The following is a 144,179-nucleotide window of genomic DNA, read 5'->3' on the forward strand; positions in this document are numbered from 1 at the left end:
ATCCTGTAAATGGAAATGTAGGGAAGACAGGCAGTAGGGATGGGTTCCTCTTTGTTGTTAGGTTTCCTGATTTTTCTGTTGGCCCATTTAAGGAAACCTGTAAAGAAATGCAAATCTCAGCTATGCGGGTCAAGGATTACCTAGGACTCAGGACAGCTGGCATTTATAGAATTCCCTGTGAATGTGGAGCAGCATTTATTAGCTAGATGGGACTCACAATGGAAAAGCACATCAAGAAGCACAGGAGGTGTATCCGTTTGAGCTACCTGGAGGAACCGATGGTAGCAGAACATTGCATTTACAGTGGTCATAGGATTGACCTGACAGCACAAAACTACTGTGCCACACCAATGTTTTTTGGGACTGCCTGGTAAAGGAAGCCATTGAAATAAAACTAGAGGAAAGGAAGATTAACAAAGTCAAAGGTTTCATTCTAAGTAAGAACAGGAATTCGTCTGTAAACAAGGTGGGATAGCAGAAACCTGACTGGATGAGGAGGGATGGATGACGGGGGTATAAATACCACTGGACCAGACATGCCCAGGCATCATCCCTGATGAAGATGGCAGAGTTTGTCATTGAAACGTTGGTTAAAATCGACACCTGTACCCAGCTGTAAGCCCGAGTAAAATTTATTTGTTATATATATTTTGATCATAAATTTACTTTGTTCTTTGAATTCTAAAAATATACTCCCAACCTGTCTCCTGGGTATGAGGATAAACTACATCCGGCTATGGAGCATTTGCTTTGGGTAATGAGGTTACCATTAACCACAGCTACCTCCAGGTCACCCTTAGACGAGGTGTAACACCTGTTAGCCTCCCTACTTGGGTTACAGTGAAGCCATGGAATGCAGGTGGTGGATGAAGCAGAAGGCAAGTTGTGAGTAACACAATCGATGGTTCCTGCTTCTCAGACGCTGAGCAGTAGATCCTTTTATTAGGACAATGGTCAGGGTCACCCATCTTCTAAAGACACTGCATCGGAAGCAAGCAAGGGGAAGCTACTTCTTGTACTTTATCCCTAGTACAACCATGGTTAATATATACACAAATGTAAAAGACAACAGCGTAAGTGGCAGCCCACTTCCAAATAGTGCGGACACCTCGCTCGGTACGGGATAGCATGTAAACAGACAGGTGAGCCTGGATCGTCATACCACTACTGTCTGCAAGAACAAGAGATTGCAAATTGCCACTTGGAATGTTTGAACCCTGCACCAAGCAGGTAAGCTAGAAAACATAAAATTAGAAATGAAGAGGCTAGAAGTCAGCATCCTAAGCCCAAGTGAAATAAGATGGAAAGGTAAGATGGACAGGCACTGGAGTATTCCAATCAGACGACTACAGGATGATATACTCTGGTGGAGATAAACATGAAAAGGGTGTTGCAATCATCTTAGACAAAGAAACATCCAAGAGCCTGCTAGGATACTGGCATATCTCGGATAGAATGATGCTAATCAAATGAAAAGGACAACAAAACAACATCTGTATCATCCAAGTATATGCACCCACAATGGAAAGCTCAGAGGAAGAAACTGATGCCTTCTACCACTCCCTAGACAAAGAACTAGAAGAATGAAAATCACAAGAAGCCGTCATAGTCATGGGTGACTTCAATGCAAAAGCTGGTGAGGGAAGACAAGACCATATTGTTGGAGACCAGGGATTGGGAGAAAGAAATGAAAGAGGAGAAAAGCTTATATCATGATGTAAAACAAACAATCAAATAATCACCAACACTTGGTCTAAACCACACCCAAGAAGGAAATGGACAAGAAGAAGCCCAGATGGGAACAACAAGAATCAAATTGACTACATAACAATCAATAACAGATTCAAAAACTCAATAACTCAATCTAAAAGCTACCCTGGAGCAGACTGTGGAAGTGACCACGTACCAGCCATTTGCAAAATGAAAATAAAGATGAGAAAATTAAAGAAACCAAACAGAGCAGAACCACTGGATTATCAACAACTACAAAACAACCCTCATCTGAAAACAGAATACACAGTCAAGGTGAAAAACCATTTTCAATTGCTGCAGGATGAAGGAGGCAAATCTTCCTGGGACATACTGAAGGAATCCATGGTTGTAGCTGCAAAAGAAACCATCCAACGAAAAGAATGGAAAAGTAAGAAGAAATGGATAACTGAAGATATAATACAATTGATGCAACAGAAACAGACAATCAAACCAAGAGACTGCGAAGAATACAAACAACTTGATAAGACAATAAAAAGAAAATGCAGAGAGGCTAAAGACAGATGGCTAAATGAGAAATGCTCAGAGTTAGAAATGCTACAAACCCATAACCCTGGAACAAAGTTGATGCACAGTAAGATTAAAGAACTAATGGGGAAGTTACCATGCTCAGCAAGTGGATGCATCAAGGCAAAAGACGGCAGCTTAATTATGAACAAAGAGGAAATCCTAAACAGATGGACAGAATATATAAAAGAACTTTTTGAAGACCAAAGAGGAGAAAAACCGAACATAAAGAAGAATCTTGAAGGACCCAGCATACTAAAATCAGAAATTCGAGCAGCCATAAATAAAACAAAACATAACAGAGCAACTGGTCCAGCCAACATCACTGTTGGAATGGTACTGGTCTTACAGGATTTTGGAACAGAGAAAATAACAGAAATAGCAAATGAAATCTATGATCATGGGGAGATACCTGATGATTTAAGTAAATCAGTGTTCATCACAGTTCCAAAGAAAGAGGGAGCAACAGCATGTGAGTTACATCGTACAACAAGCCTGATGAGCCACGTGGCAAAAATTATTCTCAGAGTAATCATGATGAGAGCAAGATGCTGTATAAAACCAGAAATCAGTAAAGAACAATGCGGCTTTGTGGAAAACACTGGAACCAGAAATGCAATTTTCATGCTACGGATGATCAGTGAACAAGTCATCGAGGTACAAAAAGACATCTACCTGTGTTTCATTGACTATACAAAAGCTTTTGACACTGTCAGACAGCAAGATCTTCTGGATATGGTTCAAGATCTTGACATAGATGGGAAAGATATACGTTTCTTAAGAAACTTATACTGGGACCAGACAGCATCCATCAGAATAGAAGGAGAAGTGCATGAGTATGTGAATATCATGAGAGCAGTCAGGCAAGGTTGTGTCTTTTCACCAGACTTATTCAACCTGTATAGTGAAGATATCTTGAGAAGTATCAAAGACATCAAAGGATTCACAATTGGAGGCCATAATATAAATAACATCAGATATGCTGATGACATCGTACTAATAGCTGACTCAGAAACAAAACTTCAAGAACTACTCACTATAGTGGCAGCGGAAAGTAAGCGCAGAGGCCTCTCAATCAACACCAAAAAGACAGAAAGCATGATCATCTCCAGAAAGACAAACATCCCACAATGTGTGATCAAGATCGGAAATACAAACATCAAACAAGTCAACAAATTCCGGTATCTTGGCAGCCTAATAACAGGTAATGGCAGGTGCGACACAGATATCAAATACAGAATAGCAATGGCGAAAGACGCTTTCAAAAAAATGAAGACCATATTAACAGACAGAAAGATGAGCACGTACACTAAAAACAGAATACTTCAGTGCTACATTTATTCTATCCTGACTTATGGAAGTGCATGCTCGACCATTTCCCCAGCAGTGGAAAAGAGACTAGAAGCACCTGAATTATGGTTCTACAGGAGAATGTTAAAAATATCATGGACCACACACACATCAAATGAAGCAGTTCTCAGAAGAGCCCAAACAGTTCGATCACTCATACCAACAATAAGAGAAAGGCAACTCAGATTCCTAGGACACATCATGCGGAAAGATGAACTAGAAGAACTCATGCTCTCTGGAAAGATTGAGGAGAGCAAACCTCGAGGAAGACCTCGGCTTATGTACATCAAAAGCCTAGCCAGGTGGTTACACATCGAGGAAACGGAAGTCATCCAAAGAACGAAGGATAGATCTATATGGAAAACCATGGTCACCAACGTCCGCATCGGATATGGTACCTGGACAGACAGACAGACTCTCAACCTTGACCACTGGATAGTGACCCAGATGAAGGTGAGCCGATTCTCTCCTCTCCATTCAAGGACACAGAGTTAGCAGGACAGCAAATCTTTCTCCAAGACTAGCTACTTGACAGTTAAATCTGAGACCTTTGTGGTTTGTAAATCAGATATTCGGCCATTAGTTTCATAATGTCATCAGAGCAAGATTATTTTAAGATGCATTGTTGATACTGTCATGGTTTTCGAGGCAGTATTCAACCTGATCCAGTTCAACCTACATTAACTAAGGATAAAATTAAACAAAATCAAAATAAATGTTCCTATTGACTACATCTCTATATTGAACAACATTATCCCCTCAAGTAATTCAAGACCCAGGCCTCAATACCTCCTTATGCAACTGGATCCTTGATTTCCTCACATCCAGACCTCATCTGCTCAGATTGGCAACAACATCTCCACAACCTCCATCAGTAAGGATCTGTGCTTAGCCCCCTGCTCTGCACACTTTCTACTTATGACTGTGAGGCTAAGCATAGCTCCAATGCCTTATTTAAGTTTGCTGACCCTATTGTTGGCCGAATCAAAGATGGTGACAAATCAACAGGTAGGAGAATGAAATTTCTGGCTGAATGGTGCCACAAGACACTTTCACTCTACTTCGGCAAAACCAAAGGGTTGATTATTGACTACAGGAGGAGCAAACTGGAGGTCCATGAGCCACTCTTCATCAGGGTGATCGGAGGTGGAGAGGGTGAGCAATTTTAAATTCCTCGGTGTTATCATTTCATAGGATTTGCCCTGGGTCCAGCACATGATGCCATCACAAAGAAGGCATGGCAGCCCCTCTACTTTCTTAAAAGTTTGCGAAGATTTGGCATATCATCTAAAACTTCGACAAACTTCTATAGACATGCAGTGGAGAGTAAGGACCCCTACCATCCAGGTCATTCTTCCTACTGCTGCCATCAGGAAGGAAGTACAGGAGCCAGGACCCCTCAGGTCCCACACCATCAGGTTCAGAAATACATACACCCTTCAACCATTAGGCCTTTGAACCAGAGGGGATAACTTCACTCACCCCAATACTGAAATGGTTCCAAAACCTATGGACTCATTTTCAAGGACTCTACAACTCATTTCTCGATATTTATTGCTTAGTTATTTATTATTATTGTTTTGGTTTATTTCCTCTTTTTGTACTTGTTCTGTTTGCTGACTTTTGCTCATTGGTTGTTTGTCCCTCTTTGCTGTGTGTGTTTTTTCATTGATTCTATTTTGTTTCTTTGCATTTTCAGTGAATGCCCGAAAAAATGTATCTCAGGATAGTATATGGTACTTTGATGATAAATTTACTATGAACTACTGACGTGAAATGAATATGTCTAATACTTCCTTGAGTCATTAAAGATGACTGAATGCAACGGATCCCAGTTAAGTTAAACTAATGGCACAGAAGATAGGAAATTGGTCAAGTAGAAAATTAAAGACAGCAATCAGATGTAATGCATTTGGAAAATGCATGTTGCAGCAACATTCTCTATGAATCAAAAGCAATGACAGTATGTAGATCATGCAAGGTTCCATTTTTCAAATACACGTAGATGGAGTGGTCTGTCATTGTGTGGTTCTCCATCTAGTGGCTCATATATGAACTTTCAAACTCATTCTCTTTTTGAGGCTGAGTACCTGGAATTCTAAACTGTAAAAAAAAATATACTTTGCTTTGAATCTTCCTGCCCAGCAGAAATTGAGGTTGTTTTCATCGTCAATGTGGATTACATTAGAATTGATATATTTTGAGCTCCCTTAAGGATCTGCTAGTTAAATGTGGTGATGGAGTTGAAAATTTATCACAATTAAGGGAAAAGAAGTTGCTAAAACATATTAATTCCCATGAAAGGCAGAACTAGTTTCTGCTCTCTCTCTGCATTGAGTAATTGTCCTTTCTTATATTTCTACCTATTCATTACAATACAGTGTAGGTATAGATCCTTATTAAGTGATTCATATGTATTTTCTGATTTCAGGACAAAATTGATTTACAGACATCTGTGTGAACAATATACATTTGTTACCCAGGAATGGGCTGTATACTAGAGTGAAGAAGATGTTATGAGCATAATCTTTGTGGTCAAAAAATTCCATTTTTTTCTTGACAGGCAAAACATTCATCACAGTCACTTAGCAGTTGCTACCTTCAGCCAACTTGTGTCTCAAACTAGCCCATACTGTGAATGGGCAATTTTATTGCCCTGTATGACTTTACCATTGTTAAAGTCCGATAGATAACACTCAAAGCACTTGCCAAATGTAGGATCAGATGAAGGCTTTGAAAACTCAGTATTTAAGTTTGATAGAAATATTATTGTTATGGTAACAGACATTATCCTTGCAAACAGCTGAAATGTAGATATTCATGCACAAACAGAAGCCTTAGCCAGAAGACAGATTCATGCAGATTCTCTCCCTCCACAGCATCCAACCCAAAAATTCCCCAACCCCATTCTGCCCATTTCTATCTCCTACCCAAGGTTCAGAACAGGAGCATGTTTCTGCATGCTCTTGCCCCACTGAACTTATCTCCCTAATACCCTTAACTCTATCTTGCCCAGTCCCTTTCTAGCTGCATCTGTGATATCTTGCATGCTCATTACCATTTTTATAGCTTTTGATTTCCTGACCTCCATTGCCTCAACTTCACCTCGGATGTCCATTGCCTCTCTGCACCACCCTCCACCAAGAAGGTCTTTGGGGTCTCTGTTTCTTTCTTGAGCATTAATCCAACCAGAGCCCCTCTACTAACCTCTCTGTCACCTGATAGAACGTACTAATTCCAAACAAGTTCTCCTGAAACTCTCAAGGGCTTAGCATCAGATTGTGTTTGATAACTTTATTTATTTGCTCATTTTTTATACTATGGGTGTGGCTGGATGTCTGCATTTATTGTTGCCTCTGTCCTTGAGAAGATAGTCCTTTCTGAACCATGTGAGAGGGAGTTCTAGTATTTTGGCCCATCATTAACGAAGGAACAGCACGGTATTCTCAAATCAGGATGGTGTGGGACTTGGAAGGGAGCCTGCAGGTGACAGAAGTTAATTTATTGCTCTTGACCTCCTTGGTAACAGAAATGACAGTTTTGGAAGGTGCTATTGGAGTAACACAGGTGATTACCTAGAGTTCATTTTGTAGATGTAACACATCTGTATGCTGGGTGCAGTGCATGATTGTTTAGAATATGAATGAGAACCTCTGTTCCGCATGATAAGTGGAAATTGTACTATCGTGCTCATCAAGTGTGAGTTGTGTATAGCTTGGGGGTGTTAGGAAATGCCCCTCACTACAGAATACTACTCAGTGCCCCCCACTACAGAATACTTAAGCCTCTGATTTGGTCTTGCTGCCACAGAATTTAAACACCCACTATGACTATGTTTCTGTTTAATGGAGACCCCCTAGGATGTTACCAGAAGAGTTATTGAGTGAAGGTAGGTAGTTGGTTGGTTGGCAGGCCCTGTTTTTTTGTAGACAGTCGTCGTCTGGCATGGATATTAGCTCCATTTGTCAAACTATATCTCGTGGCATGCAGCATGTGCACAATTTCAGTTGCTACTGAGTTGTGACTGGAATTCAACATTGTACAGTCATGAGTGAATAATTGTGGAGCAGCAGAGACATTTTATATCAGATGCATAACACAAATAAAAGTTGTTGCTTACAAAACTAGCAATTCAGCCTAAGTTCAGAACTTATTGCTTCCACAGATAAAATAAATGAATCCACTTAACACATCTGACTGGTTTATTAAGGAGATGAACTGCAGGTACATTATTTTTGCCAGCCTGGAATTAGCCTGAAGCATCTATGATCTTACAACCAAAGGCAGTACTTTTTTTGCATTCTGGTACTGGGCTCTGTATGTGGTGATGACATATGACATCCCTATGCAGCTACCTACAGTGACACGAAACTGCAAGAACACCCATTAAGGAAAATGTGAAGTTCTGAGGAGCAGATTGGCTGGGGTGGATTAGAAACTATATTAAAGTGCAAGGTTGTGAGCAAGCAATAGATAGCATTTAAAGTAAATAATATGTGATTTACAACAAATATACATTCCTTATGGAACAAAAACACAAAAGGAAAAGTGGTTTAACTACTGATAATAGAAAAACTAATGGTAATATTAAAATTAAAAGACTCAAAAAGTTTCCAGAAATGTTAATTAGGTAACCTAATGAGAATTAGGTAACTTTCAGAACAACACGTGGCCAAGAAATTGAAAAAGGGAAAAACTACCTTCTATTGGTATATAAAAAGAAAAAGATGCACAGACAAATTTTGGTCCTTCACAAAAAGGATGGGAGAATTTATAATTGAAAATAAGAAAGTAGCAGTGAAATTAAACAGATATTTTGTGTTTGTCTTCACCGAAGAGGCACTAGAAGACTCCCAGCGATATTGGAGAAAAGTCCAATGCAAATGAGGAAATTAAAGAAATAACTATTAGTGAAGCAATAATACTACAGAATTTGGTGAGTGTGAAAACTGATTTTTAAAAACCCAAGGACCTGATGGTTTACAGCCCAGAGCTTTGAAAGAGATTGTGGTGATCTGACAACCACATTCCTAAAGTCTAGATTCCGGAACAGTTCCAAGGGTTGGGAAGGTAGAAAATATGATTCATTATTTTAGAAAGAAAGGAGAAAGAATATGGGAACTAGTGACCTGCTTGCCTGACATTATAAGCATCGAGGTGAGGGAAAGCTCTACAATAAAGCAAAAAGACACTTAGAAAAATAATTGTATAACAAAATGGACTGAATATTGATTTATAAAAGAGGAATTATGTTTGATTAATTGACTGGTCAAGAGTCTTGAAAAGATCCTTCACAGAAGATTGGTAAACATGATTAAAGCATGAGGAATTAGGGGCAATATATTAGCATGGATTCTGAATTAATTAAAAAACAAAGTTAAGAAAATCTCACTCTTCTTAATTTTGCTGAATGTATTGAATAGGTTACTGCAAGGAGTAATGCATTGCTACTCACAATCTGCTTCAGCAATTTCTCTGAGGAGAGTGCATGAATGTATAACTAAGTAACATAAAACTAAGTGGGAAATGATCACTGCTAATAATGGAGTGGCAAGCAGAATCGAGGAAGAGGTGTGGCGAGTGAGTGTGTAGCTGAATCGAGACGAGGGAAAGCAAGGCCTGTCCACCAAACCAAGAGCAAGGAAAGACCCAAGGTTTGATCGATCTAAACACCAGATTGATTTGGAAAGATTGGGTAAGGCTGAAATGTGGTGGCGAGATCCAAGCCTAGAGTGTATCAAAGTGACAGGGCCTGGGTCCTAGAACGAGAAATGACCCGATGTTTGGATGATTTATACGCCAGTCCAGATTGAAAAAGCAGGGTGTTGGGACCAGAGGCAAGTGTTGGGCTGGTTCTGCTATCTGCTCCTTGGCGTTTATTCGGCTCTGCACTGGACTAAGGCTGTGGCCTGCACCGACTGCAGTAATACACATCAAAGTTGCTGGTGAGTGCAGCAGGCCAGGCAGCATCTCTAGGAAGAGGTACAGTCGACGTTTCAGGCCGAGACCCTTCGTCAGGACTAGAAGTCCTTTCTCTAGTCCTGACGAAGGGTCTCGGCCTGAAATGTCGACAGTACTTCTTCCTAGAGATGCTGCCTGGCCTGCTGCGTTCACCGGCAACTTTGATGTGTGTTGCTTGAATTTCCAGCATCTGCAGAATTCCTGTTGTTGGCTGCAGTAATACGTAGTTTCGTGACTGAGATTCACTTTCATTCTGAATACTATTTGCTTACTTTACTGTTTGCACAATTTGCTTTTTTTTTTCTGTGCGCACTTTGGGTGTATGACGGTCTTTTTTTTATTGGTTCTTTCGAGTTTCTTTGTTTTGTGGCTGCCTGTAAGGAAACAAATCTCAATGCTGTATAATGCATACACACAGTACGTTGATAATAAATGTACTTTGAACTTGGAGGCAATTCAATGTGATGGAACTAAGGTTAGGTGAGTGGAGACATTGCAGAGATAAGGTGGCGGGGCCTGGTTCCGGGCCTGAGAGTGCGGAAGGACCCAAGGTTTGATCGATTTTAAACACCGAGCCAAATTGGAAAAGTCGGGTATGGGCCGAACTGAGGCAGTGGGGCAATACTGCAAGAGCGTATTGAAGAGGCAGCGCCCGGGTCCGAGAGCAAGGAACCACCTGGGTTTTGGATGATTTAAGTGCTGGGCCAATTTGTGAAGGTCAAGGTGTCAGGGCCGGAGGTGAGGGTCGCTGCTCCGTGAGGTTTACTCAGATCTGCGGTTGTGGCCTGCAACTATCACAGTGTGGACTCACTTTTGTGAACTTTGGTTCTGGATGCTATTTGCTTATTTTTATTATTTGCACGATTTATTTATTTTCTCTGCATATTGGCTGTTTGACGGTGCTCATTTGTTTTATTAATAGGTTCTATTGGGTTTCTTTGTCTTGTGGCAGCCTCTGAGGAGACGAATCTCAAGCTGTATCAAGTATGCATACTTTGATAATAAATGTACTTTGAACCTTGAATGAGAATAGTGATGTGGATACAATGAGGCTTCATGGGGTTATGAATAAACTGAGTGAACAACAACATGACTAGTGGAGTTCAATGTAGGAAAATGTGAGGTCATCCACTTTGGAAGAGAACAACAGAAATGTGGAGTTTTTTTTAAAAAATTGTGAGCGATTGGGAAATGTTCTTTTGTAGTAAGGGACCTTTTCTGTCCTTATATGCAAAAGCTGTTGGTAGGTGCAACAGGCAATTGGGAAGGAAAATGCTATAATGATTTTCATTGCTAGGGATTTGAGTACAGTACAAGGATTAAGACGCCTTACTACAATTATAGCAGGCCTCAGTAAAACCACATCAGAGTAGCGTGTACAATTTTTGTCTTTTTACCTGAAGCAAAGGGAGCTATTTGCCATGGTGAAAGTGCAGCAAAGATTTACTGCAGTGGTTTTCTGGGGTGGCAGATCTGTCACATGAGGAGAGATTGCGGAGACTGGGTCTCTATTCACGGGATTTTGTACAGATAAGAGGTAACTGCAAAGGGTCCAACAGTGTAAATGAAGGATATTACCCCAGACTAACGATTCTGGAATCTCAAAATCAGGTGTCGGCCAATTAGGACTGAAAGAAAGAGAAATTGTTTCACACAGAAGTTGTTGAGCCTTTGGAATTCACCATCCCTGAGGACTGTGCTGTCTCAGTCATTGGTTTAGCCAGTTGATGATTTGATGATGCAGTAAGAGGTAGAAAATCACCACAACTAGGGTGAACAGTTTAGAAGAACACTCTCTCTTCTATTCTCCATATTCTAATGTCCCATTGAAGTTGAGGTCGGTCATTGTGCTGGGAACGACCTAGGTCCACCCCAGTCTCCAGAGGAAGGGCACATGATGAGTTTTAAACCATGGGGGCAGAAAGGCTACATAAACCTACATTACCCCCACCTCTACAAAGTGCAGTCGTAAAATTAGGTGAATGTGTAGGTTATTATTGCCGCTCTCCACCCACTAAGTCCGGACCCGAGGCTCCGCCTCCTATTCGCTCTGCGGAAGTGGCGGCCGGATGATGCAATTACGCAGCGCGAGGGAGGCAGACGCAGTACGTCGTGCACCGCCCCGTGCGTGTGGAGAAGGAAGCTGCGGCGAGCCGAGCCGGGGTGGGGAGAGTGAGTGAGGGCGGAGAGCGCAGGCAGGAGAGGCAGCGCCGCACTAGCGCACTCATAGGCCGTACGTAACAGGGAGGCCGGAGTCGGCAGCGAGGCCTAGGGAGCCTATCCAAAAACGGTGAGATGCCAGCTGAGGGGGAAGGCCATAACCCCGGCTCCACTCGCACTCCTTCCTCCAATTGTTGCCCGTACAACGTTCCGGCCATGGGCCATTTCGCAACCCCGCCCTCTATTCCACCACCGAACGCACCGCCCTGTTCCCCACTGCCCAGCCTCTAGCTCGCAGCGAGCCAGCTCCCGCCAGCTGAGGGCATCTAGCATCTTGGGCCCAGCCTGCAGGATGTGAAGCTTTGCCCGATTCCACAGGCCGCCGCCTACCCAATCCCTTGACACTGGAGGCTTCCTTTTCTCATACCCCCCACACTTACGTCCAGTTCTGCCCTTCCTTTACCCCTACCCCCCGGCCTTGACTTTCCACACGAACGACCCCCGGGCCTTCCTTTCCCTCCCTCCTCATATTCCCCACGGCCATTCCTTCCCCATCTTTCTTCTCTCTCTTCCCCCCCCCCCGTCTTCACTCCTCCCCCCCCCCCGTCTTCACTTCCCCGTCCTCCCCTCGGGCCTTCCTTCACCCCCCCACACATCCTCCCCTCGGGCATTCCTTTCCCTTCCCGCCACCCCCAACCCCCCAGGGTCTTGCCTTCCCTCCCCCTCCACCCCCATCTTCCCTTCGGGCCTTCCCTTCCCTCCTATTACCTTTCTATGCTCCCCCCCCCCGCTTCCCTTGCCCTGCCCCTCTATTCAAAGATACTTAGCAGTCCTACGTTTACTGTTTTAAGTTCTACCCATGTACCCAAGTAAAATGCATTGCTTCACACGTCCACTGTTCCTTGGGCCACTTTTTCAATTGACCTGTATCCTTCACTGTCCACCACACCACCAATTTTGGTGTCGCCTGTAAAATTGCTAACCATGCCATCTCCAGTTCCATGCAATTTGTTAATATTGATGACAAACAAAGGCGGAAGCCACCTATGAATTGGTCTCCATTCTGAAAATCTACCACACTCTACTCCTTCCACCAAGCTCACTTTGTTTCTAGTTGGCTACCTCAGCCCAAATCCCATGTGCTCTCCCCCTTCTGGCCTGTAGTGCCATGCCGAACCTTGTCACAAGTCTTGTTAAGATCCATATAGACACATCTGTCGCCTTGCATATGTCAATCCTTTTGGTCACAGAATACAACAATCAAATTTGTGCAATGTGATTTCCCACACACAAAGCCATACTGACTGTTGGTAATCAATTCTTGCCTCTCCAAATGTCAGTAGATCCTATTCTATGTGCTTTTTTTCCCACCTGCTTCTATACGATGTCTTAGTAGTGTCACTATATCCCCGATCTGTCTCATATTTCCATCTGCTTAATGATGCTTATGACTTTGTCATTTCAAGTTGTCATCTGAAGTCAATGCTATAAGCAGTCAGTATAATGCTTTACAGTGCCAGCTGTGAGATTGGAGTTGAAGTCCCTCTGCTGTCTGTCAGGAGGTTGTATGTTCTTCCCACGACCATGTGGGTTTCCAGTGGGTGCATCGGTTTCCACCCACATTCCAGAGGTGTACAGATTAGGGTCAGTAAGTTATGGGCCTGCTAAGATTGTGCATGGAAGCATGGTAACTCTTGCAGGCTGCCCCAGCACATCCTTTGGTGTTGGGCTTTGACACAAACAACACATTTCACTGTGTTTCAAAGTACTTGTGACAAATAAAGCTAATCTTTAATCTGAATTGTATGGTCTACTAATAACAAGTCACTAATTCTGTTAACATGCTGATCGTGGGTGTAGTTTTTCATTCAAGATGTTTGAATCACATATTTAATATTTGCCAGACTGCCATGCAGTTGATTAGTGCTTTATAGTGTTGACAAGTGATTGGCACAAAAATAGTCAAATGCAGAAACATTGTCTAACTTTATAATTTCTGTGTGAGTGCAAGGCCTTGAATTGACCTGTGGCCCATAAAAAAACATGTAGCTGTTTTCAATAGTACATAACATGATATCGTGTTGTTTTGGAAAAAGAGTAAAGGCAACCTATTTCAGGACCCTGCTTGTTGGTGTATTGAGATTCTTGAAGGTGACCCATCTCCTAGTTTTTCAGCAAAGCTTTGTTCTTGAACCCAATCTAGATCTCCTGTCAGTTAATGATTCTAGTGAAAATGTATCAAGTTATACTCACTAACTAGAAACAGCTTATTAGTCTGACACTTTAATGTCAAGCTTTTGATTTTCACATAGCCTTTTAGGTGGTGTTAATGCAATTGAAGGCTAATTTATAGTTTAAAGTTAGATTTTTATTTTGTACTTGTGTGATTTCAAAAATGTTTTTGATCTTGTTCCCTCAACAGAAAGTAAAGCTGATATACAATTTTGTACTCCGTTTGTGCATTATTTTAGTGCAATTCTGATAAATTGTTCAGAAATCTAGATGGTTTGGCATCTAGCACACTCATTAGTCTGTAGCGTGGGCCCTGGCCAGGGAACATTTGTTTTGACAAGTTTGAATAACTGCTGAAACTTACAAGCTGAAACCTATTGAGTTCTATTTCCTTCTACTTTTAAACTCATTGAGGTTCAGTTTCTTGCTCCCTTTAAACTCACTGGTAAAGCTGTGTTACCATTGTAACATTTTTAAAAGAAAAAAACAAAAGTATGCTGCGGTATTTAGAGGAGTAATGTTCGTCAGTCTGAAAAATCTGCTTGCCTGGCACTAAAGTTTCAACTATCACATCATCAATTTTACTGCATAGTTGCAAATTGGAAAACTTTGCACTTAAAATCTTATGCTTTAATAATTCTTTAGTGAGCTTCCTGACTGCAGTTTACTTTGTTAATTTATTTTTCTAATATATTTTTCATTTTTCAGTGCTTTATCCATTATTCTGAAGTTGAGGGATGGGATAGTGTGGCTTGTAGAATTTGGCATTGATGATGTTGCACCTCCTGGAAATTTCATTTGTTGCGGGCAGAAGAGAAGTTGTGGTGCACTCCTGTGTTCTGAACCCGGCCAAAATATAACTGAAGATGCCAACCTTCTGTTTTGTGGTATTGTAGATGGGAATAAGATCATCTGAGGAGAAAAAGGCTATTACATTTTAACAGACCCATCAGTTTGAAGTTTGCTTTCCTCAAAGAAAACATTGTAATCTGTATTTTGGGCATATTCTGAGTATTTGTGACTTTGGGTTTTTTTTTGCTGTAGTGGAATTTTTAAAAACTTTTGTGAAAAGTGAAGTATATTATTGATGCCTCTTGGCTAAACAGTGTGGAGTGCAGCAGTGATATTATCAGAACTGTGTATATACTGAGTCATTTCTTGAGTTTTTATTTTTATTTTTCTGCATGAAGCTGCAGGATGTAAATCAAAGAAAAAGGTAATTGGTACAAGTTGGTTCTCAGTTCTGAAAGCTATTAAATGACAATGGTTGAATGTAACTTTCCAATTTTTAGAAGTTTCTAAAAGCTATGTAATTAATGAAACATTCCTACTACGGTTTAACTGACTTCAGAACAGGACATGTTGGTCAATATGGACAAATAGAGCCAGTAGGGCCTGTTTCTGGTCTCTGATTCTTGTTATTCAATGTGATGTGATTTTCTTTCCTCAATATGGTTTAATTACAAGTGAAATCAAGGTAAAACTTAAGAAACATTAAGATAACTTAAAATTAAGCTTTCTGTTGCACCAAGTGAAGATATAGCATTTATTTTCTCTAACAGCTTAATGCCTTTAATGAATACATAACATAATGTCCCAGTTTGGAAGGCAGCTTATGCACTTTGAGTTGCTTATAGAAAATTAGAACTTTTTAAATACTAAAATACAGAAATTATTTGAGGAAATGTTTCGTCAAAGTTTAGCTGCTTGTTTTTATCTTCACTATTATGCTGAATCTCAATTTCATATCTTGCTGAATAACCAGTTTGGCACATATATTTTAATTTACTTGCAATTTCAATGACAATTTCTTATATTTTTTGATGGTTATGAACAAAACTAGTGTTTATTGTATATCACCATTTTCTTGAGCAATTACAAGTGTTGCCATCTTGAATTGTTGCAGCCCTTGTGGAACTCCCTCTCACTCTACAGTTGAGAGAGTTCTAGGATTTCGATCCACAATTATGAATGACTTGTATATTTCCACATCAGAATGATATATGACCAGAGAGGAAATCTGCAGGTCATGGTGTTCTCATGTACCTGTAGTCTTTGCGCTTGGTGATAGAAGTCAGGGTATGTAATTGCGCTGCATTTTTTTTTTGCACACTATGTGCTTTATCCACTGTTTTTTGGAGCTGGGATGAATGAATGTTTCAGTGCCATTGATGCAGGTTATTTTTTATGAAATGGAATTGGGCTTCTTAAGACTTGATGCTGCACTCATTTGATGTTCCATCATGCACCTGAATTGTGCTTTTGAGGTAATGGGCTGGCCTTTGAGTATTTGGAAGATATTTTTTCATAGACTCTAGCCTCAAGTGCTCACGTTGTCATGGTATTTGTATCGGTAGGTTAAGTTGACTTTCTGGTCAGTGGTGACTGTCAGTGTTGATGGTGCTGACTCAGCAATGGTAAATACTGTTCATGTGCTGAAGAAGTTGTGAATGGAATTGAACGTTGTGCAGTCATCATCCAACACCCCCATCTCTGAATGCCTGATGGAAGGAAAGTCTTGATGACCTAGCACTTGTAGGTGGGATGCTGTCCTTAGAAGCACCTTCACTGTCTCCACTGAGTTGGGACAGTTAACTTTTAACAACTTCAGCTATCTTTGTGTAATGTATGACATCATCCTTTTTCTTTTGATACCTTTTGACTTCATGATACCTTAATGTCAAGGGTAGCCATGCTGAAATTCAGCTGGTTGGGCCAAGGCTACAATGAAGGCAGGAATTGTATTGTTCTGGTTATAACGAGGATGGGCATTGGTGAGTAAGTATTGACTTCATGTTTCATCACCTGACAATTGAGAGTATACTGGGTGGTAATTAATTGAAGTGGAATTCTCTTCATGCTGAGCAAGATCTACCTAGTCCAATTTTTCATGTTATCAGATGCCAGGCTTGACAGTTGATTCTTGAGCACAGGTCTTAAGTGCTTCAGCTTGATGTTATCTGGGTTTCAAGACTTGGCTGCTTCACATATTCTTGATATCATATGGAATAGATCAATGGCTGGGGACTGGTTTTTGTAGTTCAGAATTTTGACAAGATGGCCATGAAAGGAATTTCACAAATATTCAAGTTAACTGTAGATCTTGGAGCATGGAAGCTTAGGGTGCTCCATGAAGTTTGTCATTCTTGGTGATCTGAATCAAGTGGTGTTTGTTTTGGATCACTTTTATTTTCTGTTCATGCAGTGACGCAGTGTGTGTAGCTCCATTAGAGTTTCTGAATGTATCTGAACAACATAAAAATATAAGTCATGCATTTCCTTGCCCTTTGTGGGTGGAAATCATTGAAAAGCAACTGGAAGTGATGAGGCTGAAGGTGATCTCGAAATAATGGTTTTTTTGATTTGGAAAGCAGTATCTTGTGTGTCAGATACTTAGGAAATATTCCAATTGAAGTTTATTTTGCCAAAGATCTCTGATGCTTAGCTTGTTAGGATTTGAATCTAGTTGTGCTTCTTTAGAATATAGATTTGAGTTCATACCCATATCAAGGATTTGAAGTTTGGAGTTCAATAGATAGAATAGAAACTGAAGGTCATTAAGCAAGTTGACATTGACTATTTATTGCTTAATAGCATAGCCAATAGCTTGTCTCATTATGGGAGAATTATGTTTGATTATCTTTAGACCAGTTTCATATATTGGAATAACTAAGTTGGGAGTGTCTAGTTCAGGTTTTAGCATCTTATTGGCAGATGTTGTCAGGGCATGCAATCTTTGCTATGTGAATCCACCCGTGTTATGCATTTTCAGCAGAATAGCTACATTGCTGTGACTTCTTGATCTTTTCTGACAGCTATGGAGATTTCTTTTTGAAATTTGGAAATGGGAGATTTTAACCACAAGTGAAAATGAATGTTCAAGGATGAATGTCATAGAATCAAGTTTGTTTTGATGTGCTTGAGTTTATTAACATGGTTGCCCATTCAGTATTGATCTTGTTAGTTGCTCTGTAGTAGTTAGTGAATTTGTAACCAACCATACAGAAGGTGACTGGAATCATTGGTTTAGTAGAGGTGATTTCCTTTCCTGAAGTGGCATTTCATCCTTGGTGTTATCATTTCAGAGGATCTGTCCTGTGTCCAGCATGTAATTGCCATTATCAAGAAAGCACGGCATTGCCTTACTTTCTTAGAAGTTTGCCTAGATTTGGCATTTTATCTAATATTTTGGAGAGTATATTGAGTGGTTGCATCATTGCCTGGTATGGAAACACCAATGCCTATGAACAGAAAAGTAAACAAAAAGTAGTGGATATGACCCAGTCCATCATAAGTAAAGCCCTCACCAGCATTGAATGTACCTACATGGAGCATTGCCATCAAGAAGAGATACAGGAGCCTCAGGATGCACACCACCAGGTTCAGAAACACTTACTACTCCTCAACCATCAGGCTGTTGAAACAGAGGTGATAACTTCACACACTCCATCACTAAGCTGTTCCTACAACCTATGGACTTGCTTTCCAGAACTGTTCTTTTCATGTTCTTGATATTTATTGCTTATTTATTTGTTTTTGTTATTGCACAGTTTTATCTTTTTCACATTGGTTGTTTGTCCATCCTGTTGGGTAGTCTTTTATTGATTCTATTGGATTTCTTTATTTACTGTGAATGTCCACAAGAAAAAGAATCTTAGCGTTGTATATAGTACCATATATGCACTTGATCATTTACTTTGAACTTCAAGATTGAATTCATTGTTTACAATGTTTTTCAACACAACAATCCATAACCAAGTCATTACCTTTGGGGCTACAGTACTCCTTATAGGTATAAGAAAAAAGTCTTTAACTTGGGTAAGAGAATACATTCTTCGATGTGCTACAAATTAACATCTGCACCTCATTACTGTTTTGACTTCTGAAATTGTCAGTGCTGCAAAATTTAATTTGCCAAGGTATTAGAACTGTAAATTACTTTATCACTTTGTGTCATAAATATGAGTACTCATAAATAAAATGATTCCTGCCTAAACTAGTATTATAAATACTCTTCTCAAACTGGCTTTCTGAAAGTGATGGTGAATTACTGCAGTCTTGGGGTAACACTACTTCAGATCTTTCATGCTATGAATTGCAGGACTTCAGATGTAAACACTTGAAGCATTAATGTAATTACTACTTAGAATTGGCTATAACTTGGAGAATTGGCAGGTATTATATTCTTTTATTGCTGCTACCCTACTCCTTAAAGGACTTGGAGTTCTGGGTTTGGAGGTGACATTGAAGAAGCAACTGTGCAAAGATTAGCAAAGCACTTCAGTCAATATTCTAGAAAGTAAGAGCACGTTTCAAAATAACTTCAGTATAGTTACAGATGGCAAAGAAATGAGCCAAAACAATTAAAGTATAGTTTGAAACATGCTAAATTTATGTGTTTGCAATAGGGGTCAGTGGGAATCAGTGAATTTTCATAGCATCCTGCTTGATTAATTTTCACATAATCTGGTGTCAGTAGCAAGTGAATCATGGTTTTGTATTCCTAGTGACTTCGAAAAGTTGATAGACTTTTTTTTGAACTTGTGATGATATTTGAATAATACAGTAGAAAAGGAGTCCTTAGTGATTTGCAGAGTTTGAAAACAGTGTTGTTTTATCTGCCTGCAGCCCTTGCCCTTGTAGGTGGAGAATGTTGCATATCTGAGAAATGTCAAAGCTTGACTGAGTTGGACTTCATCTCGAAGATGCTAAGCAATGCAGCCATGTTACACCAATGGATGAAAGCAAGCTGGAATTGCATCTAAAATTCCAGCACACAAAAAGCAGCCAATTTGTGCAGATGGAGTTTTCTTGAATAAATATACTACTGTCCAGCTTTTTAGAGTGAAGGCAATGAATATTTAAGACTGTGGATTGAATGTTGTACTATATTGTTCTTTGCTTAATGAGTGTTTTGCAGCTTCTTTGGGCAGGTGAGTGAAGAGTGGTGCCTGACAGGCAATGGGAAACTGTATTAAGTTTGGAAACTGAAATATTCCAGTCTCTGAGCTCCATATAACAGTAATATTTGTGATGCCTTACTGTGTTACTGCCAGAGGATTCTACAATGATAGAAAGTTCAAAGTAAATTTTAGTATCAGAGTACATGTGTCACCACCTACAACCCTGAGATTCATTTCCTGTGGGCTTACTTAACAAATCTATAGAATAGTAACTATAACAGGATCAATGAAATATCAACCATCAAACTGTGCAAATGAAAATATATAAATAGCAATAAACAGCAAGATAGTCCTTAAAGAGAGAACAGTGGTTGTGGAAACATCTCAATCGATAGGCAAGTGAGTGTAATTGTCCCCTTTTGTTCAAGAGCCTGATGGTTGAGGGGTAGCAACTGTTGTTGAACCTGGTAGTGAGTTCTGAGGCTTCTGCAGCTTTTACCTGATGGCAGTAGCGAGGGGGGGAAAAAAGCACAGACTTGGGAGGTGAGGGTCTCAGATGATGGATACTGCTTTCCTACAACCGAGTTACATGTTGATGTGCTCAATGGTTGAGAGGGCTTTACCCACGATGTAGTGGGCCAAATTCACTCACTTTTGTAGGATTTTCTATTCAAAGGCATTGGTGTTTCCCTACCAGGTCCCAATGCTGCCAGTCACTACACTCTCCACCACGCATCCATTGAAGCTTGTCAAAGTTTTCAGCGTCAAGCTGAATTTCTGCAGACTCCCAAAGAAGAAGAGGTGCCGTTACACCACTTTTACAATTGCATTTACATGCTGGGTCCAGGATAGGTTGTTTAAAATTTCAACACCCAGGAATTTTATTAAATGACAGTGGGGATAGTTTGACTTCTTTTGAAGATGATGAATAGTATGAATATTTCCCATTGTTTGAGTTTGGGATTTTTCTGTGTCTTAATGGTGCTGATAGTGATTTACTTTCTGTCAAATTACAATTGGAAGTGAATGCTGAAATTATTAATAAAAATCCCCACTTCTGATAGTGGAGAAAGGTAATCTATGAACTAATTAACCTATGAATAAACCTGAAGAGTGTGTGTTTTATTTTTGGAGTTATGATAACTTGCGTGCGTCAGCCATTTATGTTTGCTATATTATATTCAGAAGAGAGCCTTCCCCAAATCCTATTGACATTAGTTTTCTTGAGACTCCTTAGTGCTGCTATCAGTTAAATACTGACCTAAAGTTGAATAGTCACACTCAACTTCCGAAATTCTGCTCTTCTGTTTTCTTTTGAACTGGAGTTGGAGTGGGGACAGGCAAAATTTGTCGTCATCACATGCAGGCTTTTGATTTGTCCATGTCACTTGATAGCACTGTGGGCTAGTATTAATTGAGAATAGACTGATGGCATAAGATGGATAAGATTACTGCTTTGCATGCATCTATTATACCTGGGAGATCTCCCACTTTGTCCACAGGGTGACAATGTTGTAGCTGCACTGGAGCAGTTTGGCTGCGTGTTCATGGTCTTTGCAGTTTGTGCAGCTGTGTACTGAGGTAGAGGACTGCCATGTGATGTTGGGGGACTAAAGGTTAAAATGGTTTGTTCAAGTCACACTGATAGATGCAAGAAGCCATGTAGCTGTGATAGGTACTTCCTAGTTTTTTCATATTTTTATTCACTGTTAATAACCTCTTAAAGCTGTCAACTGAATAATACTTGTATTAGTGGCTTATAGGCAGAGGAAAGATTTTTTTGAATACAGACTCAGATACAGTTATAGTGACCAGAGAAAAATAGCTTTGGTTAAATTTTAAACTTTGGAGATCTTAAAACATTTTTTCTTGGATTAATTTTTGAAGTACTATGGATTACAGTTTTCTTTCAGAGAACCCAAAAGGGGAAGTATTTGAAGGAACTTCTCTCAAAAGCAGTTCCTTTTTTGCAAAGTCAACTTGTCGTCAAAGTACAAATATGTCAACATATAGTACCTTGAGATTCATTTTCTTGCAGACATTAACAAAAAAAAAATAGAATTTATGATAAACTATAATACTGACAGATAATCAATGTGCAAAACAAGGCATATTGAGTAATATATATAGATAATACTGAGGAAATGAGTTCTAGATCCCTTGAAAATAAGTCTGCAGGTTGTGGAATTAGTTCTGAAGTGAGTGAAATTATCCACACTGTTTCAGAATGGTTATAGGGTGCTAACTGTTCCTCAACCTGGTGGTGTTGGACCTAAGGCTCATGCACCTGCTACCCAATAGTAGTAGTAAGAGAGAATGGCCTGGATGATGGGGGGTCCTTTGGATGTTGTTTATCTTGTGGCTGTGTACATCTTGAATGCACTCAGTGGTGGGGGTGTTTACCTGCAATGGACTGATGCCCACTGTTTTCTGTAGAGTTCATTCCTGAGCATTGGTGTTTCTGTACCAGGCCATGATGCAACCAGTTAAGATGCTGCCCATTGTGCTAGGTGACATACTGAATGTAGGCAAACATCTAAGAAAGTTAATGTGTGATTGTGCATTCTTTGTGATAGAACTTGCCAGTTGGTCCCAGGACAGATCCTCTGATATAATACCAAGCTATTTAAAGCTACTGACCCTTTCTGCCTCCAGTTCTGTAGTAAAGACTAGCTCATGAACTTTCAGCTTTTTTCTCCTATAGACTATAATCAGCCTCTTGGGTTTGCTGTGCTGATGTTGAGTGAGGGGTTGTTGTGGCACCATTCAGCCAGATTTTCAATCTCCCTCCTAGATGCTGATTTGTCACCACAATGGTAGTGTCATTAGCAAACTTAAGTAAGACTGGAACTGTCCTTAGCTACAGAATCATGGGTATAAAGCGAGTAGAGCAGGTGGCTAAGCACACAGCCTTGTGGTACACCTGTGTCGATGGTGATTGTGGAGATGTAGCTAATCCATGCTGTCTGGGGTCTGCATGTGGGGAGAGTGAAGATCCAGTTGTACAGGGAGGTATCGAGGCCCAGGTCTCAGAGCTTAGTTGACGAGTTTCAAGTGCATGATAGTGTTGAATGCTGAGCTCTAGTCAGTGAAGAGCATCTAGATGTATGCATTTCCATTGTCCAGGTGTTGTAGAGTTGAATAAAGGGCCAATGAAATGGCACTTGCTGTTCACCTGTTTGATGGTAGGCAAATTGGAGTGGATCCAGGTCACACTTCAGGCTGGAGTTGATATGCTCCATGACCAACATATCAAACCTCTTCATCAGAGTGTCATGTGCTATTAGTAGTCTTTAAGAGTGACCTTGAGTCAAGCATAGTGCGTGCCAGCAATGAGAATCGATCCAGTCGACTCTGGCACTGAAACCTGGAAGTCATTCCATTTTGGATGGACAGGACAGCAAATAAGCAATGTGATTTTTGCTTTTGATAATGGTTGTGCTTAGTGTATTAAATCATAAAAGCCCCCATTTCCTTGTCACCCCTGCAAATTTATTTAAGTACCTAATGTTTGCCACACAAGCAGTGGTTTTTAAAAATATTTTGGTGATCATCTGAGTACAGGATCACTAGGAAGAGGGCACCTAATTTTAGGCCAGCTGTTTACATTAATCCTTGACCGAAGTTGCGTATGTTTCTATGCATGTGATACCTAAAATCTGCCTCCATCAGACAATGAATTGTTCTGAGTAAATGGTTCTATTAGTAGCTAAACTTCATAATTTTGCTTTCCTTGTAATCCTAAAATGGCTATTTTCATTTGGGTTCCTCATGCTGTGCAAGTGAGGTTTGATGTTTTTATTAGAAAATTTCATGCTCATTTGGGGTGTGATAATGTACTGCTTGGTTATTTTGTACATAACGTGGTGAAACCAATTAACAGGTTGGAAAAGAATTCCATGAGATGGCCTTTAATACATTAATGGGGTATTTGACTTTAAGGTTGTCATTGAAGTCATAAGTTTCCTACAAAAAGTTCAGTTCCATGTGTTTTGGGGAAAATAGTTACACTGTTTATTGACTCCTTGTTTAAATGCAAGCTCAATAACAGAGTTGTAAGAGTTTAAAGGGACAAACAGGAACCTATTCAATATCTCAATGTTTGGAAGACTTCCTCGTTACTTTGCCAGAAAAGTCAACCTTCTTACACAAGTTATGCAATTTACATTATTTTGAAGTGCATTTCATTTTCTAGTTTATTTACAGGAGTTTAGAGATCCAAATTCACGTTTTAAATTTTATTAAAACTTCATGGCAGTTAGTGGATTGTATCCTATAGTTTATATATCCATGTTCCAAGAATGTGCTGATTGGTATTTGCAACCTAAAATTAGGCTGATTAAGGATCCAAATTTATTCTGTTATTTAATTTCTTTCAGGCTAGATTTGAACTAAAAATATAACACTGAGTACACAACTGTGATAAACCAATGCTACTTTGGGTTGTGAAATTTCTTATTTTCATTACAAATGCAGCGATGTAGAAGTTTGGCTGTGAGCCAAAACTTGATATTTATTTACACTATGTATTCAAGCTTGAGTAGAACACTTCTGTTTAGTTCTGAATTGGTCATCATTAAAAAACTAAGAAAAAAGCCAATAAAAATCACTTTCTACTTATTAACTTAATTTTCATCTTCAAATAATATTTTGAGAAATCGGCCATTTAGCCGGTTACTGGTGTTTTCCCATTCATTTAGCTCCTGACCAATTAATTCCTACTTATTATACAGTTGCTTAATATATATTTGGCTAATTTTTAATATTCATTTTGAATTTAATTAACCTCGTATTCGAAATTTTACCAATTGAATTGGTGTCTTTTGCCAGTTTGTGTGAGTTCTAAACTTTCATTACCATGATTTCTTCACTGTTTCCTAATTTCAATTCTGAAGTTCTCAAAATTCATATGCTTGTCTTTCCAACTCATTGAAGTAGTTTCCAAGGAATATATCTATACTTACAGGATGCCTAAAACTTTTGCACAGTACTGTATTTGCCACTGTGGAGCAGAGAGCGAGTAAGTAAATCAAGTAGGAGCAAACGATATTGGGAATGGCAACAGTGGAGCGCCATGGGATGGGTATCAGACAGAGAAGTGCTAGGGGGTGGGGGATGGCATATGTGCAGGAACACCCAGCCATGAGACACCAGGCAGGATTATTTGATTCCAAACAATTGGTTTTTTGATCAATACAGAATGTGTCTCTGGTGCTCCCTCCCCCTTATTCTAATGCTTGATTTCCCCTCTCCCCTTCCAGCTGTCAGTCCATAATAGAGACCCATCTCAGATTAGGTTTTATCATTACTCACATATGTCATGAAATTAGTTTTTTTGGGGGAGCAGCAGTACAGTGCAAACATAAAATTACTACAGTATGCAAATGTGCTATATGTGCCTAAGACCTTTGGACATATAGCTAGGATGCCTAAGACTTTTGCTCAGTGCTGTATATCCTTGTCTTCCAGATTCTGTGTGAATCTTTAGTGTGTTCCTGGAGGACAGTACCTTTCTTGTCTTTGCAGCATATCAAGGAATGTATGGCTCCTTAGGCTATAGAAACTTGCTTCATTTGTGGAATTTGTATTATAAATTTACTTGCTGTCCAATCTGGGATTTTAAAATCTAATTTCTATTAATTTCAATGAACATAGCATAGAAATAAACCATTTAACAGTGTTTGGAACATTTGTAACTTTGTACAATACTTTTAATATTTTGCAGTGCTTCTCCTGTGCCTCAGATACCTGGTTTGAGTCACTGACTGTTGTCTTATTTGTGCTGCTTTATGAATTAGCTGTTCGTTGAGATTTATTTACAGGAAGCTAAGATGTCAGGCTTGTACAGTGGGTTCTGGTTAATTGGGACACATTGGGACCAGTAAATTTTGGCCCAATTATGCAGCTGCCCCAATTAGCTGAAGTTTCATGAACATAGTTAAAAAGTTGTAAATAAAAGACAAATGTGTTCTTTTGACTGTAAAAGAGCAACATAAATGTAGATATCTACTGTAAATAATGGATGGTCCTCATACAATTTTCGATTGCAGCCTTCTAATCTTCATTTGAATGTGATTGTCAATACCTTAAAATCCTTTGTAGTTCCTGAGTTGGAGTAGTGAAGTTATTTCATTTTCACTCCGAGCCGATTTTTTACATCCCCAAGCCTGAATGCTTAAAAACGCAGTGAGCAAAACAGGTCTGAATTGTCTTCCTGCTTATTTCTCACCAGCAGTCAGTGACAGAAATCTCTGCTTTTTGAAGAAATACATACAACTGTTGCTATTTTAAAAACTGCTCGCCCTAAGTACAGTGCAGTGTCTAATGGCCACACAAGTGCACATGACTGACACTAGTTAGAAATTGGCAATAGTCTCCTGCCCCAATTATGAGGCATAGTGTCCCAAGATAAAAGGAATTCCACTTATTTTCTTGATTAGTTTTTTGTTCTTTAAGAGTTGTCGTAAATAAGTGGCTGGCCCGATTAACCAATGGCCTAATTAACCAGAATCCACTATATTTCCAGTAGTTTCCAAAACATTTCTCCTGTTGGCTGGCTATGATCGAATATTCCTGCAAGCTATGACCTGATACTTCACTGGGTAAACCAATCAAGCACTAATAGTGCAGAGGGTGAAATCTTAGTGTGAACAAGAGATGGCTTTCCAGATCAGTGTGTTGTGAAAACAATGAGAAAACAGGCTATATTTAGATGTAATATTACATAATGAGAGGATTATTTTACACTTGAATAGGCAAGTGTCCTTTGAAGGAATAGTGATCTTGATAGTTCTTTAAAAAAAAAATCAAAGTTGTGTAGCTCGCTCTAGAACTAAGTTCTCAGATCCGAAAAAAAGACATGAATTGAGTTCTGTATTTAGAAATTTGACTGGAAGAAAATAAGTTGGCATATACTTGAAACATAGTACACAGTTTACAAAATAATCCATTTTAAACGCAAGTCCAACAGATAGAGTGGTCCAGCCATGGCTATCAAAATATTTTGAAGACAGTAATTGATCAAAGGAATAGTGTAATGCTGCTAAGTAAGGTGATAAATTTAAGGATTAAGATTTTGTAATTCAGCAGAGAAGGGTCAAAGCATTGTTAAAGTGATCACTCAAGATACTCCCAACATGAAGCAAATGTGAATTGAATTACCTTCTAGAGATGACAGAAAGGAAAGGAAAACATAGATTTTTTTTAATAGACTGAAATAGCAGAAGTTGTAATGATGAACAGAAAACTTTACAGTGTGTAAAGAATTCCAATGATCATTAATAAAAAGATTAGCATTGAAAAATTTAAAAATAGCTTTGAAGGAACTAATAGAACTGAATTCACCTCCAGGATCTGATAACTTCTACTTTAGGAATTTGAAGGAGATAGATGATGGGTTGCCATCCCACCAGATTTCCATAGATTGTGATATAGTTCCCACAGATCAGACAGTGGCAAGTTGGCATGTGATTTAGTACAAATTGTAGTTTTACATTGGGGATCTGGAAATCAAGGTATTTGATTTGGCAGCCATTCATTTCATTTTTAATATATTGTTACATCTTCAGAAGACGTCTTTAGCCCTTACTTTTTGATGGCCACGAATATTATTTGGAAATAACTAGACACAGATCTGTCAACAGTTTTTGAGATCGTAATTATTGTTTGTTTTGATGCTTTGTTCTTCCAGCAAACAATTAGAACTACATTTGTTCTTTGACGTCAATGTTAGTGCATTTAGCTCATTCTAATGTTTTCCAGTGATTCTTTTGGCTTGTAGTTGATTTAGTTACAGAAGTAAATATTAGGTCTTGAAACTAAGCTACCTTAGGCAACTTTATAATTGATAGTTATTTCTCTTTTGTAATAGATTTAATTCTGCTGAAATTCAAAATGGAATCTATGCTCAGTGTGAAAGTTATGTAGCATTTAATCTTTGTAAATCATCTGTAGATTGATTACAGGGGTTTTGCATTTAAAATTAAGTATTATTCTTATTCAGACCAACACTAATTTAACTTGTAGTTAATGGGTGCAAAGGTAGAATAGAGAGAAAAGAACAATAATTCAAAGGGCAATTCTGACTGGTATGCATAGATAATAGTTTGGTCAAAGCACATTTTCCATTGTATTTTCTGGATTTGGTCAGTTAAATACAGATTATATTGTATTCAGAGCTAGTTTTGTTTGTATCAGGTGGAACCCTGGTCTCTCTGCAACCTTTGCACAATAGAGCCTAGATTAAGTATGCTTTAAATTTTGACTAAACAAGTTTTTCTGGATTTTTGCACATTTTATATAATGACCAGTCAATGTTTAAATTGTAACATGCAGAGTTTGGGTGGCTTCTAATTTATGAAGGATGGACCAAGGAGTACAAGCACCTATATAGGAGTTTGTAACAGTCATGATAAAGATAATGGAGGGTTTCACCAAACTGTTAAGAGTTGGAAATTGGCAAAGCTAATTTCCCCATCAAATATGATACCGAGGCTCTGATTTCACTAGTTTGGTTTTGGATGCTACCAGGGGTAGGGATGGGTTCAGTAGCCAGGGCTTTGCAAATTTAAGCATGGGTTTTAATTTCTCTATGGTTCTTGTATATTCTTGACAATTCAAAAATAGTCAACACAGCTTGTGCTGGGATGAAACTAGATGGCATCAGTGTATTTGGAAAAGCCTGTAATGTTTTCAAGTGATATTGCTGAAAAGTAGTGTGCAAATAACATGGGAAATCGAGATATGGATCCTTTGAGAGCATCAGTGGTAAAAAAAATAGAAATGGGAAAAGAAACGTCCAGAATAGATCAGAACCAGACAAGTGGGTTCATTGATGTAAATGGAAATACAGTGACAAGCCCTGAGGATTAAGAAAGCTTTGAATTTTAAAGAAATTCCATTATCTCTTCTGAGCTCCCCTCGGAAAATACCATTCATCTGCACACTAGAGGCAACTTATAGTCTGTGAATCTACAGACTTGCAATCGATGTAATCAGAGGGAGGACATAACTATCCTTTACAGATGCATCAGAAGTCCAGTGAGAACTGTTGTCTGAGAGCAGCAATCTAGCAACGCAGTTAGCTTTGCCACTGTGTCATCCTCAACCTTGGATGTTCTTCCAAAGTGCTCTTGATTTTCCTTCCTTTTATAAATAAGGATACTGGCTGAATAACCATTTTCAGCTAATCGTAGGGCAAGATGGTCTTGTAGAGGTCAAATCCTGCTTGATAAACATGGAATTTGTTTGCGAGACAACTACATTGGTCAAAAGTACATTGGTGCATCTTTCATAATTCTTTGAAGACAAGTCATTTTTCAAAAAAAGTGTGGTAAAGTTAAAACTCAAAATGAATGTATATTACAAAATAATTAGGAAATTGACAGATGGAGGGGGTGCAGGAATAAAAGGGAGGTACTCAATCTGGCTGAACGCAATTAATGTGTTATAATGCTGCATAAGGCGAAAACTCACGATGAAACAAAATTACCTGGAAAGCCATGTATGAAGATTGTTGATGACAAAAATAGGATGTGTTAATCTAAATGGAAACAAATGGTTACACAGATGTAAGTGATTAAGCAAATGGGCAAAGCTGTGGGAAATTTTGATGTAGTCAAAAGTGAAGTCATTCACTTTGGGTCTCAGTGATAGAAAGTATTCTATTTAAAATGCTCACTCTAGAACTGGTTCCCAAAAGTGGGCAATATTGCCCCCTTGGGCTGGTGGGAGTTTCTAAGGGGACAATAAAGATAAAGGGAATAGTGGGGGGGGGGTTGATCAGTAGCAAGGGGCAGCTTAATTTTTAAAAAAAATTCAAGACAGTTTAATGTAATTTCTAGTACACAAGTGTAAAGAAGAATAAAATAATTATTACTCCAGGTCCGGTATAGCATGAAAACAAACACAATGAGATAAAGACATAACCATAAATAAAACAAATTAAATATAAATACGTAAACTTGTATACATTGATTGTACGTCTATAAAGTGATGTTAGGATGCTTATGCGAGAACACTGTTCTTGGACTACAGTTCAGCATTCAACACCATAACACCATCCAGATTCGACACAAAGTTCAGAGACCTTGGACTTGACCCTGCCTTGCACTGCTGGCAGGTGGTAAGAGTGGCTCCCTCACCTCCACCCCTCTGACTCTCAACACCAGAGCCCCTCAGGGCTGTGTACTAAGTCCCCTCCTTTACTCCCTGTATACCCATGACTTTGTTGCCACCCACAGCTCTAATCTGCTAATTAAGTTTACCTTGATTGGCCTAAGCTCAAACAATGACGAGGTGGCCTACAGGGAAGAAGTTATCTCTCTGATGCAGTGGTGTCAAGTAAACAGCCTCCCCCTCAATGTTGCAAAAACAAAGGAGCTGGTTGTGGATTGCAGGAGGAATGGAGATGGGCTAACCCCTATTGACATCAATGGATCTGGAATTGAGAAGGTAAATAGCTTTAGGTTCCTCAGCATCCACATCACTGAGGACCTCACGTGGTCTGTACACACCAGTTGTGTGGTGAAAAAGGCACAACAGCGCCTCTTTCACCTCAGACGGTTGAGGAAGTTTGGTATGGGCACCCAAATCCTAAGAACTTTCTACAGGGGCACAATTGAGAGCAACCTGACTGGCTGCATCACTGCCTGATATGGGAACTGTACCTCCCTTAATCGCAGGATTCTGCAGAGAGTGGTGCGGACAGCCCAGTGCATCTGTAATTATGAATTTCCCATGATTCAGGACATTTACAAAGACAGGTGTGTAAAAAGGGCCCGTAGGATCATTGGGGACCCAAGTCACCCCAACCACAATCTATTCCAGCTGCTACCATCCAGGAAACGGTACTTCAGCATAAAAGCCAGGACCTCCAGGCTCCGGGACAGCTTCTTCCACCAGGCCATCAGACTGATTAACTCACATTGATTTGAGTGTACTCTATATAACATTGACTGTTCTATTTATTATGAATTATTATAAATTACTATGATTGCACATTTAGATGGAGACATAATGTAAAGATTTTTAATCCTCATGTACATGAAGGATGTAAGAAATAAATTCAATTCAATAAGCACCGGTGTATTTGTACATAAGGTGATTGACAGAAAATGATAGAGTAATAGTGGTTGAGGTTGTGGAGGGATAGGTTAGTGAGTGGAGATATTGAGCAGCCTTGCTGCTTGAGGAAAGTAACTGTTTTGAGTCTGGTAGTCCTGGTGTGAATGCTACATAGCCTGCTCCGTGATGTGAGTGGAACAAGCAGTCCATGAGCAGGGTGGATGGGATCCTTCATGATGTTACTGGCACCTTTCTGTATACATGTCCTCGATGTCAATAATGTCTAGTGTCAGTAATGCTTTGGGCAGTTTTGACTACCTGTTGTGGAGCTTTCCTGACCACCACAATGCAGTTTCTGTAACATGTTAGGATGCTCTAGACTGCTCATCTGTAGAATGATGTGAATGTAGATGTGCATTGTCCAGCTTTCTTTAGCCCTTTCAGATATTAGAGGAGTTGGTAAGCTTTCCCAATTGTGTACAATTCTGGGACCATGAGAGGTTGTGCTAGTTCTGAAGTCGATAACCATCTTGTTGACATTGAGGAAGAGGTTATTTCCCTGGTACTAGGCCTCGAGCTCTTCCACCACCTCCTTGTAGGCTGTCTTGTCATTGTTAATGATGAACTCCATCATGGTTGTGTAATTGGTGAACCTGATAATGTGATTATTCAGGGGTTTGGCCGTGTGTTCATGTGAGCAGAGTGGGGGTAACTGTGCTGGGAGTGACGGAGGGAGGAGTGGTTTTGCATCCTGATTGAGGTTTGTTGTGTGGGAAGTCCAACACAGTTGCACAGTGGTGTGTGTAGACTGAGGAGTTGGAGTTTGTACACGAAGGTCTGTGGGACAATTGTGTTAAATGCAGAAACAGCACTCAGGATTACTTATAAGCATTTGATCCTCAGTGCCTCAGTTGATTACAATAACACATAATTAGATCACTTCTTGCAAACCCACTATTCTTACTCAATGTTCGATGCACATTATAGTTGAAAATCAATGTGCCACTTCTATATTTGGCATATCATAAGGAATCTGTACTGATTTGTGTTATTTTCGGGCCCAGCCCTCATATTATTGCTATTCACTACTGTAGTACGATACCCGTACTCTAATCACGCAGTGACACAATTTCTGTGAATTAGGATATTGTATTCAATGGGGTAAAGTTCAGAATCTGCCCTTTTGAATGGTCTTTGGCGCATTTCTCTAGTCCAGGGCCCAACTGAGATATCGCTGCCCATATTATGTACTTCGTGCAGAGTTAAGTTTTGCCTGAGCTATGGTGACATAGTTTTTCCCTTTATTGATTCCAGTGCTTGAGATTGGACTTAAGCAATAGGCAATTGACTGTAGCTGTTAACCCTTAACAAAAATGGCAGAAGCAGACCTAATGAAAAAGAGTAGACAGTAGTGTCTGGAGTATCTGAAATATGGATTTATAGTAGCACCAAGCAGCCAATGTGTCTCTTGTGTGGAAAAAACATTTTTCAAATGAGGCAATGAAACTATCCAAACTCCTTGAACATCTGAAGAGAATACACTCTGATAAAGCAAACAAGAACTTGGCTTATTTTCAGTCACTTTGTAAAAACTTTCATAAACGGAAAACACTTTAAAACATGTTTACCAGTACTTCACAACAAAATAGTGATGCATTGCATGCTTTATATAACATTTCATTGCAAAATCTGGAAGGCACCTTACACTTGGAAAAGAACTGATTCTGCCAGAGTTAGGGAGGTTCTGAGTACTGTTTTACGGAAGTCACCAGACCAAATAATGAAAGCGATTCTGTGGAGCGACAGCTCTGTTCAAAGATGAATAGCTGAAATGTCTGACACATTGTGCAACATACTTAGAACCACAGAATTTGCTCTGCAGTTGGATGAGTCAACTTTGCCAGGCAATGAATCTTTGCTTCTTGGTTTTGTCTGCTTCATAGTTCGAGTTATTTGCAAGGGGACTAGAAGCAGGGCTATGGATAACCCTAGGTAATTTCTAAAGTAAGGATGTGGGCTAAAGGGCCTATATCGTACTGTAGGTTTTCTATGTTTCTAGACAGATATGAAAGGGAAGTTGATACTTAAAGGTGGTCAAGCAATTTTTCAAAGAGAAGGACATTCCGCTCACTAACATTGTTTGTAGAACTGATGGGGCACCGTCAATGACAGGACACCACCATGGGGTGACTAGTTTCTTGAAAAAAGCTGTACCTGACATATTTACCATTCACCATGTAATTCACAGACCACATCTTGTCACACAAAACCAAGTGATTGGCTGCATACATCCTTAAATGCTGTTGTTGTAGTGGTAAATAAAATCAAGTCCCATGCTCTCAATTCTCGTCTCTTTTGAGAGCTTTCTGTTGAGAATAATGAACAGTTTGAATGCTTGCTATTGCACACAGTAGTCAGATGGCTCTCAAAAGGAAACTGAAAAAATTCTTTGAAAACTTGAATGCTTCATTCGGTAATCAACTCAAGAATATTGGGCTTGCCATTGGTTATTTGTCGAACTTATTCACAAAATTTAATTAAATCAATCTTCAATCACAAGGAAATGATGTGAATCTCATCAAAGTCAAATCAGTCGTCTCTACATTTCTGTCCAAGTTAACCCTATTTAAGTGCAACACTGGCCATTGTGACATTTTTCAATTTCCAAGCCCCATGACTTGAAGGGGAAAAAAACACCAGATGATGAGCTTCAAGTATACTGTGCCTAATTGGGTGAGCTGCATAAGGACATGTCAGAGAAATTTCAGGATCTTCTCTTGATCCAAATTCCAGATTGGGTAATAAATCCATTCCTGAACATTTCTCATGAGGAATTAACAGAAAGGATGGATGAAGAACTGATGTCGCTACAAAATGACTTTGAGCTGAAACTTGAGGTTAAAAAAAAATCATGTCAAGACTTTTCTTTGCAGAAAGAAATCTCTAAATACTATTCTGCACTGTAGAAAAAGGTCAAGATGTTCTTTATTGCCTTTCCAATATCATATTTAGTGGAGTGCAGTTTCAGTGCAGTTACCCAACTTCATTCAAAGCAGTGAAGGTGACTTCAGCTTACTGAATGTGGTGATCTGAGACTCCTGAGTGACATTCAGTCTAATGTTGAGAATCTGATATCACAGCACCAAGTCCATCTATCTCATTGAAAGGAGAAAAAGCGATGTTATGAAGTTGGACTAATGTATGCTTTAAAATTGTTGATCATTTTTACTGTAAATAATTTTATTTGTAACTTTAAATAGATTTGAATACTTTTTGGAATTATTTGTCCCTGCGATGACTATGGAATTCCTATTTACATTCACTGTGCATGGTAAATTAAAATTCTTTATAGTTTTTAATGTCATGTACCAACAGTTTTTCTGCTAAATTGGTAAATACACATTCTGCGTGGTATTTTGTTAGAAGCATTATAGATGCTAGTAATTCTGAAGCAAACCACTACCATTCATCAGCCCTTGTAAGTTCCCAGACTTTTATGGGCTTCTATGTTTTCGAAGTATCAGACGTTTGTGCATCTGTCACTTGTTGGACTTCATGTTCAACTGCAGAGCTTGAAGCTGGTGGGATTTCCCCAATGATATGCCGGAGAAACTGCCTCTTTCAACTTCTGGCCATACCTGCTACAAAACTGGAGTCCCAATTCACTTAAATGAGAATTCCCAGCTTGCAGATTAGGAAAGAGTTAAATTATTTTCACTTACTTTGCAGTTTTATTCTGTTTTAAATTTAGTTGTCATTTTTAGATTGCTTCCTGAATATTGAGACATTTTAAGATCTTTCATTTTAAGAAAAGGCATGAATGTTCCTGGATTTCTTCATGTTCATTATGCTTTGCAGAAGAGATAATGTTCAGAGTTTTCTCTAAGGAAATGTTCTAAGAAGGTTATCATAGTGGAAATGGGTAGAATAGGTTACAGTGTATTGGACAGGAAGTTCATGAAGCTGTGGCTTCTATATGCTGTGCTTGTGAAAATGGAGCAGAGGAAGTTGGGGGAGGGAGAAAACCACCAGTTTAGAAGAACATCAGGTGGCTGAGCTGAAGGAGATTAAGAAGGGTGTGATCTTAAATTCTATCTGTTTGAAAATGGGGTGGAAATATAGGTTAATGACGCAAGGCACATCAGGGTTACTACTGATATGAAGGGTGGAGCTCTGAGCAATATGCCTTTTTTTTTTACTGCTGATGCTCTGGCTTGTATACGGAAGTTCAAGTAATTTTATTATTTATTTAGAGATACAGTGCAGAACAGTCCCGAAAAATGTAATGCCCATTACAGCACATAAGCTTCCAAGTCTGTCCTGAAGAAGGCACTGCAGTATATGCCTGAGGCATTACTTCCAGCCTTTTTTATTTCTATTTCTATCAGGATGTTAGGGGAAGGATAGATTGTGTCTCATAATGTGCAGTTGAGCTAGCCATAAGATGGAGATAAAATGGCAAAAGGAAGCGAAGAATCATGTGAAAGTGAAATCAGGTGGTAATCAGCAGCAAAAGAAGTGAATTTTTTAAGACTGATGTAGGGTGCAGCACCAATATCCATATATTGGAAGAAGAATTGAGAGGACGGCATCTGAGTAGGACTGAAATTGTGATGGTACTATATATCCTTAAAAAAAGTGGGCAACACCAGGACCCATATGAGCTCCCATATCTATGTCATGCACTTAGGGGATCAGTAGAATCAAGGAACAGTTAATCACTTTAAAAGAGATTTTAGCTAGGTAATGAATGTGGTGTGCCTTTGTCCAAGTTAAAAAATGAAGATCCATCAGACCATTCTGATGGAGATGGAAGTGTAAATGGATTGGATGTACATGAGAAGATGATCTGCTTGTTACCTGGAAGCTGTTGAAATGTGAGGGTATCAGAGGAATCAGGGTGTAAATGGGAAGGTGCTGATCAAGGGCAGAAAGAATAGGGAAAATAAGTGAATAGGAGGAATGTGAGCAACCTAAAACAGTGCATCTACCAAGTTGAAGTTACTTTGTGGAACTCTAGCATCTAGAATCTCTTGTGTCTCTAGGTAACTTATTTCATGATGCATTAATGGGTGTAAACCAAGTGGCACAGGCTGTGTACTAAGTAACATACCAAACACCTAACAAAACTAGCAACAACGTTGGGGGATAATAAAAATGACATTCCTCATCATTGGGAGAAGGCTATGATTTTAAAATGACAACGTATGAACATAAGATCATAAGACAGGAGCAGAATTAGGCCATTTGGCCCATCAAGTCTGCTCTGCCATTCAATCATGGCTGATTCTTTTTTTCCCCTTCTCAACCTCATTCACTGGCCTTCTCCCTGTAACCTTTGAGGTTGTGTCCAATCAAGAGCCTATCAATCTCTGCCTTAAATGTACCTAATGACCTGATCTCCACAGCTGCCTGTGGTAACAAGTTCCACAAATTCACCACCCTTTGGCCAAAAATGTCTCTGCATCTCTGTTTTAAATGGATGGCCTTCTATCCTGAGGCTGTGCCCTTTTGTCCTCGACTCCCCCGCCATGGGAAACATCCTTTCCACATCTACTCTGTCTAGGCCTTTCAACATTCAAAAGGTTTCAATGAGATCACCTCTTATCCTTCTAAATTCCACCGAGTACAGACCCAGAACTATCAAATGTTCCTTATTTGATAACCTTTTCATTCCAGCAATTATCCTTGTGAACTGCCTCTGGACTCTCTAATACTAACGCATCTTTTCTTAGATCAGGAGCCCAAAACTCAAGTCGGGTCATCACCAGTGCCTTGTAAAGCCTCAGCATCACATCCTTACTCTTGCATTCAAGACCTCTTGAAATGAATGCTAACATTGCATTGCCCTCCTTACCACCGACGCTACTTGCAAGTTAACTTTTAGGTTGTTCTGCACAAGGACTACCAAGTCCCTTTGCATCTCATATTTTTGGATTTTCTTCCTGTTTAGAAAATGGGGAGAGCACATTTATTTCTACAACCAAAGTGTATGGCCATGCATTTTCCAGCATTGTATTTCATTTGCCACATTCTTGCCCATTCTCCTAAGTCCTTCTGCAGCCTACCTGTTTCCTCAATACCTGCCACTCCACCAATCTTCATAATCATCTGCAAACTTGGCAACAAATCCATTTATTTCATCATCTAAATAATTGATATACAGCTTAAAGAGAAGCAGCCCCAACATGGGCCCCTGCAGAACACCACTAGGACAAGGATCAGCTAACCAGACAAGGATCCTTTTATTCCCACTCACTGCCTCCTACCAATCAGCCAATGCCCTAACCATGTTAGTAACTTTTCTGTAATAACATGAGTTCCTAACTTGGTAAGCAGCCTTGTATGGCACCTTATCGGCCTTCTCAAAGTCCAGATATATAACATCCACTGCATCCCCTTTATCTATCCTACTTGTAATCTCCTCAAAGAATTCCAACAGGTTCGTCAGGCAAGATTTTCCCTTCAGGAAACCATGCTGACTTTATCCTATCTTGTCCTGTTTCACTAGGTACTCCATAACCTCATCCTTAACAATTGACTCTAACATCTTTCCAATCACTGAGGTCAGGCTAACTGATCTATAATTTCCTTTTTCACTGCCTTCCTCCTTTCTTAATGAGTGGAATGACATTTGCAATTTTTCAGTCCTCTGGGACCGTGCCAGAGCCCAATGAATTTTGAAAGATCATTGCTAATGCCTCCACAGTCTCTTGCAGACCCTAAGGTGCAGTTCACCAGGTCCGGATGACTTGTGTACCCTTGGATCTTTCAGCTTTTTGAGCACCTTCTCCCTTCTAATAGTAACTGCACTCCCTTCACACACTACAACATCTGGCACACTGCTAGTGAAGATTGATGCAAAACATTTAATTCATCTGCCATCTCCTTCTCCCCATATTATTTTTCTGGCCTCATTTTCCAGCAGTCCTCTGTCCACTCTCATTTCTTTTATCTTTTATGTACTTGAAAAAGCTTTTATTATACACTTTTATATTGTTTGCTAGCTTGCTCTCATATTTCATCTTTTTCCTAATGATTCTTTTAGTTGATCTCTGTAGGTTTTTAAAAGCTTCCCAACCCTCTATCTTCTGCCTAATTTTTGCTTTGTTATATACCCTGTCTTTTGTTTTTATGACCCGGCTGGTGGCATAGTGGCATCAGAATCAGATTTCAGGATGAATGGTCCTGAGTTCAAATCCAGCTCTGGCCGGCACCCCTGCATGCTTTTCATTCGTGCTGGATTATGATCTGGTGATCTCTTTGGAAACTCACCCGGCAGAAGGCAGTGGCAAACCCTGCTGTAACTTGCCTCGTACGCGGTTCCCCATTACGTCAGAGAGGCGTGGAGGGAAATGGTCCGCTAACCGGAGAAACTCCAGATGCAGTGTACCTTTCCTTTTTGTTTTTGCATTAGCTTTGACTTTCCTTGTCAGTCACAGTTGTAATATTTTGCTGTTTGAGTATTTCATGTATGGAATACATCTGTCCTGCACCCTCCTCATTTTCCCCAGAAACTCAAGCCATTTCTGCTCTGCTGTCATCCTTGCCAGCATCTCCTTCTAATTTACTTTGGCTAACTTCTATCTCATAACACTGTAATTTCCTTTACTCCACTGAAATACTGCTATGTCAGATTTTACTTCCTCCCTATCAGATTTCAAGTTGAACTCAATCATATTGTGATCACTGGCTCCTCAGGGCTCTTTTAAAATAAGCTCACTAATCGCCTCCAGTTCATTACATAACACCCAATCCAGTACAGCTGATTCCCCTGGTAAGATCACAACAAACTACTCTAAAAAGCCATCCTGTTGGCATTCAGCAAATTTTCTCTCTTGAGATCCATTGCTAACCTGATTTTTCCTATTAACATGCATGTTAAAATCTCCCATGACTATCGTAACATGAAGTTAGCTTCTGTAAAAATATTGGGGTGGTTGTATTTCACATTAAGTGATCATTCCTTAGGAGGTAGCTTATGAGTTAAAAATCACAAGCTCTTTACGTATAAGTAAGTGGTCCTGTTTGTTCTCTCTTTGTATTTCACTAAATCTGGTCTGTAATGGGGTGATATAGTTGCAGAAAAATATCTAAACCCACATACATCTATGAACTGAATTTGCTGATCCCAATGAAAACAGTAAATATTTTTATTGCATGCTAGTTTAATTAAAACATTAACAACAGGAATTCTGCAGATGCTGGAAATTCAAGCAACATACATCAAAGTTGCTGGTGAACGCAGCAGGCCAAGCAGCATCTATAGGAAGAGGCGCAGTCGACGTTTCAGGCCGAGACCCTTCGTCAGGACTAACTGAAGGAAGAGTGAGTAAGGGATTTGAAAGCTGGAGGGGGAGGGGGAGATGCAAAATGATAGGAGAAGACAGGAGGGGGAGGGATAGAGCCGAGAGCTGGACAGGTGATAGGCAAAAGGGGATACGAGAGGATCATGGGACAGGAGGTCCGGGAAGAAAGACGGGGGGGGGGTGACCCAGAGGATGGGCAAGAGGTATATTCAGAGGGACAGAGGGAGAAAAAGGAGAGTGAGAGAAAGAATGTGTGCATAAAAATGAGTAACAGCTGGGGTACGAGGGGGAGGTGGGGCCTAGCGGAAGTTAGAGAAGTCAATGTTCATGCCATCAGGTTGGAGGCTACCCAGACGGAATATAAGGTGTTGTTCCTCCAACCTGAGTGTGGCTTCATCTTTACAGTAGAGGAGGCCGTGGATAGACATGTCAGAATGCAAGTGCTACACATGCCCTTACACTTCCTCCCTTACCACCATTCAGGGCCCCAAACAGTCCTTCCAGGTGAGGCATCACTTCACCTGTGAGTCGACTGGGGTGATATACTGCGTCCGGTGCTCCCGATGTGGCCTTTTATATATTGGTGAGACCCAACGCAGACTGGGAGACCGCTTTGCTGAACATCTACGCTCTGTCCGCCAGAGAAAGCAGAATCTCCCAGTGGCCACACATTTTAATTCCACATCCCATTCCCATTCTGACATGTCTATCCACGGCCTCCTCTACTGTAAAGATGAAGCCACACTCAGGTTGGAGGAACAACACCTTATATTCCGTCTGGGTAGCCTCCAACCTGATGGCATGAACATTGACTTCTCTAACTTCCGCTAGGCCCCACCTCCCCCTCGTACCCCAGCTGTTACTCATTTTTATGCACACATTCTTTCTCTCACTCTCCTTTTTCTCCCTCTGTCCCTCTGAATATACCTCTTGCCCATCCTCTGGGTCACCCCCCCCCCCGTCTTTCTTCCCGGACCTCCTGTCCCATGATCCTCTCGTATCCCCTTTTGCCTATCACCTGTCCAGCTCTCGGCTCTATCCCTCCCCCTCCTGTCTTCTCCTATCATTTTGCATCTCCCCCTCCCCCTCCAGCTTTCAAATCCCTTACTCACTCTTCCTTCAGTTAGTCCTGACGAAGGGTCTCGGCCTGAAACGTCGACTGCGCCTCTTCCTATAGATGCTGCTTGGCCTGCTGCGTTCACCAGCAACTTTGATGTATGTTGCTTTAATTAAAACATTGATTAGTTAGAGCACTCATTAATGGAGCATCTATGGAAGGAAATAAATAGTAGATGTTTCAGGCTGAGACTTCAGCAGAGGAAAGAAAATGGGTGGAAGCCAGAATAAGGAGATAGAGGGGGGTGGGGAGATAGAGGGGGGTGGAGGAATGCAAGCTGACAAGGTGAGGGGGAAGGGGTAAGATGCTGGGAGAGGGCTGAAGAAGGAATCTAACAGGAGGGGACAATGGACCATGGGATAGAGGAAAGGAGGTGGAAACTAGAGGGAGCTGATGGGCAAGACATGAGAGCAGAGGAGGAAAAGAGGTGAGAGGGTACGCATTCCCCTTTCGGGTTATAAATGCAATTCTTTTCTCAACTCATTCATTGGCGAACGTTCAGATGATGAGGCTTTGTATTACAGAAATTGGTGAGGTGGACCATACGCCAGGATAACAGACCATCTGACATGCACATGCGCACACGCACCCAAGCGCTTGCACGCAGCAGGGATTACAGGAAATGTTTTGATGTTTTCTGAAGATTAACTTAGTTATTAGCTAAATAACTGGAGTGATTCACCATGGTGAAGCCCGGATCCTAATATGAGGTACAATGTGCTGTTTGAATGAACTAAACGCCAGCCCAGGTGAACTGGAAAAGCAGGGTGGCGAGACAAGAGTCGGGCAAGGTTGGATTGCTGTCATTGCCAAGCCGATTTGGAGAGGCCGAGATGACTTCTCTGACAGTGAAATCCAAGTCTGAAGCAAATCACTGGGCGCTTGTTTACTAGGCCCAGAAGGATTCGCTATGGCAAGGCGTGGGTCCTGGTACGAGGTTCGGACAACTTAAAAGCTGGCCCGGATAGTCTAGGGCTCCTCTCCACGACGCTAAGGCTGTGACACTGCCCCTGGCTGCTGTGCTTTGTGTCTGCAAACCTTATGGCAACTTGCCCCGCTAATATGATGGACTAAATACTGAGGCTTTGGGCCTACTGTAGGCTGCTCTGGGGATTTGGATCTAAGGACACAAATTGGTTCGGAGTGCTGTTGTTGCTTGCTTCTATTGTTTGCATGGTTTGATTTTATTTTCTCTCTGTGGGTCCTTTGGGTTTTTTTTAAAAATTGAGTTCTTTTTTGGTTCCTTGCTTTGTGACTGCCTGTGAAGCAAACAAATCTCAAGGTTGTATAATTTATACGTTCTTTTATAATAAATGCACTTTGAATCTTTGAAGTATCATTTCACTGAAGTCTCACTAAGATATACAGTACTTGGCTCTCTGAAATAGATTGGTAAATATTAGTAGTTAAACTGCTGAAGAATAATTGACTGAATATTGCACCAAATTGCAAGTTTGACATCCAGAATCAAATTGCAATGACTGCATTTCCATTATTTCAGCTAGTTCTGTATTAAATGAAGTGGTTGGCTAATTCCTGTTGTAGAAGTTAAATGTTATTACTAACCACAATGTATCCAAATGTGGTTGGTGTATAATCTGAAATATTAATTTTCTGAAGCATATTTTTTCTCTTGTCATTCACAGGTGGAAGAGTCTGATTCAGTTGACAACAATGCCATTTCCATTTGGCAAGTCACATAAGTCTCCAGCAGACATCGTGAAAAATCTGAAGGAAAGCATGGCAGTACTAGAAAAGCAGGATATTTCTGACAAAAAGGCAGAAAAGGTACAGTAAAAGTTCAACGTGCATATGTCATCATATACAACCCTGAGATCCATTTTCTCATAGCGTCATTAAAAATGTTAAATAAATTCATAATTTTTAAAATTTGCATGATAAGAATGTTAGAAACTTATTTTTCCCGAAGATGTACTGCAATTCTATCTACAAGTATCTGAGCTTTCAGGATTAAAGCCTGAAGCTGTAAAAGTCATTAAGTATTCTAACAAAAACACTTCCTCACTTTCATGCTTTATTCTCCAGTTCTATAATTACAATAGTTACATATGACATTCCGGAGGAGTGACTGAGCTGCTTGAACTCTTTAAGATATTTAAATTGAAGCCTTCGTTGGTCAGGGTCCACCATGGATGTTGCGTTCTAGCTGCCTAGATGAGCAAGACAGGACAGTACAATATGGAGCGCAAGCTGTTGCCCATGTAGCAAGCTCCACTGTGCATCTGATGAATGCAAAAGAACAGTGACCAATACAGTTGGCACCATTGATGTTGCAGGAGTTGCCAGTCAGTATTGAGAGCAATGTAGGACTGCCTCAGGAACTCCAACTCTGGATTTTTCCCTTGAGATTTACTCCTAAAGCCTTCCCCATGAGTGGGTATAGCTGCAAGGCAGTGGAGGTTTGAGATCAGAGTTGTCCTTCTAGATGAGCTGCCAACCACATCTAATGAGCCCCATCTGTTCAAGGCAACTGGTTTTAAAGATGCCAGTAACCTGCCTTTGCCAGGAGCTGGACATGGTTGTCAGAGGCTATTTGAGATGCACACCATTAGGAGCATTTAGTAGGTAGTGCAAGCTTCTCTCTACTATCACTCCCACATATAACAACCCCAAGTTATTTCAGAGCACTGGCTTTAAGGCTCCAGTAATCTGCCTTTGCCCCTTCCCTTGTCAGAAACGTGTAGCTAAGCCACACGTGAGCTGGCCTTGGTTGTCAGAGGCTACTTAAGGCGCATGCCATTGGCTATAACAGCTTTAAGGAACTTTAATTAGATAAATATGCACAGAATTGTGGACCAATTCTTTCTTTCTTTTTCTTTTTAAATCTTTTTATTGAATAAGTATACAAAAAGGTAAGCCATATAGACACTAATACACTGTTAGAATATAATAAAGTTACAGAAGATATTAATACAAAAAAAATACTACAAACAATGTAATTTAAACATAACATACCAAGGTAACATAATAGTATACTAATTTTTATATATAAATAGAGAAAAGGAACCCCCCCCCCAAAAAAAACCCACCGTGCAACTAACTAAAAGCAAAGCAAAGCAATGGGCTAACTTGAAACCAAACAGAGTTAAAAAACTTAAATCACGTCCTCAATCCCGACCTCCATTAAAAACAGTAAAAAAAACAAGAAGGGTATATATTACATTAAATGAAAATATTGAATAAAAGATCTCCAAGTCTGTTCAAATTTAAATGAGGAGTCATAAAGATTGCTTCTAATTTTCTCCAAATTCAAGCATAATATCGTCTGAGAAAACCAAAAAAAGGTAGTTGGAGCATTAAGCTCTTTCCAATGTTGTAAGATACATCTTTTCGCCATTAAAGTAAGAAATGCAATCATTCTACGAGCTGAAGGGGAAAGATTACTGGAAATTTTAGGTAGTCCAAAGATAGCAGTAATAGGGTGAGGAGAGATATCTATATTCAATACCTTGGAGATAATATTAAAAATGTCTCTCCAAAAAGTTTCCAGAGTAGGGCAGGACCAAAACATATGAGTTAAAGAGGCTATCTGCCCCAGACATCTATCTCAAAAAGGATTAATATGAGAATAAAAGCGTGCTAACTTATCTTTGGACATATGTGCTTTATGAACAACTTTAAATTGAATTAGGGAATGTTTAGCACAGATAGAGGAAGTATTGACTAATTGTAAAATCTGCCCCCAGTCATCCACGGAAATGATAAACCCCAATTCCTGTTCCCAATCTACCCTAATCTTATCAAATGGAGCTTTCCTAAGTTTCATAATAATATTATAAATCATAGCCGATGCACCTTTCTGACATGGATTAAGGTTAATTATAGTATCCCAATTCTTTAGGAAGTATTCAGCCATTTTGAGCTGAATTAAATCTTCATGGTAAGTTTTTCCATCAGGTATCCATGAAGAATAGGAGAGCTCAATTAATCAAGCATATTGTTTCATACTCCAGAATGCTTTCTAAATACTAAAGATTATGGGTAAAACAAAATGAAATACAGTATTCTGCAGTACTTGACAATGAATTGTAGTCCAAATGTGAGGGTGAGAGGTGCAATACAAGTACTATACCATATCTACTAACTTAAAATTACTATTAAATATTTCATTTATCACTGAAGTGCTGCATGATTTTTACCTGTGTGCATTGCACTAAGGCTGTCCTGCCTCAGGTGAGGAATTTACTCCAGTTGGTTTTGAAGATGTAGAACCTGATCAAGGGAATGGCGGCGTAAGGAAAAGGTCTCTCGACAAAAAAGAAGGTAAACTGCCCCAAAATCGAATTTAGACAAATACTTAATATTGCATAACTATATTAATAAAAGGGGCAAGGATGATGTCTAAGAACAAGAATAAAAAGTCTGCTTCAAAGGCTGATAAACATAAAGAGATGCAGCAAGGCGAAGGGCCTTGCTCCCCCACGGCAAGCCAGGACGGAGATAATGAGGGGGAATCAGTGACTCTGTCTTTGATTCTCGGAGAGATTCGCGAGTTCCGACAAGATAACAGCAAACAGCTGGAAGATATTAAAGGAGAAATAGTAAAAACTAACTCGCGGATAGATGAAGCCGAAGCGAGGATTGTTGGAATTGAAGAGAAGCTACAAAATGCCGAGGAAGTGATAGCAGAAATGCTGAAGCTACAAGACCAACTCCAGTGGAAACTAATAGACCAAGAAGGCCGCTCGAGAAGGGAAAATGTGAGGATCTACGGAGTTCCCGAAGGAACCGAAGGTAAACCCGGATTGATGATTCCCTTCGTGGAGAAGCTGCTTAGAGAGAACCTTGATATACCGGCCGCAAAAGACCTACAGATAGAAAGGGCTCACCGCGCGTTGGCACCACAGCCTCCAGCAGGCGCCCAGCCCAGATCGATTCTGATCAGATTTCTCAGTTACAGAACGAAGGAAGAGGTGCTTAAACGGGCATGGCAAAAGAAAGGTTTCATGTGGAACAACTGCAAAATCAGTTTAGACCACGACTACGCACCGGGGATTCTTGCCAGATGGAAGGAATGTACGGAAACACGGAGAGTCCTGAAGGAAAACAACATCAGGTTCCAGACCCTGTATCCAGCTCGGCTGAGAGTCTTTTACGACGAAGGGACAAAAACTTACGCTACGGTGGAGGAGGCAATGTCGGACCTGGCGGACCGGGGACTACCTATTAAAGTTATCACCCAACCGGAGTCGCTACTGGAGAGGATTCGGCAGAAGTCGTGGCAGTTAGTGGGGCGAGGACGCTCCACTCGAACCAGAGTGTCAAACTACAAGGAAAAGCTGCAAATATTCAGACGTGAATGTACAGAGAATACAGATTAATTAAGAGAAATGACTGAAAAGAGTAAATCGGACTTAAAAGTAAAATGAAAACTGGTAACTGAAAATAAACTAGGCGGAATAACTTGAATGATAGCAATATGGTCGAGACATAAATAGGAGAAAATTCTCTATGATTATTCAAACTGCTGAGGGCCCGCTAACACAGGGTGAAGATAGAGGTTATCCCTCTGAACTGAGGCGGGTCGGTGCTCAGGCCTCACTGTGGGAAGTCGGGAAAAATTTTCAAATGTTATACGTTCAGAAATGTCTGGGGTGTGGTTATATGTTTTGGTTTACTGTTAAGAAGGGATTGCTTACTGTTTGGTTAGAAAAGGAGAGTGCTTTTTTTCTACTAGAGAAAAATGCAAACTGAATTGGTAAAAATAATTTCCTATAATGTTAATGGGGTTTTGAATCCAATTAAAAGAAATAAGATTATGTCTAAATTGAAAGAAGAGAGGGCACAAATAGCTTTCCTCCAGGAAACACATATGAGCCAATCTGAACATGGAAAATTAAAAAGAATGGGCTTTAAGCATGTATTTTATTCATCATATAAATTGAGTCACAAAAGAGGGGTAGCTACTTTAATATCAAGTACTCTTAATTATGAACATATTTCAGAGACTAGAGACAAAGAAGGACGGTTTGTAAAAATCACAGGAAGAATAGAAGGTACAGAAATAACATTGCTGAATGTTTATGCTCCTCCAGGTAGTGAATGGTCATTTTATAGACATATTTTTGACCTAATGGTCAGTTCTCGAGGGGTAGTAATTTGTGGAGGGGATTTTAATATTAGATTAAATCCTATATTAGATTCTTCAAGAATAGTTACTCAGAATAAACCTCTGACTCGGAAAGTGAATTCATTGATGGAGGAGTTGGGAATTATAGATGTCTGGAGGGAATAACACCCTACTAGTAAAGATTATACATATTACTCTTTCCCTCATTCAGCCTATTCAAGGATAGACTATTTCTTTATCTTTAATACAGATAGACTCAGGATAAAAAACTGTAATATTGCAACAATTGATCTGTCGGATCATAGCCCAGTCTCTATGTCTCTAATCCTGGAAAGGAAAATGAGGAAAACACTATGGAGGCTAAACTCACATATACTCAATAACCTGAAAGTAATGGAGAGATTAAGGGGAGAAATCAAAGAATATCTAGACCTTAATGACACGGGAGAAACATCACCAGTGATTTTATGGGATACATTGAAAGCTGTACTGAGAGGGAAAATTATTTCCATTACTACTCACATGAAGAAAATCAATGCACAAAAATTAGCAGACCTTCAAGGAAAATTAAAACGACTTCAAGTTTTAGATAGCAACAAAAGTAATTCAAATCGAAAACAGGAAATTAGGAAATTGCAAAGTGAAATTGATGATATTTATACGTTGGAAACTCAAAGAAATTTTCTTTACCTGAGACAAAAGAATTATGAAGTAGGAGGTAAATCAGCTAGATTATTAGCATATAAATTACGAAAACAACAAGCAGACAATACAATTCATAAAATAAAGAATCCAAAGACAAAGCTTGTGGAGAGTACAATAGGGAAAATTCAAGAGAGTTTTGAAACATATTATCGAGAGCTGTACTCCCAACCCCGGGCCCCCAATGAGCCCTATATAGACAGTGTATTGAATTTTTTAGATCTACCCAAACTTACAGATTTACAAAATGAAAGTTTATTAGAACCAGTAACTGTCAAAGAACTGAACGTGGCCATCTCCAGGTTAAAGGTTGGAAAGTCCCCGGGTTCTGATGGGTTTACCTCAGAGTGGTACAAGTCCCTGAAGACACAGTTAGCCCCATTACTACTTAACACCTTTAATTGGATCTTGCAGAGAGGAGAAACTCCACCTTCCTGGAGAGAAGCGATTATTTCAGTTATTCCTAAAGAGGGTAAAGATAAACTAGAATGTGGCAATTATCGGCCAATTAGTGTTCTTAATTTAGATTACAAACTATTTACATCTATATTAGCGTGCAGATTGGAAAAGCTTTTACCTGGCCTAATCCATTTAGACCAGACTGGATTTATTCAACAAAGACAAACACAGGACAACATAAGGAGAACTCTGCACATATTAGAACAGGTTAATAAGAACAAGACAGAGACAATGGTAGTAGGATTGGACGCTGAGAAAGCTTTTGATTCGGTTAGTTGGGCATTCCTATACAGAGTGTTAGGAAGATTCGGCTTTCAAGAAAGGTTTATTAAAGTAATTCAGACTCTATATGACAGCCCTACAGCCCGAATTAAGATAAATTGGGACCTCTCTGACTCCTTCATTTTAGAGAGAGGCACTAGACAGGGATGCCCAATTTCTCCTCTCCTTTTTGTGCTATAATGAACCACTTGCCCAACTAATAAGACAGAGCGAAACCGTAAAAGGTATCAAGGTGGCAGGGATTGAACAGAAAGTGGCGTTATTCGCAGATGATGTTTTGGTCTATCTGAGTGAACCAGAAAAATCATTTATAGGATTGTTTACACTGTTGGATGACTTTGGGAAAATATCAGGTTATAAAATAAATGTAAAGAAAACGCAGGTTATGTCCCTAAATTATACACCATCCAAAAAATTGCAGGATACATACGATCTTAAGTGGGAAGCTAAATCATTAAAATATTTAGGAATAACCCTGCCGAAGGATCTTTCAACACTGTCACAGGTAAATTATGGGCCATTAATCTCAGAGATGAAAGCAGATATGCATAGATGGAATCTTATCCCCTTTTTAAGTTTAAATTCAAGGATAAATACTATAAAAATGAATATTCTTCCTCGGTTATTATATCTTTTCCGTACTTTACCGGTGGAGGTGGATGATAATCAATTCAGGGAATGGGACAAATGGATTTCCCGCTTCATTTGGCAAGGAAGGAAACCTAGAATTCGATACAACACCTTACAGTTAGGGAAGGAAAGAGGAGGTATGGTTCTTCCTTGCCTGAGAAATTATTTTTATGCCTCACAGATAACCCCTCTGTTATATTGGTGTAATAGGGAATATAAGGCTAGATGGAAGGAAATAGAATTTGGATTAGTTGACAGTTTTCCTCTTCAGGCCTCAATAGCTGACAAAGGATTGATGGCCCAGTTGGAAAAATTTAATAATGCTTGGATAAATCTTACATTAAAAGTATGGCAGAAAGTGGTTAATTTATGCGGAATTAATAACATGCTAAAACTCTTTAGATGGTGTGCATATGATACCGAATTCCTTCCCAACAGAGGAGATAAAAGATTTGAACTATGGATAAAGAAAGGTCTTACAACCTACCTCTCATTTATAGATAAAAGAGTATTACAAAGTTTCCAAATCCTGCAGGCCAAACATGGCCTAGAACATAATGACTTTTTTAGGTACCTTCAAATACGAAACTATGTTAACCAGAGTTGTAGATATACAGACCTATCAACAGTAGAATTAGAATTTTTCAAGATTCTGAATTCGGCTTGCAGTTCAATACCTAGTAAATCAGTTTCTCGCCTATATAATGCACTCTCCCATGCTAAAAATGTAAATACACTGTATATTAAAGAGAAGTGGGAGAAAGAAACGGGGTTGGTACTTTCAGAGGAGGCTTGGGGGAAAATCTGCAGCTTTCAATGGTCCTCGACTAATTCTTTGACTTGGAGAGAACATTGTTGGAAAAACATTATAAGATACTTCAAGACCCCATATCAGGAAAAATATAAAGATACAAATGTGATGTGTTGGAGAAGGTGCGGCTCCAAGGAGGCAAATCATTTTCATATTTTCTGGGATTGCCCTAAATTAAGTCTATTTTGGGAAGGTATTCATAGAACATTAGTTAAGGTACTTAGGTCCCAGATACCTCTGAACTTTGAGACGCTCTATTTGGGGCATGTATTGTTCCTTGAACAGAAGGAAGATATAAAGTTGCTGCAGGCCCTCTTAGCGGCAAGTAAGAAATCAATCACTAGAAAATGGCTAAATCCAATACCACCTACATTAGAAGATTGGTACGCAATTATCTTGGAAATATGTAAAATGGAAAAGTTGACTTACTCCCTGAGAACTCAAAAAGAAACATTTTATCAAATCTGGAATAAATGGATTGAATATATAACCCCAATGCGAGCAGACTTTAGACGACTCTCCTAATGATTTATATTGCTCTTCTCATCAACACAGTAATATTGCTAACGTAAGCACCCCTAGTCTAAATGTTTGTTGTTTTTTTTTGGAAAATAGAGAATTAACACAAGTAAAGGGAAAGATTTGGGAAAGGGATAAAAAAAAAAGAAAGAATTAAGTAAATAAGTACATAGGGATTGGATAATTATGTCTGCGGGCAGGAACACGCATGAACAAATTGGGATATAAATACCTACAATGGTTGGTATATAGGCTTGTATGCAACATTTTGGACCAGTGGAAATGGTCCAGAAGGGTTGTATGGAAACTATTATTACCATTTTTCTTAACAACGAATTTCATTACTTAGCCTAATAGGTTAGATTTACCACAGTACATAATTATCTATTTAAATGTTTATCTTCCTTTTATATCATCTCAATGTGTACTTAAGAATGTATAAATAATTGTAGTTTTATACATATAAAAAAATGGAAAAGGTTATATGTGTGAAAAAAGTACATGATAATTGTGAATTCCTTATCCAAATAAAAATAAAATTAATAAAAAAGATGTAGAACCTGAAGGTTTCACACATGCTGCAGAAGTATTTTGCAGCTATTTACTAAAGTGTACCTAAAATTTAAGCCAACTTCAGAAATTCTTAAGGATTTCCAATTGTATCACTTCCAAAATAACTGGAATTCCTCTCTCTGAATTTGGTTACAGATCTTTTCAGCATTTGTCCACAATATTTTTGGCTGATTGGATTGGTGTCTTCTTGATCTTCATTTGATGTGGTATGTGCAGATCCACAGTGTTAGAAGTAAATACAACAGGAGCATCCGTATTCACCCGTTCTGATTTCTTGTTCTTTAATCTCTGAGTGAGTTCTTTGAGCTCTGAGGGCATCAAGGAATTTAACAAATTAACTCACCTGGAATCTTTCTGACACTTTTCTTCATTGGCCAGATCTTTGCCTCTTCCTCGGGAGGCAAACTATCTTCTAATATCCACCATAAGTGTACAGGTAATTCATTGCTGGTCTAATTGCATCAGGTGATCTCCCCCTGATGATATGCCAGGACTATGTTGCTGCCTGCTTTTTAATGTAAGGTGTAGGGCCTGCTCTTGCCCTACTGAACTCTTCATAATTTTACTCTATCCTATCTTCCCTGTTCAGTCCTTTCCTGTCTACTGAAGGCACTTCTTCACTCCATGTTTTTATCATCATCCAATTCTCTGGTTCCATCTGTCTCATTACCAAGGATGTCTTGTCTCTGTATATATCTCCATGTTCCATCAGGATGGTTTTAGGGCCCTCTGATTTCTTTAAAAAAATTTTTAAAACCCTACCATTTCCCCTCCGCCTATGCGCGAATTCACTTGGCAGATCTTATTCTTACCTGAACCAATTTTTAAATTCCTTGCACTTTTTACCGATCAAAGGTGTAACAGTTTACACTTATGTGAGTTGTAGCTATGTCCTCTTATTTTTATGTGTAATGGTCTTTATTGTGTACCTGCACTGGCAGTACTCCTCAGCATTTTCTCTATCTCATTAGCTGCACTGGTGCTGCTTCCTGATTCTGATTTAATTTTATCACATTTGCCACCACTTCCACCCTGCTCTCAAATTCACTTTGACTATTTCTGACGTTTCTGGATCCGTCTTCATCTCTGGAGGCAAACTATCCCAGCCTTCCACAGATACTTTGACCTTGCTTCTTCCATCCTGTCTCCTGCAAGGATAGCACCCATCTTCTCCCAATTTGTCTCCATAGCATCTGAGGCTTTCCACTCAAGGACTTCTGAAATCTCTTCCAGGAAACATGACAGCCCTCTCTGCCACCACATCTAGATTTCCCATGCCCAAACCATTCTTAATGGGGACCAAAAATATTTTCTCTATTTTTGCACATCTGCTGTCACCAGCACCCCTCTCCACTTCCCAAAGAGAACAACAGTATATCTCCATTGGACCTCCCCTTTCATCCCATGAGCCGCTGTATCAGCATTCTTTCCTTCATCATTTCCATCATGGGAAGACAAGACAGGTGGAATCCTACCTCCTGCCTCATCTTCCCCTCTTTCTTCCAACCCCCACCTCTTATTTCTACAGGGGTCATTGTCTCCATGGTTCCCTGATCCACCCTCAACCCTATCCATCCACTCCTCCCCATCCCATGTACTTTCCCCTGCAACCATAGAAAGTGCAACTTTTGTGCCTTCTGCCACCTTCTTCACAATTATCCATGGAACGAAACAGCCCTTCTAGAAGAGGCACTGATCCCCTATACCTCCTGCAACCTTGACAATTGCATTCAGTGTTTTCAGTGTGGTCTCCTCTGTACTGGTGAGACCCAAGTGTCGAGGGAACATGCACCTGATCTTAGTCTACATCCTCCTTCCTGAACTTCAGACTGCATGTCATTTCAACCCCCTTTCAGTCCCTATACTAACCTGTCTGCCCTTGGCCACCTTCATTACAATAGTGAGATCAGGTGTAAGCTAGAAGAGCAACACCTCATATTCAGTACATATTGCTATCTTACAGCATTAAGTTTTTCAATTTCAAATAACTCCACCTGTGTACTATTCCGACTGCCACCAGCCCATCTAAGATGTTTTGTTCATCTATTTCATTCTTCTCCCCCCCCCCACAATCTACATTGTCCTCGGTACAAGAGCATAGAGTTAACTCTTCGACTGATCAGTGAATTTCATGGGCATGCTAAGTTATAAATTCTGTCTTTGTTCTACCAGGATGGAGATTCTTAAATGTTCCTTTCCTAGTTTACCAATAGGTTCCATGAAACCCTTTCTGTGTTCCCAGCTTTTTTATGCTATAGAGCCTTGCTGTTAACCAAGGGGTCCATGGATCCCAGGTTGGGAACCCCTGCTGTAGAGCATTTTCGTGCTTTCTTGATATATCTACTGCATATGGGATATCACGCTGGCAGGCAATCTATGAAAATACTTCTGGGCTTTGAAAGTTCACAAGAAAAATAATTATCTGAATATCTGTCTGTCTGGCTTTCCTCAAGTGTTCCTTTTCTCTTGGCATAAAAACATGTGTTATGCCCTTGAAATCTTAGCTTGTTTTATTTCTCAGCGGCCAATAACTTGGACAATGCAGTAGGCATGTACAAGGTAAGATGGTCCTTATTGTGCTTTAAATCTGAAGCTTTTTTTTCCCCCTTTCCAACTGTTTGAAAGGACATGGTACTCTGCAACAATCTCTGACATCATGGATTTCTTCAGAAGACCAGAATTGTTCTGGAAGAGGTTTGGAAGGACTCATTATTTTTCAGTACTCTTGATCAGATTTTTTCTCCCACAGAAGTATGAAGCCTTTGGATGCCATACCAAAGTTTTCAGCACAACAACCATCAAACTGTCAGGGTTCCATCATCAGCTTTTCAAGAAGTCCTTTTTTTTTAATAATCAGCATGTGTCCATCAGAAGTGGAAACGCTTTCTATACGTTACAAAGCAAACATCTACCATAAAACCTTGTCTAACAGGGCTAACTTTGGGAAATTCAGTGAGTTAATAGTTTTTCATATTCATCTCCGAAGCCTCAAAATTCAGTAACGAAGCTTTTTCCTTGCAGTTCTCACTTTCACCCATTTCTAATTTATTATCTGTAACTTCTGTATAATTGTGAAAACAATATGCAATTTTGTTCTGCTGTTATCTGCTGGAACTGTGCACTGAGCTTTCAGAAATTAGTCTGAGGGAAAGAAGCTGTTTCTAAAATGTGCATCTTCAGCTCCTGGGCCTCCTCTCTAATGCTAATAATAAAGCATGTCCTGCACGATGAAGATCCTTCATTGAGCTATCGCCCTTTGAAGATATCCTTGATGGTGGGGAGGCTGGTGTCCTTGATGGAGCTGGCTGTGTCTACAGTCCTCTGCAGCTATTTCTGGACCTGTGCATTGGTGCCTCCATACCAGACAGGGATGCATCCAGTAAGAATGCTCTCCCTGGGTACGTCTATAGAAATTTGCCAGAGACTTTAGTGAGATACCTCATCTCCTCAAACTCCTCATGAAATATAGCTGCTGGTGTGTCCTCTTTGTAATTGCAGCAATATATTGGGCCCAGGAGATGTTGACACTTAGGACCTTGAAGCTGCTCACCCTTTTCATTGCTAACCCGTCGATGAGCACTGCTGTGTTCTCCTGATTTCCCCTTCCTGAAGTCTACAATCAATGCCTTGGTCTTACTGATGTTGAATGCAAGGCTGTTGTTGTGACACCACCTTAACCAGCCAATCTATCTCTCTCCTGTTTGCCTCCTTGTCAGGATCTGAAATTCTGCAAACAATAGTTGTATCATTGACAACTTTATAGATGGCATTTGAGCTAATATCTAGCCACATAATCATTTCCTGGACCGTGGTGGATGAACTTGTTTTGACATTGAAAAAAATAATGGTTAGTGTTTTCTGATTGGAGACCAAATAGTAAAGCCTTTTTCCCTGTAGAAGTGGGATGCAGGGGATTCGTTGCTACATCTACGACTGGTCTATTGAAGAAGAAGGGGGTGAGGGGTCACTCCCTCCAACAAGCAATCAAGTCCTTGTCAAATGCAGCAGAAGAAAGCAGCAATTGGATTTGGATTAAAAGGAAAGACAACAATTGGGCTGCAAGATGAAGATAGGAGGGTATGGAACTGAGGGGGGTGTATCTGGGACACCAGGTAGCACCGTTGAGCCCTCTGGAGACGACGTGGGCTTATCAATGAAACGTCAAAGAAGGAGGGTGCCCAGCTGATGACCCCGATGACGTACCTACCCTCCCTCCTTGTCACCACTCCAAACCCACTGCCAACATCGAGAGTGCCAACTTACCATAGGGATTGAAACATCAAGTCCTAGTAGCTCTACTACATGAGCATTTCAGTCAGGGGATCTCAACCTGGTACACCTTAATGGTATTGGTCCATAGCATAAAAAAGGGTTGGGAACCCCTGATTTTAAAGTTCAAAGTACATTTATTATCAAAGCATGTATCCATTATACTTTGAGATTAATTTCCTAGCAGGCAGCCATGAAACAAAGAAACCCAAAGACAAACCCCATGTATGTGCATTCAAAAAAGACTGTCTAACACCCAATGTGCAGAGGATAAAAACCACTTCAAGTCCATAAAAGTAAAGTAAAATAAGCCATAAAAAAAAGACTGTCAAACAGACAATGTACAAAAAAAAGCTATGCAAACAGTAACTGCAAGCAAATAGCATTTCGGAACTGAAATCCATAAAGAGAGCCCTATAATTCAGTGCAGAGCCGCGTAAATGACATGGAGCAGCGATCTGAACTGGCCCACACCTCATCTTGGGGCCCCGACACCCTGAACTTTTCAATCTGGACTGGTGCTGCCTTGATTCAGCCTGTAAATCTCTGCCTGCGTATTGTGTTCAGTTGTGTTGATATGCTCTAGGACCTGGACCCCATGGCTTTGAGTCAGCCTGTGCCCAACCTTTCACGGTCTTCCACGTTTTCAGCGATGGCCCACAACCTCACCTCGATTCTGCCACATCAAATTGCCTCTAAGTCCAAAGGGAAGTTACAGACTATTACTTGTGATGATCATTTGCCAGAAGAAGTATGGTAACAAAGTATTTAGTTGTTTTTCTTGTTTCATGAGCCACCAGCCAGAAGTTGCTGAGGTTCTTCGGTGCCATCTTAAATCAGAAGTTTCAGTTTAGGTTGTCAATAGTTACATGTTGTTAATGTTTGTAGGAGCAACAGAGTTTATGATGTTGCCATCCTTTAATGCATATGGCTTGAACTCATCTTTCACATTTTTGTATTTAGCAGTAAAACACCACCTTGCATGGGGACTAAAATAGTGGATTTATAATTTAGATGATTAATCTGGAAATGAGTTCAGATCCAATTTCAACTCAATTAATTGAAATGTCATTTTATATATCTGGCTAGACACATGGTTGATACTTGTATTTACAGGCTTTCATGTCGATGGATGGATACTGGATTTGTATATAACACTGGTAATCCCAAGAAAGTCATCCCTCAAAGTCCTCCATACCAAGATTGGGACCTTATTTTTGAAATGGAAAAGTTATCTCACAGATGCAGCAGAAACCCAATATAGTTAGTCAGCCTATATTTGTGTCTTTCAGATAATGTCCTAGCAAAAGTGCACTTAAGGCATTGTAGAATTCAATAAGGAGGGGAGTTGTCTTAAGAGTCATCAGCTTTGATTCTGTGTTCAGGCCAAACTTGAGAGAGTTTTAGTCACCTGCTACCTGAACTGCTAAATCAGTACTGTTCCACATGAACCCTTGTCTGCACCCTTAATATCCACACTTGATCAATTTTGATTGTCGTTAAGAATAGCTCAGTGGTACTAATGACCAAGCCCTACAACAAAAGGCATAACTGCTGCACTGGGCTTCCAATGTGAAGGAAGTAGCAGAATGTATATTGATCTTTGTCAGCCTGCCTGCTGCTGACTCAGTTGTTTCTTGCTGTATTTATTGGAGACCAGTCCTTGAGTATATTGTACATTACGTTCGTAGTTTTGCCACCTGCCACATTTGATGGTCGATATCCATGGTTTGCTGCAGAATTCCATCAATATGTAACATCTTATTCCTCACCAAATCTGGCAACCAACTCTGGATTAATGAATCATTGAGAAGATATAAGATAGAAGCTGTTGTGCTGGGTCCAAGGTAATTTGTCATCGAGATCAATGATCTGCGTGATAATGTGGTAAACTGGATCGTCAAATTTGCAGTTGACACGAAGATTTGGAGTGTAGTGGACAGTGAAGAAGGCTATCAAAGCTTGCAGTGGGATCTGGACCAGCTGGAAAAATGGCAGACGGAATTTAATGTAGACAAGTGTGAGGTTTTGCACTTTGGGAAGACAAACCAGGGTAGGACTTTCACAGTGAACGGTGGGGCACTGAAGGGTGAAGTAGAACAGAGGGATCTTGGAATACTGATCCACAATTACTTGAAAGTAGTGTCACAGATAGATATGGTTGTAAAGATAGCTTTTGGCAAATTGGCCTTCATAAATCAAGGTGTTGAGTACAGGATTTGGGATGTTATGTTGAAGACATTGGTGAGGCCAGATTTAAAGTATTTTGTGCAGTTTTGGTTACCTACCCAAAGGAAAGATATCAAGATTGAGAGTACACGGAAAATTCACAAGGATGTTGCTGGGACTTGGCTTTAGGGAAAGATGGAATGGGATAACACTTTATTCCCTGGAGTAAAGAAGGATGAGGGGAGATTTGACAGAGGCAGTGCTTTTTGGGCTTGTTCTTTCCTGAATTGGTCACAGTTGCAGTCAAGCAGCTCAGATTCAGATGACATATTCAAAGTGGAGCATTGCTTAGATGTGTCTTGACACAAAACACTAGATTAATCCATTCAGTTCATTACTTTCCCTATTAGCCCCTATTCTGAATCAAGCAGCTTTTAGTCGTAACGAATTTGATGTTAATCCTTAGTCTGAATTTTTCTGGATCATACCTCTCTTCTGAGCCTGGATGACAAAAAGCTGGGAGTGACAAGACACTGTGGTTGACCAAAGAGGTGCATTGAAATTTAGCTTGACGGATATTGGGAACTAGCTCTTCATTTGTCAAAGACTAAGATGTTAACAATTGTCAGGGGACAGTTTCCTGACCTCCTGGGGCATGCTGCAGGACTTTATCACAGTCATATGCCTATCCAATTTCAGCTGCGTCATCAGTAACTTCCACTCCATTCGCAGCAGTACTGATATCTGCTGTGGGTGTTCACTTCCATTTGTCACTTTTCAAATAACTTAAGATGTTGTACTGATGATGCAACAAGGCCTGGCGTGGACTTGTGTTGTGGGGTTTTTCTTCTACACAAGTTCCAGGCAATGACCATCTTCAGCAACGCTGTATGCTATCAGCACAATTTAGTGTTTGCCAAGATGCGTTGTATCAGTTTGCAGAGACTACTTTGGAAACGAATCAGTTCATAATTTTTGCCACCTAGATTAAGAACAGTGTTATGAGGGGTTATAACTAATTCTAAGTAGCATATCATTCTGACTTACAAATGTGATTCTTTGTTGCAGTGTTAGAATCATGAATCCTATGTCCAATTATTACCATTGCATTCCCTAAATCTCAGAAATACTGGTACAGGTTTCCCCCGCCATCCGAAGGTAGAGCGTTCCTGTGAAACAGTTCGTAAGCCGGAATGTCGTAAAGCGAAGAAGCAATTACCATTTATTTATATGGGAAAAATCTGTGAGCATTCGCAGACCCAAAAAATAACCTACCAAATCATGCCAAAAAACACACAACCTAAAATAACAGTAATATATCGTAAAAGCATGAATGATATGATAAATACACAACCTATACAAAGTAGAAATACTTTTCTACAATCATTGCCGCACTGTTCTCCGTAGCGAAAATCTCACGCAAGCGCTCTCGGCAGAAACACTGTCTCCAGTAACCTTTAAGCTATGATGCTGCCAAATCATACCAAATAACATGTAAAAATACACAGCCTATATAAAGTAGAAGTAATGTATGTACAGTGTAGTATCACTTACCGGAATTGGGAAGACAGCGCCGAGCACACTGATGATGGCGTGTTAGGCTGAGTTGTCGGAGGTTGGGGTAGTGCAGTGGTCCCCAACCTCCGGGTAGCGAACCGATACCGATCTGTGGAGAATGCAGCGGTAGCCGGGACACACCCAGCACATCTTTAAGAAAAAAGCCAAAATAAACATGCTAATTAAATGGGTGCCACCTGGCACGTAATTAATTAGCTTGTTTATTTCGGCTTTTTTTCCTAAAGATGTGCTGGGTGCATCCCGGCTACCGCTGCATTCTCCACGGCAATGTATCAGTCCGCGGCCAGGGGGTTGGGGTGGTGGGACACTGGGGTGTCATCTCATCGTCGTCTGTTTCCATCAGGGCAGGCAGGTCATCTTCTTCTATGTCTGCCTGCCTCGATGTGGAAGGTTGAAGTTCGTCGTCTGCTGTACCTGATGTGGAAGGCTTGAAAAGCGACAGTATGCTTGACTACTTAGCCTCGCGCATTTTTCTATCATACAGTTCTTTGCAAGCACTCAAACCATCCTGCAAATATGCCCTAAACCGACGTACTCTTTCAAAATTAAAGTCGTACTTTTCTGCAATAATTGCAGCGAAAATCTCACGCAGTTGCTTCACGTTCAGTTCCTGGACGACTTCACTTTCGGTCCGTTCGTTACTGCATTCAATTTCGATTGTTATCCTTTCTTCTTCCAATTGCATCAGCTCTTCATCAGTTCTTGGTCATGGGATGCCAAAACCTCTTCAACATCATCTTCGTCAACTTCCACAAGCCAAACTCACTTTGTCCTTACTTTGTTCACCACGATCGAAGCGCTTAATTATGTCTAGTTTTACGCTGAGTGTAATACCCTTACGAGCTCTTTTAGGCTTTTCCAATACCTTAGAACTCATCTTGCTAACTACTGCTCACAGGCACGTGATTAAGCAATGCCGGCTAGAATGCAGTTCTGGTGAGGAGCATGGCTGCTCGGGGCGTGCACTGCCTTTTATTGCGTACTGCTTTTTTCGTGCGTTGCCTTTTTTCTTAACAGTGAAAACACCTGTTAGCGAAAACAGGTAACTAATGTAGGTCTTTCATAACAGTGAGGTTTCGTAAAGTGAATGTTTGAAAAACGGGGCCACCTGTATTTTTAATTTATAAATGGTCTGTTGAGTTGACGCTCATTATTTGTACCTTTATTCCAACATTTTGTTTGGAGGAGAAGGGTTGTTGATGAGGAGCTTCTGAAACAATTGAAATGTACTCTGCAACCCTCTGCAGTTTGTGACTTATTTTTTTCAATAATATGAGATGGTTTTTCATTTCTAAAGCTGTGAATGTAATTGCAAGTTTTTGAGTTTGACTACGGGTCTTCATGTGTTGTTTCCATATCAGCAGTTTTGTTTGACATCACTATCAAGTTCATTCTTCAAGGTTGATTACTTGGCAGTTAGAAGTACAGCATATTTATATCTTCCGGTTTAAGATGGCACTGGAGAAGCACAGCAACCACTTGCTGCTAGCAAGCAAAACAAACAAACCTATAAATCATTGTAATAATCACATTTTCTTGGATACAATCACTGCAATTGTTAACCTGTAACTTCCGTTTCGGTGTTGAGCTTTTGAACTGCCTGTACGACGTAGCACTTTTGAGTGTGAGCTGAAGTCTCGAAGGTGCAGGACAGTTGCAAGGTGGCGTGTACGGGCAATCTGGAGGTGGCAGGACCCGGGCCTGAGAGTGGGGAATGAGCCTGTGTTTGGCCATTGCTGGTGCAGACTTGGATGTGATTCAACACTGCAGAACTGAGGGGAGGTGAGGCAGAGCCGAGGTGGCGGGGCCCGAGCTCGAGAGTGCGGAAAGACCGGATTGATATAAGCTCCAGGTCGAATTGGAACGGTTGGGTACGGGATGAATTGAGGCATCAGGGCCCGAGAGTGAGGACCAACCAGCTACAACCAAGCATCTACTACAGGACACACAGCTTCTTTGGGAGGCAAAAAGTAGTAGTTTTTCACTGACTTACGAGAAAGTTGAAAGGTCATTGACCTGAAACATTAACTTTGGGATTCTGTTCACTAGAACTCTTCAAAGGTACTTGTCAAAAAAGATGTGCTCGCACATTAAAAAAATTAAGCTGTGCTTCAGCATTAGGACAAAGTAATAGTTGATTGTGTAATTTTCCTTGGTAAGAAAGATTGAGGTATAATTTGTGCTTGTTGGGCTTGATGAGCTATTTACTTGGATTTGGTCACAGATTCAACATGCAAAAATGTTGCTATTGTCAGTTCTCTCAAATTCTTTCAATCTCCTAGTGAGTCTTTGCTTCTGTAGTTAATTCCAGAGCAATGGCAGACATGGGATGTGCCATGCACAAAGCCTGACTGACTGGTTGCATCATGGGTCAGTATGGAAACACCAATGCTCTTGAATGGAAAAACCTACAAAAAGCAGTGGATACAGCCCACTCCATGACAAGTAAAGCTGTCCTCAACATTAAGCACACAAACAAGGAGTGCTGTCGCAGGAAAGTGGCATCCTTCATCAAGGCTCTGACCATCCAGGCTATGCTCTTTTCAGGAGGTACATGAGTCCTAAGAATCACACCAGCAAGTACTGGAACAGTTATTGCCTCTGAACCACCAGGTTCTTGAACCAGAGCAGATAACTTCACTTCGCTCACTGCAGCACAGAACTGATCTCACAACCTATGGATTCACTTCCAAGGACTCGTCTCTTGTTCTTGATATTTATTTCTTATTCATTTATTATTACTATTTTGTTCATTTTCTTTATTTTTGTATTTGTGCAGTTTGTTGTCTTTTGCACATTGGTTATTGGTAACTCTCTGTGTATGATTTTTTTATTCGTTGTATTGTGAATGCCCACAAGAAAATGAATCTCGGGGTAGTATATGGTGACATGTACTTTGATAATAATTACCCAGCTTCTGGCAATTTTAGTCTCAATATTTCATTGGTCTAGTTAAGCATTTAGTTACTGATGTTGCAGAGGTTGTTTATGGTGAAAATTTTTATGGTGATAATGTCATGTATAGATGAACACTTGATAGTCCTTCTCTGTAACTTAACTATGTCTGCAGCCTTTTATTCTAATAATTGGGGAAGATCATGGAAACCTTTTGGATTTTGCTGCCCACAACTGCTTATCTTTTGTTTGCTTCATGACTGCATGCAAATCATGGTACTATCCAATGGGTCTACAACAAAACCAACCTCAGTTGAAGATCTGTGTCAATTGACACCACATTATCCCAATCTTAACAGAATATTGCACCTTACTTCCAGCAAACTTTGGAAATGATGCTAATCTTCAGAATTAATGGGGAAACTGTGTAACCTGTGACTGTATTGCAGAAGAAAGGTTACTTTAACCTCAGTATCAAATATCTAATGCTGCCAGCATTTACACGTTGTTTGTCCTCCTTGTTGGCACTTTGGCTGAAGCTTATTGGAGAGTGGACCTTGTACTCAGTGACAGAATATGAGACATTCTACCAACCTGATCTTGCTGCACTACACTGCCAATCCAGTAAAGGGTTCACCATGAGATCTTAGTAAACACTGAACACTTTCTCCCTCTTGAGAAGGTAAACCTCAATGATGAAATTCATCAGTGAATACTGTTTTTCTATACATGTGTCAAAGACTTGGAGCACCCAAAACAGACAACTTGTGGCACTTGAAAAGTATCACCTGTTGCTATCTGCAAAACCCTCCATGTGACACTCTGGGTTTTGCACTTGTAGGAGTTTTCTCGCTCCAGAAATGTATAATTAATATAATTTTATGTACAATACAATAGCTGACTGGCTTCCTTTAAGAATGTTGATTCCACTTATGGTTTTGTACACACTGTATGTAGAATTTGCAAATAGTGTCAAATGTACTATCAAAAACTTTGAACTGGATTTTCTTGCTTTAGGATGTAAATATTTAAGTGAATTTTGGCAGAGTTTGCTGTTTACGTGATTCTCAAACTCAGTTCATCTCATTCCTCGTCTGTGCCCTGTATTAATCCAACTTTGATCAAATGGTATCAAATTTTCTACATTTATACACAAACTGCTGTTATTCAGTCCTTTTATACTTTATTGTCGCCAAACAATTGATACTAGAACGTACAATCATCACAGCGATATTTGATTCTGCGCTTCCCGCTCCCTGGATTATAAATCAATAGTAAATATTAAAAATTTAAATTATAAATCATAAATAGAAAATCGAAAAATGGAAAGTAAGGTAGTGCAAAAAAACAGAGAGGCAGGTCCGGATAGTTGGAGGGTACGGCCCAGATCCGGGTCAGGATCCATTCAGCAGTCTTATCACAGTTGGAAAGAAGCTGTTCCCAAATCTGGCCGTATGAGTCTTCAAGCTCCTGAGCCTTCTCCCGGAGGGAAGAGGGATGAAAAGTGTGTTGGCTGGGTGGGACATGTCCTTCATTATCTTGGCAGCACTGCTCCGACAGCGTGCGGTGTAAAGTGAGTCCAAGGACAGAAGATTGGTTTGTGTGATGTGCTGGGCTGTGTTCACGATCTTCTGCAGCTTCTTCCGGTTTTGGACAGGACAACTTCCATACCAGGTTGTGATGCACCCTAGAAGAATGCTTTCTGTGGTGCATCTATAAAAATTAGTGAGGGTTTTAGGGGACAGGCCAAATTTCTTTAGTTTTCTCAGGAAGTAAAGGCACTGGTGGGCCTTCTTGGCAGTGGACTCTGCCTGGTTGGACCAAGTCAGGTCATTTGTGATATTGACCCCGAGGAACTTAAAGCTTTTGACCTATTCCACTTGCGCACCACTGATGTAAATTGGGTCGTGCGGTCCGCTACTCCTTCTGAAATCAACAACCAATTCCTTCATCTTGCTGACGTTGAGGGATAGGTTATTGTCTTTGCACCATGCCACCAGGTTCTTAATTTCCTCTCTGTACTCAAACTCATCATTACCCAAGATAACGGCCTACAATTGTTGTGTCACCAGCAAACTTGTATATTGAGCTCCATGGAAAGTTGGCTACACAATTATGGGTTTTAGCACCATCAGTTGATGGGATTCGAGGTGTTTTTCCAACTGGGTCTGAATGAAATTGCATGCGTCTTTTTCTAATCATTCCTTTGCATACAGCTGAGCCGCTAATGAACACGGCACAAAATCAAGATGAGACTGGGATGGGAAGAGAAATGTTTATTTATTACTCATGAGACTTTTGGTTCTGCAATTTGAAAAAGAACTAATTACAATATTCAGTTCCACCTCATGACATTTAGAACTATCATAACATACCAAAATGAGGCCTATTAAAGTCACCTTGCATATTTTATTAAGTTAAGCATTACTTATATTTTCCTGATTGTGACTGAGAACTTCACTAGCTTAATTTAGTAAACAAGGATGATTATTACTCCAGAATAGAAGTATTTTCCATCAAAGTGGCTTCTTGCCTTGGCTCATTGTTAGTGCTATTGCCTGAGCCAGACCTTAGATTTAGGCTGTTTTTCCAGAGACACTTTAGTCATATTTCCTAATAACACAGGGTTTTTATTCAATCCATTGTGTCTGGTAGGTGTCAACATTTCCATTTCTCTGCTTATTTCCCTTTCTCATGTGTTTCTAAATTCCCAAATCTGCTATCATTCAGCTATGTTAGGGGTAACCTAGTACACATGAAGCTGGCAGCATGTCTTCATAATGTGTGAGGAAAAACACAGCACCTGAGAGAACATGCAAGCTTCACTTGGCACCAGAGGCCAGGATCCCTAGGATGAGAAGCCATTCAGTTTTGCAAATAACACACATCAAAGTTGCTGGTGAACGCAGAGGCCAGGCAGCATCTCTAGGAAGAGGTACAGTCGATGTTTCAGGCTGAGACCCTTCGTCAGGACTAACTGAGAGAAGAGCTAGTAAGACATTTGAAAGTGGGAGGGGGAGATCCGAAATGATAGGAGGGGGAGGGATGGAGCTTCTCCTATCATTTCGGATCTCCCCTCCCCCTCCCACTTTAAAATCTATTACTAGATTTTCTTTCAGTTAGTCCTGATGAAGGGTCTCAGCCCGAAACGTCAACTTTACCTCTGACTAGAGATGCTGCCTGGCCTGCTGCGTTCACCAGCAACTTTGATGTGTGTTATAGGTATATCAATGAGGATAGCATGGTTACTATAATTTAAATGGACCTCACTAGGCTCTTTGGAAAAGGAGAAACTGATGGGAAAGATAAGAACACACGGGATTCTTAGTGTTTTGGCAAATTTGATGATGGGCTGAGTGTGATGGTTAAGGATTATTTTTCAGGTTAGAATCTTGTGACCATTGGTGTAGATTAGGGATTGGTTAAAAGGATACTAGTGCACAGAAGATTCACTAAGATGTGTGGCATGGAGCATTTTCGTTATGAAGATAGACTAGATAAGCGGTGTTTGTGTTCTTTTGGAGCAGCAAAGTTGAGTGGTGTCTAGATGAAAAACTAAAATTTACAAGGGGCAAAGATGGGGTAAGTAGGGAGAAAACTGTTCTTTTAGGGCATAGGTTTATAGCACGAGGAAGAAGATTTAGAACTTTTCATCCAGAGGAAAACCACTATCTTAAACGGGTAGTAGAAGAATATACTGTTAACATTAGATGAACACTTGAAGCAGCATGGTGAAGGAGACTTCAGGACATACCCTGGAGCATTGAATTACTATAGATATGTACTTGATATTGAGCTGAAGCACAGTGAATCAGAGATTGTATTTGTGCTGTATGCCTGACTCATTCCTCAAGGGGACTCGTGCCTCCTGTGGCATTTTTCAGTAAAGTGGAGGGAAATGTTGTTAATACAAAATACTCTGCAGATGCTGGGGTCAAAGCAACACTCACAACACGCTGGAGGAACTCAGCAGGCTGGGCAGCATCTGTGGAAATGATCAGTCAACGTTTCGGGCCGGAACCCTTTGTCAGAACTATAGGGGGAAGGGGCCGAGGCCCTGTAAAGAAGGTGGGGGGAGGGTGGGAAGGAGAAGTCTGGTAGGTTCCAGATGAAAAACCAGTAAGGGGAAAGATAAAGGGGTGGGGGAGGGGAGGCAGGGAGGTGAAAGGCAGGAAAGGTGAAGAAGGAATAGGGGAAAACACAATGGGTAGTAGAAGGAGGTGGAACCATGAGGGAGGTGATAGGCAGCTGGGGGAGGGGACAGAGTGAAATAGGGGGAGGGGGAGGGAATTACTGGAAGTTGGAGAATGCTATGTTCATACCAAGGGGCTGGAGACTACCTGGACGGTATATGAGGTGTTGCTCCTCCAACCGGAGTTTAGCCTCATCATGGCAATAGAGGAGGCCATGTATGGACATATCCGAATGGGAATGTGAAGCAGAGTTCAAGTGGGTGGCAACCGGGAGATCCTGTCTGTTGTGGCGGACAGAGTGAAGGTGTTCGACGAAGCGGTCCCCCAATCTGCGTCGGGTTTCACCGATGTAGAGGAGGCCGCACCGGGATCACCGGATGCAATAGGTGACCCCAACAGACTCACAAGTGAAGTGTTGCCTCACTTGGAAGGACTGTTTGGGGCCATGAATGGTGGCAAGAGAGGTGGTGTAGGGACAGGTGTAGCACTTACGCTTACAGGGATAAGTGCCGGGTGGGATATCTGTGGAGAGGGACGTGTGGATCAGGGAGTCACGGAGGGACTGAGCCCTGCGGAAAGCGGAGGCGGGTGGAGAGGGAAAGATGTGCTTAGTGGTGGTGTCCTGTTGAAGGTGGCGGAAGTTGTGGAGGATAATGTGCTGGATCCGGAGGCTGGTGGGGTGGTAGATGAGGACAAGGGGAACTCTGTCGCTGTTGTGGTGGCGGGAGGATGAGGTGAGGGCCGAAGTGCGGGAAATGGAGGACATGCGGGTGAGGGCATCATTGATGATGGCAGAAGGGAAACTACAATCCTTAAAGGACGAGGACATTTGAGATGTCCTCCCCTACCCCTTTATCTTTCCCCTTACTGGTTTTTCACCTGCCTTCTCCTTCCCACCCTCCCTTCCCCCCCCCCACCTTCTTTATAGGGCCTCTGCCCCTTCCCTCTTCAGTCCAGACGAAGGGTTCCAGCCTGAAGCATTGACTGATCGTTTCCACGGATGCTGCCTGACCTGCTGAGTTCTTCCAGCGTGTTGTGAATGTGGGAAATGTTGTTATACTGGCCAATGTTTCTCCCTTGGCCAACATATAAAAAAATTTGGCTGTTGTGGTTTGTGTAGTTTGATGGATGCAGTTTAACTGCATGCCTGCATTGTCATTGCTTACATTAAGTTAAATTAATTGGCTAAAAGTGCTTTTGAAATGGCTAATGAAAGGTCATTGACCTGAAATATTGGCTCTTTAAAGTTAACTGGATTTTACAGGAGCATCACTGAGAGCATCCTGACATGCTGCATCTCCATCTGCAATGGAAGCAGCAGAGCATCAGACTGAAAGTCCCTACAAACCACCGTGAGAACAGCTGAGAGGATCATAGGGGTCTCCCTACCATCCATCAGGGACATTTATCAGGAGTGCTGTGTATCCAGGGCCTTTGGTATTATTAAAGGTCTCATCCATCCAGCATCCTTTTTGACTTGCCACCATCAGGCAGGATTCTCTGATGCATAAAGACAAGAGCGGTCGGGATGGGAAACAACTTCTTCCCTCAGGCCATTAGGCTTATGAACTCCCTGCCGTCTCGTATTCGAAGTGTTACCGGATAACGTGTACTGTACTCTGCAATGTTTACTTTATGCACTTTTTTATCTATGCATAATTCATATATCGATTTAATTCTTATTTTCCTAAGAAGTTAGTGTGTTTTATGTACTATTGTGCTTTATATGCTGGCCCAAGAAAAATGTTGTCTCATTTGATGGTATAGGTGTATTGAGTTAAATGACAATAAACTTGATAGTGTCAAATAGCACAAATAGAGGCCCTTCAGCTCTGATGAGTTTATGCCAATTATTGAACAACCATTTACGCAAATCCTACATTAACCTTATTTTCCCTATGTTCCCATCTACCGCTCAGACCTACCACTCACTGCAAATTAGGTGCAGTTTGCTGTAGTCATCTAGACTTTGGAATGTAGAGGGAAACGGAGCATCCAGAGGAATCCTACGTGGCCACAAATTAGATTAGATTATGAAGACACATTATTGTGATTTAGTAATGCATGCATTAAGAAATGATACAATATTTCCTCCGGTGTGATATCACAAAACACAGGACAAACCAAGACTGAAAAAACTGACAAAACCACATAATTATAACATATAATTACAAACAGTGTAACAATACCATAACTTGATGAAGAAGTCCATGAGCACAGTAAAGTTCAAAGTTTCTCAAATGTCCCACATCTGACGCAGACGGGAGAAGGAAGAAAAACTCTTCCTGCCATGCTGACCACAATCCGACTCTGAGTCATTCGAAAACTTCGAGCTCTGATCAGCTCTCCGACACCGAGTACTGAGTGGTATCTCTGCCGAACGATTCGACCTCCTTCTCGGTTGCCAAAAGCAGGCAAGGTCGGGGATTTTGAGGCCTACTGTCCGAAAGATTCCCGACCACACAGTAACAACAGCAGTGGATGGGCGTTTCAGAAATTTCTCAAGATGTTCCTCTGTGCTTTCACGTCCATTCTCCATCAAATCAGAATTGCCCACGGCCCCTATTTGACAGATACGACATCATTTTTCACTGGAGAGCTGCACACGCGCAGCGCGCTACCATCTTCTCCTCCCCCCTGACTGGATAGTACTGGATATCAGAATTGAACTCTTGTTGCTGGAGATATCAGGACATTGAGATTTGGGGGTGGGGGTCAGGGTGATGTCAGTGCTATCCACAGATGCTGCATGACCTGTTAAGTATTGCAACCAATTAACAAAGAATAACTTGACTGCTTTTCCTGATTATCTCCTACAAGCTGTTTTGTTCGTCCTTTTGATGGTTTGTCTGGGTATCTTTTTTACTACATTTAAAGATGCAACCTACACAGCGGGTGTAACTGATGTATGAGTTGATCTGTTTATGATTATTCAAAAAGTATTTTGGACAAACATCTGGTAGACTTGGAACTACCAAGATAATTTGGGTGGGAAAACCTTGGGAATGGTAGAAAGCACTTTTGGTTTTGCGATATTAGTATGTATACGATTGTCTTGAAGATTATAAGACTTGATTGTTTATTAGAGAATCTGTTTGTTTTCTGATTAGGCAACAGAAGAAGTGTCAAAGAACCTGGTGGCCATGAAGGAGATCTTATACGGCACGAATGAAAAAGAACCCCAGACTGAAACAGTGGCACAGCTTGCTCAGGAGCTTTATAACAGCGGCCTCCTTAGTACTTTGATAGCAGATTTGCAGCTTATTGACTTTGAGGTGAGAGAAATTGCACTTAAGAGCAATTACATATAATTTTTTTTCTCTAAGTTTGACAAAACTTTATGCATGTTGGAGAACACCTTTTCTGAAATGTTTTATCTTCTGTGAGCCATTGAATTTATGGGATATAGGGCCTGGGCATCCCAGTAATAAACAAGAGCTCTTTTCTGACATACGAAAATGAAGTTCAAAGCACGCAACAACTATTTCGACTGACATTGTGGTACAGTAGGCCATTCAGCTGAACGCGTTTAAAGGTACATAAGAGATGGTATACTTAAAGTTGCAGCCAAGGATGTGCCTGCTTGGCCCTAGGTTAGAAGTATCTCAGGTGGAAAAGAATTGGCAATGAATATTCATGTGCTGTCCTTTAAAAAAACTATACAGGTAAGACTGATAAGTTTCTGCTGAGAGAGTTTGAAAATGTAGTTTGAAATTCAATTACAGAATGGTAATAATATTTAAGCACAGGATCACACACTGATGAGATCAGTAAGTTTCGTTGCTGCGAGTGCAGTGCTGAGACCTTATCGTAGTTCCTTGCACATCACATGTTTTAGCATGAAGGACTTGAGTTTATGCCTGGCTTCCAACATAGAAGTTCTGTCATTCATGCACTTTGATAGCTATGTTCAGTTGATCCCCTTTAATGCTCATTCCATTAGTATGCTTGTTCCTAGTGACACGCTTGTTCCTAGTTGGGTGCTAAGTGAGTTATCAATGTACAGTAGTCAAGGGGTCTTAAGACTTCATATACATTAGACAAGCCAAATTAACTAAAGAAGTTCAGAAACTTGTATGGAATGCCTTTGGGCAGTTTCTTGCCATGGACTATTTTAGACTGTCAGTTAAACAATCTTAGGTAGATTATTCTCAAATATAGACTTTTAACCCACATTTGAGACATGTTAGGTGTTTTACATATTTAATTGGCTTTAAGCTTGGAAAAATATTGGTTGTAGTTACTTGGCAACTTATATTACTTACATTAGAAAATAAGTGCTCAATAGACTACTCCATAATTGTAATACCTATGTTTAATAGAGTGGGATTAAAGGAGGCTTAGAAAAATGCCAAATAGTGAGATTTGGGGTGGCTTTTTCAAGAAAGCAAATTAAAATGTTGATGAAATGGGAAAATGGAATATTGATAAAGCAGCAAGAAATATTATTCATCTCGCGTTCCTTGTGTTGAAACTCTCACCATTTTATCACTGGTTCTAGGACAATAACAGGAGAAATTTCAGCAGGAAATAATGAAATAGAACCATAGAACATTACAGCACAGAAACAGGCCTTTTGACCCTTGGCTGTGCCGAACCATTTTTCTGCCTAATCCCACTGACCTGCACCTGGACCATATCCCTCCATACACTTCTCATCTATGTGCCTGTCCAAGTTTTTCTTAAATGTTAAAAGTGAGCTTGCATTTACCACTTCATCTGGCAGCTCATTCCACTGTACCACCACTCTTTATGTGAAGAAGCTCCCCCTAATGTTCCCTTTAAACTTTTCCCCCTTCACCCTTAACCCATGTCCCCTGTTTTTTTTTCTCCCCTAGCCTCAGTGGAAAAAGCCTGCTTGCATTCACTCTATCAATACCCATCATAATTTTATATACCTCTATCAAATCTCCCCTTATTCTTCTACGCTTCAGGGAATAAAGTCCTAACCTATTCAACCTTTCTCTGTAACTGAGTTTCTCAAGTCCCGGCAACATCCTTGTAAACCTTCTCTGCACTCTTTCAACCTTATTAATACCCTTCCTGTAATTTGGTGACCAAAACTGTACACAATACTCCAAATTCGGCCTCACCAATGCCTTATACAACCTCACCATAACATTCCAACTCTTATACTCAATACTTCGATTTATAAAGGCCAATGTACCAAAAGCTCTCCTTATGACCTTATGTGACGCCACTTTTAGGGAATTTTGTATCTGTATTCCCAGATCCCTCTGTTCTACTGCACTCCTCAGTGCCCTACCATTTACCTTGTATGTTCTACCTTGGTTTGTCCTTCCAAAGTGCAGTACCTCACACTTGTCTGTGTTAAACTCCATCTGCCATTTTTCAGCCCATTTTTCCAGCTGGTCCAAATCCCTCTGCAAGCTTTGAAAACCTTCCTCACTGTCTACTACACCTCCAATCTTTGTATCATCAGCAAATTTGCTGATCCAATTTACCACTTTATCATCCAGATCATTGATATAGATGACAAATAACAATGGACCCAGCACTGATCGCTGTGGCACACCACTAGTCACAGGATAGCTTTGATAGTTAGCATTTTGTAACAAATAAAGGTACTATAGCTGCTTGAAATACTCATGTTAATAGTTTCCTGACATGTCAGATTATAGATTCTTTATCCAAACAAGTGTTTTGTATCTGTCTTAAAGATGGCATATATTTTGCAGGAGTAGTAGAAAATGAGATCTTATGAGGTTAGGGAGCATGTAATCGTAATGAAGTTCCAAGACTTTGGCCTCAATACCTCCTTGTGCAATTGTGTCCTAGATTTCTTCACTTGCAGACCCTAGTCAGTTTGGATTAGCAACAACAACACCACGATCTGCATCAGTACAGGTGCACCACAAGGCTGTGTGCTTGGCCCCTTGCTCTACTTGCTTTACACTTACGACTGTGTGGCTAACCACAGCTCCAGTGCCATATTCAAGTTTGCTGATGACACCACTGTCTTAGGCAGAATCAAAGGTGATGAATCAGCATATAGGAGGGAGATTTAAAATCTGGCTGAATGGCATTGGAGGATCAGGGGTGAAGAGGGTCAGCAACTTTAAATATGTAGGTGTTATTATTTTGGAGGACTGGTCCAACAGTAAGTGCAATTATGAAAATTGCATGGTAGTGCCTCTACTTTCTTTGGAGTTTGCGGAGATTTGGCATGACATTAAGGCTTTGACGAACCTCTATAGATGTGTAGTAGAGTATATTGACTGGCTGCATCACAGCCTGATATGGAAACACCAATACCCTTCATTGGGAAATCCTACAAAAGTAGTGGATATGGCCCAGTCCGTCACAGGTAAAGCTCTCCCAAGCATTAAGCACATCTATGTGAAATGCTGTTGCAGGAAAGCGGCATCCAATATCAGAAGCTCTCACTTCCGACAACATGCTCTCTTCTCGCTGTTGCCATCAGGAAGAGGGACCGAGCCTTAGAACTCATGCCAGGTTCAAGAACAGTTACTGCCCATCAACCATCAGGCTCTTGAACCAAAGGGGATAACTTCACACAACTTTGATTGCCTCATCGTTGGAATGTCCTTATGGATTAATTTTCAAGGACTCTTCATTTCATTTATTGTTTAGTTTTTTTTTGTATTTGCACAATTTATTGTCTTCTACACTCTGGTTGAATGCCCTATTTGGCAGGTCTTTCATTGATCCTAATTTTAGTTGTTATATAGATCCGTTGAGTATGCCCACAAGAAAATGAATGAATCTCAGTTGTATATGGTGACATGTATGTACTTTGATAATAAAACGTACTTCTGAACTTTTGAAATGGAGAAGTTAATTAGGCTAAGGTGAACTAGTTCTTGGGATTTGCTGTATTGGATTTTCAAAAGAAGTGGGCACATTTATAGATTCCCTTGCTCCAGGAATAGTTCCCAGTGGTTTGGAATACTATTTTTCCAAGAAAAGAGGGGGAATAAATCACCGGTTGTCCTGATCTCAACTATTGAGGAAATGTTGGCATCTATAGTTAAGTAAGTGGCAGAGATACTTCCAAATATCATTGAGCAGAGGTGGCCTGGTTTTATAAAAGGGAAATTTTTTTTTCACATCTGTTTTTGGAAGATGTTACAAATAGTGGCAAACGGGATGTCCTACATATAAAGTAACACAAGGTTACATGCTGAGGACTAGACAAACCAAAAGAGGGCAATGTCCTAAAGCTGGTTGATAGGTAAGTTTGGTGAAAGAGTAATCTGTTATGTGCTAAGCAAAGTTAAGAGAGGAGATAGTTAAGGATATTGTGGAGAAAGGTGAAGTCAAATACTTTGAGTAGTTTGGTTTCTTTTGAAAAGCAAAGTTGTATGAATTTGAAAATCTGCAATAAAACTGCTGAAAATACCTTGGTCATGCACGTTTTAGGTGGAAAGAAGCATTTCAGGTTGATCCCCACCTATTCCTAATATCCATTGATTTTTTTTTCCCCCTTCTCTGAAAATCTATAGCACTTGGGCATGTATACAAGTATTTATAGCCTGCATTCTCCAAGTAGTTAACTGTACCTTTGTTATTTGGCTGTTGCCATGAATTAATGTCAGCTTTTAATTAATTCAGTAGAAATGGATTGAATATAGGGCAAAATATTAACAAAAGCAGCAGAGATTTGGTAAAGCATAAACACAATTCTTTATTTAACTGCTTCCTTCAAGGTGAGTGTTCAACATAAAGATTGACAAAAATTGTAGTTGTGACACTTTAAAATCAGTTTCTTTTAGCGTTGTGTTTTATAATAAAATGAAAATAAAAAAAAACTGCAGATGCTGGAAGTCCTGAAATAAAAACAAAATTCTGGAAACAGCTCAGGCGGCACCAGTGGAAACAATTAATGTTTGGGCTTTGGGACAGTTTTGCAGACCTCCATTACCTGCTGAATATTTGCAGCATTTTCTGTTTTTGTGTTTAGGTATACCACTCTGATACTTAATTGTGAGTTTTCTATTTAATGCTAATATGCGATTGTGTAGGTTGAACATAATTCTAATACTGCTTTGCATTATTTTAATTGTATGATTTAAAATCAGTTGGATTCAAGATTTCTATTCAATAAGTAGTTCCTAATATCCCAATGCTAAATATATGAAGTATTATATATTATTGTAGAATCCAATATTGAAGAAAATAATGAGAACAATTGGAATTTCTAATAGACTTCATATTGGCTTCAAATGACTTCTGTACATTTACTTCGTTTAAATCTCATGAATAGTGCTGGAAAATATTTTCAATATTCATTTTAAAAGCCGGGTTTTGGATTGAGATGGGTGATTTCTTAATATTTTGAATTTTTGGAATCCTGCACTCTCGAGTCTTGTGAACACTTCATTATATAATCTAAGATATATGTATTTTAGATTTTTGAGCTGGAGAGAAATCAGTCAGGAAGATGAATTTCTGGGTACTGTTCAGAGCAGTAGGATTGTATTTTTTTTGGCAAAGTAGGCATGATTTCTACATGTTATACTCAAGTTATTAATTTCAGAAGAAGGCTTCCCTTACTTGTCTGAAGAAGTCCTTTTTACCCCCGTAGCAAGACATTATTCTGTTGCTGAGATATCCTGCAGATGTTGAAAGTCTTGAGCAACACACAAAATCCTGATGAAGGGTCTTGACCTGAAATACTGATTGTTTATTCCCCTCCATAGATACTGCCTGACTTGCTGAGTTTGTCCAGCATTTTGAGTGTGCTGTACATTATTCTGTTAGTTTTTTAGATATCAAAGCATTCAGGGATGTGGAGTCTATGCAAGAAAGTGGTGCTGAGGCAAAAGAGCAGCTGTGATATATGTCAAGCAGGTTTAAGAGCCCAGGGCTAATCCCTGCTTCAATTTCTGTAATGTTTCTGAAAGAATCAGAAGGTGTAACAAGCATTTGGATTATTCAATTATCTGATAACTGGAAAGGAAGTAGAAATATATAATGATGAAATGAGGATGTAACAATGTGAAAAGTTTTAGGTAGCTCAAAATAAACTGGCAAGAAGGTTTGGCGCAGAACATGCAAACAATAAAGTTAATGTATTCAGAACTATTTTGCCTGGTGGTAGTCCCTCAAAAGGGAACATTAAAAGAAGTTGAAGAAGCTTTAGGATCACTTCAAAGTAATAAATCTCCAGGAGAAGATGGTTTTCCACCTGAATTTTATAAAAAATTAGAAGATTTATTATTTCCTCTTTTTATGGAACTAATACGTCAAGCAGAAAAAATACATAAACTTCCAGATTCTTTTTCAACAGCGATTGTAATAGTATTGCCAAAAAAGGACAGAGATCCTATGAAATCAACATCATACAGGCCTATTTCTTTATTGAATACGGATGATAAAATAATAGCAAAAATTTTATCGAATAGATTATCTAAATATTTACCAAAATTAATACATATGGATCAAACAGGATTTATTAAAAATAGACAACTGGCAGATAATGTAACTCGGCTACTCAGTATAATTCATTTGGCACAAAAAAGGGATGAGAAGAGTATAGTAGTAGCTTTGGATGCAGAAAAAGCATTTGATAGATTAGAATGGGATTTTTTGTTTAAAGTATTAGAAAAATATGGGTTAGGAACATCTTTTATAAATTGGATTAAAACTTTAAATTCTAACCCTAAAGCTAAAGTAGTGACAAACTCTCAAATTTCAACACCATTTCAGCTAAAAAGGTCAACTAGACAAGGTTGTCCATTATCACCTGCTCTATTTGTATTGGCGATAGAGCCATTAGCAGAACTAATTAGATTGGATCCAGATATTATGGGTTTTAGAGTTAAACAAGAGGAATATAAAATTAATCTTTTTGCCGATGATGTTTTGATCTATTTAACAAACCCACAACATTCGTTACATAAATTATCTTCTAGATTGGATGAATATGGGAAGGTATCAGGTTACAAAATAAACTGGGATAAAAGTGAAATTTTGTCTCTTACTAAAGGAGACTATAGTCAGTGTCGATTAGTAACCCAATTTAGATGGCTGGTAAATGGTATAAAGTATTTAGGTATAAGACTTGATAGTGATGTAAAGAATTTATATAAATTTAATTATTTACCACTATTGAAAAAAATTCAAGAAAATCTTGACAAATGGATGATACTACCAATAACATTAGTAGGTAGAGTCAATGTTGTAAAAATGAATATATTTCCGAGATTACAGTATTTGTTTCAAACATTATCAATACAATTGCCACAGAAATTTTTTCAAGAGTTAAACAAATCTGTGAGAAAATTTCTTTGGAAAGGTAAAATGTCAAGAATATCATTGGAAAAACTGACATGTAAATTTAGGTTAGGAGGGTTACAACTTCCAAACTTTAAAAATTACTATAAAGCAAATCAACTTAGATTTATTGCATCTTTTTTCGATGACCAAAAACCAGCATGGATTAAAATAGAACTAGACAAGATAGGAGAAAATAAACCTGAAGATTTTATATATAAATGGGAATCTAAATGGATACGGGAAAAGAAAGAATCTCCTATATTAACACACTTGATTGATCTATGGAATAAGATAAATGTTGATAAGGAAACACAGAAATCTCTATTAGCAAGGAGACCTTTATTCCTTTTACAATGGACAATCAACTTTTATATAATTGGTACCAAAAAGGGATTAAATTTATAGGAGATTGTTTTGAGCGAGGTATATTGATGTCATTTGAACAATTAAAGGATAAATATAAAATATCTAATAATACTTTCTTTTGCTACTTTCAGTTAAGAGCTTACTTAATTGGTAAGCTGGGTCAAACAATGTTTTTGCCAAAAGCTAATGAAATTGAAATTTTAATTCAAAAAGGGAAAATTAAAAAATTTATTTCTTGTATGTATAATTTGATTCAGGAACAGACAATTAAACAAGGAACCCATAAGTCAAAGCAAAAATGGGAAACAGATCTGAATATTAATATTGATGAAATAAATTGGTCAAGACTTTGTCTGGACAGTATGACAAATACAATAAATGTTCGACTTAGATTAGTACAATATAATTTTTTACACCAATTATATATTACACCACAAAAAATAAATAGATTAAATTCAAATCTATCTGATAAATGTTTTCGGTGTAATCAAGAAATTGGTACTTTTTTACATTCTACTTGGTCTTGTTTTAAAATTCAACCCTTTTGGATAAATTTAAGAGTCTTATTGGAACAAATTACTGGAATTCAACTTCCACATAACCCTGTATTATTTCTATTAGGTGATATTGAAGGGATAAAACCGAAACTTAAATTGAATAAATATCAGAAAGAATTTATAAAAATTGCATTGGCAGTAGCTAAGAAGACTATAGCAGTTACTTGGAAATCTGATTCGTATTTAAGTATGGATCGTTGGAATAATGAAATGGCTAGTTCTATTCCACTTGAAAAAATTACTTATAATTTAAGAGATAATTATCTAACATTCTTGAATATTTGGCGCCCTTATTTACAAAAGATAGGATGTCATATTTAAGTGCTCCGACAAAGAATTTGGTTACTTGGGGAAAATAACGAATAATTATACCAAATTTATTTTGAATCCCATGGAGCATGTGGAAACCTTCCAATACCCAGGCGGCTCTTTTTTTTTCTCTTTCTTTCTTTTAGGTAGACTACATATATGGGGGGGGGAGGGTTAAGGGGAGGGGGGGTGGGTAGATTTTATCTTTTCATGTATTCTTTTTGAAAATTCAATAAAAATTTATTAAAAAAAAAGAAGGGAACATTGCAAGATCTGGTTATGGAAAGTGAAAAGCAAAGAGATAAATGTGGGCAGAATGGAGTAGTAGTGAGAGAGTTTAGGAATTTCTCGACAATACTGAATGTTTACAATGTAGTAAAGTTTAAGAAATATTTAAAAGGACAAGGTAACAGCATTGAATTTTGATAGGATGAAGGGAAAACTGACTTTACGGAGAACAGGTAATACAAATGAGGTTACGTTGACTGAACTATTGAATTCTCTGGAGAGTGAACAAACAATTGTTTTATTTTCCAATTTTTTAAATAAATTATGGTATTGAAAATTTGAGATTGATGTCAGAAATTTGAGTCAAGTACTGCAATGGATAGAAAGCTTCTACAAAGAATAAAAAGTAGGGGGTTAATGGTCGCTAATTACAAACGTTTGTAGAATGACAGATTGTGGGAAATGATTTTTTTTTTACGGATTGAGTCAGGTTCCAAAGTTCGCTGTTCATAGAAATACTTTGACTCAAAATCAGCATCACTTTTCAAAACTTACAGGCGGCATGAAATTGACAGGATGACATGTATTGATCTTCAGCATTGATGTAATGGATTTTAGTTAATTGAGAAACATTGGAATCTTGACTCAATTTAACAGCTCCCCCATTAGGCAGAGTTTCATGGAAATAGTTAAAATTGTATTTAAAAAAAAGACAAACTACTGTTTAAATGAGTTAAAAAATGTATTTAAATAAAATACAGAACAAATTAGAACACTATCAATACTACTACAGTATTATAAAACTATTAGTTCCTATTAGTTATTGACAAAAGATTTAATCCTGTGTTCTGCCAGGTTCTTTTGATTGACTGTAAATGAACATAATTAGTGCAGTCACCTTGTGTAGATAATAGATTGCCTTTATGCAATGTTTTTGACAATTGCATCCTCCAAGTCTTCATTTTCATTGTAACATTCAAGATGATTGTCGATACCTTCAAATTTGTAGCTGCTTGAAGTAGAGGAATTGGTTCATTTTCACTCCTGGCCTTTCTGGCATCCCCAGACCTGAATGCTTAAAACCAATGTGAGCAGAACAGTTCTGAATTGTATTACTGCTTGTTTCTTGCCAATTATCAGTGACAAAAATCACTGCATTTCGAATTCAAACACATGCAATTGACACTATTTAAAAATTCTTTTTTAAGTACTGTGTAGTGTCTAATGTCTGCACAAGTGCATGAGTCTAATACTAGTTTAAAACTTCGGCAACAGTCTTTTGCCCCAAATTAGTGGCAATATGTTCCAAGTAAATGAAAGGAATCCTGGCTACTTTTTTTTCCAATAAGTTTTTGCTCCTTAAGAGTTATCCCAAATAAGCTGATCCAAAATAACCGATGGCTCAATTAACCAGGATCCTCTGCATTTTGCTGGATGATTAGAAAAATCCTAATGAAATAGGGAAGCATATATCTGATGTTAAAGACACAAATTAAAACTTCCAATGGATGATTCAAGAGATGTTTGTCTACTGCTGCTAAGTTGATTTTACTTGATGCTTTGTTATGATTGTCTACTAGAATCTAAAACGGTGCTAACATGGTCCAGTATCACTGTAGTAACAATGGTGTACCTCTGGTGTTTATTCCTTCATGTTCAGGACCCCTGCCTAATTTATTTTTTTCCCTTATTCACAGGGCAAGAAAGATGTGGCTCAGATTTTTAACAATATTCTGAGAAGGCAGATTGGAACACGCACACCCACAGTGGAATACATCTGTACTCAGCAAAATATATTGTTTATGTTACTCAAAGGGTGCGTGAGTGATTCTGTTTTTGTACAATTTCCTTGTAAGATATCTTCAGTCCATTTAAGTGTTGGTGAGGGTTGATCTGCAAACTGCTTATTTATCAAAATATATTCACCAAGCTCTTTTCTGGACCAAACATCACCTCAATGTCTAGCATGGATCCTGAGTCATTACAATTCAAACGCTTGAGTGGCATGAGAAGGCCATGATGTTTGCCGAATTCCTACTCAAATAGAAAAAGCACTTGGATATTGCATAATCAAAATTGTTTCTTCGAGCTTAGGCAGAGAAGATATTTTGTATGTTTAATTTATAATGCTTAATTTACAGTTGATTTTTTTTTAAACTGCTGAAAAAGTGCAATATATTATTGTATATTTCAGGCTCCTTCGAATCAATTGCAAACGTTAGAACTACTATGGAAACATGTACATTGATCTAAAAGGCATTGCAGGATTGCAGTGTTCATTGTAGCAGAGTATAAGATGTCTTGTTTGCCACAAATAATAGCATAGTTTTCTTAAACCAACACCTGACAAACACACTTGCTGTTATTGAAAATATTTTGGCTCTGCAATTTATTTCATTAAAAAAAATGTTAGCATGCTGTTCAAGAAACAGGTCAATATTTCCTACTGCGCATCTGGCAAAAGCAAGTTATTATTTAGTGGTAACTTGCCAGTAGTATGAAAATCCAGAAAGTATTCAGTGTTATATATCATGTTTATTCCTCTTATTTAAGACTGACATGTAAAGAACACGTTTAGTGTTACTCTAGCTATTACACCTGTTTAAGAATATAAATTCTGTATTTTTGAGTAAAGTTTTGAATTCATTACCATTCTGAAGATACAGTAGATCACCTTAAAATTTAATGAAATTTAGACTGCGACTTCTGCGCTATTCTGGAGCTCTGAATTGAAAGAAATTGAAAGTTTTATTCATGTCTGAAACACTGAGATTAGAATTACAGTATCTACATTACTGTTCAGAAGTTGCATGAAAGGTTTATGTTCCTTTAATTGTGGATTGCAAAATACTTCACATTGAATCAGGGTAAAGCATACCAAACTAGTACAAATGGGAAAAGCCATGTTTGGATCTCCAAATAAAATGTTTCAATATTGTTGAACAAAATGATGCATTCAGTATTGGGACCCTGTGATTGATTATTTGTGTAAATGATATAAAATGTCTCAGTAAGTCTGGATGACACAAACTTGGATGTTGATGTTGATGGTGAAGGTGGTTATTGTGGGTTTCAAGGGAGTCTTGTCTAGTTAGGAGTGGGCTGAGCAGCAGCAGTGGAATTCAATTTGGAAAGTCAAACCAGTGTAGGCCTTGTACTATTAGTGGGGCATGAAGGAATGTAATGGAGCAAAGGAACTGTAGATTACAAACGCATGGTTCACTGTAGGTGGTGTCATAGATAGACAAGGTGGTGAAAGTGTTTAGCATGCTGGCCTGGTCAAGACATTGAGTATAGAGATTGGAAATTATGTTGCGGTTGTATGAGTCATTTGGTGAGGCTGCACAGTTTCCTGTTAAAGGAAAAATGTAGTTAGAGTGCAGAAAAGATTTGGTATTGCCATGACTAGAGGTCCAAGGTTATGGGGGGGGGCGGGGGTTGCCAGGTTAAGTCCTTCCTATTCATGTAGAATATGGAGCAACCTCCTAGAACTGTCTAAAATTATGGAGATTCATAATGATTAATTAAGAGGTTTTAAATCAAGAAAGTTCAGCCGCTTGGCATTTAATGTAAGGTAGTATATTGGATTACACACTGGCTTTGTGGGAGAAGCCAGAGAGTGTAATAGGTAGTTGCTGCTGTCTGATGGCCTGAGATTAGTGGAGTGCTGCAGGGATCGGTGCTAGGTCCATAGTGGTTTGTCATCGATATCAACAATCTTGATGCTAATATTAACTGGATCAGCAAATTTGCGGATGGCACCAAGATTGGGGTGTAGTGGACAGTGAGGAAGACTATCAAAGCTTGCAGAGGGATTTGGACCAGCTGAGAAAATGGGCTAAAAGTGGCAGATAAAATTTGATGCAGACAAGTGTGGACTTCGGTAAGACCAACCAGAGTAGGTCTCACATGGTAAACGCGAGGGGACTAAGGAGTGCGGTAGAATGAAGGGATCTGTGAATACAGGTCCATAATTCATTGAAAGTGGCGTCACAGGTAGGGTCGTAAAGAAAGCTTTTGGCACATTGGCTTCATAAATCAAAGTATTGAGTAGAAGTGATGGGATGTTATGTTGAAGTTGTATAAGACATTGGTGAGGCCTAGTTTGGGGTATTTTGTGCAGTTTTGGTCACCTACTACAGGAAAGATGTAAAGAAGGTTGAAAGAGTGCAGAGGGAACTGACAGGAATGTTTCCAGAACTAGAGGACCTGAGTTGTAAGGAAAGATTGAATAGGTTAGGACTTTATTCCTTGGAAGGTGGAAGATTGAGGGGAGATTTGTTGGAGGAACTCAAAATTATTAGGGGTATTGATAAGGTAACTGTGAGCAGGCTTTTCCACTGACGTTGGGTGTGACTACAGCTGGAGGTCATGGGTTAAGGGTGTTGGGTTATGTTTCAGGAGAACATGAGGGGAAATGTTTTCACTCAGCGGGCGGTGAGTGTGGAACAAGATAGTAGGGGTATGAAGAGCTATTGTCCCAGTGCAGGTCAGTGGGAGTAGGCAGTTTAAATGGTTCAGCATGGGCCAAATAGGCTGAAAGGGCCTGTTTCTGTGAGTCCAGGAGGCATAGATAAGATGGACAGTTGTGGCCTTTTCATGGGGGTAGGGGAGTCCAAAACAATGGGACATTGATATAAGGGAACAGAAAGATTTAAAAGGGAATTGAGGGAACTTTGTGCAGTGGGTTGTGAGTATATGGAACAAGCTGTCAGAAGAAGTAATTGAGGCAAGTACGATAGTATCATTTAAGAAACACTTGGATAGGTATATGCAGGAAATTAAGTTGGATGACTATTGTTGGCATTGACTCATTGCAGTGTTTCTGTGTTGTATTGGTCCATGACTGATTCTTTGTGTACTCCAAAAAGAAAAATCCCATTTTGTTTTCTTATAGGTACGAATCACCAGAAATTGCTCTTAATTGTGGCATCATGCTTCGGGAATGTATTCGACATGAACCATTAGCAAAAATTATACTATGGACTGAGCCATTTTATGATTTCTTCAGATATGTGGAAATGTCAACATTTGATATTGCTTCAGATGCATTTGCTACATTCAAGGTAGCTAGAAATTTCTTTCTAAGATGACTATGATTTTGTATTTTTGGTCTGGCAGGCCAGCTCTAACACTTAATGCAGAATATTAAAACTGTGAGATACTATTCTTTTGCACAAGTGCAGAGAATTAAGAGCAAGATTGACAATCTCCAGATTTTGTAAAACATTCCAGTGATTTATTTTTAGCCGATCCTTTATAATAGTTTCAGATTTGTCCTGTTTTTATTCTTTTGAAATTTAATTTTTCATTTATATCTGTTTCATTTTCAGGATTTACTTACACGACACAAACTACTGAGTGCAGAATTCTTGGAACAGTATTATGATCGAGTAAGTAAAGATATTCTGTTTGATGTGTGTATGGTGATTACTTTGACTGCATTGACTTTAAAATGATTTTTAGGGTCCTTTGATTCTTTGATAAGCTATGAGCGCCTGATTTTTAAAGCATTGAGCATGTGGGGGAGAGAGAGTAGAAACAGTTAGAGGTCATCTTCCTCTATCCAATGCTTGGTATGCAAGAGTATTCACATTTTGCAGTTGTTTTATATTTGCAAATTAGAATTTGAAGTGCATTGTACTTTTTTTATAGTCATTGATGGAAAGTTACATTTAACTATTTTATGTAGCTTGTGTTTTTGGAGAGCTCATAGCATTGACATATAGCTAATGTGGGGAGGAAATAAAAACAAATTTGCCCTTAAGCTGCCCATCTGCATTTAGGAGATGAGTCATTATAAAATATTAACAATAAGTCATAAAATCATTTGATTCTTACGCCAGGATTTGCCCTAGTGAATGTCACGTTAGGTGTTGGTATGTGAATGTTATCTGCTGTCTTCCAAGTATTACATTTTACGTTTCATTATAAATCATTGTAACCATTATTCTTTAACTTCAGTTTTTTTCCAAAAAATTGTAGAAGATCATATGTTCAATAAATAAAATGGCAAACTGAGGATGCTGCATTTACTTGTAATGTATATGCATAAATATAAAAGTAACATATCTTTAAATAACTTTCCATGGGAAGGCAATCGTGTTTCATGATTTTATTTTGCTTATTTGTGGCAGCTGTAGTTTGAAAGTAGATACAAAGACACGGATCAGTTGTGAATAATCTGTGGGAAAGAATGAGAAGTATTAGAACAATGTGGAATTACCCTAATGAAAAACAGTGCTGAAAAATGTTGCAAATCAAACCCGTGAGACAAATATTGAGCTTTCTAATGATAGATCTGTGTACCAATCACCTGGCTGATTATTTAAAAAAGCTGTTTTGTAATAATGAGGGGGGAAGTTGATTCACAGTTCAAGTATATTAATGCTGGTGTGACTTGTCAGGAGTGCCCTCTAGTGATAATTCTTTGCATCTATCTATCTGCCTTGCGGAGTCGGCACTCAGCTTGGTGAAAATCTACTGGTTTACTATTTCGTCTTAAAACTTGTGTAGTTTTGCAAATATGTGCTACTTTAAGAGCAAATAGTTTTTTAATAGCTTAATATTAGAAGTCATGATATTCAACAAGGTAAATCACCTTTAATTTATTGCAGTTCTTTAGCGAATATGAGAAGTTGCTCCATTCAGAAAACTATGTCACAAAAAGACAGTCACTAAAGGTAAGGCATTTTGCCATTTGAGCAAAAGTTTAGAATGAAAAATGACTTTAATTCAGCAAGAGTAAAATGCTGTTGCAAAGATGGCTGAAAAGTCAAACTATCCCAAGTATCGTTACAGATATCTCGGTGTAATTGCATATAGTGCAAGGTTACAGACATTGAAAATCTTTGTTTATGTAATTGCTTTGATATGTGTGATAGCTATTGTATACTGCATATATGTGAAAACCAGAAGTTCACTGCCAGTATTTTCCTTGACCACAGGGTTATATTGAATTCTTTGTCCTAAAACTCAAATGATACAAAAGAAAACAGAAACTTAGTCTTATTTGTCATCTGGACGGCTGTATCTTAGGGTTTAATATCCTTTAGTGCTATTTGAATGCAATAGATATGAACTAATTATGTACAATTTGTCCTGTCAATTAATCCTTTACTCCACAAAAATAACAAGTGGCAAAAAAATTCCGTGGAAGTCAAAATCATGGCAGGAAAACCCTGTAAGTAAATGCTGCTTGTTCATAATTGCACACCTCAAGATTATAGCTGCGGAAGTTATTAATAGTGTCCCTAAGCACAATAGTATTTGGCCTCAGTGACCTACCCTCTATTATAAGATCAAAATGAGGGTGTTCACAGTGCTGTATCTGATTGGTAACTTGAAGCCATTTTACCATAATATCTGGAGCATAGTTGGACATCGATTGAAAAGATGCAGGTACATTTGCACCTGGCAACTTGAAATGGATGCTGGGTGGCATTATCATCAAATCCTTCAGCATCAGTGTTGAACACATAAAAGGTTGTTCTGTGGTGAATGACCTGTTTCAAGTCACCAAGACTTTTTGTGTTTATTACTAAGTCTGTACAATGGTAAAACACTTTCACTTTTATGAATAACTGTAGTAGTTTGAGAAGATGCTTACCATCACATTCAAATGAGAAATAAATGTTGGTTTTGCCTGTGGCAAGTAAATCTGATAAATACAGCAAAATTGTGTGATTTATAATATCATAACAAGAGTAACAATCAAGATTTGTCCAATTCAAATATTCTTGCTCTCTTTAGGTGAAATTCCCATTTGAGAAACTAAATAAAATTCCAGATGTGATATTGTGCACTGCTTGCAGTACTTAATTTGAACTTTCATTGATTTGCCGTTAATGTAATTCCTAAGAGGCTTAATTATGTCAATTTAGTCTTTTTTGAATGGCTATCTGCTTTTTTGTAGTTACTTGGAGAACTTTTACTGGATAGACATAATTTCACCATTATGACAAAATATATCAGCAAACCAGAGAACTTGAAGTTGATGATGAATCTTCTGCGTGACAAAAGCCGCAACATTCAGTTTGAGGCCTTCCATGTGTTTAAAGTAAGATTATACAATCATTTATCTTCGGGACTGGAGTACTCAATTGTAAAGCTGAAAACATAGTTATATCTTGGCCATGTGTCAGTATTGTCCTGGCTCTTGACTCAAGTCTCAAAAGTCGTGAGCAAAAGTCTCAGTTGGAGTTATGCACAATGTAAACTGACACTTTAACGTGTTGGTATTTGTCAGTGTTGAGCAGATAGTAAACCAAGAATTTGTCTAACTGATTACATGGCAATTAAAAATCCTATAGAACAAATAGGCATGTTCATTGATTTACTGATCAAGCACTGCTCTTCAATTTGCAGTACTATAATAGATATTGTTACTTGGTTATTGCTACTTGTACATATATTGGGTACTCAACGTATCAACATTGCAGTAGCAATTTGAGAGGTGTTTAGCTTTTAAGATGCAGTGTGACACAAGGCAAACTTTCAAATAAACCAGCTTTAATTTGTATTCAGGATTGAGATTTTAGCCTCTGAACTATCACATGTTTTAATAAATGGGTACATTTATTCTTGCTGAGTTTTCAAAGGATTGATTAAACACCTGGAAAATAATTTGTTTCGATTGATGTGAAATTTCTTTGGACCTTAAAGGATAGAATATTCAGGTGGTCAGAGCAAGAACCAATGGAGGTCCAAAATATTTGAAAGTCTATGTACTTAATATTATTAAAATGCCATGTAGACGTGCAGGAAAAAAATCTAAATGGCTAATGAAATTCTTTGTGGACGGGCCAGAATATATGAAAGTATGTGCAGTTATTAGACCATATTTCATGAACGTAAGAACATGGAAGACATGTTTAACATGCCAAAGAGAGATGATGTGGTTGCGATGGGAGGTGAGGACCTCAATACAATAGCCATCACTAAAGAGGTAGTGCTGAGTAAATTTGTGGGCTAAAGGTAGACAAGTCCCCTAGTCCTGATGGAATGCATTCCAGGGTACTGAAAGAAATGGCAGAGGTTATCGTTGAGGCTTTGGTGATAATCTACCAAAATTCTCTGGACGGGTCCCGGCGGATTGGAAGAAGGCGAATGTCATGCCACTGTTCAAAAAAGGATGTAGGCAAAAGGCAGGCAACTATAGGCTAGTTAGTTTAACATCTGTAGTTGGGAAAATGCTTGAAGCTATTATTAAAGAAGAAATAGCGAGGCATCTGGAAAGAAATGGAACCATGAGGCAGATGCAGCATGGATTCAGCCAAGGCAGGTCCTATTTGACAAGGTTACTGGAGTTCTTTGAAAATATAACGAGTGCAGTGGATAGAGGAGAACAGATGACGTTATTTACTGGATTTCCAGAAAGTGTTCGATGAGGTGCAACATAAGACTTATCCATCAGATAAGGATGCATTGAGTTGGGGGTGATGTATTACCATGGATAGAGGATTGGTTAACCTGTAGAAAACAGTTGGGATACATGAGTGTTTCTCTGGTTGACAATCAGTGGTGAGCGGTGTGCCACAGGGGTTGGTGCTGGGCCTGCAACTATTCACTATATACATTAACGATCTAGAAGAGGGGACAGAACGTAGTGTATCTAAGTTTGCTGATGACACTAAATTGAGTGGAAAAGCAAATTGTGCAGAGAATATGGAGAGTGTGCAGAGAGAGATAGATAGGTTAAGTACATGGGCAAGGGTCTGGCAGATGGAGTACAATGTTGGTAAATCTGAAATCATCCACTTTGGAAGGAAAAATGAAAGATTGGATTATTTAAATGGTAAACGATTGTAGCATGCTTCTGTGCAGAAGGATTTAGGATCGCTTGTGCATGAATCACAAAAGGTTGGTTTGCAGGTACAGCAGGCTATCAAGAAGGCAAATGAAATGTTGCCCTTCATTGCTAGAGGGATTGAATTTAAGAGCAGGGAGGTTATGCTACAACTCTACAGGGTACTGGTGAGTCCACATTTGGAGTACTTGCGTGCAGTTCTGGTCTCCTTACTTGAAGAAGCCTGTACTGGCTCTGGAGATGGTGCAGAGAAGGTTCACCGGGTTGATTCCAGAGGTGAGGGGGTTAGACTGTGAGGAGAGATTGAGTCAGCTGGGACTGTACTCGCTGGAATTCAGAAGGATGGGAGGAGATCTTATAGAAACATATAAAATTATGAAAGAGATAAGATAGAGGCAGGAAAGTTGTTTCAACTGGTAGGTGAGACTAGAACTAGGGTACATAGCCTCAAGATTTGGGGGAGTTAATTTAGGACAGAGATGAGGAACTGCTTTTTCCAAAGAGTGGTGAATTTGTAGAAATCTCTGCCCAATGAAGCAGTGGAGGCTACCTCAGTAAATATATTTAAGTCAAGGTTGGATCAGTTGTTACATAGGGTTGTCACATTAAGGGTTGTGGGGAAAAGGCAGGTAGGTGGAGATGAGTCCATGACCAGATCAGCCATGATCTTATTGAATGGTGGAGCAGGCTCAAGGGACAGATGGCCAACTCCTTTTTCTTATGTTTAAGTTTGAGTCAAATCATCTGGATTTGAGGGAAAATGCCAGTTCCCCATAATCTCTTTTGTTTAAATCAAAAACACATCTTTAGATTTCGCGTTAAAGTGAGTAGCTTGAAATTGATGGTAATCATTTAACATTGCTGAATTTAACTCTTGGTTTGGGAATGAATAATACATACAGGTTACTGTTTCCGAGTCTCTGGATTTTGTGGCTTTTTTTTAAATCCACTGACTGGGCTTGGTAGTTTGGTTATGTCCTGGTCTAAACCCATCTTGATGGTAATAGTAGTTGAGGCTTAGACCAGTAATTATTAAAACCATTGAAACACAGCAAAAAAAACACAGACTACAAAAAAAAATTGGCAGGTTATGTGAATTACAGATTGTGCTATGTAATAATACTACAAACTTCTGAAAGCCATTATGCCCTCTACACTTTGTATCTTTACTGCTTAACCCTGGAGCCTTTGGATACTGGCACATATTTCTCGGGCTCTGTGCTGTCAACACTTATCTGCAGTTCCAACACAATCTGTTAACTTTAATTATGGCCCGCTCTTTGACTTTGTGCAGGCTATGAACTTATCCTGCACGGTGCCAGATTTTGTCCTCAACCCTCCTTGCTTTAAAATACACGCCCATTGCAGTTTGCTGCATACTTCCTTTGTTCACCTGTTAAAGACCTGTTTGATTATCACAGCAAAGATGCTTAGGGATAGAGAATTGACATTATCAGCGTGGTGCATGGGTTTCACAGTGGTGACAGTTCTGATATTTACTACTCCAAAAGTGTGTTGGGAACAGAAGCTGACATCTTGTTCTCTATTTGCTGATATGTAAACTTCTGGTGACATTACCACATTGTAGGGGTTCAGAGAGGAGCCTGTGCTTGTACTGTCAAGTTCTTCAAGCTTTCATGCCAGGTTGTAGCCTGCTTGAAAAGTTCAGTGCAATCATCTTGAATTTTCCTGGCATTAATGGACAGAACTTGGTTATTTTTAGTCCACTGGGAATTAAATGCTTTTCTTGCTGAGGGCTCATCACTGCTACAGTTCAGGTCAACTTATTGGATTGATTTAGTGGATTAAAATGTTAAGAGCACTGCTTGTGGTTGGCAGATTTGGGTTTAGAGCATGTGTATCAGATTCTGCCAAGCTTAAGTTGAGGTAAACACTGCTGTGGACATCTTGCCCTATATATCTTCCTTGGTGTATGACAGCAAAGCCGAATGAAGTGCAACTGCAGTCTTTCCACTGAACCAAGCAATGAATGCAAGTGGATTACCTTTTCACTCTCCATCCAATATTGTACTCTGCCTGTTGCAGTAGGTAGTAAAATATGATATTACACAAAACCAGCATTCTACCCTGTTTCACACAGGCACATTTTGATGTAAGAGCCAATGTATACCATGTATTTGTTTAAATATAGACAAAAATTGCACATTAACTGAATGGTATCAATCATCAACTTCTCGTTTAATTATTCCGTTGGCAAAGAATGATTAAGCCCTTGAACTCCCAATGCTATTGAATAAGAAATTTGGTTTGGTTATCAGTACTTGTTTGCAAACTAAAAAAGCAGATGAGATTAATAGTGTGTCAATACCTGATTGGTTGAAGTAAGGTTAGTAGATAAATATATTCAGTAATTTCTTTAAAAAAATGTTTTAATTCAAAGATCTAATTTGTTCTCTTTAGGTGTTTGTGGCCAATCCAAATAAGACTCAGCCTATTCTGGATATCTTGCTGAAAAACCAGACTAAACTCATTGAGTTTCTCAGCAAGTTCCAGAATGACAGGACCGAAGATGAACAATTCAATGATGAGAAGACTTACTTGGTCAAACAGATCCGAGATCTAAAGAGACCGGCACCCCAGGAATCTTAAAGCAATGTTATGAAACAGAACTTAAGCAACTGCTGTCTATAACTGAACATCAAGCACCCTTATTCGATTCTTAAGGATTACTGCTAATCTGCTGTCCAGTGAACGGTTTTTGTTTTTTTTTGTTTTGAAGTCAAAGATGAATTTTAGCTGCTGCTTTCCTGCGCATTAGAGCACAACATGGACTTTCTCTGGAGTTTCTTGTCATTGAAATGATACAGACGCACTGTCTTATGGTTAAGTGTTGGTGAAGGGGAATTTAGTTTGTTAGAAGTTAGGAAATTAGAATGGTTGATAAAGGTTAACAACAGTAAAACCAAGAATGTATGCCTAGTTTTTAATCCATTAGGCAACTGTGTAAATTTCTGAAGGATTTGATCTGTACTAACAGTTAAGGTCCCACGCCACAGTCATAAGAGTTAGTGTTGGATATCCATGCTGTTTATTTTTCTTTTTGAACTTGGTGAATTACTTGTGATTTAATTTAGTTGGGAACATTTTTCTATGATCTGTTTTCTGAAATCATTTAATAGCATTTGCTCACAATGATTTAAAGTGAACTCAAACCTATTGTGGGTTGAGGAGCGAATTTAATTCATAAATAACTTTCTGGGATGCAATGTAGTGTGTGATGGCCATAGGGCAATCTGGCTCACAGAATTGTGGCACAGATATTTTCCTGGTGCTTTCCTAGTGAATAGTGTGTTCCACCAAGAACACTTTTAAACCAGGGAATTTATTGGTGAAGAAATTGATCCATGAAATACTACTACCGCCCTCCAACGCCCCCACCCTAATGCCGCATACACAGATTACAGAATGTAGTGTTTGCCAGCAGGATTTCTTTCCATAGTTGTAAACAATTCATAATCCTGGCAAAGAACTGTAGATCTGAAAAGTATTCCTCCCTTCCAACCCCATTCCAGCCCATCCTGGGATGTGATTGTCTCCCTGAATGTATTCAACTTTTAAGGAGAATTAATTTGTTGGATAAGAGTTGTTCTTACAGGGAGAATAATGTACATACACATTTCATTAGTTTATAGATTTTTGCAGGCAATTTGATTTTCAAAAATTGACAATAGATGCATTCAAACATGTTTTAGCCATGTTAATTTTAATTAGAACTATTTTCTGTTTCGGAGTTAGCATTGCAACTCTGCACTTCATTGGAGGGATTTGCCAGTTCCTTGTACATAACTCGTAGACTGCTCAGTTCTAAAAATAATTTTGTACAGTGGAGGAATGTTATTGTATTAGTCTAACTATTTACTTAATATTGAGTTTTGCATATGAATGCTGGTATGTAATTTGAATATTTCTGCTGATCCCATGAAATTGCTGATTTAATATTTGTAGTAGAACAGCACTCAAAAAAAAAATTTCCATACTTAAGCTATCTGCTAAAGAGCTGCCGTGATCAGGATAAGCTATCGTATAAACTGGATGCAACCACACTTCACCCACACCTTGCAAAAAAATAAAACTGGATTTATCTTCACTAGCAGTGAACCCTACATATCCAGATACTGAAATTGGGACCTTATTTAAAATTGGCTAAATAATCCTGCAGAAAAGTTCTTTGCTTGTTTGTCCTTAATAAAAGCTCACCAAATAAGGTTGTAAAATCAAATTTTTCTTTCCATACCAGTTTTAAACTCTCAGCCCTTGTATTGAAATGTGTGTTGGCTTTTAGATTCCAGGGCAACAGGTTTTCCACTTTTATAAGCTTGGAAGTTGAAGAAGATACCTGAAAGAAGTTGGTGCGATTTTACAAACATCCTTGCTACAATGTTTTCTGTTGGGATGTACTGAAATGGATATTTAATGAATGTTGCATACCTAATCTAAAGCCAATATAAACTGATCATGCCAAAAACTAGTTTTAAAACGTTTCCAAAACTACCATGAATTTGTCTATTCTTTTCCACCTCATGACAATTTCATGATAGACCGAGTGATCATGTACTACTGATACTAGAAATATTGTATTTGAAGTCACTAATGTGAATTTAGCCATAACACAATTAGTCAATATTTTAAATTCCTGTGGAGTTACTGGCAGAACTAGATTATTTGATTGTCCATTTAATACTTACACTTTTGATACTTCAATTTCAAGATGGATATAATGCATGTTTTGTCAGTGGTTGGGAGGAGTTAATTTACGCCTTGCCTGAAACTTGGTTGTAATATTGATTATAGTTTACTCCTGGACACTTAAGATTGCTTTCAGTGTTGCGTATACACCTCAATTCACAGGTACAGACTTTTTAAAGTTATGTGTACAGCCATCAATCAACGTATTTGGAAACTTTTTATGTTAATAGAAATATCCATAGGGATTATTTGTTATTTGATGGCTGCATATAATAACTCAATGGAAAGCATTTACTTTACTAGCTATTTTGCAAGTCTGTCATTGTTAAGAATTGGAAGCCAGGCATTAATGAGTAATAACTTGCTGTGCAGTCCATATCACAATTGGGTTGTAAATGAAAGCATGAATTCACTTTAGAATGATGCTAAATATATGCACACTTAAGATAGCATGAGTCTGGTTAAAGCATTCATAAGCCGATGCAGGTTAGCCATATGTATATTGGAATAATGCTGAAATTATCAATTATATCAAGCTGTTGCGCTGGAATCTTCAAGTATTTGTGAAACTTTACCCTCCAAAGATATTTCTGCAGGATGTGAGCACAATTTTTGAACAATTAGAACTGATTTACAATAGTAAATCTTTCTAAACATGTCCTGTCTCATTAGAAACCATTGTTTAACATCAAAACATCACGCCCTAAGGATACAAATAAATTTTGATTAAACACGCAATGTTTCAGTGTTTTGATTTTACACCTTTACAGCAGATTTGTTTGTGGAAAATGTAATTGTCATGTGCAAAGTATAATTTTGAATGTTGAAACTGGTATTCAACAGTTTTGCATATCTAATATTTCTCTCAATTTTGTGCCTCTTGCAAACAGTCAATTTCCTTCAGCTGAATAAAGATTGCCTCCCTTCTTTGGTCAATTGCTTTGGCTCAACATAGTGAGGATAGTGAGGAAGGCACTTAGCATGTGACCTTCATTCTGGACCTGGAGGTTAGGAGTAAGGACACTTTCTTGCAGTTACACAAGTTATCAATGAGGCTGCACTGAAGTATTGCGTACAATTTTGGTCCTTCCTGTTATGGGAAACACATTATCAAGGTGGAGAGGGTACAAGAGAGATTTATGAGGATGCTTCCTGGTCTAGAGAGTCTGTGTTTTTATAGTGAGAGGCTGGGCACACTGGATCTTTATTCCCTGGAGTGCAGGTGAATGAGTATCCTGAGAGTTATCAGTTAGGAGAATGGTCCATAGTCTTTTCCACAAGACTCTTACTACATAGAGGGTAGTGAGTAACTGGAATGATGAAACAGTTGTGACAGGTACAATTGCAATATTTAATAGACTTTTGGATAGATAGTACATGGAGTGGAAATGCTTGGAAGGTAATGGGCTGAACACAGGCTATCCAGGTTAAACACCATCTGCCAGTTGTTCCACCCATTTTCAACTGGTCTATACCCTCCTGAATCTTTTGATAACCTGCCTCCCATCTGCAATTTCACCAATTTTCATATCACTTGCAAATTCTAATGTAAACCCCTGCACTTTATCCCCATAAATATCCTTTGCACACCCTCTCAGGATATCACATCCTTCCTGAGATGCAGTGGCCACATTACTACTTCTCCAGAACATTTGTTTTCTGTTGGCCAGGGGAGGACTTGTTGTCGGACCATTAAAATACCTCTGTTAAAAATCTTTTTAGCTTAATATGGTTCTTATTTTCATTGTATAATTCAACTGTCCTCATAATATATAGTAAATATATGTTGACTTTATTTTCTTTTGGTCTTATGTTTTTATTTTGTTCTTGGATTTGTATTCTTTCCATCTTGTTTAATTACTTCATCCTGCATAACTGCAATTCCATTTGCGAGTTTGCAAATCCATTTATTATTGAGAGATCCTTGTATCAAAATAATGTTAACTATTCAAGGACTTGCTTTATCGTAAACTAAAATGATGTTGACATTGGTCATTTACTTTACTCCACAACATTTGCCAATTCATTTTTCTGGATTTGTTTTCAAGGAATTAAGAATTAAAATCGTTTGAGAAAAAGGACTGAATTCTGCATCAATCATGTCTGTCTTGCCTCATTTCTCTTCTCTGGTCCTTTCTTAAAATAAAGGGTTAAATTTCTTCTAATTTCATATAATTAATCATAACTTTTCCTACAAATGTTATTTATTTCTTCACACTGTTCTGTGATGGTGTTATCTTTTAACTCTGTTTGGACCACTAGTTTTATTGAAACTCACCATGGTGCTGTGATAGTTTTAGTTAAAAATTAATTAAAACTCTTATCCAGCTTCTACACTTTACACTTTCTGTCACATTTTATAAATAGCCAACAAAATAAAATTTCCTGGAATTATCTGGTTTTAAAATAGATTTCACAGCAAGTTTCTCTCTGGCATAACTGAATTTCAGTAAGAATAATTAAATCTAGATTAAATAAACAACAATAATTGTAAATGAAATTCTCAAAAAAAATTCTATTTACATGGGAAGGAAATCTACCAATCTTAAGTCATTTCACAACACAGAAAATTGGGGAAACTCAGCAGATAACAGGCATTATCTGGATGGTAATAGAAAACCTTACCTGGTGTGTCCTCTGAGTGACTCCAGACTTACTGCAACATGACTAACTCTTGGTGCTTTACGAAATAGGTGAGTGTGTTAGTCAGGGGTGTTGTTAAGATAGATAAATACCTCGTATAATTTACTTTGGGTAGATGACCTTTCTTGGAACAGAACACTGCTGCAAAATGACTGAGTTTTGGCAATACCTTCCCTTAAGCCTACTGCGCATTAATAGAAGGCTTTTAATTATCAATCTCTATTTCCAGGACAATTTGACCCATTGTCTCAATAATGTGAAATCTGTACACACCTACTTTGAATTTCCAAATGGTTCAAAGGGCAACAGAGTGCACCTTACAAACTACCCAATCCTTTGGGCACCTCCTGGTCCATCTGCAGTTCCCACATCGACTCAGTAATCTTAGGCACTATGGAACTGAAAAGGAAGCAAATCATTCTTAATCCCAAGGGGCTGCTTAAGAAGATAAACAAATATCAGATTCACTAAATCTGTTTTGGCTCAGTCCATGGTGGTCAGTTTTGATTAACACCAGGTTTCCTGTTCTGTGGCATTACTTGCACAACTGTAGCACCTCTCTGATCATAGGAAACAATAATGCATGTCACATTTTTAAAAATCATTGAGATGTGAGTACAACTGGCAAGGTCATCTTCTAACCACTCAAGTGGTGGGGATGAGCCATCATGTTGAACTGCTTCAGTGAGGGTCCTCCCACAATTTGTGTAAGTCTAAACAGAATAATCCAGCATGGAAGCAGAGCACATTCTCAAGACTATTTGGTGTGCCACTTGGAAGGAACTTGCTGATGCGGTAGTTCCCATGTATATGATACCTTACCCTTCTGTTAAAGATCAGGATTGAGGAAGTGCTGTTGAAGTAGTCAAGGCAAGAATATCTTGTGCATTTTGTAGATGGTATATGTTGTAACCATAGTATGCCAGGAATGGAGGAAAGTTTTTAGGGTGGTGGATGGAGTTCTAATCAAGCGATCTGCTTTGTCCTGCATGGTTTTGAGCTTTGTTTGTGTTATTTGACCTGTAATCATCAAGGCCACTGGTATTCACAAAGACAATGGAAATATTTTGGTGTATCAAGAGGTGAGTTACTTTTTGCAAAATTATTCAGTCTCTGGCCTGTTTCTGCAGTCATAGTACTTAAGGGACTCAGATTTTTAAATTTCTGACCACTGATGATCTCCAGGGTTTGGTTGGTAGATCTTCAACAACACTAATAATAACAATTGAATACAGAATAGATATGGTCAGAGACTCTTTTGTTGGAGATAGTGACTACTTCCATTTTGTAGTGCAAATCTTACCTTCTGTGTAACAGCCTATGTCTGAATGCTGCCTAGGCATGGAGGTGTGGATTGGTTTACTTGCTGAAAAGTTATCAATAGAAGTACTTATAGTGAGCAATCTTACTTCTGGCTTTATGATGGAAGGTCATTGATGCAACAGCTGAAAATAGGACACTGTCCGCATGAATTACTATGGTATGTTATTATTGTTCATTCATTGTTGTGGACTTCACAGGCTGATCCAACAATTTAATTGTCCATCTGCAATTACTCTTGAGAGCGTCATTAGATATCTTGAACTAGGAGCAGCGTTTTGAATCCTGGGACTGGGATAACTGACTAATAAACAATCATTTTCTTTTGAACAAGGTATCACACCAAATGAAATGTTATCACTTTTTTGGACATTAATTTCCTTTTAGGCTACCTATTTAAATATATATATTTACTGTAATTCACATTTTCTTTTCTTTTTATTATGTATTGCATTGTGCTGCTGCCACAAAGTCAAATTTCAGGACATTTGCCAGTGATTCTGATTCTGGCTTCAAAACAGCACATCTAGCAATTGTGAATCAGGAGCTGTCATTCTCAGCTCACCTCTGAACAATAGTTCAGTTATATTTAGGACAAAGCAGTAAAAACATCAGGAGCTGAGTAGCCCTTACATAATTCAAACTAAGCATTACAATTGGCATTATCAATGACACCTTGCATTACTTCGTTAAAGATGTATATATTTAGTGAGGGTAATACACCAGCTTGAATTTGTCCTTTCATTTAGTGGACCAAACATACCTGGCCATTTTTCTACATTGTTGTTTTCTGGAACTTAGTGATGCAGTTATATTTGGAATGCACATCATTGTTACTACTGCTGAGATGTTGTCTTGTCTCTTAGCCTTTTGTGATATTTTGTGCTGTCAGATGCAGTGAATCAAATTGGCTGAAACTGGCTTCCGTGATGGCAAAGATCTTGGGCAGGAGCTGAGATGGATCACCTGCAACTCATTACTGGCTGAAAAGTAATATAAAAGTTTGAACATTGTCTTGCCGTTATTGAGAAGGGGGATTTTCTTGGAGCTACCTTATCCTGTTAGCTGTTTAATTATCTGGACCACTTGTCACAACTAGATGGAGTAGGAGTGCAGAGTTTTAAATATGTTGATGGATGATCATTAACTGTAAGTTACTGTATCTGATTTTTCTTGTATAGTTCAGTAGGTTTGAATTGTAGGTTGGTGTCCAATCTATGGTATATTAACTTTTCTAGCCATGGTTAGAAAAGTTTTGATGGCTTTTATCTGCATTACCAGCTTGGGGAGATGAGGCTGAGCACAGGGCTATGGTAGGAAACTTTGTCACATGGTGTGAGCAGAATTATCTGCAGCTTAATGTGAAAAAGACTAAGGAGCTGGTGGTAGACCTGAGGAGAGCTAAGGTACCGGTGACCCCTGTTTCCATCCAGGGAGTCAGTGTGGACATGGTGGAGGATTACAAATACCTGGGGATACGAATTGACAATAAACTGGACTGGTCAAAGAACACTGAGGCTGTCTACAAGAAGGGTCAGAGCTGTCTCTATTTCCTGAGGAGACTGAGGTGCTTTAACATCAGCCGGATGATGCTGAGGATGTTCTACACGTCTGTGGTGGTCAGTGCTATTATGTTTGCTGTTGTGTGCTGGGGCAGCAGGCTGAGGGTGGCAGACACCAACAGAATCAACAAACTCATTCGTAAGGCCAGTGATGTTGTGGGGATGGAACTGGACTCTCTCACGGTGGTGTCTGAAAAGGGGATGCTGTCTAAATTGCATGCCATCTTGGTCAATGTCTCCCATCCACTACATAATGTACTGGGTGGGCACAGGAGTACATTCAGCCAGAGACTCATTCCACGGAGATGCAGCACTGAGCGTCATAGGAAGTCATTCCTGCCTGTGGCCATCAAACTTTACAACTCCTCCCTTGGAGGGTCAGACACCTTAAGCCAATAGGCTGGTCCTGGATTTATTTCATAATCTACTGGCATAATTTACATATTACTATTTAACTATTTATGGTTCTATTACTATTTATTATTTATGGAGCAACTGTAACGAAAACCTATTTCCCCCGGGATTAATAAAGTATGACTATGACTATGATTATGTTTCCACATCAACATTGTATGTCAACTTGGATTTACAGCGTGTATTTTAAAATGAATCAGTTAAGGCAATTTTATCAAGCAATGGATTCTGAGGAAGGGAAAAGCAATAAAAGAAGCATATAGCAGATATAGAAAATTGAAAATGAGGAAGCCTTTTGGAGTACATAATCTGTAGGGGACATAATGTAAAAAGAAATTCGGAGGACAAAGAAGGGCCATGAAATATCACTGATGATTAAGAGTAAAGAAAATCCAAAAGTATTTTACAAGTGTATTAAGGATGAGTGGGTAACCAGGGAACGAGTCGGACTCATGAGGGACCAAAATGACAATCAGTCACGGAGCCAGAGGATGATTGTGAGCTCTTAAATTATACTTCGTGTCTGTGTTCACAAAAAAGAAGAAAATTGTAGCTGAGAACCTGGGGGGTGGGGGGGGGGGAGGGGATGGAACAAAGGACTCTACAACATATTATGATTACAAAGAGGGCTTTAGATGACTTAGTTGGTTCAAAGGTGGATAAGCTTCTAGTACTTCTTGAGATGTATCTCGATGATATGGGAAGCAAAGGAGCAGACTGCTGGGGGTTTGACGGAGAGACAAAGTATTTGCTAGTCACAGGGTGTGTTGCAAGATAATTAGAGGACAGCAAATGTATTTGAGAAAAGCAGTAGGGATAAACCAGCTAATTAAAAATCTAAAACATGAGAAAGTCTGCAGATGTTGGAAATCTAAAGTAATGCACACTAAATGCTGGAGGAACTTAGGCCAGGCAGCATCTAAGGAAATGAATGAACAGTCAACGTTTTAGGCTGGGGGCCCTTCATCAGGACTGAAAAGGAAGGGGAAGTTGACAGGATGAAAAGGGGGGGGGGGAGAGGAAAGAGGATAGCTAGGTTGATAGGCGAAGCCAGGTGGGTTGGAAAGAGGAGGAATCTGATAGAGAATGGACCATAGAGAGAAAGGAAAGGAGGAGGGGACCTAGGGGGAGGAGATGGGCAGGTGTGAAGAAGTAAGAGGCCAGTGTGGGAAAAGGAAGGGAGGAGAGTTTTCTTTTTACTGGAAGGAGAAATCAATTTTCAGTCTATTAGGTTGGAGGCTACCCCAACAGAATAAAAGATGTTGCTCCTCCACCCTGAGGATGGCCTCATCTTGGCACAGGAAGAGGCCATGGATCATCACGTCGGAACCAGAACGGGAACTGGAATTAAAATGTTTGCCCATCAGGAAGTTTCACTTTTGCCAGATGGAGCAGAGGTGCTTGACCAAGTGGTCCCCCAATTTACAATGGACCTCAATGTAGAGGAGGCCGCACCGGATGGAATAGATGACCGCAGCAGATTCGCAAGTGGAATGTTGCCTCACCTAGAAGGACTGTTTGAGGCCCTGTGAGTCTAATGTTAGTGGTGCAGAAGTTATTAGAATTAATTCTAAAGGACAGGATTAATCTGAATTTGGAAAGGCAGGAGTTAATAGAAAATTTTTATCAGACTGAAATCCTGTTGAATCAATGTGATTAAATATTTCAAAGAGGTAACAAAATCTATTGATGAGGACAGTGCTGTTGATGCAATCTGTATGGGGTTCAATAAGGCCTTTGACAAAGTTCCAGGTGGACAACTGGTCCAAAAATAATTAGAGCCTATGAGAACCCAGAGCAAGTTAGCAAATTAGTTCAAAACTGGTTCATGCTAGAAAGCAAAGAATAATGTTGGAGTTTGTTCTGGGATTGAAAACTTGTAACCAGAGTTGTATAACAGATCAGTGCTGGGACCTTTCCTGTTTGCTATATATATTAGTAATTTGGATATGAGTGTAGAAGATACGATTAGTAAGTTTGCAGATAAAAGATTAGTAATATTGATTGTGAGGAGCATGGTTACAGGCTTTGGGATGGTGTTGATTAGTTGTTAAAATCTATGGATCTGACGGACAGAATTTAATCCTGCTAAGTGTGAGGGGATGCACTTTAGCGGGCTTGTATTCAATACACAATGAATGGCCGGTCCCTTGGGAGTGTTGAGAAACAATGTAAAGGTTCAAGGATCCATGAATTTGGCTGCACCATGTTCTGGGGCACGGACTGTAAGAGCAGGGAGGTAATGCCTCAACTCTATAAGAGATTGGCTAAACCCCAGCTGGAATACTGTATATGGTTCTGGTCACCACATTTACAGGAAAGATTCACTAGGATGTTGTCCGCAGTTATGAGAAGGAGTGGAAGAGGCTGTGAGGATCCTGAGGGAGGAATAAAAACTTATATGGGCTATAAGGCAGGAGATTGGGGCTGAGAGGAAATAGATCAGCCGTGATGAAATGGCCTAATTCTGCTGCTATAAGTCAGGTTGATAGTGGGAAACATGTCTCGGTAGTGGCAGTATTTAACAGTAGAGGGCATAGGTTTGGAGTAGATTTGAGGAAGAACTTTTTCCACTCGGAGGATGACTAATCTGGAATGTTCTACATGAATGGGTGGAATAGGTAGGGGCTTTAAAATTAGAAGCTTTCAGACACGGAGATAGTAGATGGGTTTCATATCGTTATTGATGGCCGGAATTGGCGTCACTGTCTGAAGAGCTTGTTTTTTTCTGTGCTGTATGACTCAATTAATTCTTTATCAGGTACTTTGAGCCTGATGAAGAATTCATTGATAAAGAATTCACGAGGACGGGTGGGCTCGAAGATTTGTCAATTATTCCTGGTCTGTAGCTTTGTCATTTAGCATAAGTGCACGTTGTATTTTCCTTTTTAAAAGCTCTCGCTTGATTGCCTACGAAAATAAATTCAAAGGCCTTCCCTTTCCACACAACAGACGCACACATATCCTGAAACTTCCGGAAACCGAAGGGTCAGATCAGACACAGGAAGCGGGATAGCTGGCGACATTTTTTTTATTTGGTATTATTTTCAAAGCTGAGTGAGAGGGAGTTGAATATTTACTTGCAAAATGGTGAAGATCTCACTGTCCAGCTCCCTGGGGCAGAAGCCAGAAAAAGCGGAAGGCGAAGCGGATAAAACCGAAATTCTTATCCCTCAAGCTGACGTAAGTCAATTTTAATTTCTGCTCAATTACATGTAAGCAGTGTCGATTTCTTAAATTCACATATAATTAACATGCATATTGTTTTGTTAGAGGTTGCTTTAGCTTTGGGAAATTACTACAGTGTATCTTTGACTTAAACTAACATTTTGGGTGCAGCATACATCAAAGTTGCTGGTGAACGCAGCAGTATGTTGAAACCAAGAATGTGCCAGAAATTACATTGGATGTATTGTATCTTAAAAGAACTGTTTATAATTTTTGTGCGTTCGCTATTTATAATTCATTAACCTCTCCTCTCCTGCGAGTGGTTAATAGCGTTGTTTCAAGAACTGTTTTTTTTTTAATTGGTTAAATTACCTTGGAAAGGAACGACACCAGTGTTTATAAAATACGGTAGGAGATGCTGAAGACCAAGTTTCAGACAGGAAGCTTTGTTAAAACAGAGGACTGAGAAAGCACGGGGGGGGGCGTTGAGGGAGGGAAGGGTGTTTCACAAACGAATGCAAATAGAAAGCAGGGCTTCCTAAATAAAATTGTTGTACAAACAGTATATTCATCCCCTGTGCATCTTGCATTTTGTTTAGCTGTAACTACTTAATCATTAATTAAACAGATGAGGTTGACACATTTAACTAGAGTTCATAGTGCTCATAATTTTTCTTTCGTACCATTATTGCAAAACTCCTCGATTGCGTAACACATGTAAAATCCTAGCTGAAAAGCAAAATATTCTCTAGTGATTTAATTTCTCCTATGTATTAATTTACGGCTGATTTCTCTATTAAACAGAATGCACATTGGAGCCTGTGTTTTTATGGTAATTAAAAGAAAGATCTATTGTTGTTTTCAGTAATTGATGTCTATGGACATGTTATGACTTGCTCATTGACTTAAATTTTCACTTCAAATAATTACAAATGTAATGTTTTCCAGTTGGTTTGCCTGAATTTGTATATCATATCTACATTCTGCAATTTTTAGTAATTTATCAGTGAGTTAAAAATATTGAAAGGCGATTGTTTCTGGCATTTAAAACAATCTGCTGCAAGTTTGATCATGGTTCACACCATATTGAAAATGTAACTACTGTTTCAGTTTTGAGGTACCCCTGATTGGGTGTAGCTGAAGTTCACCTGGCTGATTGCTGGAAAGGTGGTAATGTCATATGAGGAGAGATTGGGTTGAATAGGAATATTTATCCTGCTTTACAAGAACAAGTGAAAATCTCATTGAAAATGCAGTGTCCTGATAGGGTTTGGGAGACCAGATGCACAGAGGAGTAATTCCCCTGGGTGGAGTATCTGAACCAGGAGTCACAGTTTCTGGATATGGAGTAGGAGATTTAGGACTGAGATGCATGTTCATGGAGGTGGTGATCCTATAGAAGGATGTGAAGATTGAATCACTGAAGATATTTAAGGAGATAGATTTACAGACAGTTGGAGAGAACAGGAATGGGATGGATGATCAGCCATAATTGTATTGAATGGTGAGGCAAACTCAAAGGCTACTACTGTTCCTATTAAAAAAAATTATACTGATTTTTAGTTAACATGAATCATATGCTGAAATAGTGGATCAGTATTCAGTGATCCATACCATAACAGACAGAATGTAGTATTTCATCACATCTCTATGACACAATATTTCATTTGCTGGCTTCACAATTTCTTCTGAAACATCATGCACTGATTTTTTTTCCTTCAACTTTTAATAGATGACCAGAGGACAACAAATGTATTAGGGGAAAAATACTGACTTAAGATTTTTTCATCTGTAATCATAAACTAAACATTTTTTGTAGTGGTTAGCATAATACTTTCCAGTACCAGTGATGGGAATTCAATTCCACCTGCTACCTGCAAGGAGTTTGTACATTCTCCCTGTGATTCAGTTTCCATCCACATTCCAAAGATGTAGAGGTTAGGGTGAGTAAGTTGTGGGCATGCTACATTGGCATCAGAAGCATGGCAATACTTGCGGGCTGCCCCCAGCACAATCCACAATCCTCGGATTATGTTGGTCATTGATGCAAATGACATTATCTCACTGTATATTTCAATGTATATGTGACAGATAAAGCTGAGCTAAACTATCATTGATCGTGTGAATAGTCAGAGGCTTTTTCCCAGGGCTGAAATGGCTAACACAAGAGGGCACAGTTTTAAGGTGCTTAGAAGTAGGTACAAAGGAGATGTCAGGGGTAAGTATTTTACATAGAGAGTGGTGACTGTGTGGAATGGGCTACCGCTGACAATGGTGGAGGCAAGTACAATAGGGTCTTTTAGATGACTCTTGGATAAGTATGTGGAGCTTAGAAAAATAGAGGGCTATGGGTAACCCGAGGTAATTTCTGAAGTAAGTACATTTTCAGCACAGCTTTGTGGGCCGAAGGGCCTGTATTGTGCTGTAGGTTTTCTTTGTTTCTATGTAATCTAATCTAATTGTATCTTTAAAGAGAATTTTTAAAATTGTGTTTTTAACTGTTTTGAAGAAGAACTGGCACAAAAGCTTGGGGCTCTGCACTAAGCCCTGTATCTTTGACCTGCCAATATTAGGACAGAGCATGTTACTCTCGTGGCTAACAGCTTGAAGAGTAGGAATTTGAGGATGATATAGAAACTTTAAAATAGTCAAAAGTGCTTCACAGGGAGACAATGTTTGACAGATAGCTACAAGTGGACAGAATCGGAGAAGTGCAAACTATGTAAATATCAGAGGGCAAGATAGTCATTTGAAAACAAGCATAAACATTTTAAACATAAGACATTGTTTAACCATGAGCCACTGTAGGTAAATGTTCATTGGAATAATTAGGAGTAAAGTATCCTGCTTGCCTTCATACCCACCTAATTTACCTGTATTACAAATGGAAGAAAATCTGCAAATGCTGGAAATCCAAGCAACACACACATACATTTACCTGCGTTTGTACCTTTGATAACTGTGGACTTAAAAATCAAGGTCTCAGTTTTCCTCTACTGTTTCAGTAACTTATCATATATTGTTTATTTAAGGGTCGGTTTGTCTAAGCGTTACCTCCATTTGCCACCTCTTTGACTACTTGACCAGCCATCGACTCATTCCTAATATTTTTGTTTATTTCCACGTCATATAGGCATCATTTTTCTCATCTGCAAGTATAATAACATCATTCCCATTATATTTATGTCCAGGTTACCAATGTGTACCTTGAAAGTTAAGGGACCGAACATTAAATTTTAAGCCCCACTTCACTCATTAAAATGTTCACAGGTCATCACTATTTATTTCCAGTCAGTGTGCTAGCCTTGAATTCAAAGTCTCTCTTTTCCTTGGGACTGATGGTTATTGTGTTTTTTCTAATCATCTTACTGACCTTTTCTGACTTGCAAATTTTTTAACAAAACTTCCAAAACAGCATGTGCCAATGAAGATCAGCATCTGCAACTGAGTAAACGATCGCTTGTTTTGGAGCGATGATATCACCTGGCAGACTTTTAGTCATAGTTCTTATCAGAAATACAATCACAATGAAACAGATCAAATCATACTCAGTGCATTGAGGCAAAACAATGCAAGGCAGGAACAATGCAGAATAAAGTGTAACAGAAACACAAAGTGCAAGTAAACTATAAAGTGCAAAATCATAATGAGGAGAGAAACAGAGAATGACTGGGCCAGGTAGGCTCTTTGATTATACTGGCTGCATTATTGAGGCGGCAAGAAGGATACACAAGGTCTGTGTAGGAGACCACGTAATTCATGGCAAGTTATGTGCTGGTGGCAATTCTCCGAAACTTCTGCCACCTCCTACTGGATCCCACCACTAAACACATCTTTCCCTCCTCACCACTTTCTGCTTCCTGCAGGGATCGCTCCCTATACGAATCCCTTGTCCATTCGTCCCTCCTCACTGATCTCCCTCCCGGCACTTATCCTTGCAAGCAGAACAAGTGCTACACCTGCCCTACACCTTCTCCCTCACTAACATTCAGGTCCTGAACAGGCCTTCCGGGTGAGGGGACACTTCACCCATGAGTCTGTTGGGGTGGAAAGGCCAGTAGTGCTGAGGAAGCAGAGAGTCTGCAGAGAGACTTGGATGGATTGGAAGAATGGGCAGAGAAGTGGCAAATGAAATACAATGTTGGAAAGTGTATGGTTATGCACTTTGGCAGAAGAAATAAACGGGCAGACTATTATTTAAATGGGGAGAGCATTCAAAGTTCTGAGATGCAACGGGACTCGGGAGTCCTCGTACAGGATACCCTTAAGGTTAACCTCCAGTTTGAGCCGGTGGTGAAGAAGGCAAATGCAATGTTGGCATTCATTTCTAGAGGAATAGAGTATAGGAGCAGCGATGTAATGTTGAGGCTGTATAAGGTGCTGGTGAGACCTCACTTGGAGTACTGTGGGCAGTTTTGGTCTCCTTATTTAAGAAAGGATGTGCTGACGTTGGAGAGGGTACAGAGAAGATTCACTAGAATGATTCTGGGAATGAGAGGGTTAACATATGAAGAACGTTTGTCTGCTCTTGGACTGTATTCCTTGGAGTTTAGAGGAGTGAGGGGAGACCTCATAGAAATATTTCGAATGTTGAAAGGCGTGGACAGAGTGGATGTGGCAAAGCTGTTTCCCATGATGGGGGAGTCTAATACGAGAAGGCATGACTTAAGGATTGAAGGGCACCCTTTCAGAACAGAAATGCAAAGAAATTTTTTTAGCCAGAGGGTGGTGAATCTATGGAATTTGTTGCCACGAGCGGCAGTGGAGGCCAAGTCATTGGGTGTATTCAAGGCAGAGATTGATAGGTATCTGAGTAGCCGGGGCATCAAAGGTTATGGTGAGAAGGCGGGGGGAGTGGGACTAAATGGGAGAATGGATCAGCTCATGATAAAATGGCAGAGCAGACTCGATGGGCCGAATGGCCGACTTCTGCTCCTTTGTCTTATGGTCTTATGTACTGTGTTTGGTGCAACTGATGTGGCCTCTTGTATATCGGTGAGATCTGATGTAGATTGGGAGACCGCTTCGCCGAGCATCTATGCTCCATCCACCAGAACAAGCGAGATCTCCCAATGGCCACCCATTTTAATTCAACTTCCCATTCCCATTCTGGTATGTCCATCCACAGCCTCCTCCACTGTCAGGATAAGGCCACACTTAGCTTGGAGGAACAACGCCTTATATTCGGTTTGGGTAGCCTCCAACCTGATGGCATGAGCATCAATTTCTCAAATTTCCAGTAATGCCTCCCCCTCCCCCCACTGCTCCCCTTCACCATTTCCCATCCTCTTTTCCCCCTCTCATGTTATCTCCTTGCCTGCCTATCGCCTCCCTCTGGTGCTGCTCCCCCCACCCCCTTTTTCCTTTCTTCCATGGCCTTCTGTCTCTTTCACCAATCATTTCCTAGCTCTTTACTTCATCCCTGTCCCTCTAAGTTTCACCTAACGCCTGATGTTTCTCTCTCTCATTCCCCCACCTTTCAAATTTACTCAGCATTTTTTCTCCAGTCCTGCCAAAGGGTTTTGGTCCAAAACGCTGACTGTGCTTTTCTCCATAGATGCTGCCTGGCCTGTTGAGCACTTCCAGCATTTTGTGTGTGTTGCTCTGTGTAGGAGAGGCTGGTTTTTGTGTTGTGCTGAGTTGTGTCCACAGCTTTCTGTACTTCCTTGTGGTCACATGCTGAGCAGTTGCCTTGCCAGGCAATTATGCATCCAGATAGGGTGCTTTATATCAGTGGTCCCCAACCTCTGGGCCGCGGACCGATATCGGGCTGCGAAGCATGCAAGGGTGCAGCGGTAGCCGGGATGCACCCAACACATCTTTAAGAAAAAAGCCAAAATAAACAAGCTAATTAATTAGGTGCTGACCGGCACATAAATGTAGGCCCAGATCAGAGGTGACACAATTAATTAAGCATTATCACTTATTTTTGTTCATTTCCTATTAAAGATTGTACTATGTTAGCTCTCAACTTGGAGTAGTTGTATCCTACAGTGTCTGCCAGTGGAGCTTCCATGAGCTATAGACTTTGGTTTAATCCAGTCATCATGAGCTATTCCGGTAATGATGTGGACATTTTAGTAAAGGCTGTTTCTACTTGATCTGTCAAAGCTGAGTGTGATCAAAAGTGTGCATTACAAATTACTTTTTGGAATATCTATTTGCATTATATGATGTACAGACTAAGCAATTTCCTCAAGTGCACTTTTTAATGTGCATTAACTTATATAAAGATGGATTAAGATGTTCCAGTATATACCCTCAGTAGTGACTTTTCTCAGTACACATGTACACCTGCTCATTAATGTACTGTAAATATATAATCCATATATAATATATAATGCGGCAGCAACTCAATGCATAAAACCATGCAGACGTGGTCAAGAGTTTCAGTTGTTGCTCAGACCATACATAAGAATGGGGAAGGAATGTGACCGTGGAATGACTGTGGTGCCAGATGGGGAGGTTTGAGTACTTCAGAAACTGCTGATTCCTGCGAATTTCATGCATAACAGTTTCTAAGAGTTTACAGAGAATAGTGCGTAAAACAAAAAACATCAATGAGCAGCAGTTATGTGGATGAAAATGTCTTGCTAATGAGGGAGGTCAGAGGTGAATGACCAGACTGGTTCAAGCTGACGAGATGGTGACAGTAACTCAAATAGCCACGTGTTACAACACTGGTGTGCAGAAGAACTTCTCCGAACACACAACACATCAAACCTTGAAATGAATGGAGTACAGCAGAAGACTATGAACAGACTTAGTGGCACTTTTTTTAGACACAGGAAGTACCTAATAAAGTGGCCACTGAGCCTATAGCATCATTTATGTTGTAAAATGTTCCAAGATACTCCAACATTGTCAGACAAAATTTTGCACCTAGCTGCATAAGGAGATATTAAGACAAACAAAGTGCGCCACGGTAGCGTAGTGGTTAGTGTGACACTATTTCAGCTTGGGGTGTCAGAGTCCGGAGTTTAATTCCAGCGTTACCTTTAAGAAGTGTGTATGTCTTCCCCTTGGAATGTGTGGGTTTTCTCCTGGTCCTCCGGTTCCTTCTCACAGTTCACAGACATAGGTTAATTGGTTATTAGGCTAAGGGGCTGCTGGATGGTGCGGCTCGAAGGGCCGGAGGGCCTGTTCCGTGCTGTGTCTCTAAATAAAATAAAAATAATAATCTAGTTCATTGAAATGCCATGAAAGAGCAGTCAGAGTGTGAGGGGAGGATTGTCAGAGTTTGGTGCAGAAAGTTGATACCTAAATCATTTCTTCAGGGCTAATCCAGGAGTTGGTGTAGTAGACCTTTCCTGAGCTGATGTTCAATGGGAATGTCTCCGCTTCTGTATGAGGATATGAAGCATTTTGGTATTTGACGAGCAGCCCGGATTCTAGGCCATTGATCCAGTTCACATCCCACCAACCCAACGTGGAGCTTAAGTTCAGGTAGCTAAATAAGACTGAAGTTAATCGTAGCTATGAAACTTTGTCTTGGAACTCTATCCTGGCATTGTGTGGTCTAGTAATTCCTGTGGGTTTGAGATGTTTTGTACCTGTAGTACAGATGTATACTAGAAACATAGAAACATAGAAAATAGATGCAGGAGTAGGCCATTCAGCCCTTCGAGCCTGCACCGCCATTTATTATGATCATGGCTGATCATCCAACTCAGAACCCTGCACCAGCCTTCCCTCCATACCCCCTGATCCCCATAGCCACAAGGGCCATATCTAACTCCCTCTTAAATATAGCCAATGAACTGGCCTCAACTGTTTCCTGTGGCAGAGAATTCCACAGATTCACCACTCTCTGTGTGAAGAAGCTTTTCCTAATCTCAGTCCTAAAAGGCTTCCCCCTTATCCTCAAACTGTGACCCCTCGTTCTGGACTTCCCCAACATCGGGAACAATCTTCCTGCATCTAGCCTGTCCAATCCCTTTAGGATTTTATACGTTTCAATCAGATCCCCCCTCAATCTTCTAAATTCCAACGAGTACAAGCCCAGTTCATCCAGTCTTTCTTCATATGAAAGTTCTGCCATCCCAGGAATCAATCTGGTGAACCTTCTTTGTACTCCCTCTATGGCAAGGATGTCTTTCCTCAGATTAGGGGACCAAAACTGCACACAATACTCCAGGTGTGGTCTCACCAAGGCCTTGTACAACTGCAGTAGTACCTCCCTGCTCCTGTACTCGAATCCTCTTGCTATAAATGCCAGCATACCATTCGCCTTTTTCACCGCCTGCTGTACCTGCATGCCCACTTTCAATGACTGGTGTATAATGACACCCAGGTCTCGTTGCACCTCCCCTTTTCCTAATCAGCCACCATTCAGATAATAATCTGTTTTCCTATTTTTGCCACCAAAGTGGATAACTTCACATTTATCCACATTAAATTGCATCTGCCATGAATTTGCCCACTCACCCAACCTATCCAAATCACCCTGCATCCTCTTAGCATCCTCCTCACAGATAACACTGCCGCCCAGCTTCGTGTCATCCGCAAACTTGGAGATGCTGCATTTAATTCCCTCATCCAAGTCATTAATATATATTGTAAACAACTGGGGTCCCAGCACTGAGCCTTGCGGTACCCCACTAGTCACTGTCTGCCATTCTGAAAAGGTCCCGTTTATTCCCACTCTTTGCTTCCTGTCTGCTAACCAATTCTCTATCCACATCAATACCTTACCCCCAATACCGTGTGCTTTAAGTTTGCACACTAATCTCCTGTGTGAGACCTTGTCAAAAGCCTTTTGAAAATCCAAATATACCACATCCACTGGTTCTCCCCTATCCACTCTACTAGTTACATCCTCAAAAAATTCTGTGAGATTCGTCAGACATGATTTTCCTTTCACAAATCCATGCTGACTTTGTCCGATGATTTCACCGCTTTCCAAGTGTGCTGTTATCTCATCTTTGATAACTGACTCCAGCAGTTTCCCCACCACTGACGTTAGGCTAACCGGTCTATAATTCCCCGGTTTCTCTCTCCCTCCTTTTTTAAAAAGTGGGGTTACATTAGCCACCCTCCAATCCTCAGGAACTAGTCCAGAATCTAACGAGTTTTAAAAAATTATCACTGATGCATCCACTATTTCTTGGGCTACTTCCTTAAGCACTCTGGAATGCAGACCATCTGGCCCTGGGGATTTATCTGGCTTTAATCCCTTTAATTTACCTAACACCACTTCCCTACTGACATGTATTTCGCTCAGTTCCTCCATCTCACTGGACCCTCTGTCCCCTACTATTTCTGGAAGATTATTTATGTCCTCCTTAGTGAAGACAGAACCAAAGTAATTATTCAATTGGTCTGCCATGTCCTTGCTCCCCATAATCAATTCACCTGTTTCTGTCTGTAGGGGACCTACATTTGTCTTTACCAGTCTTTTCCTTTTTACATATCTATTATAAAAGCTTTTACAGTCAGTTTTTATGTTCCCTGCCAGTTTTCTCTCATAATCTTTTTTCCCCTTCCTAATTAAGCCCTTTGTCCTCCTCTGCTGAACTCTGAGTTAACTAATTAACTAATTCCAGCTAAAATTAACTAGATCTAAAGCTGAGGTTCTACTAACTGGTGGTTAATTAATCTTCCTGTACAATTTTTGCAGTCTCAGCTGACAATATTTCTCACTCAGATACTTGGGTTACAGACAGTACTTGCCACCCTCGTGTGATGACTATATTTCAAAAGAACAGTTTTGCTGCTTAGAGAAGGATGATCAGGGCAATTTTCATGATCTGGATTTTCTGTGATGCAGCAATTTTTGAGAATTGCAGATGAGGGAGTTTCAACCTGTACTGGATTATGTCAAAACCCATATGCTTCATTAATATTCAGGAAGGAATTTAGTCCATCCTTGTCTCATCTGTACTAAATGTTGACTCTAGACTCACCAATGTGGGTGAGTGTGAAAAGCCTCTTCACTTTGGGGCATTAGATAATTGGCGTCAATGTCGCCAGGAATAAATACAAGAACTAACTCTTGCACAAAAGAGATCAAACTGTGAATAACACAGGATTTGGGACCATTGTATCCATCTAGATGACTCCATTAGTGTTGATACTTGTGGAGAAGGAACAAATTTAATTTTCAATGGAAGTTTCTCAGTCCAAATGAGAGAGGTGGCTCTACCATGTGGCACACAAAAACATTACACCACATCAAGGGTTAATTTGCAAATACTTTGACTCCACCCTATTCACATTTACAATATACTTTGGGTGGTTTATAACACATCTAATCTTGAATTTATCAACTATAGATAGAGGTTTTGTTTTCCTGAGTTGAGCAAGTGAGAAACTGACACGTAACCATTTAACAATTTTCAAAAATGTTGGTTATGTTAAGGTGGCATTTGGAAGGTCATCAGCTTGAATGAAATCAGTGAATGGAAAACAGCTCCGTTTCTTTCCCAGCATGTGATACCTGACCTGTTGACTTTTTCCAGCATTTTCAGGTTTTATTTTCGGATTTGCAGCATCTGCAGCTTTTTCATTATCATCATTATGTGCTGCGTCTTATGATGCGAGTGATCATGGTCTTTGACCTTGATTGTTCTTGGCAAATTTTTCTGCAGAAATAGTTTGCCATTGCCTTTGTCTGGGCAGTGTCTGTACAAGATGGGTGACCCCAGCCGTTATCAGTACTCTTCAGAGATGCCTGGCATCAGTTGTCACCTAACCAAGTCTGGTGATGTGTACCGGCTGTTCATATGACCATCCATCACCTGCTCCCATGGCTTAACGTGACCCTGATAAGGGGCTAAGCTTGTGCTACACCTTGCCCAAGGGTGACCTGCAGGCTAGCAGAGGGAAGGGGCACCTTACACTTTTTTTTAGAATGTAATTATAATATTTATTTTATTGTGTTCCTAATGTGTTGCCTGGACAGATGAAAGATACTATAGTTCAGTATGATATGGAACTTGAAGGCTGAGGCTGTGGCATAAACAAATTTAGTTATAAATTTCATTCTTACAGCTATTTCTTTGCTACAAGTATTGCAGCATAATGATAATTTAATAGAACATGGAACAAGACCTTCGGCCAACTATGTTTCCCGCAACCATAATCCCAATCTAATTAATTCCAACATGGTCTTTGTCCCTCTATTCCCCACCTGTTCACTTATTTGTCTAAATGTCTTTTAAATATCACTACTGCTTCCAGGCCCTTAGCACACTCTGTAATTTTTCAAAAAAGTACTTGCCTTAGAATCTCTCATCTCACGTCAAACTTATGGCTTTGAGTATTTAATATATCTCCTCTGGGAAGAATGTTCTATTTACCCTCTCTATACCTTTCATGATTTTATATACTTCTGTCGGATCACTCCACAGCCTCTGGCATTCTAGAGAAAACAATCCAAGTTTGTCCCTTTATACTTAATAGACTCCAATCCAGACAATGTTTTTCTCTAACAACACATATAAAAATTGCTGGTGAACACAGCAGGCCAGGCAGCATCTATAGGATCTTCCTATAGATGCTGCCTGGCCTGCTGCATTTACCAGCAATTTTTATGTGTGTTGCTTGAAATTTCAGCATCTGCAGATTTCCTCGTGTTAATGTTTTTCTCTAGTTCTGATGAAGGGTCTCCACAAAAAAACGGCGACTATACTCCTTTCCATAGATACTGGCAGGCCTGCTGAGTTCCTCCAGCATTTTGTGTGTGTTCCCTGGATTTCCAGCATCTGCAGATTTTCTCTTATTCTGTGAATGTTCAGGTGAACTTATTTTGCACCACTTCAAATTCTCCAAGTTCTTCTTGTAGTGTTGCAACTGCGCCTAGATCTCTAAATGTGACTTATCTAAAGCTCTTTTACAGCTGCAACAGAGCTTCGCAGCTGTTTTATTCACTGCCTAGAGCAATGATTGTAAGCATGCCATACGCCTTCTTTACCACCCTACCTACTTATGCTGCAACTTTCCAGGAGCTATGGACATGCATATCAAGTTTCCTCTGTATATCAGTACTTCTGAGGGTCCTGCCTTGTACTGTATGTTTTCTTATTGTTTTTGACCTCTCAAGATAAAGTACTTACACTTGTCTGGATTAAACTCCATCTGCCATTTTTCTGCCCAAACATCCAACTGATCAATATCCTGCTGTATCCTATGACCATCTAACTCACTGTTACTGATCCACCAATTTTCATATCATATATGATCAGACTATATACATTTTCATCCAGTTTTGTATTTGCGCTACAAACAGCTGTCCCAGCACCGAACCGTGCAGAACACCAGTTTCTGTTCTGCATTCCCTGTGTCCACAGATTCTGATCTAGGATGAAGTTAATACTTTTTTTTTGAACAAAGGTAGAAACATTAACAAACCTTGGTCTTCCTTCCAATGTTAAATAAATGCTAGGGTCGCAATATACCAGATATATTTGGAAGTAAAGTATACAGAAATTGCAGGAGATACACAATAGGTTAGTGAGTATCTTCTCTGACATGTAGATGAGGAGTACTGTTACAGGTTATTAATTTGATCTTGAATGTTTTATGGTTATGCTAAGTAGCTCTTGGCTGCTTGGAATAGCAGGTAAAAGGATAATATGGTAACAATTCATAAACATGAGAAAATCTGCAGATGCTGGAAATCCATAGCAACACACACAAAACGTTGGAGGAACTCAGTAGGTCAGTTAGCATCCATGGAAACAAATAAACAGTCGATATTTTAGGGTCTTCTTCAGAGAAGGGGGAAGATGGCAGAATAAAAAGGTGGGGGCAGGGGGAGGAGGTTAGCTGGAAGGTGATAGGTGAAGCCAGGTGGGTGGGAAGGTCAAAGGCTGGAGAAGAAGGAATCTGAGAGGAGAGCGGACCAAGGGGAAGTGATAGGCAGGTGAGAAGAGGTAGAAGGTCAGAGTGGGGAAGTAGAATATGTTTATTGGAAGGAGAAATCAATATGCATGCCATCAGATTAAAGGCACCTGTTAGTCTTGCGAGACCATGGATCTGCGCTTGGAAAGTCTTCAGTCTCCAAGGCGTAGGCCTAGGCAAGGTTGTATGGAAGACCAGCAGTTGCCCATGCTGCAAGTCTCCCCTCTCCATGACTCCAATGTTGTCCAAGGGAAGGGCATTAGGATCCACACAGCTTGGCATCAGTGTTGTCGCAGAGCAATGTGTGATTAAGTGCCTTGCTCAAGGACACAACACGTTCCCTCGGCTGGGGCTCAAACTCACGACCTTCAGGTGGCTAGTCCAATGCCTTAACCACTTGGCCACGTGCCCACACCATCAGATTAATAGTTGATTTATTGTACATCAGTTCTAAAATTCAGCACTATTGACCTGTGGAACTCAATTTTGGATGCGTCATGCAACACCGGCACTGTTACATTGCCCATTTAGCACAAATGACAGATTAGACTTCTATCTCTTTGCCTAGCAATATGTCCATATGAGGCTATCAAGTGCATTGCTATGGATCTGAATTAGATGATTGTGTCTTTCACGTGTGCCCCGTCATGCAGTTCTGCAATTTGTGCTTGGAAGACAGACTGAGTTGAATTATTAAACTGGTTACTTTTACAGCACATAAACACAATGATACTCAGTAGTGCTTAGAATCACAGTTGAATCACAATTTGTCCTCAGGTACAAAATAATGAATAGACTTTGATTCCTCATAACAATGGGGTCATATTGCTTGACTTCAGTAAATTAGCTTCCAATTACTATCTTGTATTCTAACCTAATGAATCTGTAAATGGAGGTTAATACAGATTTCTGATTAGGTTAGTGACTAAATCTCTTCATTGCCATTTGAAAGAGAATTACAGATTCATTACAATACCAGTCCATAGTAAGGGCGATTGTATTAGTCCCGTTCCATTGTTCCATTTTCATATGCCTTCATTATATTTTCCCTCAAGTACTTAACTCTATTCATGAATTAAATGTAATCTTTGCAGTAAATAAAAAATTACAAAAAGTTGAGGTAAAATTAATGTGTTTGTAGGATTGTACAATACATCGTAGGTTTTGAAAGAGCTGCCTATGACGACAGTGGATGCATTGATTGTCATCTTCCAAAATTCTGAAATGGATAGGTAGGTCACCAGTGCAAGTTGATAGTTTGAGGAAGTAGCTCAAGGTAGCAAGAAACTACATGTCAGTGTGACACCAATGGTAGAGAAAATGCTGAAATGTATTAAGAAAGTGGTATGCTGTTGTTGACATGAACTAGTTAGGCTAAAGGGCCAGTTTAAGTGCTATATGACTATGTACTACACTGCACTTCAACAATAGTAACATGATGAGGCAAAGTCAATGTGGATTTGTGAAAGGGAAATCATCTTTCAACATATCTGTTTGTGACTTTTATTAGGTTGTAATCATACAAAAAAGTCAGTGAAAGTAGATAAGGATGATAATTTGATGCAATGAATTTGGATCATAAGAAAGCTATCATTAAAAAAACAGACACATTGGTGCGGGTCACATACTGGCGTGGATGGAGGATTGATAAACAAACAGAAGTAGAGTGTTGGTGGAAGAGGATGGTTTTGGTTTGGAAGTCCATGACTAGTGGGTGCTGTAGAGATTGCTGCAGGGGCCCAGCTGTTCGCGATTTGTAGTGATGACTTGAATGAAGGGATCAAGTGCAAAATACCCAAATGTGTCGATGTTACAAAGCAACGTGGTGGTGCAGGCTGTGAACAGGATGTAGGTAGGCTCCAAAAGGATATTACTAGGCCAAGTGAATGGGCAGGGCCACAATGAATGGAATTTACTGTAGAAAAGATTTCAGGTCTTCCTAGGTCAGTACCAGAACAGAGGGAAAATATTTTGATGGTGATCTTTGCGTCTCACAGGTCACAGGAGTAATACCAGAAGACTGGAGTGTTACTCCTTTGTTCAAGAGAAGTCACAGGGATAACCTCGGAGATTATAGACCCGTGAGTTTTACTTCGGTGGTGGGCAAACAATTCTGAGAGATGGGATTTGTGAGTATTTGGAGAAGCACTAAATGCCTAGGAATAGGAAGCATTGCTTTGAGAGGGGCAGGTCGTGCTTCATGAGCTTGACTGAACAAATTGTTGAAGCTAGAATAGTGGATGTGGTGTATATAGATTTTAGTGAGATGTTAAATTACAAGTATCAAACAGGTAATATCAACTGACTTAAACCATATTGTTCTTCTACATTTTTTTTATGAGTTCCCCAGTGAAATCTGGTGCAAAGGTTCTCTCATATACGAATATCTCTTTTTTGTACCATCTTGCGATGACGGTAATTTAAAGTGCGGTTATCCACTCTATATGGTACTTCACAGGCTCAGTCAGGAATATGGAAAAAATGATCTAGGTTATTTTTTGGTGGGACGGTAATTTGTAAACGTCCTGACCACATCACCGATGAAGTGCAGCTATCTATTGTGGCTTTACTGACCCTGCAGACGATCTGAAACCACAGCTTAGCAGGCAATTGCAATTAGGCTGTTCACTTTCTGTTATCAGAACATGTTTTTGAGATGCAGGAGGTTTTCTCCAAGTGCTCTGGATACCTTCCACATCCCAGAAATATTTGCATTCCTAGGTCAATTGGCCACTGTCTATGGCAGCTGGCTAATGGCACTTCTGTTACAAGCACCTCTGGATCTCAGCAGTTAATAGCCTTGCAACATTTAAATAACATTCTCCTTTTCCATTCATTAGTGGAGATTAAATCATTGCTGCAGCTGTGTGCACCTTTTAAAAGTACCAGAATCAATATCTTAAATAAATCACAGTCACTGAAGCTGCACTGTTCTTGCCTAGGATCTGTTATGGATTTCTAATGGTTTGTATTTGTACCAGTCATCTTCACATTGATGTGTTTGTTGTCAGAAATGGCAGCTGTGAATCTGCGCTTTTTGAACATACAAGATGTTGTTTATATTGTATTATTCAACTGATGACTAATTGGAGCTAGTTAAGTGAAGGCAGCAGGCCTATTGTGGAGCTGAAACTAGCTGTGAATAGTAGTAGAGCAACTGGTAGTTACGTTGTACTCCGTGTATGCGTCATTTATTCCTTACATGCAAATAAAAAGGCCAAATACTAAGAGGGTTGTGGACTTGGTCTAGGCTGCAGTATCTGAAAGTACAACTATTTCAAGTTCAAAGTAAATTTTATTATCAAAGTTCAGTACATGTATGATACCATATACAACCTTAACAATACACAAAATGCTGGAGCAACTCAGCAGGTCAGGCAGCATCTATGGAAAAGAGCATAGTCAATATTTTGGGCCAAGACCCTTCATCAGGACTGGAAGAAAAAAAAAGATGAGAAGTCAGAGCAAGAAGGTAGGGGGAGGAAGAAGTAGAAAGTGGTAGGTGATAGGTGAAACTAAGAGAGGAGGGAGGGGTGAAGAAAAGGGTAAGGAAGTTGATTGGTAAAAGAGATAAAGGGCTGGAGAAAGGGGAGTCTGATAGGAGAGGGTAGAAGACCATGGAAGAAAGAGAAGGGGGAAGAGCACAGAGGGAGGTGATGGGCAGGTAAGACGATAAGGTGGGTGAAGGGAATGGTGTGCGGAGCGGTGCAATTACTGGAATTTTGATAAATCAATGTTCATGGCATCAGGTTGGAGGCTACCGAGATGGAATATAAGGTTTGTGTCTCCAACCTGAGTGCGGTCTCTTCATGGCTGTGTGTGTGTAATATATATGCACACGTACGTGTACACACACACACACACACACACACACACACACACACACGTGTTTATCCGCCATTCTGGTGTTGTTGCGCTGAGTGTATGCATTCAATGTCTCCCACCTCACCCCAATGTATTCTTATAATGGGTTGGCTTTTGATGCTTCCCTGCCATACACCATTTTCCATTTCTTTAGTAATTGGGGTTTATCAATGTGTATATATTGTTTGTATGTTGTATTTAAGGTAGATACTTCTGTTTGTTTAGTAATATGATTGTAACAACATTGTTGGATGCATCATATTCCGATTCATGTTGTCTTAAGTTAACTTTGTGGGTAATCGGAGCTGGTATGTGTGTAATAAACACTGCTTATCGTTCTCAGTAGAAGAAGAAGAGAGAGATCAGGCTGCCAGGAGTTCACTCTGTACAAAAGTAGTATGGAGCAATTGTTGTGTTTTCTGGAAGATATAGTTTTGTAAATATTGGCAGTTTTCTTTTTGCTATTTTCACTAATTTTTGATGCACTTAATCAACACTCTTGCATTGTAGTGCGAAGCAACTTCAGCCATTGCTTTTCTTCAGTCATAACCCTCGTATCTAACGTGGTCATAAATAGCCTCTGGTGTATTGCTTTCAGTTGCATGGGATCATTCCCATGTTTCGGTGGCTGTTTTCATATTGTAGTGTAATTGCCAAGAGGGTGGTTCAGCATTTTTCATACAGTGCAGCAAATACAATGCAGGATCACTTTTGTTGGATTTGACACAAAGCTCACAGGAACAAGAGGAAGTTATGCAAACAAGGCAGTTTAAGGAACATTCCATAGCAGTAACAATGAATCATCCATTAATTCCTTCTCAGCAGCAGATAGATTGCCATATTTCCCACAAAAGGCCAGCAAAGTTAGAATTTCAGAAAGCATAGCTTAAGAAATGTATGTAGATGTTACACCTCAATTTACATGGATATAAGATGACAGGATTGACAACAAACGAATAACTTTATTAATTGAGATCCAGTGCAGAATAGGCCCCCTAGCAATCCCCTGATTTAACTAGTCAGTCTTTGGACTGTGGGAGTACCCAGTGGAATCCCATGCAGTCACAAAGAGAACGTAAAAACTCCTTTCAAGCAGTGGTGGGATTTGAAAATGGGTTGCCTCTACTGTAAAGCATTGTGCTAACCAATACACTACCCTGCCACCCCAACTTTACACCAGTAAGAAAAGGAAGCCATATTTCTTTTGTAGGTAAGTTTGAAAATTATGTCTATGTTCTGAATCCTTTTTTCAACAATATGATTCATAACATAGATGAAACAAATATACACTCGGTGGTCACTGTATTAGGTACACCCATAGCCCTGCTCCTTAATGAAAATATCTAATCAGCAATATGGCAGCAATTTAATGCATAAAAGCTCATAAAGATGAAGTTGTTGTTAGATCAAACATCAGATTGGAGAAGTACTGTGCTCTAATTTGATGGGGAAGTGATTGTTGGTGCCAGTTGGTCCCAGAAACTGTTTATCTCCTGGGATCTTCACACGCATTAGTGTTTAGAGTTTACGGAAAATGGCGAAATAAAAACTAAATTCATCCAGGAAGTGGCAGTTTTGTGGGCAAAAACACCTTGTTAATGAGAAAGGTCAGAGGAAAATGGCCAGATCAAGTTGACGGGTATGATGGTAAGTCAGATAACTACGTGTTAGAACAGTGGTGAGCATCTCTGAATGCACAACGTTCTTGAACTTTGAAATGGTCGGGCTGTACCAGGTCCCACTCCTGTACCTAATAAAGTTGCCACTGAGTGCATTTGTACAATGTTTGGCTATGCTTGGCTTAATTTGTAGCTCAATTAAAAATAAGATTTTATTTTACATTGTTTTGTGATTTAAGAGTGCTGAGCTTTCTATGGTACATGAATTAATACCTATTAATTCATACCTTGTTCAATATGAGCAATTAGGTGAGAATTTATTCTTTATTTTAATCTTAATATGCTTCAATTAATAAATGTATTACCTAATAGCACACCAAGAAGGCATTTTGTTCAGAATCAGGCTTATTAACACTGCCTTATATGATGTAGTTCCTTGCAGTTGTCATGGCTGGGGGACGTAGTGGGGATAAACTTCTAGTACCGCCAAAATGCTCCCAATAGCGTGTGTCTCAAATAGCCTCTGACAATCAAGTCCAGCTCCTGGATTTCATGTGTGGCTTAGCTATTAAGCCCAGTGAAACCATTTTTACTGGTGGGAGAAGGGGCAAAAGTGGGTTACTAGTGCCTCAAAACCAGTTGCTTTGGGCGGATGGGGCTAGTCAGCCATAGATGGTAGCTCACTTAGGAGAAGGAAAACTCAGATCTGAAAACCTGCTGCCTTGCAGCTACACCCACTTATGGGGAAGGCTTTGGGAGCATAACGTGGACATTAGCTAACCCCAGCCAACAGAAGACCTGCTAAATGATGTGCAAACTATTGTTTTGCAGTAATAGTACAGTGCAAAGATATGAGATTATAGGTGTCCCCTGCTTTTCGAACGTTCGCTTTACGCGACCTCAGTGTTACGAAAGACCTGCATTAGTTCCCTGTTTTCGCTAACAGAAGGTGTTTTCACTGTTACGAAAAAAATCAGCGCGTGATAAAAGGCAGTGCGCGTCCTGAGCAGCCGCTCCCCCCCGGATTCGGAACGGCATTGCTTAAACACATTGCATTGAGCAGCTGTTAGCAAGATGAGTTCTAAGGTGTCGGAAAAGCCTGAAAGAGCTTGTAAGGGTGTTACACTTAGCGTAAAACTAGACATAATTAAGCGTTTTGATTGTGGTGAACGAAATAAGGACAAAGTGAGCTTGGCTTGTGGAAGTTGATGAATATGATGTTGAAGAGTTTTTGACATCCCCTGACCAAGAACTGATAGATGAAGAGCTGATGCAATTGGAAGAGGAAAGGAAACCTAATTCATTAGCGAAATGAACGTGAAGCAACTGCATGAGATTTTCGCTGCAATGATGAAGTGCGACTTTAATTTTGAAAGGGTACGTAGGTTTAGGGGATATTTGCAAGATGGTTTGAGTGCTTACAAAGAACTGTATGATAGAAAAATGCGCGCGGCTCAGCAGTCAAGCAAGCCTTCCACATCAGCCACAGCAGACGACGAACTTCGACCTTCGACATCGAGGCGGGCAGTCATAGGAGAAGATGAGCTGCCTGCTCTAATGGAAACAGACGACGACGAGATGACACCCCAGTGTCCCACCACCCCAATCCACAGGCCATGGACAGATACCAATTCGCGGAGAATGTAGCGGTAGCCGCGAGGCACACAGCACATCTTTAAGAAAAAAGCTGAAATAAACATGCTAATTAAGTAGGTGCCACCCGACACATAATCGTCGGCCCAGATCAGAGGCGATGCAATCGGAAATCGGCACTGATCTGGCCCGACAATTACGTGCCGGGCGGCACCTAATTAATTAGTATGTTTATTTTGGCTTTTTTCTTAAAGATGTGCTGGATGCCTCCTGGCTACTGCTGCACCCCTGTATGCTTCGTGGTTCGGTATCGGTCGGTGGCCTGGAGGGTGGGAGCCACTGGACCACCCCACCTGCAACGACTCAGCCTAACACACCATCATCAGTATGCTCGGCGCTGTCCCGATTCCGGTAAGTGATACTACACTGTACACACAGTATTTCTACTTTATATCGGCTGTGTATTTTTACGTGTTATTTGGTATGATTTGGCAGCTTCATAGCTTAAAGGTTACTGGAGAGAGTGTTTTTGCCAACAGTGCTTGCGTGAGATTTTCGCTGCTGAGAACAGTGCCGGCAATGATTGTGGAAAAGTATTTCTGATTTATATAGGCTGTGTATTTATCATATCATTCCTGCTTTTACTATATGTTACCGTTATTTTAGGTTTTATGTGTTATTTGGCAGGCTTTGGTAGGTTATTTTTGGGTCTGTGAACGCTCACAGAATTTTCCCATATAAATAAATGGTAATTGCTTCTTCGCTTTACGACGTTTCGGCTTACGAACAGTTTCATAGGAACGCCCTACCTTTGGATGGCGGGGGAAACCTGTACTATTAATTAATAAACTGTGCAGGAAAAGAGGAATAATGACATAGTGTTGATTGTTTATGAACCAATCAGATGGCAGAGAGAAAGAAGCTCCTTCTGAATCATTGAATGTAAGTCTTCAGGTTCCTGTACCATCTCCTTGATGGTGGTAACAAGAAGAGAACATGTCTCAGATGATGAGGGTCCTTAATGATGGATGCCGTCTTCTTGAGGCAATGCCTCAATGGGAGGAGTGTTGTATTCATGATGGAGCAGGATTAACCTACAATCCTTGTCAGTGTCTTTAGATCTTGTGCATTGGCGCCTTCATACCAGGTAATGATGCATCTGGTTCAAATGCTCTTCACTGTACAACTACAGAAATTTGTAAGATTTTTCAGTGACATATCAAATCTCCTCAAACTCCCAACAAATTCGAACCACTGGCACACCTTTATGATTGCACTAATGTGCTGGGCCCAGGACAGATCCTCTGAGATTCGACACCTAAGAAATTAAATTTGCTTACTCTTTCTACCGCTGATCTCTCAATAAAGACTAGTGCATGTTCTCCCAAGTGCAGATTAGTAATTGTATAAAAGTATTTTGGTAATTTGCTGAAAGAATTCTTTGGTTCATCAGGGACTTTTATAAAGGCAAAATGTATTAAATAACTCCACACCAAATTAGAATGTTTCTGAATTTACAAAATGCAAAATAAGGTGTGTTTTTATTTAAATTCTGAAACAAGCAATTTCACTGTAGAAGTAAGGAGTTTGCTGCAGGATATTCAATACAGCATGAACAAGTATGAATAATGTTCTGTAAAAATGCAAGCTAATGTTGATAAAAGAGTGTGCTTTAAATGTATTCTAATCTGCGTGAGAATTATTTTCCGATCTTAATACCTCGCTCTGGTTAAGTTGGGACTGATGAACTGTCTGCTTCTGCAGAAAATGTTTTTCTATCTGTTAGCAGTTACCACTTGATTTAAAAATAACTAAACTGTTACATCAGGATTAAATCAAAAGAAAATCATTCACTGGAATTCGGGAGAATGAGCGAATTCATTGAAACCTACCAAATGTTGAAAGGTCTCGATGGAGTGGATGAGAGAATGTTTCTTATGGTGGGGGAGTCTAAGACACAGAGGACACAGCCTCAGAATAGAAGAGTATTCTCTTAGAATGGAGGTGAGGAGGAATTCCTTTTACTAGAGAGTGGTGAATCTGTGGAATTTGTTGCCACAGGCAGCTGTGGAGGCCAAGTCACTGGGTATATTTAAAGCAATGGTTGATAGATTCTTGATTGGCCAGGGCATGAAGAGATACAGGCAGAAGACAGGAGAGGGAAAATGGATTAGCTATGATGAAATGGTGGAGCAGACTTGATGAGCCAAATGGCCTAATTCTACTCCAATATCTTATTGTCTTATAGTCTTCTATCAGCTCGTATTTTCCAGGAACAAATTCTGAATATATTATTTCTAAAAAGCCTTACCCCATGCATGCTGTCATTTCCCATTGCTTCCATGACCACATGACTATCAGATCAGGTGCGTATTTAATTGCTAATAGTAAAGAAATACTGTTCACTGATAACTACAAAGGCTTTTGTTTTCTTATCATTTTGTCCCAAATGGCTTGTAATCAAGCATTTTCTATTGGTGATCTATTCATGTTGTTGAGCAATATTCATTTGCAAAGAGCAACTGATGACATTTTTAATAACTTTCAAATATGACAGGAAAGTTTTAAAAAAAATGTTTGGGTTGTAGATGTGAGATTAATGTAAATGTTAAATCAACACGTTTTAAAATTGTGTGCTTTTTAAATTTTGATATGTTCAGTATTATTCTGAATTCCATAAATATTTGGATCATTTTAAAAGCAATCTTAAGCAGACATTTATCCACAATCTAAATATGTGTAAGAGATAGGGAGTTTATTTTTACCAACTACACATTTTATCAGATATTGTTCATCATTTTTCATGAATAAATATAGTTTCAGAAACTTCTATAGATGTACCATGGAGAGCATTCTGACAGGCTGCATGACTGTCTGGTATGGAGGAGCTACTGCACAGGACCGAAAGAAGCTGCAGAGGGTTGTAAATCTAGTCAGCTCCATCTTGTGCACTAGCCTACAAAGTACTCAGGACATCTTCAAGGAATGGTTTCTCAGAAAAGTAGCTTCCATTATTAAGGACCTCCAGCACTCAGGGCATGCCCTTTTCTCACTGTTACCATCAGACAGGAGGTACCAGAGGCCTGAAGGCACACACTCAGCGATTCAGGAACAGCTTCTTCCCCTCTGCTGTCTGATTCCTAAATGGACATTGAACCCCTGAGCAATACATCACTTGTTTTTAATATATATTATTTCTGATTTTTGCACAGCTTTTAATATATTCAATATATCTATACTGTAATTGATTTATTAATTATTTTTTTTCTTCTATATTATGTATTGCATTGAACTGCTACTGCTAAGTTAACAAATTTCATGACACTTGCCGGTGATAATAAACCTGATTCTGAAACAACATCAAAATCATATTCTTTGGTGAGACGTAACACTTGATTGAAATTCTCAGCAGCAATAGTGCTGAAAATATTTAAATTTGTTTAACAGTTTCCTAATTCTGTGTCAATTTCATCTGCAACCACTTGCACACCCTTTGGTTGGAGCAAGGTGTCACTGACAACAGCTTGTGGATGTTTAGCCCTGCACATGCTACAATCGGAAATTGCCTTTGATTTCACAGGGCTTTGGCTAAGAGTGTAGATGTAATTTCTTTGAAACTACAGTTCTGTACCAATGGCTGCACTAAGAAGTAAAAAGTTTTTCCTGTGCAGTTATTCTAAACCAACTTATTTATACTTCCACCATACTTTAGCAGAATTAACTGGAAATGTTTCTTATTTGTTTGTACTTGTCACTTTCTAAGAAAGTGATTATATTATCTGGTGTAACCCCCTGTTGAGGGGTTTTGTTATAGTTTCAGTAAAGCACGGAAGCAATGGGAATTACTTTGCTGTTGCTACTTGCTAATTATGAAAAAGGAATGGCAGCGGCTAACTTTCATTAGGAGTTTGAGGAGATTTGGTATGTCTCCAAATACTCCATCAAATTTCTACAGATGTAGAATATTCAAAGATGGAGAACATTCAAACAGATTGCTTCACCATATGGTATGGAGGAGGGCACTGCACAGGGTTGTAAAGGGGTGTTAACTCAGCCAGCCCTATCATCGTAGTAGCTTTACAAATTTCACCACTAATGTCAGTTATAATAAACCTGATTCTGTCTCTGACACAGTGGTGTGAATTTAATTTTCCGAGGGGGCTCTCAAATACAGGTCAAAATGTTGATGTTAAAATGCCAACTGGTTCCTTTCTATGGGTGACTCATCTATTGGCATAACCACTGGAAAATGTTTAGTACGAACTGATTTTGATTTATTAGACCCAACAGTTTAAACCAATCTTAAAAAACAGGCATTTATCCAACATACCATCAATCTGAGTGTGTACGTATGTGGGAGGGTTGTTTTATCTAATAATTGTACTAGGCTTCTGCTAATATTCTCTAGTTTGCCTGAATCCAATTCAAGAATTAACAGCACAGTAGTTAAATGCCGGCTAACTTGAATCTATTTACAAACCCCATTTCCAGAAAAGTTGGGATATTTTCCAAAATGCAATAAAAAAAATCTGTGATATGTTAATTCACGTGAACCTTTATTTAACTGACAAAAGTACAAAGAAAAGATTTTCAATAGTTTTACTGACCAACTTAATTGTATTTTGTAAATATACACAAATTTAGAATTTGATGGCTGCAACACATTGAACAAAAGTTAGGACAGAGTTAAAATAAGATTGAAAAGTGCACAGAATATTCAAGTAACACTGGTTTGGAAGACTCCACATTAAGCAGGCTAATTGGTAGCAGTTGAGGTATCATGACTGGGTATAAAAGTAGCGTCTATCAAAGGCTCAATCTTTGCAAGCAAGGATGGGTCGTGGCTCACCCCTTTGTGCCAAAATTCGTGAGAGAATTTTATCAGTTCAAAAGGAACATTTCTCAATGCAAGATTGCAGAGAATTTAGGTCTTTCAACATCTACAGTACATAATATTGTGAAAAGATTCAGAGTATTCGGAGACATCTCAGTGCGTAAAGGGCAAGGTCGGAAACCACTGTTGAATGCGCGTGATCTTCGAGCCCTCAGGCGGCACTGCCTAAGAAACTGTCATGCTACTGTGACAATTATAGCCACCTGGGCTCAGGAGTACTTCGGAAAACCATTGTCACTCAACACAGTCTGTCACTACATCCAGAAATGCAACTTGAAGCTGTATTACGCAAGGAGGAAGCCATACATCAACTCTATGCAGAAACGCCAGCGAGTTCTCTGGGCCCGAGCTCATCTCAGATGGACCGAAAGACTGTGGAACCGTATGCTGTGGTCAGATGAGTCCACATTTCAGCTAGTTTTCGGAAAAAATGGGCGTCGAGTTCTCAGTGCCAAAGATGAAAACGACCATCCAGATTGTTATCAGCGAAAGGTGCAAAAGCCAGCATCTGTGATGGTATGGGAGTGCATCAGTGCCCACGGCATGGGTGAGTTGCATGTATCTGAAGGTACCATTGACTCTGAAAATGAATGGCGCATCATGAAGAGGAGAATCAGACAACGGCGACCACGGACTGTTGAGCAGCTGAAGTCTTATATCAAGCAAGAATGGACAAAATTTCCAATTGCAAATCTACTACAATTAGTATCCTCAGTTCTAAAACGATTAAAAAGTGTTATTAAAAGGAAAGGTGATGTAACACAATGGTAAACATGTCTCTGTCCCAACTTTTGTTGTGTGTTGCAGCCATCAAATTCTAAATTCGTGTATGTTTACAAAATACAATTAAGTTGGTCAGTAAAACTATTGAAAATCTTTTCTTTGTACTTTTGTCAGTTAAATAAATGTTCACGTGAATTAACATACCACAGATTTTTGTTTTTATTGCATTTTGGAAAATATCCCAACTTTTCTGGAAATGGCATTTGTAGATATGTAACTCTGAAATTTCCATTAAGTTTCCTGTTCCTTACATAAACCAAATCCGATGATTGATTGGGGGAGGTATGACCTGTACAAAAGTAACGGGTTGCACCTGAACCTGAGGGGAACCAGTATTCTCGCGGACAGGTTTGTTAGAGCTGTTGGGGAGGGTTTAAACTAATATGGCAGGAGTGTGGGAACCAGAGTGGAAGGACTCAGGATAGGATGGATGGTAAAAAAGCAGAGATAGCATACAGTCAGATTATCAGGAAGGGCAAGCAGATGATAGAATGCAATTGCAGCCAGCAAGGTGAGTATCAGTACATTAGGGATGCAGAATCAAAAAGGGTAGCAAAATACAATACTCAGTGTTATTTCTCAATGCATGGAGTACAAGGTGGATGATCTTGTTGCACTTTTACAGATTGTCAGGTATGATGTTGTGGCATTCACTGAATCGTGGTTGAAGAATGGTTGTAGTTGGGAGCTGAATGACCAAGGTTATATGTTATATTGGAGGGGCAGGAAGATAGGCAGAGGGGGTGGTGTGGCTCTGCTGGTAAAAAAAAAAGGCGTCAAATCAGTAGAAAGCTGTGACATAGGGTTGGGAGATGGTGAATCCTAGTGGGTTGAGTTAAGAATCTGCAAGGATAAAAGGACCCTGATGGCAGTTGTGTACAGGCCTCCCAACAGTGGCTGGGAGGTGGACCACAGATTACAACAGGAAATAGAAAAGGTGTGTCAAAAGGGCAATGGTATGATGGTCACAGGAGATTTCAACATGCAGGTCGATTGGGAAAATCAGCTTAGAAATACATCTCAAGAGAGTGAGTTTGTCGAATGCCTACGAGCTGGATTTTTAGAACAGTTTGTCATTGAGTCTAATAGGCGATAAGCTATACAGGGTTGGGTGTTATGTAATGAACCAGAGGTGATTAGGGAGCTTAAGGTAAAAGAACCCTTAGGAGATAGTGATTACAATGTGATTGAATTTAACTTGAAATTTGACGGAACGTAAAGTCTGCTGTCGCAGTATTTTAGTGGAGAAAAGGAAATTACAGTGGTATGTGAAAGGAGTTGGCCACAGTAAATTGGAAGGAGATGCTGGCAGGGACAACAGCAGAGCAGCAACAGCGTATGTTTCTGGTTAAAAAAAAATAAGGAAGGTGCGGGATAGATGTATTCCAAAAATGGAGAGATACTCAAATGGCAAAATAATACAACTGTGGCTGACAAGGGAAGTCAAAGCTAATGTAAAAGCAAAGGAGGAGGTATACAATGAAGCAAAATTTAGTGGGAAGACAGGACTGGGAAGCATATAAAACCCTACTAAAAGAATCAATAGGAGGGAAAAGATGAAATATGAAAGCAAACTAGCAAACAATATCAAGTGGATAGTAGCTTTTTCAAGTATGTAAAAAAAAATTAAAAAGGATGAGATTGAATATAGGACCGCTAGAAAATGAGGCTAGAGAAATAATAATAGGGGACAAGGAGATGGCAGATGAACTAAGTGTTTTGCATCAGCCTTCACTGTGGAAGGCAGTAGCAGTGTATCAGATATTGAAGGGTGCGAGGGGAGAGAAGTGAGTGCAGTTACTATTACAAGGGAGAAGGTGTTCAGAAAGCTGAAAGACTAAAGGTACATAAGTCGTGTTGGCCAGATGAACTGCACCCCAGGGTTCTGAAAGAAGTAGCGGTAGAGAATGTGGAAGCATTCGTAATAATCTTTCAAAAATCATTGGACTCTGGCATGGTATACCAGAGGACTGGAAAATTGTAAATATCACTCCTCTCTTTAAGAAAGGAGGAATGCAGCAAAAAGGAAATTGTAGACCAGTTAGCCTGACCTCAGTGGTTGGGAAGATATTGGAATCAATTATTAAGGAAGAGTTCATGGAATACTTGGTGACACAGGACAAAATAGGGTCTTGCCTGATGAACCTGTTGAAATTTGAGAAGATTACAAGTAGGATAGATGAGGGGGGTGTTGAGGATGTTGTATATTTGGACTTTCAAAAGGCCTTTGACAAGGTTCCACACATGAGGCTGCTTACCAGGTTAAGAGCCCATGGTATTACAGGAAAGTTACTGTCATGCTTAGAGCATTGGCTAATTGGTAGGAGGCAGGGAGTGGGAATAAAAGGATCCTTTTCTGGTTGGCTGCCAGTGACTCATGGTGTTCTACAGGGGTCGGTGTTGGGACCACTTCTTATGCTGCGTATCAATGATTTAGATGATGGAATAGATGACTTTGTTGCCAAGTTTGCAGATGATATGAAGATTGGTGGAGGGGCAGGTAGTGATGAGGAAACAGGTAGACTGCAGAAGGACTTGGATAGATGAGAAGAATAGGCAAGAGAGCGGCAATGCAGTACAATGTTGGAAAATGCATGGTCATGCACTTTGGTAGTAGAAATAGATGTGCAGTCTATTTTCTAAATGGAGAGAAAATCCAAAAATCTGAGATGCAAAGGGACTTGGGAGTCCTTGTGCAGAACACCCTAAAAGTTAACTTGCAGGTTGAGTTGGGGGTGAGGAAGGCAAAATGCCATGTTAGCATTCATTTCAAGAGGTCTTGAATACAAGAGCGTGGATGTGAAGTTGAGGTCTCACCTTGACTGTTGTGAACAGTTTTGGTCTCCTTATCTAAGAAAAGATATACTGGCATTGGAGAGGGTTTCGAGGAGGTTCACAAGGATGATTATGGGAATGAAAGGGTTATCATATGACAAACACTTGATAGATCTGGGCCTGTACTTGCTGGAATTCAGAACAATGAGTGGGATCTCTTTGAATCCTTTTGAATGTTTCGAATGCCTAGACAGAGTAGATGTGAAAAGGATGCTTCCCATGGTGGGAGAGTCTAGATTAAGAGGGCAGAACCTCAGGATAGAGGGGCATCATTTAAAACAGATGTGGAGAAATTTCTTTAGCCAGAATGTGGAATTTATTACCACAGGCAGCTGTAAAGGTCGGGTCATTGGATGTGTTCTTGATTGGACATGACATCAAAGGTTCTGGAGAGAAGGCCGGGGAGTGGGGCTGAGGAGGGAAGAAAAGGATCAGCCATGACTGAATGTGGAGCAGACTCTTTGGGCCAAATGGACTAATTCTGCTCCTATGTTTTATGGTCTTACGATGTAACAGAAATATAAAATACTTCACACAACCAGTGGCAAAGGAAGTAAAAATCATAATGGTTTTTAATAATGTTTTAAATATTTTACATACTTACATATCTGTCCAGTACTGGACAGAGGGAGCAGTGCCGCAAGACATGAGAGACTGCAACATTGTCACCCTATATAAGAACAAAGGGGATAGAAGCAACTGTAACAACTACAGGGGAATCTCCTTGCTGAGCATCGTTGGGAAGGTCTTCGCCCGTGTGGTCCTGAACAGACTGCAGAAAATAGCCGAAAGGGTATATCCCGAGTCTCGGTGCGGTTTCAGGTCAGAACGCTCCACAATCGACATGATCTTCTCCCTTCGACAGCTACAAGAGAAATACAGAGAGCAAAAGCAACCACTCTACATCACAAACAACAGGAATTCTGCAGATGCTGGAAATTCAAGCAACACACATCAAAGTTGCTGGTGAATGCAGCAGGCCAAGCAGCATCTGTAGGAAGAGGTGCAGTCGACGTTTCAGGCCAAGACCCTTCGTCAGGACTAACTGAAGGAAGAGTGAGTCTACATCACTTTCATTGACCTTACGAAGGCCTTCGAACTTGTGAGCAGAGACGGCCTGTTCAAAATCCTCGCCGGGATTGGCTGTCCCCCGAGGCTTCTCTGGATAGTTCAGTCATTCCACACAGACATGAAGGGCGTCGTTCAGTTCAACGGCTTTTCTTTGGAGGCCTTCAACATCCGCAGCGGTGTGAAGCAGGGCTGTGTATTTACCCCCACCCTGTTTGGCATCTTCTTCGCAGTCATGCTGAAGCACACCTTTGGAACATCTACTGATGGTGTCTACCTCCACACCAGATCGGACGGGAGGCTGTTCAATCTGTCCCGGCTGAGGGCAAAGACCAAGGTTCGCAAAGTGCTCATCAGGGACATGTTGTTTGCAGATGATGCGGCACTGGCAACACACTCTGAAGAGCAACTGCAACACCTCATGGACAGCTTCTCAAGAGCCTGCCAGGACTTCAGCTTGACCATCAGCCTGAAGATGACCAACGTTTTGGGCCAAGGCATTGAGCACCCTCCTGCCATTATCATCAACAACTACGAGCTGGAGGTAGTTCACGAGTTTATATACCTTGGCTCCACCATCATGGACATCCTCTCCCTAGACACCAAGATCAACAGACGGATCGGACGAGCAGCCTCAACATTCGCCAGGCTGACACAGAGAGTCTGGGAGAACAGAAAGCTGATGACGCACACCAAAGTTGCAGTCTACAGGGCCTGCGTCCTCAGCACACTGCTTTACGGCAGCGAGACCTGGAGCCTCTACTACAGACAAGAGTGATGTCTCAACGCCTTCCAACTTCACAGCCTGAGATGCATCCTGGACATCACGTGGACTTACCGAGTCACCAACAATGAGGTCCTGGCCCGCACCCAGATACCCAGCCTCTTCACCCTGCTCCAACAACGTTGTCTCCGCTGGCTGGGCCACGTACGCTGCATGTCAGACGGGAGGATCCTGAAAGACCTGCTGTACGGGGAACTGGCCTCCGGCAAGAGAGCACAAGGGCGGCCCCATCTTCATTTCAAAGACGTTTGCAAGAGAGACATGAAGTCACTGAACATGAACGTCGAGAGGTGGGAGGGCATCGCAAGTGATCACTCTCACTAGAGGCTGGAACTACGCAGAGGTCTAAAAAGAGGAGAAGAGAAGCTGAGGCTTGCTGCTGAAGAAAAGGGCACTCGTTGGAAAAACAGCACCAAGACAACTCTGGAGGACAGCGCCTTCAAGTGCAGTCGCTGCAGCCGAGACTGTCACTCCCGTGTGGGCCTCTACAGCCACAACAGACGCTGCTCTAACACAGACTGAAGCAAGACTTTCCAGGCGCAGATCCATGGTCTCACGAGACTAACGAATGCCACCACATTTTACATAAAGAGAAATAAATTTTTGTATGTATATCTGGGATTAAGGTGGTATCTGAAACATCATCTTTTGGGTGTCAGAATTCCTCCTCTGGAATTCTGTCATAAGATCGTAGTAATCTTACCACATTGCTTTTTTTTGCTGGTGGGGGGAGAGGAGTTGGGGGGACTTTGGGGTTCTTACGTTTATCTGTCGTTCATTCTTTGGGGCACTTCTGTTTTCGTGAATATTTGTGAAGAAAAAGCATTTCGGGATGTATATTGTATACATTTCTCTGACATTAAATTGGAGCTTTGAACACTGCTTTCAGTCATTAGATTGTGCTGGTTGAAATTTGAACCTTAAAATGTGAAAAGAAATAGAGCAATATTGCCTCATTTGTGGACAAATGCTGTGTTTATGCAAATGCCTGCTTCTGTTACTAATCTGAAATATGAACAGTTGTATAGACAACTGTGCTACCTGTGTCACCTTAAGAGGATCGTAAAGTCCAGACCCTTTCAAAATTTCTTTTCCTTTTTCCCTTTTTCAGGATGTGCAGACTCTCCCTGCAACAGCTCAGAAGCCTACACTGAGTCGCATTTTGTGTGTTTCAGTCGTCCTGATTATTCTGCTTTCGACTGTGGTCTTGGGGATAATATGCACCTTCAGGTATTACCATCTTACTCAGGTATGATATACATTTTATTGGCTAAAATTTAATATTTCCTCAAGTTTGTAAACATATTGTTCAAACATTTAACAAGGGTTCAACATGTGACTGACATTGATTAGTGAAGGGCAAATTTCATCTCCCATTCAACATGTTTGTGCTTAAAATTTAGAGCATCACTTTTTAAAGTAATTTTCCTCATGTTGCAATATTATTCTATTCTAAATTAAAACAAGATTGTTTAAACAAGCACACTTATATAAACTTGACCCCAGATCTCTGTATGTTTAAGTAAAATAACAGAAAAATTAATTTTTCTTCGACGTTGTACCTCAGTGACAGAAGGAACATATATCATTAGAAACACTCACAACACGCTGGAGGAACTCAGCAGGTCGGGCAGCATCCATGGAAAAGATCAGTCGACGTTTCGGGCCGGAACCAACGTCAGACCATCTGCTGAAGGGTTCCAGCCCGAAACGTTGACTGATCTTTTCCATGGATGCTGCCCGACCTGCTGAGTTCCTCCAGCGTGTTCTGAGTGTTGCTTTGACCACAGCACCTGCAGATTATGTTGTGTTTATATATCATTAGACTTTTATAGATAGATAGATATACTTCATTGATCCCAAGGGAAATTGGGTTTTGTTACAGCCGCACCAACCAAGAATAGAGCATAAATATAGCAATACAAAAACCACAAACAATCAAATGACAATATGCAAACTATGCCAGATGGAAATAAGTCCAGGACCAGCCTATTGGCTCAGGGTGTCTGACCCTCCAGGGGAGGAGCTGTAAAGTTCGGTGGCCACAGGCAGGAACAACCTCCCATGACGCCCAGTGTTGTATCTCGGTGGAATATGGCCGGAGTCCAACAGCAACAAGTTCAATATCTGGTCTACAAACACGTTCCTTGATCGTAATATGACCAGGATTGCACCATCCATTGTTAACCAGAACAGTAAGCCCCAACTCCTTTACGCTTATCGCTCTCAGTGCACTTCCGGTCAGCCTGAATGGTCTGGAAGCCATCCATGGAAAAGTTGTGATCGGGTATGTCCTCGTGCAGCCCCAGTAAAACACATAACACTGCACTCCTGAAATGTTCTCTGATGCCTCTCTAGTGCTGTCAACTCGTCCATTTTATTACCCTCCGAACTCCTCTTCACCAAAAGTCTCTGTTGTCTCGACCCAGTCCTCTTTCCTTGCCTTTGTGATTCCCCTCTGCATCCTCTGTGTGTTTTCCTCCAGATTTCAGCAGGGGTGGCCACCGCTCTGTTCGCTAAACCAGCCGGCATAAGCGCAATCAGCTGGTCCCTGGAATAAACAATGCGACCATACTGCTGTCCCGCTAATGAGACGTGTCCGAATGTAACTATTTCCAGTGCTAAAAGCCCAAATAAAACTCTCTCTACCAGCATGTTAGAGAGGGTGCAGCTTCAACGTGTTACAGTGAAAAAAATACAACAAATAACGTAAGAAGAAAAAAGTAAGAAAACTAGTCAGAACGGCTGTAACAGGCTGCATGCTCGACCGGCGCATGCACACTCCCAGGAGGTGGATTTGAATGTCATCTTGCCTTATTAAGCAGCACTTTAATCACTGTGATGTCAGGATATGAATTTAAAGCAGTGAATTGGTTTAGAAAAGCAAAATAAAATTGCAGATGCTGAAAATACTGGAAATATTCTGCAGGTCCATCAGCATTTGTGGAGGAAGAAACAAAACAGCTTCTCGTCAAAAGCATAAGTCAGAAATCAAATTTTAAGTTGCAGTGAAAGGAGGAGGGTAAAACAAGTAAAGGGAATTTCTGTAAAATGCTGGGGACCCAGAGAGGATGAATAATGCAAATAGTGTCATTGTCTGAGAGAAGGTGATGAATGCTTGCTCTGCCTGGAGTAACAAGGAGAGAGACGAATAAAACACTGTCGAAACTGTGTGGTACAGAATATAACAGCTGTGATATGCTGAGGGACACCGTTGCCTAGGTGCAGGACAGGGGGGTGAACACCTGCCTGGTCAGCTTGGACCAGGAGAAAGCCTTCGACAGGATATCGCACACATACATGGCGGACGTGCTGTCCAAAATGGGATTTGGGGAGGGAATCCAGAATTGGATCAGACTGCTCTACACAGACATCCGTAGTGCAGTCCAGGTCAACGGGTGGGAAACAGACAGCTTCCCCATCAGGTCTGGAGTCAGGCAGGGCTGTCCTCTCTCCCCTGTCTTGTTTGTATGCTGCATTGAACCCTTTGCAGAAGCCATCAGGAGGGATGAGGGCATAAGAGGGGTGACGCTGCCAGGCAGTGGAGGGACCCAAGTGAAAACCTCTCTGTACATGGACGATGTTACCATCTTCTGCTCTGATCCGAGGTCAGTTTGCAGGCTGATTGGCATCTGCGAGCAGTTTGAGCTAGTGTCGGGGGCCAGGGTCAACCGCACGAAGAGCGAAGCCATGCTCTTCGGCAACTGGCCCGACCGATCCAGCGTCCCCTTCACCATCAGGTCTGACCACGTGAAGGTGTAGGGGTTCTGGTTCGGAGGGGCTGAGGCGTGCAACAAGAACTGGCGGGAGTGGACTGCCAAGGTGAAACAGAAACTGGGACTGTGGGGAGGGCGCTCCCTGTCGATAACAGGCAAGAACCTGGTCATCAGGTGTGAGGTGATCTCAGGGCTGCTGTACTTGGCACAGGTGTGGCCTGTCCCCCACTTCTACAGCTTGGAAATCACCCAAGCTGTCTTCAGATTCATCTGGGGATCTAAGATGGAGTGGGTCAGAGGGACCGTCATGCACAAGTCCTTGGACAATGGGGGCAAGAACGTCCCCAATGTTGCCCTCACCCTGATGGCCAGCTTCGTGTGTGGCTGCATCAGGTTGTGTGTAGAACCCAGGTATGTGGGCACCAAGTACCACTATGTGCCCAGGTTCTACCTGTCACCCTGGCTACGAAGGATGGGTCTGGCCCCACTCCCACGCAACGCCCCAGTCAGCTGGTCGTTGCCGCCATAACTGTCCTTCATAGAAAAGTTCTTCCACGAGAACGCCTTTGACCACGATATGGAGACCAACATCTGGTGCTGCTGGCAGATCATCAACTTGGTGAAAGACGCTCTTTGGTCGGCCTGAAACTTGATGATCTACCAGCACGTGGAGATGTCCGTGGGAGAATGCTGCCGACTGGCACATTCTCGGTTGCAGGAGTACGTGCTGAGGGACGCACTGAAACTTGGTGCAGTCACCGCAAGGGCCCGGTGGGGAAGGACCACGGTTTAGGGTTCTTCTCCCGCGGGAGGGGGAGGGGTCGAGTGGCGGGGAGTCTGCCCCTCAACAATGGTGTGGTAAGGTGAAACAATGGAGTGCCACGTTGGTGGCCAAAAGTATGGGTATGTAGAGACCATAAGGGAAATGTATGTAGAGGATTGAGAGTCATGGGATGGTTTATTGTATATTATTTTATTTTTGCATAAAGTATATTTTGAAATTTAACAAAATCTGTCTCAGAGGCCAATGTCAGAGTGTCTTTCAAGAGGGTGAACCCTCACAAGGCACGAGACCCAGATGGTGTACTTGGAATGGCACTGAAAACCTGTGCCAACCATCTGGCTGGAATGTTCAAGGATATCTTCAGTCTCTCAGTCAGGGGTTCCCACCTGCTTGAAAAAGGTATCAGTCATAACTCAAGAAGAGCAGAGTTAGTTGCTCAAAGACGATCACTCAATAGCACTCACATCTATGTGATGAAGTGCTTTGTGAGGTTGGTCATGGTTAGAGTTAACTTCTGCCTGAACAAGGACCTCAAATCACTGCAATTTCCCTACCACCACAAGAGGTGTACAGTGGATGCAATCTTACTGGGCTTGGACCACCTGGACGACAGCTATATGTTAGGCTGCTGTTTATTGATTACAGCTCAGCATTCAACACCATCGTCCACACAGTACCAATCAATAAGCTACAAACCTGGACCTCTGTACCCACTTCTGCAACTGGATCCTTGACTTCCTCTGGATACCACAGTCTGGGTGGATTTGAAATAACATCCCAAATGTAGATAAGCCTACAAGAGGAGAGGCTGTTCTTGATCTGGTACTGGGAAATGAACGTGGTCAGGTGTCAGGTCTCTCAGTGGGAGAGCATCTTGGAGATATGGATCACAATTCTATCTCCTTTACCATAGCACTAGAGAGAGATAGGAACAGACAAGTTAGGGAAATGTTTAATTGGAGTAAGGGGAAATATGAGGCTATCAGGTAGGAACTTGGAAGCATAAATTAGAAACAGATGTTCTCAGGGAAACGTACGGAAGAAATGCGGCAAATGTTCAGGGGATATTTGCGTGGGGTTCTGAGTAGGTACTTTCCAATGAGATATGGAAAGGATGGTAGGGTACAAGATCCGTGGTGTACAAAGGCTGTTGTAAATCTAGTAAAAAAGAGAAGAAGAGCTTGAGAGAGTTTCAAAAAACTAGGTAATGATAGGAATCTAGAAGATTATAAGGCTAGCAGGAAGGAGCTTAAGAATGAAATTAGGAGAGCCAGAAAGGGCCATGAGAAGGCATTGGCAGACAGGATTAAGGAAAACCCCAAGGCATTCTACAAGTATGTGAAGAGCAAGAGGATAAGACATGAGAGAATAGGACCAATCAAGTACTTAATGAATACTTTGCTTCAGTATTCACTACGGAAAAGGATCTTGGTAATTGTAGTGATGACTTGCAGTGGACTGAAAAGCTTGAGAATGTAAATATTAAGAAAGAGGATATGCTGGAGCTTTTGGAAAGTATCAAGTTGGATCAGTCACTGCGACCGGATGGGATGTACCCCAGTCTACTGTCGGAAGCGAGAGAGGAGACTGCTGAGCCTCTAGCAATGATCTTTGCATCATCGATGAGGACGGGAGAGGTTCTGGAGGATTGGAGGGTCGGGGATGTTGTTCCATTATTCGAGAAAGGGAGTAGGGATAGCCCAAGAAATTATAGGCCAGTGAGTCTTAGTTCAGTGGTTGGTAAGTTGATGGAGAAGATCCTGACAGGCAGGATTTATGAACATTTGGAGAGGCATAATATGATTAGGAATAGTCAGCATGGCTTTGTCAAATGCAGGCCGTGCCTTATGAGCCTGATTGAATTTTTTGAGGATGTGACAAAACACATTGATGAAGGTGGAGTAGTAGATGTAGTGTATATGGATTTTAGCAAGGCATTTGATAAGGTACCCATGCAAGGCTTAGTCAGAAGGTAAAGAGGCATGGGATCCAAGGGGACATTGCTTTGTGGATCCAGGACTGGCTTGCCCACAGAAGGCAATAAGTGGTTGTAGACGGGTCATATTCTGCATGGAGGCCGGTGACCAGTGGTGTGCCTCAGGGATCTGTTCTGGGACCCCTACTCTTTGTGATTTTTATAAATGACTTGGATGAAGAAGTGGAGGGATGGGTTAGTAAATTTGCTGATGACACAAAGGTTGGGGGTGTTGTGGATAGTGTGGAGGGTTGTCAGAGTTTACAACAGGACATAGATAGGATGCAAAATTGGGCTGAGAAGTGGCAGATGGAGTTTAACCTAGATAAATGTGAGGTGGTTCATCTTGGTAGGTCAAATATGATGGCGGAATATAGTATTAACAGTAAGACTCTTGGCAGTATAGAGGATCAGAGGGATCTTGGGATCCGAGTCCATATGACACTCACAGCAGTTGTACAGGTTGACTCAGTGGTTAAGAAGGCATATGGTGCATTGGCCTTCATCAACCATGGGATTGAGTTTAAGAGCTGAGAGGCAACATTGCATCTAACTCGGACCCTGGTCAGACCCCACTTGGAGTACTGTGCTCAGTTCTAGTCACCTCACTACAGGAAGGATGTGGAAACCATAGGAAGGGTGCACGGGAGATTTACAAGGATGTTGCCTGGATTGGGGAGCATGCCTTATGAGAATAGGTTGAGTGAACTCGGCCTTTTCTCCTTGGAGCGACGAAGGATGTGAGGTGACCTGATAGAGGTGTACAAGATAATGAGAGGCATTGATCGTGTGGATTGTCAGAGGCTTTTCCCCAGGGCTGAAATGGCTAGCACAAGAGGGCATAGTTTTAAGGTACTTGGAAGTAGGTACATAGGAGATGTCAGGGGGAAGTTTTTTACGCAGGGAGTGATGAGTGCGTGGAATGGGCTGCCAGCAGCAGTGGTGGAGGCGGAAATGATAGGGTCTTTTATGAGACTCCTGGATGGCTACATGGAGCTTAGAAAAATAGAGGGCTATGGGTAAAGCCTAAGTAGTTCGAACATAAGAACATAAGAAATAGGAGCAGGAGTAGGCCATCCGGCCCATTGAGTCTGCCCCGCCATTCAATAAGATCATGGCTGATCTGTCCGTAAACTCAGCTCCATCTGCCTGCCTTTTCCCCATAACCCTTAATTCCCTTACTATGTAAAAACCTATCTAACTGTATCTTAATTATATCTAGTAAGGAAGCTTCAACTGCTTCTCTGGGCAAAGAATTCCACAGATTCACCACTCTCTGGGAAAAACAGTTTCTCCTCATCTCCGTCCTAAATCTTCACCCCTGAATCTTGAGGCAATGTCCCCTAGTTCTAGTCTCACCTACCAATGGAAACAACTTTCCTACTTCTATCTTATCTATCCCATTCAAAATTTTGTATGTTTCTATAAGATCCCCTTTCATTCTTCTGAACTACAGAGAATATAGTCCCAGGTGACTCGATCTCTCCTCATAGGTTAACTTCTTCATCCCTGGAATCAACCGGGTGAACCTCCTCTGCACTGCCTCCAAAGCCAGTATATCCTTCCTTAAGTATGGAGACCAGAACTGCACACAGTACTCCAGGTGCAGCCTCACCGGTACCCTGTATAGTTGCAGCATCACCTCCTTGCTCTTGAATTCAGTCCCTCTAGCAATGAAGGCCAACATTCCGTTTGCCTTCTTAATAACCCGTTGTACCTGCAAGCCAACTTTTTGCGATTCATGAACAAGCACTCCCAAGTCCCTCTGCACAATAGCATGCTACAATCTTTCACTATTTAAATAATAATCTTGCTCTTCTATTATTCCTTCCAAAGTGGATGATCTCACATTTACGAACGTTGTATTCCATCTGCCAGACCTTGGCCCTCTCACTTAACCTATCTATATCCCTCTGCAGACTCTCGACATCCTCTGTACAATTTGCTTTTCCACTCAGTTTAGTGGAAGGACGTGTTCGGCACAGCTTTGTGGGCTGAAGGGCCTGAATTGTGCTGTATGTTTTCTATGTTTTTATGTTTCAAATTCACTGACAATCAACATAGACACCTCTCAAGAATGTGTGCTTAGCTCACTGCTCGACTCTCTCTGCACTCATGGTTATGTGGCTAAGCCCAGCTCAAATGATGTCCATAAATTTGCTAGCAATACAACTGTTGGCAGAATCTCAAATGGTGGTGAGGTGACATACAGGAGTGAAATAGATTGGCTGGTTGAGTGGTGTTGCAGGAATAGCCTTGCACTCAAAGTCAGTAAGATCAAGGAGCTGACTAAGGACTTCAGGAAGGGGAAATCAGAAAATTACATAGCAGTTCTCATCAAGGGGTCAACAGTGGAAATGGTGAGCAGCTTCAAGTTCCTAGGTCTCAACACCTCAAAGGATATATCCTTGGCCCAACATATTGACGTAATTATTAAGAAAGCATGCAGACGATTATATTTCTTTAGAAGTTTGAGGAGATTTTGAATGCCACCAAAGTCTAGCAAATTTCCGCAGATGTACCGTGGAGAGCATTCTGACTGGTTGCATCATTGCGTGGTATGGAGACTCCAAAGCACAGGATCGGAGAAAGCTGCTGAGGGTTGCAAATTCAAACAGCTTCATCATAGACACCAGCCTTCCCATCGTCAAGGACACCTTCAAAAGGTGAAGCCTCAATTTGGGTAGACTTGGAATTGAAAGCTGTGAAACAGTTTTATTTAACCTCGTTATTGGGAGCTGCTTTACCTATACAATTAGCTAAAGCTGCTAATTTAAATTTATACCCTGTGATTAAGCATTCTTTACAAACTTGGCTCCAGTTCCAAAAGTTTTTTTAATCTTAAAAAATTTAAACTTTGTAGTTTAGTTCATCAAAATTACTTTTTTAAGCCTTCCTTGAGTGATCCAATTTTTTTACTTTGGAAAAATAAAGGTATTAATTCTTTTTTGCATTTATTTAAAGAAGATAGACTGATGTCTTTTGAACAATTAGTTGATAAATATTCTCTTTCATACTTACACTTTTTGCAATACCTTCAAGTTAGACATTTATTACAAAAATATTTCAGTAATTTTCCTTACATATTAGATGCCGACCTGTTAGATACTATCTTGAGTATGAACCCTTTGATGAAGGGTTCTTTTGGAAGAATTTATAATTTACTATTACAATGGGATAAGTGTCCTTTACTTAAGATTAAACAAGATTGGGAAACGGAACTTAATTTGACTTTTACGACAGAAGACTGGACATGGATTCTGAAGTTGGTTTACTCTTCTTCGTTCTGTGCTAGTCATTCACTGATTCAATTTTAAATTGTACATCGTTACTATTTGACGAAGGAGAGATTGTCTGAAATGTTTCCTAATGTTGATAGTTATTGTGATAGATGTAAAACTGAGACAGCTATATTGACACACATGTTTTGGTCCTTTTCTATTCTGGAACAGTTCTGGAAGTCAGTTTTTACTACAATTTCTAAAGCACTTAAAATTAATTTACAACCTAACAAATTAACTCTGCTTTTTGGAATAATTCCTCAAAATATCCGTGGTATCTCTTTGTCTGACTAACATGTTATTGCATTTGTTACATTGATAGCTAGGAGGGCCATTTTGTTGAAGTGGCAGGATACATCGGCTCCCATTTTGTCACAATGGTTCTCTCAAGTAATGCTATGTCTTAGTTTGGAGAAAATTAGAAGTCGAACCTTTGAACCTATGTTTGATCTTGAGAAAAGATGGGGTTCATTTGCTCGTTACTATCATTTGAGTTAATTGATAGATTTCCTCCACGATCTAATTGTAAATTTTTGGTACGTTTTTTCTTGCTGACAGTTTGATGTTTATCTTTAGAAGCTTTTCATATGACGCATGACTCCGGGGTTGAACACCTAATAGGTTTTTTCCCCTCACTTTTCCTTGCTTAGGGTTTTTTTTAATCTCTCTCTTTTTTGTCACAAAATTTTTTCAATCTTTAAAACAATGTAATTTTTTCTTGAGACATTGTAAGTGATGCCTACTTCGATGTACTCTTGTTAATTTTGGATAATAATAAAAAGATTTGAAAGAAGATGGCATCCATCATGAAGTGCCTGACAACTAGGGCATGTCTTCTCATTGCTGCCATCAATAAAGAGGTACAGGAGCTTGAAGATGCACGCTCATTTTAGGAGCAGCTTCTTCGCCTCTGCCATCAGATATCTGTACAGTCCATGAACACTACCTCACAATTTTGCTGGTTTATTGCACTTTTTAAAAAAATATATATAATTGTAATTAATAGTAATTTTTAATGTATTGCACTGTATTGCTGCCACAAAACAACATTTCATGACATGTGTCAGTGATAATAAGCCTGATTCTGATTTGAGCTGCTGAAAATATGAAATCTAAGAGAACACTGTGAATGCCTAGCTCAGAGTTACCATATGTATGGGCGGGGAAGAGAGATGTATCAGGTGGCAGCAGTGTTGAAGTTGATAGAATAACAGAAAATTAGCTGTTGAATGTAGACAATAGGCTGAACAAAGGGAACTTTGTCCATGATCTGGGTAGGGAGAGAGTGAGCCAAAGTGTGGGGGAATGAACAGATTGAGGGTGCTGTCAACCACAATTGAGGAGGCAGTCACAATTAAGGAAAGAGGAAGAGTTGTCACCATAGGAACAGGTGTGGCGGAGCCACAGAAACAGGGAATGGAACGGAGTCCTTTCAGGAAACAGGATGAGAAGAGAGCCGTGAGTGTTGTGGGGTTGTGATGAATACTGGTTGCCAACCTAACTCCTGATGGTGTTGGAGAAATTGAAAAAGTGAAGGGAAGAATCAAAGATGGACTGTGTGAAAGAGAGTGGAGGGTAGAAATTGGCACTGGACATGATACAACATTGCAGTTCAGTTTGATGTAGCGACCATTCCCTCTGCTGTTCTCTGGTTCACTCTCCAGTCTTGTCTAACAGCCACTCCACTCTCCAGGGATCCAATTACCCCTTCCAAATGAAACAGTGATCACTTGTACTTTCAATTTAGTGCACTGTGTTCACTGCTCACACTGTGTGGTCCATAAATTGGAGAAACCAAAGAAAAAATTTCTGAAGGAGGAAAGGCGGTATTTTGTGAGTGATAATATCAAGAAATTAAACACATTTCTATCTTTGGTTGAAATTCAACATTTCCTGGTTAGATATAGCAGCGTCATAGAACATAGAACATAGAATAATACAGCACAGTACAGGCCCTTCGGCCCACAATGTTGTGCCAACCCTCAAACCCTGCCTCCCATATAAGCCCCCACCTTAAATTCCTCCATATCCTGTCTAGCAGTCTCTTAAACTTCACTAGTGTATCTGCCTCCGCCACTGACTCAGGCAGTGCATTCCACGCACCAACCACTCTCTGAGTAAAAAACCTTCCTCTAATATCCCCCTTGAACTTCCCACACCTTACCTTAAAGCCATGTCCTCTTGTATCCTGCCATTTACTTTGTACTCTGCCTTGGAGTTTGTCCTTCCAAAGTGTATCACCTCACACTTCTCCGGGTTGAACTCCATCTGCCACTTCTCAGCCCACTTCTGCATCCTCTCAATCTCTCTGCAATCTTTGACAATCCTCTACACTATCTACAACACCACCAACCTTTGTGTCATCTGCAAACTTGCCAACCCACCCTCAACCCCTACATCCAGGTCGTTAATAAAAATCACAAAAAGTAGAGGTCCCAGAACAGATCCTGTGGGACACCACTAGTCACAGTCCTCCAATCTGAATGTACTCCCTCCACCACCACCCTCTGCCTTCTGCAGGCAAGCCAATTCTGAATCCACCTGGCCAAACTTCCCTGGATTCCATGCCTTCTGACTTTCTGAATAAGCCTACCGTGTGGAACCTTGTCAAGTGCCTTACTAAAATCCATATAGATCACATCCACTGCACTACCCTCACCTATATGCCTGGTCACCTCCTCAAAGAACTCTATCAGGCTTGTTAGACACGATCTGTCCTTCACTAAGCCATGCTGACTGTCCCTGATCAGACCATGATTTACTAAATGCCCAGAGATCCTATCTCTAAGAACCTTTTCCAACAGCCTTCCCACCACAGACATAAGGCTCACTGGTCTATAATTACCTGGACTATCCCTACTACCTTTTTTGAAAAAGGGGACAACATTTGCCTCCCTCCAATCCTCTGGTACCATTCCCGTGGACAACAAGGACATAAAGATCCTAGCCAGAGGCTCAGCAATCTCTTCCCTCGCCTTGTGGAGCAGCCTGGGGAATATTCCGTCAGACCTCGTGGACTTATCCGTCTTAATGTATTTTAACAACTCCAACGCCTCTTCCCCCTTAATATCAACGTGTTCCAGAACATCAACCTCACTCATATTGTCCTCACCATCATCAAGTTCCCTCTCATTGGTGAATACCGAAGAGAAGTATTCATTGAGGACCTCGCTCACTTCCACAGCCTCCAGGCACATCTTCCCACCTTTATCTCTAATCAGTCCTACCTTCATCCTTTTGTTCTTCACATA

At 40.1% G+C, this 144,179-nt stretch overlaps 2 protein-coding genes across 3 annotated transcripts in view; both read left to right on the top strand.

Annotated features, from left to right (window-relative positions):
• The first annotated feature begins 11,702 nt into the window (after positions 1-11,702).
• Positions 11,703-93,794, top strand: LOC134345375 (calcium-binding protein 39). 2 transcript variants are annotated; one of them, XM_063045928.1, is made up of 9 exons: positions 11,703-11,878; positions 42,020-42,161; positions 68,655-68,819; positions 78,965-79,083; positions 82,165-82,333; positions 82,601-82,660; positions 83,885-83,950; positions 85,183-85,326; positions 89,497-93,794. In XM_063045928.1, the coding sequence occupies exons 2-9, from the start codon at positions 42,048-42,050 to the stop codon at positions 89,683-89,685; spliced, it is 1,026 nt and encodes a 341-aa protein (XP_062901998.1). In that variant the 5' UTR covers positions 11,703-11,878; positions 42,020-42,047; the 3' UTR covers positions 89,686-93,794. The 2 variants fall into 2 exon arrangements, with proteins under 2 accessions (XP_062901998.1, XP_062901999.1); XM_063045929.1 differs by lacking the exons at positions 11,703-11,878; positions 42,020-42,161 and adding an exon at positions 50,574-50,646.
• A 6,476-nt stretch (positions 93,795-100,270) lies between these two features.
• LOC134345376 (integral membrane protein 2C-like) overlaps positions 100,271-144,179 on the top strand; it is a 59,124-nt gene continuing 15,215 nt past the window's right edge. The window contains exons 1-3 of the mRNA XM_063045930.1: positions 100,271-100,342; positions 100,674-100,904; positions 132,284-132,421. Of these exons, the coding sequence (XP_062902000.1) occupies positions 100,809-100,904; positions 132,284-132,421 (234 nt within the window). The 5' untranslated portion in view covers positions 100,271-100,342; positions 100,674-100,808. The remainder of the gene's footprint in view (positions 100,343-100,673; positions 100,905-132,283; positions 132,422-144,179) is intronic.

The sequence above is a fragment of the Mobula hypostoma genome, chromosome 4 (assembly GCF_963921235.1).
Source record: "Mobula hypostoma chromosome 4, sMobHyp1.1, whole genome shotgun sequence".
Taxonomy (NCBI): domain Eukaryota; kingdom Metazoa; phylum Chordata; class Chondrichthyes; order Myliobatiformes; family Myliobatidae; genus Mobula; species Mobula hypostoma.

Coding starts and splice junctions, on each gene's coding strand:
- LOC134345375 (XM_063045928.1), top strand. CDS start 42,048: ATGCCATTTCCATTTGGCAAGTCACATAAGTCTCCAGCAGACATCGTG. Junction 83,951..85,182: donor CAAAAAGACAGTCACTAAAG/GTAAGGCATTTT, acceptor GCTTTTTTGTAG/TTACTTGGAGAACTTTTACT. Junction 85,327..89,496: donor AGGCCTTCCATGTGTTTAAA/GTAAGATTATAC, acceptor TGTTCTCTTTAG/GTGTTTGTGGCCAATCCAAA.